The sequence below is a fragment of the Pantherophis guttatus genome, chromosome 5, assembly GCF_059756535.1.
Source record: "Pantherophis guttatus breed Tessera chromosome 5, ASM5975653v1, whole genome shotgun sequence".
NCBI lineage: Eukaryota > Metazoa > Chordata > Lepidosauria > Squamata > Colubridae > Pantherophis > Pantherophis guttatus.
In genome coordinates, this window is record NC_142067.1 from 19808670 (window position 1) to 19952848 (window position 144179).

At 39.9% G+C, this 144179-nt stretch overlaps 3 protein-coding genes across 11 annotated transcripts; 1 reads left to right on the forward strand and 2 right to left on the reverse strand.

The window, feature by feature from the left end:
* Window positions 1-6622: 6622 nt before the first annotated feature.
* Window positions 6623-51071, forward strand: ELMOD1 (ELMO domain containing 1). 9 transcript variants are annotated; one of them, XM_087894651.1, is made up of 13 exons: window positions 6793-7030; window positions 22116-22213; window positions 28825-28973; window positions 32111-32256; window positions 34197-34225; window positions 35548-35645; window positions 38693-38822; window positions 41403-41536; window positions 42457-42525; window positions 42779-42802; window positions 45795-45845; window positions 46841-46974; window positions 49062-51071. In XM_087894651.1, the coding sequence occupies exons 4-13, from the start codon at window positions 32112-32114 to the stop codon at window positions 49232-49234; spliced, it is 987 nt and encodes a 328-aa protein (XP_087750777.1). In that variant the 5' UTR covers window positions 6793-7030; window positions 22116-22213; window positions 28825-28973; window position 32111; the 3' UTR covers window positions 49235-51071. The 9 variants fall into 9 exon arrangements, with proteins under 9 accessions (XP_087750774.1, XP_087750780.1, XP_087750777.1 ...); XM_087894652.1 differs by having other exon boundaries at window positions 7015-7746; XM_087894653.1 differs by lacking the exon at window positions 6793-7030 and adding an exon at window positions 17832-18122.
* A 6200-nt stretch (window positions 51072-57271) lies between these two features.
* SLN (sarcolipin) lies at window positions 57272-65712 on the reverse strand. Its single transcript, XM_034409521.2, has 2 exons — window positions 65590-65712; window positions 57272-57699 (listed from the first exon to the last, which is right to left on the reverse strand). Exon 2 carries the CDS (start codon window positions 57596-57598, stop codon window positions 57503-57505), a length of 96 nt encoding a protein of 31 aa, XP_034265412.1. The 5' UTR covers window positions 57599-57699; window positions 65590-65712; the 3' UTR covers window positions 57272-57502.
* A 35057-nt stretch (window positions 65713-100769) lies between these two features.
* Window positions 100770-138506, reverse strand: SLC35F2 (solute carrier family 35 member F2). The gene is made up of 8 exons (XM_034409534.3): window positions 138196-138506; window positions 124922-125097; window positions 124064-124191; window positions 119906-120065; window positions 110845-111001; window positions 108950-109002; window positions 107856-108010; window positions 100770-103496 (listed from the first exon to the last, which is right to left on the reverse strand). The coding sequence occupies exons 1-8, from the start codon at window positions 138354-138356 to the stop codon at window positions 103251-103253; spliced, it is 1236 nt and encodes a 411-aa protein (XP_034265425.1). The 5' UTR covers window positions 138357-138506; the 3' UTR covers window positions 100770-103250.
* Window positions 138507-144179: the final 5673 nt, after the last annotated feature.

Genomic DNA, 144179 nt, shown 5'->3' on the forward strand with positions numbered 1-144179 from the left:
ACCTTCTTTCACCCATTGCCTCCTTTCAACCTTGTTTTTTTTCCTGTTTCCCCCTACCCCCTCATGCCCACCTCAGGATATGGACATGGATCATCATAACTGGCATGTTTTCTGGTATCAACCAGGCAATATTTGCAGCACAATACATTCTGCCTGTTTGTTATGGTGACAATGAAGAATTTCAGAGCTAAGAATCTACTCAAAACTAGATTTTTGAATCAATTGAGGCACAATTGAGAGCGTTTTAACAAACTGCATTACTTTGGTTTGGTGGCAGCAGTGCCTCAGACAGAAAGTCCATACAGAGAGTGGTGAGGACAGCCGAGAAAATTATAGGAAACTCATGTCCTGTTATTCAGGATGCTGCTTATAAGTGTTATGTGCTTATAACACATAACACCCACATCATGGTCTGTTCAGTGGTGAAATCCAAATTTTTTACTACCGGTTCTGTGGGTGTGGCTTGGTGTGCGTGGTGTGGCTTGGTGGGTGTGGCTTGGTGGGCATGGCAGAAGAAGGATACTGCAAAATCTCCATTCCCACCCCACTCCAGGGGAAGGATACTGCAAAATCCCCATTCCCTCCCCATTACAGGGGAAGGATACTGCAAAATCCCCATTCCCTCCCCACTCCTGGGGGAAGGATATTGCACTCCAGGGGAAGGATACTGTAACCCACTCCAGGGAAAGGATACTGTAAAATCCCTATTCCCTCCCCACTCCTGGGGGAAGGATGTTGCAAAATCTCCATTCCCACTCCACTCTGGGGCCAGCCAGAAGTGGTATTTGCTGGTTCTCCAAACTGCTCAAAATTTTCGCTACCGGTTCCCTGAACTGCTCAAAATTTCTGCTACCGGTTCCCCAGAACCTGTCAGAACCTGCTTGATTTCACCCCTGGGTCTGTTTCTGTTGCTCCTTTCTGGGAGAAGGTTTCGAAGTATCTATAATAGGACTACTAGATGCTGTAGCAGCTTTGTTCCTTATGCCATCTGTCTTATAAACTCGTAGGATTCTTTTTCTTCCACCATGTATATGTATACATTCAAACTAGACTGTGATGTTTCTCTGTGTCGTGTGTGTATATGGGTATATGCATAATCATTATCTTTTGAGAGGTGAATGCAACAAAATTTCATTTTAATTTATGCTGATTAGTGTATCTTTAAAGTTACAAGAAAGTTTTTTTTTTTAATTCTATTCAAAGTGGTACATTATTGTTTGCCAAAATGAAATTTGCCTATTATAGACATCTAGAAGAGTTGTTGAGGACACCTTTTCTCTGAAGGTAAATTTAATAAATAAATTAATAATGTGCTACCCATCTTACTCTGCAAAGCAACTCTGGGTAACAATTAAAATAATATTAATAACATTAGGTACAAAAATATGAAAAAGGCAAGCATACATAGAGTAAGTGATTGCATATAGACAAGTCAACAGAGCTTTTGATGGTGGCTTCTATGCTAGGGAACATATTTTGAGAAGTGTGTGTAACACCAGTTTTCCTTGTTTTCTGGAAACAAGTTAACTAGTATTGTTTCAGAGTACTTTGGTGATACTAGGCAACCACAATGGGTTGTGTTTAATACCCACACAAGATTAAAAGTCAAGAGCTTATCATTTTTATGGAATCGAGATGTGCAATTTTTCTAAGCTTATGGATATGAATGTATACCAAATTCTACTGGATACAGAAATTTGTTTTGATTTATTTCAAATGTAATTAAATGTAATTACAGTATTATAGTATAAAAAATGTAATTACAGTATTAAAAATATTGTCTGGTAAAGTGTTTTTTTTTTTTAAAAAAAATACCTTCTTCTGTGATATTAAAAAGTATAATGCAGGAAGAACTTTTAGGGACAATGAAGACCAACCCAATTATTGTGCATTTCTGAAAAATGAACTTCTTCCTATTCCATGTGTATAAAAAGTAGTCAAAAAGCCTGGATTTTACTTCAATACTAGCAAAAGAATTACAGCTACATGGGGGAATTTGGCTCTGGCCTTGAAAATGAGATGGGAGAGTGAAACTAATTAATCATGGGAAAGTAGAAAGCATGGGAAAAAGATTCAGAACAGACCTGGCTTGACCTAGGTGTCATTTTAAAATTCCCTTAAAGGCTATTTTGAAATAAAATAGCATTCCTGAAATCCCAGTGTGTCTGTTTCTTGACCTGGCCAATCTCAAAATTCTGACATCTTGATGGCAACATATAGCAAATCAAATCCTACATTGAATATGCCTTTTATGCCTTTTTTGAGTACTTAGAGACTGTTAACATTCCTCGAAAGCTTTGAATCAATGGGGAAAATCTAAAGAAGGTGGATATTTTTCAGTATCTGAGATCCCATCTCCAAGGCAATGGTGTCATCAATGGCGAGGTGAAAGCAAGGGTGAATGCAGCCTGGATGTGTTTGTGAGAACTCACTGGTGTGCTATGTGACAGACAAATGCCAATCAGTCTTAAATCTAAGATTTACAAGACAACCATCCACCCTGTTGTACTGTATGGCACTGAATGCTGAGCAGCAACAACAGGGACTGAAAGCTATCTCCATGCTATGGAAATGCAAATGGTCCATTGGATATCGGGAATCTCCCTTCTTGACCACATCACAAATGACACCATTCAACAGCATTTTGGTGTGGCACCGATTATAGAGAAGATGAGAGAACACCGGCTCTGCTGGTATGGACATATCCAGAAAGCAGCACCTTCCACTGTTGCCAAGACTGCCTACCAAGTAGAGTCAGTGGCCAGCGACCTCATGGGTGTCCAAAACAGAGATGGCAAGACACCATCAACAAAGATATGCAAGCTGTGGGCCTGCGCCCTGGAGACGCAGCTGATCGTGCAAAATGGTGTTCAATGATCCAAAAAGCGGACCCTGCACCTGCGGGACAGAAGGAGGAGGAGGAGGGAGGAGGAGGAAGAGAAGAGCAGGAGCAGAAGCAAGAGGAGCCTTTTAACACTTTGCATTCCTTCTTTATGTCCTACCTTCTGTTATCCAAAGCAACTTCCTTAGTCAAATGACATGAAATGGCTCTTTCTTCATAAAGAAATGGGCAACTTGCTTCATACAGCATATTTGGGGAAAGTGAGGGCCACAGAAAGCAGGGTGATGGTGCAAAATGGATGAGACTAGGAAGTTCTGATTTTTTGTTGTTCTTATCTGAATTTTTAAAAAAAAACTATTTTAGGGCTTACATTACTGTATAGTTCTTGCCTTTGATCATCTTGTTAGTTTTGGCTAATCAGATTAGAGGAAACTCCAGAGATAGAATAAGCGGTCAGGTCCTTCCCTATATCCTTCACTTTGTAGCAAAATTCACCTGTAGAGTGTCTTCAAAAGAACACCAATAAATAACTTTATGATAACATAAGGAGTAATTGATCTATTTTTGTTTATGTTTACTTTGTTTCTGGTATGAAAGACTCTTCCCATCCTGCTTACAATCTTTTTGGACTGTTGCCTTCTGGCAGAAGATACAGAACAATTAAAACTCGGACCACACATTTTCTGAATAGTTTTTATCCCAGAGCTATAATTGCACTCAACAATGAACTAAAGGGCCACCATCAGTGAGCTGTTGGACAGCATTACTTGGTCTGTTGTGTGGAAGTTTGGGTGGTTTAGGGGTGGGGAATTGTGGTGGGTAGGAGTGTGTTTGGGGATTATTTTGTGTGTTGGACCTGGTCTTTGGGTGTTAAGTGAATTTCGTTGTATGGGTATACTGTGTATACACGTACAATGACAATAAAGTTGTTGTTGTTGTTGTTGTTGTTGTTGTTGTTGTTATTATTATTATTATTAACACAACCACCTCTCTGGAAACTCAAAGAAACATTGTATTTGAAGGATCTTAGCAACATTTATCACTAATGTTTTCCCCTTAGCAGCTGGTTCCTTGCTACAGTTGGAGATCAAGGATTTCATGGAGGTCACAAGAGACAACCTCATGGGTACCACAAGTAATCAAGTGGGTTTCAGCAAAAGCCCTTCTCATCCTGCGTTTCTGCATCTGTGTGTCTTGTTAAGGCACTGTAAAGTGCTGAATATCCTGAAAGCCTAGATGGCTTTTGGCTTAGATCCCATTGATTGAAGCAATGTATTTTTTGGCTATAGTCCACAGTAGCGTTTAAGTTTAATTTACTTACAAGTTTAATTAAGAATTTAAGCAGTCCCTAGTTGCTTTTTTCTTCTAAGGTGCTAAATTGGTTGCCCAGTCCTTGAACTGTTCTATTGGCAAAAGCTTTGCAAAAATAAATGGAGCACTTAAAGGACTGGGGCACTACAATGGGTGATAAAAGTCTTGTTGATTCTTAAGACCAGAATGACATTTCCCAACTAAAAGGAAATGTGGGTATATGGGACAGGCATCCAGCTTTGCAATGTTGTGAATTGATGGAGGATAAGCAGTGATGAAATCCAAATTTTTTTACTACCGGTTCTGTTGGCATGGCTTGGTGGACATGGCTTGGTAGGTGTGGCAAGGGAAGGATACTGCAAAATCTCCATTCCCTCCCCACTCCTGGGGCCAGCCAGAGGTGGTATTTGCTGGTTCTCCGAACTACTCAAAATTTCTGCTACCGGTTCTCCAGAACCTTTCAGAACCTGCTAGATTTCACCCCTGAGGATAAGCCTGCATTCATACACAAATTAAACCACAATTTGTGGAATAGGATAACTGGGTTGACTATACAATATGCAAAGATATAAGCCAAGCAGATAGCATTAAGCCTAGATAAAACAAACTACATTATGGTTTTACAAAATGTACACACTTGAGTTAGATTTCTCAACAGAAGAATGCTACTGGTATTAAGAAAATTTCTGAATTCCAGTAGTTGAGGAGTATACGTTGAGTGGAGCTTGCTTTGTAGACCCATGTAATGTTTAGTTCGGTGTATGAACAGAATGAAACCTTAATTCAATGTGTGAACCCAACTACTGAATCCAATATTCTGTTCCTACAGCAGTGAATGTGAGCCCATTATAGGTAGTGCTCAAGTTACAATCAAAATTGGGATTGAAATTTTGAAGTTATAACAGACTTAAGTGACTTAAGACCTATTCTTGAAGTGATGATTGTCATACAACCCTACAGCCAAATAATTGCAATCTGAATGTATGGCAACCGGCTCACATTTACAATGGTTGCAACATCTTGCAGTCACGTAATCAGGATTTATTATCTTTTCAGTCAGCTTTCAACAAAGTCAATTGGGGAAGCTGGATTCATTTAACAACCACGTGATTCACTTAATGTGATATACTTAACAACTGCAGTAAAAAAATTGTCATAAAGTCATGTCCAATCATATGATGACTTGCTTAATAAAGGCATCATGTTACACTCAAAATTCCGGTTGCAATTGTGATTATAAATTGAGAACTACCCGTAATGCACTCCCATTCACTGCTGCAGGAACAGAATGTTGGATTCACACATTGCATTAACCTTCACTCTGTTTACACGCCATACTAAACATTAACTGCGTCCAAACAGCAACATCACTGGATAGACGCTCCTCACTCTTACTACTGGAATTTAGAAATTTTTTGAAGATCTGTCTCTTTTGAAGGGCATTCAGAGATCATATAGAAAGATCTGGGTATGTAAGGACTTCTAGGTTCTCACCATTCATGTTCTGTGGTTTTATGATCAAAATATTATGATTGCTTAATTGTGCCATTCATTAGATATTATGGTTGGCATGGATACTGCTTTATTGTGCACTAAGTCGTTTAGAGCTTTGATCACGGCACCAGCATTGCTAATAAGTAAATCATTCACATGGTGGCTGCAGATGTGTTCATGTGTGAATTTAGTCAAGGGTTTCTACCACTGCAAGTTCAGTGAGAAGTCTGCCAAGTTCAGATTTTTTGTAGAAGTAAAACCTCTATCCCACTGCAGACTATAAATGGCCTTTTATTCTTACCTATAGGAGCATTTTAAGGTAAATGTTAATGTACTCAGGGAAAGGAATGTAAACCCAACAGGGCAACTTGTATGGTGTAAATGTCCATGGAGATTCTCAGTCATCCAGGTCATGGTTGTCCCAAAGGTGCTTTTTCAAGAGGCAACTGGACTTTCTGGTTTTTCTTTGAAAACATTTCGCTTCTCATCCAAACAGCTCTTCTTCAGCTCTTTCAAAGCTTAAGAAGATGAGAAGCGAAACATCTTCAAAGAAAATTTGTTTTTCTTTATTAAATTAGTCCCTGTCCTAATGTTTCCTTTAATTGTATTCATTTTATGTATTCAATTCATGCTTATACTTATATATATTATCTAATATGTACTCGGCAAAATAAATAAAATAAAATAATTTTTTTAAAAAAACAAAACCAGAAAGCCCAGTTCCGTCTTGAAAAAGCACCTTTAGGATTGTATGGTGTAAAGTAATACATGAAAAGGACATTTCCTTGAAAAAGAATTTTCAATTCAATCCTTGGAAATGTAGGCTTCTGGGAAATAGCTATTTATCTTTTAGGCTCAAAAATAGTGCCTGGATAAACTACCAAACTACAACTGTATTCCCAGGCGAGCTGCTTTCCAGCGGGAGAGAGAAGCATGGAAACGCAGAAGCCCAAACTCAAGACTCTTCTCAGAACCAGGTCGGCAAAAGGCTGCGTTCGCACAACCGGCTTCCCTCCTTGGCTAGTAAACCCCGTTTACTCAGCGAACCTAAACCCTGAGGAGGCTGCCTTCACACAAGACCAGGCCCGACCCTCGCTCTCCGGGGGGCCCCCTCCGCGCTCTCCCTTGACCTCGCACTTCTCCTTTCTGACCGGCAGGCGGCGGGCCGAGCGGGTGGCTTCCCGGTCCTCCAGGCTGCCGGCAGCGATTGCGCCTCACCTGGCCCAGCGCGGCGACTCTTGTCTGCGGGGCGGCCGTTGCCTTCCCTCCTCGAAGCCTTGCGGGGGTGACCCACATTCCCAGAGGCGCCCCCGGGACTCTCGCCGTTCTGAAAAAAATCTCGCCTGGACGGTGGGCTGGCACTGTGGTGGGCTTGAGGAGAGGGTGAGTAAGCGGCTGGGGCTGGGGTAGTAGGGTCCCTTTGCCTTCATATTTCCCGCCCCCCCCATTTCTTGTTGCAGCTGCGGAAATACCTTTATCCTGGATCCCCGACCCTTGGCATAACCCCCCACCCCTTTTAAACCTTGCCCTTCTTTTCCTTTGCATCTCAGCGCTGCGTCGAAATGATGCGCGTATTATTATTGCAGCGGGCAGCGCAAGCTTAATTCATTCCCCCCACCCCAAGGCTGCGTTGCTTACATTGTGGAGGGGGGGGGCTGCTGCTGCTGCTGGTGGTAGTGTTGATCACGGGCGAGTGGGGAGAGGGGGGAGTCTTTAAACCCCAGCGCTGGTCGCCTAGCGACCGGCGATCAATTAATCATCAGGAACGGCGCGAGCTCCCGGGGCGCACACGGTTACCCCGCTGACCGGTTCCACCATCTGGACCTCCGAGCCCGCAAAAGGGGGGGAGGAGGAGGAGGAGGTGGGGGGCGGCGGCGGCATTGCGGTTATTGATTGTGGGCTTTGGGGGGCAATCCGTCGTTTCTGCACGGGCCCGCTGTGGCCGAGTGGTTTTCCCTAGTCGATTCCGGGGATATTGGCGGATTCACCCTGGCTGTGGTTTAAGGGGGGGCGGGGGCGAGGGCGAGGGATTCCACACTCTGCCTTCCAAAAGTCACCCCTGCCGTTTAGCAAAGGGGGGAAAGAGGCGCCCCAGGAAGGTGAGTACGGAAAGAAAATGGACTTTTCATTATTATTAGTATTAGTATTAGTATTATTTACTTCATTCATTAAGCATGAAACTCAGTCAACTGAACATTCAAAAATGCATCACAAATACCATTGGAGCTAATGGTTTATTATTATTATTATTATTGTTGTTATTATTATTTGCAGGTGTGTGTGTTTTTTTTAAATTTAATTCACAGGTTGGGTTTCTGGGGCACTGTCAGAGCTGACCATTTTAGGAAGGTGATCCTACTCCAGGTGCTTTAACCTGGCAGAAAATCCCCCCCCCACCTTTCAATGCAAAGTGTTGCTGGATAAGCTGTTGGATCCTAGGACGGTGCTAGGGTTGTGGCGCAAACATTTTCCTCCTGTCCAGGGGAGGTTAGGGTGTCATGAATACGTTTTTGTCATTTATTATTGATCGCCTCTTGATTCTGATGTGGGGTTGTGAAACAAATAACCGTGACGCTTAAGCGCCACAAAATAAAATAGGAATTAAAAAAAAAGAGCAGATCTGACTTAAAAACCCATCTGGAGCAAAGAACAGAGTATTGCAGAGAAGTGGGACAGGAAGAACAATGAAGCAAGTGGGTTTAAGGTGCTCTCTGGAGTCCTGACTTCATTTGTTTCAACCAATTTTTAAAAGGCCAACTTTCGTGTTCAAAGGAGAGTAATTTTTTTTCTTCCTCTTCCTTCTGTTTCTCATGAGAGAAAAAGAGACACCCTTTGCATAACATTCTTTAGGACAAAGGAAATTTATGTTGTACCAGTACACTGAATAGGTTCTAAGACTAACAGATCTGGGGTGCAAAAATCTAGATTACCAATAGATGGCAGCAAAATAAATGTCTCCTGGATTTTACATCTCAGATACAGTTCTAATCAAACCATAGTTTGATACAAAAGTCTGTAGAGATTCTCAGTCATCCAGGTCATGGTTGTCCCAAAGGTGCTTTTTCAGGAGGCAACTGGGCTTTCTTGTTTTTTCTTTTGATGACGTGAACTGAAGAAGCTTCTTGGATGAGAAGTGAAACGTCTTAAAAAAAAAAAAAAACTAAGAAAGTCCAGTTGCCATCTGGAAAAAAAAAAACACCCTTGGGACATAGTTTGATACCATAGCTGATTCTGGAATGGCTATCTCAAGATTTCTGGGTGATTTGTTTATACAGTGGCTCTGAAGAGCTCACTAATTTCCTTTTGTTGTAGAACTGAAATGATGGCTGTGTTCTTACAATACATTTTTCTATAATGTAATCACGAGTTGCTCAGATGAGTAACATCCCATTTTAAGGATTGGCGTTGAACTATACAGGCACACTTAACCATAAATTAATCACATAGATTGGATTCACACAATATACCAAGAGTTCACAGTGCAGTAAGCCACTGTTTGCTAAACCATGAAAATGCTACAAGTCACAATTCATAAACTGCCCTGGCTGGTTTCACTCAATATCTTAAATCAAAATCAGTCAAATCCTGCATATGATTTAGCTCAGTGATGGCAAACCTTTTCAGCACCGAGTGCCGAAAAGAGAGTGCGTGTGTGCGTGCACCTGGACCGCAACATGGAACAGGAGCTGACCAGGGTACATGCACGCGCCTGAAAATGAACTTCCGGTTTCAGCTACTGAACTTTTGGGTTTAGCCAGCTAGTCTTCTGGGTTTCTGACCTGCATGCACACACAACGATCAGCTGGCCGGCGCGCATGCTCACACAAGAAAATGGAAGACCAGTTCTTCTAGGTTCTGGCACTGCCGCATGCAAAAAGACCAGCTGATCATCATGCGCGCATGCGCGCCAGTAACCCAAAAAAGGAATGGGTGACGCCGTGCGTGCCAGGCAACATGGCTCTGCGTACCACTTCAGGCACGCATGCCATAGGTTTGCCATCATGGACTTAGCTCAATGGTGTTCAATCAGCTAGAGTTCTAGGTAAGTTTTTGTAGAACTGCAGCTCAATCCTATGGCAATTTACTCATAATTAAGTCCCACCTTGGTCACAGTACAAATGTACATATCTACTCCTATGTATTTCAGTGGGATTTAACTCACAAATTAAACTTCAATGAGGTTGTAGGATTCTATGTAGAAGAAGAAGAAGAGGCAGAGCCTGGGGGTGGAGTTAAGAGAGTTATCAGTCTGGAATCCTTATGTTGCCACACTCCTTGAATTCCATTGACCCTTATTTAGCACCAATTTAGTGCTGATCAATATCTGACTATATTTTTTATGCAGAGGCTTGAGCAATAAATCTTCTGAACTAGAACTTCACATGTGATTCTGATTCCTTGTGCTTGACATTGGCCCCAAAGCAGTGCAAAATATATCTCTTTGCTTAACATCCCAATTTTGCTGTGCCTGTTTTTTCTCCTCTTTACAAACACAAAAGAAGAGAGTAGCCAATAGTGATCCCTGAGAAGATGTCAAGGCCTCCAGGGCCTCTGCTGGAACTCTGCATCCCGAAACAACAGCTGACTCGAGAACAGTTGTGGAGGGCAAAGTAATACCAATTGCAGCTTTACTCCCATTTGTTTCCTTTTCTCCATAATCCACTCCAGCACTAAGCATGAGCTGCAGAAATCCAGATGATTACCAGAGGTGGAAGCAAAAACTTACTTATGATATCAGAGCAAATAAAAATAAAAAAATAAAATAAAATAAAATAAATGGGGCGGCTAGAGAATGAACATATTAAGTTAATATACATTACCTAGATTTGCTATATATTCATTTAATCATTTAATATCAATCTACCAAATTTCACATAAAAATGTATCTTTGCTTGTAAAATACAAAATCTATGCCAAAAGGTATGGAGTCATTTTTTTTTTATTAGTAGAAAAATAACCTTTTCAAAAAGTGGTAAGGTACACTCTGTGCTATTTTAGGTAATGCGCTTTTCCAGTCTCTCAGTAGGATATAACCAAGATTCTTTGATTCTGGGATATAACCATGATAAATTTGGCATGTCTAACCTGGGAATGCATCTCCTTATGTACATCTCAATATTATTCTGAAATTAACCAGTTATTAACTAATATAGTTCACTGTGTTGAACTATGCTTACTGTATGACTGAGGATCTTTGCATTTCCTCTGCATTTGTTTTTAATAATTGCAATAAAATTACGTTGAGGAAACAAAGAGGAATGGAGAACTCTCTTTGCTGTCATCTGAGGATTATCCAGATGTTTGTGGCTCAGAGGCCACAGCCAGTCCTGCAGAATCAGATGTCAAGTAATACGCCCATAACAAACAGATTCCTCAAAGTAGGTTCCTCAAAAAATTGGTTTATTGGACGTATCATATGGGCATAGGCTGGTGAAAAACAACTCTGAATATTCCCGTGGTTTTCACCTAAATAAAAGTTTCTCCCTCTTCCCAAATAGTCAGTCACATGGTCCAATCCCTGTTCCATCTGGTTGCCAGGCGACATCGCTCCTCCTCTCTCTGGTCACCTGTGGGAATGTCCTTGGTTTCCAGGAGAAAGTATTTTGTTTTGACTACAACCCCCCCCCCTATCTCTATTCCCCCTTCCCTATCCCTCAGCTCCAGTGTGGCAACACTAAAGCCTCAAAATGGTTTGGTCAGGTCAGCTTCAGGGTTGACATCAGAATTGTCAAAGACATGGACTGAGGAATTGGCAGGAAGCAGGGTGCCAGGGAGTACTATACTTCTGGCTCCAAAGCTTCTACCTTCTTTCCATTTTAAGATGCTGTAAGCATTCCATTCTTAAATAATTTAGATTCCAGCATTAACCTCAATGGGAAATGAATGTAATTTACATTGCAGTTCTTTAAAACAGGGTACCAAGCTGTGTGGATTCTTTAATTATAACAATCTGATGTCCCCAGGAAAGATGTGGCTGCTCCTCTAACGGAGTTTTGACAGCTGCTTTCCCCACGCATCTATTGATGATGAGACCTTCAGAGTTTCTCTTAATCTGTGGGTGAAGATAGTGAAGAAATATTGCTTCCCAAACACCAATTAAATTATAACATCATTTTTGTTCTTTTTACAACCCTGTAATCCCTTAATTCGGCGTAGAGTCAGGGGCAACTGAATGGAGCTCAGCATTTACTGGCCAGATGCCCTTCCTGACTCCTATGTGGAGATCACAGCAGATATTTTCTCTTTGTGCCCTGCTACAGAAACATCTGTCACTGCCTGGGATAGAACTCTCAACCTTCTGAGTGAGAGGGGAGCATCTTCGCCTCTAGGCCACCACACCCCTTGAATTATGAATTATGTCAATTATAATGTCATTTATTTATTTATTTATAACATTTATGTCTATCTTTCAGCCAGCTGAGGGTGGTTCCCAGTCAAAAATCATTTTAAAACCTATAACATTAAAATTTATAAAATTAAAAGATTAAACATTAAAAGCAACACAACACTGGTGCCGGTCATGCTAATGTGCCATCATCTCATCTTCTCCCAACCCTTGGGGGAAAAGTAAGGTCTTCAAACTTTACAGAAAGCTAAAAAGATGGAGGCCTGATGAACTTCAGGGGACAGTGTTCCATAAGGCAGGCGCTGCCACTGAAAAAGCATGCTTCCTAGCCCTCATTCAATGGCAATATTTAGAGAAAGGGACTAGGAATGTGCTCACCTTATCTGATCTGGAAGGACTGGTAGATGTCCTTAGGGAAAGACAGTCTGGTAGGTATCCTAACCCTAAGTCATATTGGGCTTCAAAAGGTGATGATCTGCACCTTGAATTGCATCCGAAATGAAACCGGAAGCCAGTGCAGTTAGAAGTGTTACATGGGCAAACCTAGCCTTTCCCCCCCACCTCCCCCATTACTGTGTGCTCTGCTGTATTCTGGACCAGTTGAAGTTTCTGTATAGTCTTCAAGGGCAGCCCCATACAGAGCGCATTGCAGTTATCCAATTGGGTGGTGACCAAGGCATAAGTGAATGCGAGCAAGACCTCGATCTAGGAAACGATTCCATTGGGTACATCAAACAGATTTGTGCAAAGTTCACCTTAGCCACAGTTGCCTATGTTCCTTAGAGAAGCAATAGTTAAGCAACTATTAACTAGTTAGTATTAACTAACCTGGCAGTATCCAGATTATCTTGTTCTGCTCCATGTGTTTCGGTTGTGCTGATGGTGTGGCGTCCCCAAGCTTAAGTAGAGCAGTTGATGTGTAACAAAAGCTCCAGTGAGATAGAATGGAAGCAGCCTCCATCTAAGTTATGACAACACCAAATTTGAGATCCACTCAAAGGAGAATTTGTCTCCTCATGAGAAAGCAAGCAAAGCAAGAGCTTCTAAGAACAAGAATAATTTTTCCCCATCCTGTGAAAAATTACACATTTTGTAGCTCTTGATGGTAGAATTTATGAGCTGCTAAGTTTCCTTTTCAAAAAATTCAAAGGAGAAGGTGGAGGCGTTTAATGCCATGATAGATCATACATTTTTTCCCTAGTTCTAGGAGTGAATGAAAACTATACACACAAACACACATTCATCCATTTACCTGTAAGATGAGTCCACTGCTTGGTTTCTTGCCAAATCAATATTTGTCAAAGCAACCTGTTTTTCCCCAGAAGATGTCAAATTAAGGAAGGCTTATCTGTAGCATAACAAAATAAGGAACTAGCAGTTTACTATTAGCTTTTTCTGAAGTTTGTTGTCCTAAGTGAGTTGGCTTCTCCAAAGTCTATGGAGGATCACCTGCCCACAGTCCCATTGTGGGAGCTTTGCCCTTCCCCTTGTGACACAGGAGAACAAATCCATCAGGACAAGATTCAGTAATCCATCTGAAATCTGTTTCAATTTCAAATCTTTATTGTCAGTGCACAACATATGTACAATGAGATTGGTTGAGCTCCCTCAGTGCACCCCCCCCAACATAATACAACTCACAGTGAAGCAGAAAATCCCTAACCCAATAAATCATATTAACAAAATACCCAGTCCTATTACACCAATGTGAACATGTTACACGTTGCGCCAGCCCTGCAAGTCCATCGTACTACGTAGTTATGATGTTATTTCTCATCCAGGAGTCTGACAACTCACGGATCAAAACTATTCTTCAGCCTGTTTGTGCACCTGGCTATGCTTCTATATCTCCTTCCGGATGGTAGGAGGATTAAAAAGTGATGGCCTGGGTGAGAGTCGTCCCTGATAATTTTCCTCACTCTTCTAAGGCAGCAATCTCATCTAGTGGTATCAGGGGACAGCCCATGATGTTTTGTGCTGTACTCACCACCCTCTGTAATGTTTTTCTATCCTTTGTCTATCTAAAAGACAAAATGTCAGCGTTCCAGCGCTGACATATGAAAAGGGAGGAGAAGCTTGAACTTTTGCCTACTTAATTCCTTTGAAGATTCTGTTTCCTCGGAGATGGGAGGACATTCCTGTGATTTGACGGAGATGGGATGAGGAGAGTGGCTTGGAAGATAGCCAATGAGACGCAGAGAATTGGGGATCAGAAAGGGAGGGTTTGGGGGGGCCAAAGGTCAGTGCTGACCGCGAAAGAGCCAGGGACAGATCACTATGCTCAATAAAGAGAAAATTTCCTCAAAGATCGGCAGTTTGGAAATTCATTTATTTTGAGATAGCATCGAAACCTGACACAAAGGTCACTCTTTTGAAGACAGCAAAGTCCACATTTTGGACAGAGAGGGCCACTAGTTTGAAATTGGGCCATCTATATTAAAATTGAACAACCGAGGGGGCAGAACACAACACTACCTACAACACACTGTCTACAACACAGTCCTTTCAGCAATCTCAGGAAGGTCCCATATCCATTTGCATTCTAATTCAGGTGACATAGATACAGATAAAGCCCCAAGTGGCTTCAACAATTCTCAGAGAGCTAACAACCGACCTTACCAACAAAGTCCCTTAGGAACTTACATTCCCAATAATATTGCTCTTAGGGTCATTGAAAGTACCGTGTCCTCCCAAAAGATAATCCACATGTTTGTTTGTTTTTTTAATTGTTCAGTGCTATTTATTAAGGAAAGGCACAAGCTTTTTCGAAATGCATAGAAACATACATAGATATTTATTTATTTATAATTTATTTAATTATTTTAAATTTTAAATTGTTGTTTGTCTATGTTTTTAAATAGGCTGTACACCGCCCTGAGTCCTTCGGGAGAAGGGCGGTATAGAAATAAAATTATTATTATTATTATTATTATTATTATTATTATTATTATTATTCATTTTTCCCCCTTTTTTTAATTGAACTACAACTACAGATTTAAATCTAAAGCTGTCTGATTTTACAGACCAAGAGCCTGCAGTAAATAATGCTGCACCAGAGATCCAGAGAAGTATGTTTATTTGAATTATAAAGTCTGTTGAATGACAGGATACCTTTTCTTTATTGCTTGTGCCTGGGGAGTTGGCTGACAGATACAATAGGATTAGACAGCCAAGCTGCATTCTAGCTGCAAAATGCTAATGTGTTGCTACATAAGTTGGCTGATTTTTTTTTCTCTTTGTCACTTTTTTCAAAAACCTTCTGCTTATAGGAAAGCACTGCTTTTTTGCCTCGCTCCAGCTGGCAATTGGGAGTATCTTCAGTGCCTCATCTAAAAGTTGTGCAGATATTTGGCATTGTTCCTGCCTTTTGCTAAATATGGAATTTTAGTGGCCTTTCCAAATAGCATTGCTTACTCTTATCTATATGTGTCAAGGGCTGCTGTGGGATTGTACATCTCAAACTAGAGTAACACAGCTGAATGCGAAATGAGGGTGTTTGAGAGAGGTGGAATAATTTTGAAGTGGAATGATTTCTTGCTGCTTTCTTCTCCCCCCCTCCCCCAACCCCTCCGATTTCTGTTCTAGAATTAGGACAAACCACCTCCCTGAAATAAACAGAAGGGCATTATTGGTATGAATAAAATACTGGATTTCAGCTAGCATGCTTACTCCTTCCACCAATTGCTTTGTCCCTTGTGGTGGGGTGACATTGTCAAACAAAATATTGGGTTGTAGTTACATTTCTTAAAGAAAATATTTTTTTTTACTTTGTCAAATACGTATAAGATAACAGATATAAATATAAACATGATTATGAATACATGAAATGGATACAAATAAAAAGGGACATTAGGACAGGGACGGCAGGCACATTGGTGCTCTTATGCACGCCCCTTACAGACCTCTTAGGAAAGGGGTGAGGTCAACAGTAGACAGTCTAAGGTTAAAGTTTTGGGGGTTTGGGAAAGTAACCACAGAGTCAGGTAGTGCATTCCAAGCATTGACCACTCTGTTGCTGAAGTCGTATTTTCTGCAATCGAGTTTGGAGCTGTTTACCTTGAGTTTGTATCTATTATTTGCTCGTGTATTATTGCGGTTGAAGCTGAAGTAGTCATTGACAGGTAGGACGTTGTAGCAGATACTTTTGTGCACTACGCTTAGGTCAGACTAAGCGTAGTACTTAGGTCAGACTAATAGTAGAATAGTAGATCATAGTAGCTACATTTCTTAAAGAAAAGAGTAGAATAATACAGGTAGTCCTTGAGTTACGACCACAATTGAGCCCAAAATTTATGTTGCTAAGTGAAACATTTGTTAAGTGAGCTTGTCCCATTTTACGACTTTTCTTGCCTGTCACTGCGTTATTTTATTTCCCAGCTGAGCTTCATTATTTCTGGACTGTCAGACTCTCCGTAGCTTTGCCAACTTCTTATCAGTAAGCTACGTGTTTCCGCATCCACCCACATTCCTTCACTTGCTCTCACACTTTTTCCTTTGTTCTCTTGCCAGAGGTCCGGCTCACATAGCCGGCAAGAATTACTTTCAAACATGTAACAATTAACTTTTCTTAGATAGTGAGGTGTTTTATTTTCTTTATAACAAATAAATGAGTTTTATTAGAAACCTTCTTCGCGTTTCTTTTTGGAATATTGCAAACAAGGATCATCTCCTCCTCTAAACCAGGGTAATTAGTCCCAGAGCCAAACATGGGATTAATAAATGCCCTGACATCGCCACATTTATTAAGTGAATCACTGCAGTTCTTAAATTAGTAACCTGGTTGTTAAGTGAATCTGGTTTCCCCTTTGACTTTGCTTGTCGGAAGGTCACAAAAAGTAATCACGTGACCCCTCCAGGCCACTGCAACCGTCATAAATACGAATCAGTTGCCAAGTGCCTGAATTTTTGATCACGTGACCATGGGGATGCTGCAATGGTCATAAGTGTGAAAAATGGTGATAAGTCACTTTTTTCAGTGCCGCTGTAACTTTGAATGTCACTAAGTGAACTTTTGTTAGTCGAGGACCGCCTGTAGATAATTTCTTAAAGAAAATAGTAGAAAGTGGCATGGCGGTTGTAGCTTGAAGACCTGAAGAACCTAAACAAAGTGATGTTAGATGAAGCAAAGAGCCTGCCATGCATCTCAGAATCTGTCTAAGGGCATATTTTCGTTCCTGAGTACCCTGTTACTTATCTTGAATCTTGAGTCAGCTTTCATCAGTCTACCTCTCAGGTGTGTTTGGACTGGACAGCATATTTAGAGAAGGCTGACCTAGAAATTGTTTTTTTTTTTAACCTGCTTGCCCATGATCAGTCTATTAATTCTACACAATTTTCTGTTTCTGTTCATATAAGGGCAGTTTACAAATATTAAAAATTGCCTATGCAGTGTAGCAGTTAAGATGTTCAATTAGCAATAGTGATGTCATTTTCTAGTCCATATTGGGCCACAGAAATCCAATGGGACACTCTGGAAGACTTTTCTCAACACAACCTACCAGTCTACTCACAGGGCAAATAAGAGAGATGGAAGCACTGTTCACATTGTCTTAAGATTCTGAAGGAAATCTCAAGGGATATAAATTTATTTATTTAAAATTCACATTTCTGAGATCTCCCAACTTATTATTAATAGAATTGATCTAATAATCTGATGGATGGATACAAGTAGACGGCTCACCCTACCTACTTGTGTAGGATGGAGAGTCCAAGTGAAAGAATGAGGAATAGTCAAAATAAATTGAGAAGGATATGCAAATCAGTGGTGGATTTCTACCGGTTTGTCCCGGCCCTCCCATCCACCCCTGCTTATACCTACCTATATTTGTTTGTTTTTAGCCCAACTGATAGGTGCGGCAGAGCTGATTGCCACGGCTTAGCTGTTCTGAAATGCATTGTACTTGTGCGAAGCGAAGCAGTTGTTACATGGGTTGAAACCCACCACTGATGCAAATATTTTTTCTTATGGAGCAATCATCATCATCAGGCATCATCTTCCTGCCTTCTGCAAAGTCAGGGAAGGAGGGAATATGAAGAGGGCGGGATCTGTTGTTAATCTATCAACCACTCCCTATGTGAAATCCCTGCTTCGGAGCCCCAAGACAATTGGCAGAGCCAGTCTTATGGAAGGTAAGGAGGGTTGGAGCTGACCACACTCAGGGTAATGATGGGGTAAGATATTCTAAAGGGCAGGCACAATGGCAGAGAAGGTTCTTCTCCTGGGCCCACTAGCTGAAATACCTTGGCTGATGGGGCCCATATCTGTCATGGATTTGCCCCCAGATTCCTCTTTGGACACGAGTTTGGAGGAGGAGTTTGAGTCAGATGAGGAAAGAGCAAATCTGAGTGATGGCCTGTATGGGGCTTAGAGAATGCTAGCCTGATAGACTACTCTCAGCTGAGTCAAGTGGATGAGTGACAGGCTGAGGCTGAGCGAGGCGAGTCAACAAGTTGGCCAGGAGGCTCGAGGCGAGGACTGAGGAGCAGCTGCTGCCCGTTAGCAATGAGGAGGAGGTAGAGTCCACACTTCCTCCTGATCCAAAGACACGTTGGCCAGAGAGGAGGCAGGCACAATGCAGGGCAGCTAGACTACTTGTAAGGAGGCAACCTTGCCTCTTGTGAAGGGCTGCATTGGCGCCACCAACTTAATCATGCCCTGAGGACTTGAGCATTGCTGGAGCAATGTGTCCAGTTCCATGCCTTGTGTGCTAATGCCAGGTATCCTGATCCATTCGACTCATGGACTACTTTCCTGGACTTTGTGTGTGCCCATTGGACTTGGTTATTCAATGACTCTTGCCGTGCTGGAATCCAAACCTGTGCAACAAGGATGCTTTCTGAGGACCTGTTTGTCGGGGTTGAATAAACACCTGTATGTGTGTGTGGGGGGGGGAACAGGGCAGCACAGTACCATGCTTTCTCTGCTGGCACAGGTGGGGCAGGCCAATCCCAGTAGGATGTAACATCCCTCAAGTCGCCTGGATCCAGGCCATGAAGGGCTTTAAAGGTAATTACCAACACTTTGAATTGGACCCAGAAGCAAACTGGCAGCCATTGCAGTTCTCGGAGCAGTGGGGTTATATATGGGCCACACTTGGGGTCCCCAAAACTGCCCATGTGGCTGCATTTGCTTAGTTTTTCAATGGCCACTTGCCAACAGGAAAGTGTCTTTTGAATGCTTGCTTTTAGCAGGTTATCTTGCTAAAGCAAATTTTGCTTTAGCAGATTATAATAGATACATTCACAAATGTTCGGGGGGCGGGGGGAAATACGAAAGGAAAAGAAAGGTAGGTGGAACAAAGGATTGCCTTTAATCTCCCACTTTGTTGGATTGCCCAGTCTGATTGTGTGATTTCCCCAGGCATACCGAGTCCTTTAAAAACACTCTGAAAAGAGAAATGAAATGTGTCATTGAGCTATGGGTTATATTCGGTTTGTACAATCTTAAATGAATGGGAGTTTCAGCTCATGACATGGGGTCCTTGGCACTGAGTGTGCCCGAATATTTCTCTGCCTGCACTGATGTTTAAAATGTAGCTGTAAAGTATGAGTTATCACATTCAAAAGATTTTAATTGCAGCATTGTAATAAGGAGAAAGCACATAGAGGTTTTGATAGAGACAGAAATGTATTCTTGTGGATTTGGAATTGTGCCAAGATCAAAGCTGGTCTCTTGCTTGCTTCAAATAAAACTGTGCCTCAGAAGAAAGTGTCTGTGCTTGTCACTGATTCTAAAAGAAGGAATAGATTAACGCTGCATAGATTAGAACTTGGTTTTCAGTGCCTTACTTAGATAATATTTGCACAGCAAGTCGCAATCAGCTGAATCCAGTTTTACATTTGGTACTGTGCCATTCTTTTTAGAATAGGATCTTTGTAAGCAGCATATAGAAGTAGTCCCTATGACAGGGGTGTCAAACTCAATTTCATTGAGGGCTGCATCAGGGCTGTGGTTGACCTTGTGGGGGGGGGCTAGGGGGAGCGTGGATGACTAGGTGGGCATGGCCAGCTTCACGCCACTCAGTGGGTGTGGCTGCATGGGTGTGGCCAACTTCCCGCCACTCGCCAAACTGCTGGCATGTTTCCTCTTCACATTGGGTAGACTGGGCCGAAGCCATGCTGGCCCGATGTTTCCTCTTCGCACTGGGTAGACCAGGCCGAAGCTGCATTGGGTAGATCGGGCTGAAGTGACGCAGGTCAGCCCTTACATTTTCCAGGATGGCCCCACAGGCCAGATCTGACCACATCATGGGCTGGATCCGGCCCACAGGCCTTGAGTTTAACACCCCTGCCCTAGGACCATCGTTGAGATTGGCAATTACATTTATAAGTCATGATAGTCGTAAAGAGGGTGACCACATGACCCAACCTGATTTTACACTGTTTTTCATGGCAGCCATTAAGTAAACTTCGTGGCCATTATTTGCCATGAGCTGTTTTTTTGCCAGAACCAGAAGTAAGTGCTGGTGTCTTGCAAAACCATTGTAAATTGTGATTGAGTGATCAAGGGACACTAGAAACACCTGGAAATGCGGGCTGGTTGCCAAGCATCCAAAATGCAATCACATGATCATGAGGGGAGGGCAACAGGAGAACTTACAAACTAGGTTGTAAATATCTTTTGGGTGAGGGGGGCATCGTAACTTTGAACAGCGAATGACACATTATAAGTCAAGGACTACATGTATAGAACAAGAGAAAGCCTGAAGGAGATGCTGATCCGTCATGAATAAGAAATGAAAGATATGTGACTTGGACCATGTCATTTATTTGTACATGTGTAGAAGTTATAGATCACCTTCTTAAGTAATTTTTAAACTGTAAAATTCTGCACTTAGGTACTGATAACCAGATGCACAGAATAGGATATCTATAGCAATAGCACTTAGACTTATATACTGCTTCATAGTGCTTTACAATGCTCTCTAAGCACTGCCTTCAACAATCTGGGTCCTCATTTTACCGACCTCGGAAGGATGGAAGGCTGAATCAACCTTAAACCAGTCAGGATTGAATTTCTGGCAGTCGGCAGAATTAGCCTGCAATACTGCATTCTAACCACTGCGCCATCACGGCTCTAATAGGTACCTGGCTCAAGAGCAATTGTGAGAAGGATCTAATATTTGGTCGGCCAGGGATTAAGGATAAAACAGCAATATGCTGCAAATGCAAATGCAATTTTGGGCAGTATCAACAGAAATGTAGTGTCAAGATTGTGGGAAATGATAATGCTGTCTATGTTACACAGCTCAAGGGTTGAATCTAGAATATTAAATCCAGTTCTGGTCATTATAATATCTGAAGGACACTAAGTATTTGGAAAGAGCGCAGAGAAGAACAACAATAGTGAGATTAATAGTAAGGTCATATAACAGTAATTATGTTTCGGGCTAGGTTAGCTAAATGTTTCTGGGAAGCAAGTTCACAAGTTGCATTTAATATTGAGGGCCTTCCATTATTTCTTTGTCATGAAGTAGACTGGATCAAATTAGGGAGCTTCCGCTTAGCTATTATAGCTGACAGCTATTTAGCATTAGGGATTAATAATGTGTAGCCAGCTACTCCTGATGATGTAAATCAGTCCAGCCAGTAGTGAAAGGGAACTGAAATATTTAGATCAGAGGTCTTCAAACTTGTCAGCTTTAAGACTTATGGACTTCAATTCCCAGCATAGCTGGCTAGAGAATTCTGGGAGTTCAAGTCCACAAGTCTTAAAGCTGCCAAGTTCGAAGACCTCTGATCTAGAGTCAGGCTAGAAACCAGGAGATCCACAGATTTAGTCCTGCGTTAGGCACAAAACCACCTAAGTGTCTTTGGACAAGTCACTCTTTCTCAGCTCTAGGAAGAAGGCAATGGCAAGCCACCAGAAAACTTCAGACTTAATCCAGGCAGTAGCCCGGAGTCAAAGTTGATTCAAAGCCCCCCCAAAATCATTAGGTTCTTCATGTATCTGACGCTGAACTTCATTTAATGTAGTGTGCCTCACATTCTAGGTAAATATTTTCTGTAAAAAATATATTTGATCTTCGGTAGTTGGTAGGATGATGTTTGAAAAGAAGGTTCAGCTGTGCTTGGACACTGTTTATTTTTCGATGATCAAATATGTTCACTTTCTCTTCATAGCGTCCGTTACTACTGAAGAAGCTGTCTGCCTGTGCCCTAAACTGAAGATCATTGCTATAACTGAAAAATAAAATCACCATCATGAAGCACTTCCTCAGGTAACTTTCCTTTGTTTATAAAAAGCCCTTAAGACAAGTTCCAGCTGAGATTGATTTGAGACTGTTCTAAAATATTTCATCAAGGAAATCAGTTTGCTCAAGGAAAACTGGATTATATAATTGTTTGATATTGAGTAAATTACATAATCAATCCTAGTTTATTCATTACTTGTTTATGTATGTACTCATTATATTTCTATCCAACATTTCTGTGAAGCGTGTAAGGCAACGTACAGTATAGGTAGTCCTCAATTGGCAAACATTCATTTAGTGACCATTAAAAGTTACAACAGCACTGAGAAAGTGACTTATGACTGATCCTCATACTTATAACTATCACAGCATTGGCACAATCACATGATCAAAATTTGGATGCTTGGCAACCACCGTATATTTACAAAGGTTGCCATATCCCAGATATGATCACCATTTGTGACCTTCCCAGCCATCTTCCAACAAGCAAAGTCAGTGGGGAAGTCAGACTCACTTAATAACCATGTGTTTCACGAAGCAGCAGCAGTGATTCACACTAAACTACCATGGGAAAACAAAGGTTGTAAGACTCACTTAACAACTGCCTTGCTTAGCAATGGAAATTCTGGTTCCAGTTGCGGTCATAAGGCGAGGACTACCTGTGCTTGCTCATTTTATCCTCAAAACAATTCTCTGTGAGAGTTCCCGTCATCCAGTGAATGCCATGACTGAATGAGGATTTTAAACTGATTGTGACCATAACTGCTATGTGACCTTGGCTATGTTTCTTTATCTTGTACAATTATACTTTTCTGTAGCATAATGCAGCACCGATCTCCCAGTCAGTGAAAATTCTTAATCTCACTCTTGCATTCATTCTTTAATTCCTTATAAGCATTGGTTATTTATTTTTCAATATGAACTTTGCAGCCTTGAGGTTTAATCCCTTGAACATTGAGGAACAAAGATTGAGAGGCTCAGGAGGAGTTTAAGACTGAACCAGAAGGGGAGAAATGACTTAATGCTGCTAGAAGTAATGAAAATGTTCATAGATTTAGTGGTTATGACTGTCTTCAGAGATAGCATTAGATTGACATCATGATGAACTCACGTAGCATTGCTTCTGTTTCTAAATTTACTGTTTAGTTTAGATTCTATCAGTTATTAAAAGCAAACATATCAAATTAAAACACTGATTGTGCCTTACTCCTTAGGCAAAATTTCTGGAAATTTCAGATATTTTATACTTGGAATTTTGCATGCAGCAAAATCTGATTGTGTGATATCAGCATGTTGATTGTATAATTTCCAAATCTCCAAGATTTCTCTAGTTTTATTTTTTTAGTGCACAGTATTTTATAATTTCCCATAAGGCACATTTCCAAGAAATTTACAATTAAAGTTACACCATACAAATTTCACTGTATTATAATACACAATTATGAAAGCAACAAAAAAAATGGGGAAAGATATATACCAATATATAGGAATAAAGTCATTGAAATATTTAGGTGTCACAATTCAATCTTTCTGAAAGTTTTGTGTCTCTGCACCTGTTGGATTGTATAATTCTGATGCTTGCGCTGGTCATTGACCACAATAAAATCTGTTTCTGTCTTTCTCGCCTATAAACAATTTACACAGTTGAAAATTGTAGACATCTTCAATTAAGATGTTAATTGAAAATAACCACTGAGTTTACAGTAATTTGTTATGTTTATGGACTTGTAGAATTCCTAGGATGTAATTTCTCAGTTTAAGACATTCCTAAAGCATGTCATAGTTTGAATATTTGAAAAAACAATATTAATAACAAATTAGTCTGTTCAAGCACAAAAGGTGGGAAAAAAGCAGCTTGAGATACAATCATTTTTGAGTTTGAATCTCACTCTATGCTTCTGGTGAAGTAGGATTTTCTTTTTGTTTTTTTATGGGTCTTTTTTGTGTTATTGTAATCTTTGATAAAGCTGGAGGAAAGCTACTATTCAAATTGCTGGGAAGAGTAAGAGCATCAGGTCTAATTTGGGTTGTTGAGGTTATTCTTACTAGAATGCAGAAGCTCAGTGACCAGGGCAAGATAGAAAAGACTTATTGTTAGTACTGGACATTTTAGAGCTGAGGAATTTATATTTTGTGCCATAACTCAGTGGTGGTGGTTGCTGTTTTTTAATACAAGCAACATGGTAATTTTGACCTTCATTTCAGCAAGAATTCACATTGCTATTGCTAAAAAGGACAAAATTATTGTCAGTCTCCCAATGTCAGTTCAGTGATCTCATTCTGTCTTTTAACCACCTCTAATATACTCAACTTATTATTCATTTAGTTATTGTTCAAAGTTACGATGGTACTGAAAAAAACGTTTATTTGCTTTCATTTGTGAAAATATTTGTTTATTAAATTTATGTGCTGCCCATCTCACCCATAAAGTGACTTATGACCAGTCCTCACACTGCAACATCCCCAAAGTCATGTGATTAAAATTTGGGCACTTGGCAACTAGCATATATTTATGACAGTTGCAGGATCCCAGGATCATACAATCACCATTTGGAACCTTTCCAGATGACTTTTAACAAGCAAACTCGATAGTGGAAGTCGAATTCCCTTATTGACCATGTCATTTAATTAACAACTCTGATAATTCATGTAATGATCATGGCAAAAAAAATCATAAAAATGGGTGCAACTCACTTAATAACCACCTGCTAAGCAATAGACATAAAATGTTCCCAAAGGTAAATTGAGGATGATTTGCATAGACATTACTGTAAATAATGTCCCTATGAATTATTCCTGTAATAATAACGTATAATGTCCATTTTTTGAACATTCCCCTCTGTGTTGCATTCTTCCCAGGTGTCTCAAAGCAAGAATATTTTGTTCTGGCATGTTGAAGTGATCTCCTCATACATAATCTTCTACTTTGATGCTGTGACCTAAATTATAAAAGCAAAGTATTAAGCTGTGTCAGGTTGAACATCTTTTGGTGCCTCAGGGCCACACGACCATCTGCAGATCACGGTCGGTGGAGAGAAGATTCAGCATGGAAGGAATCCTGTTGCACGTGTCAACAGGGTTGCAATTATTCTTTATTCTGGAATGGTTTTTTTTTATTGTGAACCTGGATGGCGAATATTTTTTTTTCATTGAGTTAGCGTTCGTAGTGTAAGGACTGTGCAGAAGAAACGTGGACTCTGAATCTGCAGTTGCTCATGTTAGAATCAAGCTCTTTCTCCTTATTATACTAACAATTCCATTGCTATTGATACCAAAAGTCCAAGCCATGCAAGGGAAATAAATGCTGGATTTGATATATATGAGAATGGCCGACTGCTGGAAATGAAGACTATAAATTTGCTATATATCCTAAGGCATGAGATTGCTATTTGAGTTGGTCATCCCAATCTATCATCAGAAGAAAATACTTTCCTTGTCTCTAGAATGTTTAACTACAACTCTTAGAGTTGCTTGCAAAACCGACCCAGTGAGTTAATCTTTGTACATCAGTCTCTCTGGTACTCTCCATGGTCCTGTTGCCAACTAAAGAGCTATTTAGCTACAAATCAGAACTATTCTATCAGGCCTCTTAATTTATTTTAAAAAGCAGTCAGAGCAGAACAAAACTGCTTAAAAAGGGAAGGAAATTAAAATACAAGAGCCAGTAGTTTTATTTTACCTCATAATCAGGTGCCAAAAGCTTTAAATAGAATTTAGTCTTAAGGTTGTTGTAGGAGTTGTATTTGTTCTCTAGAGACTACTCTGGAGAGAATTGAGCTATGATGTTGTAAGAAACATGGAAAAAAACCAGATTTTAGCCAATGAAGCATTTTAAAAGGAAATGGTAATCATCTGAAGCTGAAATGCTATGGATATATCTAGAGGTGAAGGTCAATAATTAAATAAGCACTTTTAGGTTATGGTTAGAAGCAAACGTTTCCTAAAACTTCCATTTTGATGGAGTGGTAACACATAGCTTCATGAGGGAATAGTCACAGGTTTAGTCCAATTCATATGTCTGGGGAAAACTGGGAAATAGCTATCCATTCTACTAGTCATATCTATCCATATTTTAGATGGGAAATTTGTGACACTTAACCTCATCACAGAATCAATAGGTGGAATTAATACATTCCAAGTTAGCCGGTTGCTTTTGTTAGTTGTGTTTTTTCCCCCCGAGATTGCCTATGCTTAGAATCCATAGAACCATTGTTTGCTATATTTCTGTACATTTATTTTATATCTTTCTTAGAAGGGGCAGCAAATGTCTGTGGTGAATGTGCTATTTATTCCACTCACATCTAGAGAAATAAATCGTTGCTGAATCGTGAGACCGATCTGCAGAGTCTGCAGTGTTTTTGAACGCTTTATTATGATAATATAATTTTGGTTGCCATGGTGCTTTTTTTAATCTAAACAGATGGATAAAATGAAAAACCGGTCTTGTTTCACTCAGAAAAATCTAGCTGTTATTGGGGAAAATTCAAGGAAAATGAAAATAGCCTCAGAGAAAGGGAGCTGTTTCCTTTTAATGAATCCAAGTTTTTACTGAGCTTATGTGTCAGTTAAGTATTATAAAATATGTACTTCACGCTTGAACAAATGTTCAGGTCCATTATCTCTTACTTGTAACTTTCTTTGTTTCTAGTCTCTGCCCACATGTGGTTCTGTTAGCAGGCAATAGCCTTGCATTTATATGATGCATTTTGGTAACTGTGGAAAAGCAACTATTGTTAGTATTCCATAAGGCTGGCTGTAATGCAGGGGTGGGCTACTATGGCAACTTTATGACCTGTGGACTTCAACTCCCAGAATTCCTGAGCCAGCTGGCTGTAAAATTACCACAGTTGTCTATCCCTGGTGTAATGAGATAACAGATGCCTTTGCCTTCAGTTCAGAGGCCATCATTATGTCGCTGGAGATTACCTTCACTTCTGCTTTAGGCACTAAGCAGATGTTTCTTTCTATAGGTAGACCCTCTGTAAATTAAATAGGGAAGGTGGAAAAAAATCCAGAATCTATTTCTTTATCAGGACAAGCACAACAACATCATAACAGATACATAAAAGATAAAAATTCATCTGAGTCAAGCTTGAGTCCTAGAGATATTTCTGAGACAAATAGATCCATTTCCAAAGCATCATGATGCTTCCATGCTCACCATTTACCTATTCTGAGAATGTTTTTCAGGGCCTTAATAAATTAAGATACTGCTGGAGACAGTTACATTATTTGCAAAATGACTACAATTTGTTTTTGTCTTTTAATGACCCCGTAATCCCTTGCATCGGGGTGGAGTCAGGGCAACTGAAAGGAGTTGAGTGTTTACTGACCAGATGCCCTTCCTATCACCAATGCAGAGTTTGAGTTTTACCCAGTGAGAGAAATATTGGCCGCTATCTAGGATCAAACTCACAGCCTCCTGATTGTGAGGCGAGAGCTCCACCTCTAGGCCATTGCACCACTCTGCGACATGACTGCATATATACTTAGTAAAATCCATTTTTAATATAAGTGGGTTGCAAAGAAATAACCACCTTGCTCCTTCCAGCTCAAGTTAAAAAGTTTCTCAAATAGTTCCTCAAATGGTAAGCTTGAAGGTTTATTTGCTGCAATAAGAAAAAAAGGATAGCTATTATTTTCCTAGGGCAGTGATGGCTAACCTTTTTGCCATCGCGTGCCAAAAGCTGGGGGAGTGCGGGGTGGTTGCGCGTGTGCGTGCCCACACCCATAATGCTATGCGCCCTGCCCCCCCCACGCAGACATTCACGACCCCCCATGCTCCCCCCGCTTTTGGCATGTGATGGCATGGTGGGTCTGGTAGGCCAGTTTTAGCCTTCCCCAGGCTCCAGAGACTTTCTAGGAGCCTGGGGAGGACAAAAACAGCCTTCCCCACCTCCCTGGAGGCCCTCCGGAGGCCGGAAACAGACCGTTTGCTGACTTCCGTTGGGCCCAGAAGGCCCAAAAATCAGCTGGCCAGCGCACACACGTGTGCTGGAGCTGAGGTAGGGTAACGCTCGCGTGCCTATCAATATGGCTCCGTGTGCCACCTGTGGCACGCGTGCCAGAGGTTCGTCATCACGGTTCTAGGGAATGGCATCCAGGCAAAAAGAAACCAATATTTATGGGGGGAGGGGGGGCCGGAAACTTATCATTCTTACTGATTCAAATGTAGTTAATAGAAGAGGTAGAATTAGGCTGGTGACAGTTCTCTCGCCGTGTTTGGCCCTGTCCTGCATTCAAATTCATTGGAGGAGGCAATGATGCTAGTAATGGCTAGCAGAACAAGAAAAAGGGTCAATCAAAGAACATGCTGACTTGGTAACATCAAATCTGATACAAACGTGAACATCCCAACTATTGAAAGAATCTATACTTTATAGGGTAACGTGGAGAGCACTTGCCTATAAAGTCAGCAAGAGTCAGACACAACTAAAAAGTTAAAACAATAATACACATATGGTGTAAGAGTCCCTTTCTGAATATAATTATTTGGCATTAAAATTGTACTCTTGTTTTGTTTTGTTTTGTTTTGTTTTGTTTTAAAGAAAGGGGCATTATCTTGTGATCTTGGTAAAATTAGGAAAGTCAGACCATCTTAAAAACCTAATCCATTTCATAGTGTGCTTTTATTGCAGGATTTCTACAAGCAAGAATTTATACTGTATATAAATAAACCATTGAAATGATAACAGCCTTAACTGTACTTAAGTCAATACCATTTTACTCCTAAAGAAGATCTCCAATGTCATAAGTTTAAGATGGAGGAGTAGTGTATCATTTAAAGGTACCCATCAAATGAATGTTCACTTCCTGTAGTTAACCTTTCTAAGATGTAGCACTTCCTTGTAGTACCCCACTGTAATATAGTTATATGTTCCACCATCGATTTTGATGTTTATGGCTGTGATGTGGTCTTTCTTACTAATTCTGTTTAGTTTAATTTGCAGTTTGACTAAGGCCAAGAAGCTCAGTTTTTAAGTGTTAGCTTGGAAATAAAATGGTCTTAGGAAGTGTGATTAGGTATACAGTGAAATATGTATTCCACTGTATTATTATTGAGGAATAATAATTACAGGGTATAATTTCCTTGTACCAGGTTCTTTTAAAAACACAGCGTCACTGATCACATAGGTTTCTTAACCAGCTGCAGACAGATCAATTCTATCACATGAATGTGTTCTTGATAATTGCGGAAAACATATATGTCCCCTGAGAATCACATGCTTAAGAACTAAGCAACGTACATTTTTCTGCTGGAAGAGGAGGTAGATAGAAAGGATTAACTAATTCCTTGTTGGCGCATGCCTTTTAAAGTGCACGCATTATTTTAATTTGTGTAGATTGCAACCCTTTGTGCACCTACTAGGGATTAAGCCTCAATAAATACTGTAGAGCATTGTTCATACAATACTGAATTTAGCTAATTGTCTGTATGCCCGGATGCGGTGGCTCAGTGGCTAAGATGCTGAGCTTGTCGATCGAAAGGTCGGCAGTTCGAATCCCTAGTGCCGCGTAACGGGGTGAGCTCCTGTTACTTGTCTCAGCTTCTGCCAACCTAGCAGTTCGAAAGCACATAAAAAATGCAAGTAGAAAAATAGGGACCAGCTTTGGTAACAGTGTTCCGTGCGCATTTGGCATTTAGTCATGCTGGCCACATGACCACGGAGACATCTTTGGACAGCACTGGCTCTTTGGCTTTGAAACAGAGATGAATACCGATCCCTAGAGTTGGGAACAACTAGCACATATGTGCGAGGGAAACTCTTTACTTTTACATTACTGTATGCCCAATACACTGATTCATAAATTAACCTCCCTGTCTGCCTTCATCCAATGCACAGAAATGATCCAACCCTATTTTTAACCTAATATGTTGTATAAACAAAGCCTGAGACTATTTAGGATTGTGCAGTTTATAAGTATTGTACAAAATGTAGTGCAATAACAGAACATGATGGATCCTTGCCTCAAGCTTATTTTCTAAAGTTCATGGAGTTCCTATGTAAGCAAGCTTCATAACGTCTTTAAATGACAGAGGCCACTTAGTGCTTATAAAGGACAGCATGTGGAAACAATATGCAGTGAAAGATGTAACAAAGGGGAAAACTGCATGTACAGGATCTCCCATGTGCCCAGATCTTGAGGATGACTATGTTCATTTGTCAATCAGTAATTCACCTGAGCCTGCAAACTATGAACCACAGCAAATCTTAGGTTCACACATTGCGTGCACACACAGAGGGCAAAAAAGAGCATGAGGTTAAGGATTGGCTACATGCACTGTGTCTGAAATCACAGTTATTAGTCTTAACCATGGTTTGTTTGAAAAAAACAGTATGAAACCATAGTTTATGTACTCAGCATTTTAAAAATAGCATTAACTGAATACATCAATTGTCACACATGCACCAAGTGTCATTTAATCAAGGCACAATGCTTCTTTTCCCCAATCAAACCACAATGCCTGTACAATATACCCTTTCCCCCCACAAAATAAGACATCCCCTGATAATAAGCCCAATCGGGTTTTTGAGTGCGTGGCAATAAGGCCAAGCGCTTATTTCAGAGTTCAAAAAAATATAAGACAGGGTCTTATTTTTGGGGAAACACAGTACTAAGCCAAAATTGAACTCCCTTGTGCGGTTTAGGATTTTGATAAACCCACATAGTGTAATTATAGCTTAATGAACCCCTTTCATTCTGGTTTAATCACTATACCATAGTTAACTAAACCATTGATAATTACAATGGCCCCTCAACGTTTTGGGTGCCAGGGACTGGTTCCGTGGAGAGAGGATTTCCGCGGACCAAAGTGGGCGTGGTTTCACATGCTGCCTGCATCCCGCACATGCGCAGATTGGGCTTTGCTTGTTTACGCGGATTGGTTTCTGGCACACCCATGGCCCAGTGCCGGGCTGCAGAAACAGGGGTTGTGGATTAGCATATTGTATGAACACATCCAATATGGGTGCATGGTAAGGGAATTTAGGTCAATTACCTTACTGGAACTGTGTTTGCACAGCCCACTAACTACATAATTCATTATACCATGTGAACAATGAGTTGAAAAGGCAGTGGTTAAATTAAACATGCTATGCAAATGTAGCTGGGGAGTAGTGTCATTCTGTAGTCTAAAGCAGGGGCCACAAGTCTTAAAAGTTTCCAAGGTCAGACATATCAGGTATAGAGAATCCTGCAGTCTGCAAGACGTTGGACTTGATGACCTTTTAAGTCCCTTCCAGTTCTATGATTTTATAAGAGTGCTTGATGAAAAAACCAGAGGAGATAAGGCTGAAGTTTTGGGGGGAAGCTTTAACAGTCTTATTTTGCTCTTCATTTCAGCAAAAATATTATTTTTAGAGTTCTTAAAAAGGGGTTTTTTAATTTTTTTTAAAAAGGCATATTATGGCTCATGAGTTGCTCTGCTCTGCTCTAAAACATAAGGAATGCGCTAAGGGTTTTCCTCCATAACATAGAGCAGGGGTGGACAAATATGGCCCCTTTATGACCTGTGGACTTCAACTCCCAGAATTCCTGAGCCAGCTTGGCTGTCTCAGGAATTCTGGGAGTTGAAGTCCACAGGTTGTAAAATGGCCACATTTTGCCCACCCTTGACATAGAGCAATTACATTGCTGCAGTAATTAAGTCATGGGTGTGATAAACCATGCCATTAGTCTCCCTTACCTTGTTCATACCCTTTAGCCCTACCAATTCCCAAAGAATGATTATTTTGTGTTTGTGGTTCTTTGGTTACCATGCTAAACTTTTTAAAAAAGTCTTAACTAGAGTCGTATCCTAAAAAATATTCTTCTTAAATTCAGTGTGAAGTTCAGGCGTGTTGTTGCCACCGAGGATCATTTTGCTGATCAAAAAAAAAAAAGGTTTTTCCTGATTTCTCATTTTAAGGATTCTTTTGACAGAATGCTTGTCCAGGTATGCCTGTACTTCTATTGCAAATGCTTATGGCGCTGCCTGAAATTTGTGGCACGGAAACTGACCGGACGCTGTGAACTGCAAAGGATCTGCTATAATATCAAGCCTGGAGCCGAAAGAACCTTGAAAATTGGTAAGCACCTTTAGGGCAACTCTTGATCTTTATTTTCATTCATCATGCTCATAAAACGGTTGACTTGTTTGTTTGGTTGACAGTTCATTAATTGCCTCAAGCCTTGATTAAAGTGATTTATTATATATGAAACTAGTTTAAAATGATTTATTATACGTACATCATCATAAAAATTGATGTTTCAGAATACAGGTAGTCTTCCAGTTATAACAGTTCATTTAGTGACCATTAGTAGCTACAACAGCATGGGGAAAAAAGCAACTTACGACCATTTTTCACACATACGACCGTTGCAGCATCCCCTTGGTCACATGATCAAAATTCAGATGCTTAGCAGCCGGTTCATATTTATGACGGTTGCAGTGTCCCGAGGTCATGTGATCAGCTTTTGTGACCTTCTGACAAGCAAAGTCAACGGGGAGCCCAATTCACTTAACAACCATGTTACTAATTTAACAACTGCAATGATTCACTTAACAACCGTGGCAAGAAAGGTCGTAAAATGGGGCAAAATTCACTTAACAAATGTTTCATTTAGCAACATAAATTTATGGGCTCAATTGTGGTTGTAAGTTGAGGACTACCTGAGTTTTGTTGGAAAGCATGTTTTTCTCGCCTAGACTTCCTCATCCTGCTGTCTTCCAGATGTAATGGTTTAAGAAAAGGTTTCCTCCTTAATCACAATTAAAGGCAATGAATGAAATTTGCCACTGAAGAGTTCTCATAAAGTTCCATTTCTCTGTGGCAAGATGTTTTCAACAGAAGACAAAAATTAGCAAACAAGCAAACATTTTATCAAGTTGGATTTATTTATCATATTCCATCAGTTTCCTTATTAGGAGCAAACAGTGGTTGACATAGGAAAAAAACAAACTTTCCTTGGCCTATACATAATTATTTCCAACTTTTTTTCCTGCTGGAATTTAACAAGATGGAGAGCAAATAGAACAAATGCCACTTGTTCTCTTTTCTGGTGTAGTTTGGGCTTCTTATCGTTAATTCTCCTTCTTCATAGTACTTGGTTTAATATAGGTAATCCTCAATTTACAACCATTGATTTAAGGGTGGTTCAGAATGATGAAGCCTTCCACAGTCTTGGAAAAAGCGATTTATAACTGTCTTCACATTTAGAATAAAAGAGTTTTATAATAAAAGAGGAAACCTATAGCATTTCAGACAAATGGTTATCCAATCTCTTAATTTACAACTGTTACACCATGCCCACAGTTACATGATCACAATTTGGGCGGTTGGCAACTACTTTGCATTTACAACCAGTTGTAATGTCCTTTGGTCACGCGATCACCATTTAAAATCTTTCCAGCCAGTTTCCAGCAAGCTACATCAACTAGGGAAGCTGGATTTCCTTAACGACTGTGTGATTTGCTTAATGGGCATTTGCTTTGTTTAACAACCGCAGTAAAAATGGTTGTAAAATAGGGTCTGTTCATATGATGACTTGCTTTACAACTGCATCAACTTCCAACGGAAATTCCAGTTCCGATTGTGGTTGTAAGTTGGGGACTACCTAAACTTCAATAACTTCTAGCTTGTTCTGTTGTTTATCCTAAATATGACTTTGGTTATATTGTCTAATGTTCGGTGATTTGGGGATCCCAATTGGCCATCCTGCTTCAAGATTTTAGGAATTCTAGATTAAGAGACACAGATTATCTTGCTGAATAAAAACGTATCTTACATAACTGAGACAAACAGCTTATTTTTTTAAAAAAAAGTATTAATCTTTAATATCATTGATCCCCCCCAAATATTTTGTATGCATGTAAGAATTCTGTTTCCTAATAAAATCCCTCCCTTGTTCATTTTTCCTTGCTGGTAAAAGCCCATTGATCAAATATTATGTGGTTCTATTGGCCACAATGTTAAACATGCTAAAATGTAATAAAAATTTAAACTTTCAAAAATATTTTTCCCAACAGAGACATCATTGAGGAATTCAAAAAACAAGGTGGGTAAAATTCTCTCTGTATTGTGTTCATTGGTTGCGACAATATTTGCTCTGTGATCTATATTACAACAGCAGTATTTAAGCTGAATTGCAAACAAGGGTGAAGGAAAACTTTCAGATAACTGAAAAATATGAGACTGTAAAAAGGAAGGAAATAAAATATAACCTCTGTATCTTAATAGCTTTGAGATATTTACCTCACATATTTAGAGGTTCAGGAATCGATAGCTTGGTAATATCAATGCTCATTGATTTGCCTAAATAAATAGCGGTCTTTCTACCCGTATCCTTTTGACAGCTGTCAAATATTCATGAGATGGAAATTTGAAAGTTCCTTGTGCATTTGTTCTGCCCCAGAATGTAGCACACACAAACTCCGAACATAACTCAGTTTACTTCAAAACACAGTCTTTTGCAAATGCAGGCTGTTAATAAAACGTTCTTAACAACCTGCCAGAAATTCCACAGATAAGATAGAGTCTTACAAGAGTTGGCAGGAAGCCCAGAAGCCAGGTTTGCAGAGAAAATCCAAACTCAATGATCAGCGAACAAACGAACGTTGTTTCCTGCAGCTTTTTACAAGCTGTGTGAAAACTTAAATAGGCTAAGGGAGTGGCCAATTAGCCCCAAGCCTTACTCTCAAGGAGACCTCCTCCTGAGTAACCACTCTTGCCTTTTGGCAGCTCTGCGTGCCCGTGCATTGAAAAGAGGCTCCTCAACTTCATCCTCTTCACTTAAAGGAGCCTCTGAAGGTTCTGAAGGCCCTGGTTGAATCCCTGCCTCTGGCACTACATCTTCTTCAGCCTCCTCGCTGTCCGACTCGAGCACCAGCTGCACAGGCTGCTGGCGTGACACCACACTAGCCTCCTCGTTGTCAGGATCAGCAACAATCTGCGCAGGCCGCTGGCGGGCCACAACAGCATTAAATACTTTCATTACTATTCTGTTTTATTGTTATTCAGTTAAAAAGAAGACTGATGATCATCTTTACTGGACATTGTGATACATGGGTGTCCAAGGGACGAGGAGGACAAAAAATAATGGCGGACACCTTTTTATAACATGCATCATGGCTTACAAAGGGGGGGTTTGATTGCGTGATACAGCTCTCATCTTGATTTTTTTAAAACTTCCCTTGCCCCCACCCCCAAATAGGCCCTACAAATATTTCAGTGTTGGGTTAATCATGATTTGGTATGATGCAAGCCTAAGTAGATCAGGGTTATATCCCTGTTAATGGCGTTTAATAATAGTTTCAGTGATTTATTTCGAGTGGATTTCACTATGAGAAAACTGATATATGATAAATTCTTTCTTTTCAGTTGCTCCAAAATTCCATTAGTGTTCATCCAGATGCAATTGAAAAAACAGTAGATGCCATCATAGACTTGAAAAAGATTAACCCAGATGTAAATCCGCAGTAAGTTTTAAATAAGTGGCATTGGGGGAGATAATGTATCAGACTTTGCTCTTTAATTTCTTTTAAAGTTGATTTCCCCACAGATTTCCTAATGCAGTGCAGGTTTTGACAAACATTTTGTGAAAGGTACAGGTATTAAGAGCCGCGGTGGCGCAGTGGTTAGAGTGCAGTACTGCAGGCTACTTCTGCTGACTGCCGGCTGCCTGCAATTTGGCAGTTCGAAGCTCACCAGGCTCAAGGTTGATTCAGCCTTCCATCCTTCCGAGGTCTGTAAAACGTCATTCTCCTCTGTCATGGTCCTGTGACTGCATTTTGGATGTTTGGTAACGAAATACCTTTACAACTGGTTGCCGTATCCTGCCTGTTTGGCCAGTTTCTGTTTTAAAAAGTCCCATTTGGAAGGTTTCATAACAACCAATTACTTAAGTGTTGCATGGTTCATTTAATGACCACAGTAGTGATTTGCTTAAAGACCACCATGAAAAATGTCCTAAAAGGAGTCCCATCACATGGTTGCTTCAACTTACAACTGCAACAACTTGCAAATGGATTTCTGGTCCCAACTGTGGTCGTAAGTCAAGGACTACCTGTAATTCTTTGACAATGATTCCTCATGAGCTCCACTACCACAATCTTGGATAAATAATTTTTCTACTAAAGCTGTTGACAGACAGCAATAGCACTTAGACTTATATACCACTTCACAGTGTGTAAAGCCCCTCCCTAAGCGTTTACAGAGTCAACCTATTGCCCCCAACAATCTGGGTCCTTGTTTTATCGACCTCAAAAGGATAGAAGGCTGAGTCAACCTTGAGCTGGTGAGACTTGAATTGCTAAACTGCTGGCAGCTGGCAGTCGGCAGAAGTAGCCTGCAGTATTGCGTTTTAATTGCGCCACAACAGTGGACACAATTTCCCTGGAACCAATTCTTTTTTTTTCCATATTTTTTTTTTATTTTTACTATATAAAGAAAGAGCAACAATTTCAATGTTTATATAAACAGGGTGTTGTCTGGTTACAGTTATTTTGAGCAATAGTCATTATCATCATCATCATCATCATGTTCATTAGTAGTGATGGTATAATAACAATATTTTCTCAACTTAATATTAATACTTAATGGTTAATACTAAATCATATGGATAATAAACATATAATAAATTCATTTTACCTCATGGTAAAATGAATCCCATGTTTCAAAATAGTCTGTATCTCCCTTCTCTTTAATTTCAAGTGTTAATCTGGAACCAATGCTTTACCATCACACTTTACCTTATGATCTAATGATCATTTCATATATAATGTTTAGAGTGCACATTCAGTTCTTAGCTACTCCTTTAGAAGCAAAGCAATGCCATACGTTTTTATTTCAATCAGACAAAACACACACATTTCTTTTATCCCCAGCAAAAGAAGGAAAAAACAGATTTCTTTTCAGCCACCTCTTAAACAAGAAGGATGCAACTTACCCATATTTTTCGGACTATAAGACACACCTAACTTTGGGGAGGAAAACAAGAAAAAAAATCTGCCTCCCAGCAATATGCCTCCTTGCAGCAAACAGCAAACAGCCTGGTCAGCTTCAGCACAGCCTGATTTAGCACGAGCAGCTGATTGGTGGTTGGATCTGCCTCCCAGAATACCACCTATCAGCTGTTCCAGGCTGCAGGGATCACCACTGCCCATCACCACTGTCGCTGCCCATCGTCATTGCCGCCTATCACCGCCTTCATGCACCCCATTTTTGGCCTCTGCGCGCCCCATTTTTCGCCTTCGCGCATTCCATTTTCAGCCCGTTCTAGGCGGCGGTGATAGGCGGTGGCGGTAATGGGCGGTGGCAATCCCCGCAGCCTGGAACAGCTGATAGGTGGTATTCCAGGAGGCAGATCCAACCACCAATCAGCTGCTCATGCTAAATCAGGCTGTACTGAAGCTCACCAGGTTGTTTGCTGTTTACTGCAAGGAGGCAAATTGCTGAGAGGCAGAGGCTGAGGGTGAGGCAGAGGCAGAGGGTGGGGGCCAGCGGGTAGGCGGGGCTTCGGCAACATTCGCTGTATAAGGAGGCTCCAACTGGCGCAGAGTGCGGCCGCGCGGGTGGTTATGGGAGCAACATGGAGCTCCCATGTAACACCTCTCCTGCGCGAGCTGCACTGGCTCCCGGTGGTCTTCCGGGTGCGCTTCAAGGTTCTGGTTACCACCTTTAAAGCGCTCCATGGCTTAGGACCTGGTTACTTACGGGACCGCCTACTACCATCAACAGCCTCCCACCGACCAGTACGCTCCCACAGAGAGGGGCTCCTCCAGGTGCCGTCGGCCAAACAATGTCGGCTGTCGGCCCCTAGGGGGAGAGCCTTCTCTGTGGGGGCACCGACGATCTGGAATGAGCTCCCCCCAGAGATACGGAGGATTCCGGATCTGCGCACCTTCCGCCGCGAGTTGAAGACGCTTTTATTTCATCAAGCTGGCCTCGCCTAAATCTTCTCCCTTTTAAGTGTAAATTTAAAATTTTTAATGTATTTTAAAATATGGGTATCTTAAATTATGGGTACTAATTCAGCCAAATTTATTTAATTCATTTTATTCGATTTTAAATTTTGTATATCTATGTGTTTTATTTCATGGCTGTGCACCGCCCTGAGTCCTTCGGGAGTAGGGCGGTATAGAAATTCAATAAAATAAATAAATAAATAAATATAAGACGCACAGACATTGCCACCCACTTTTGGGAGGGGAGTGTGTCTTACACACTGAAAAATACAGTAGCTGTGAGGACAAATGTCAAGGAAAACAGAAAAGATGAATTGAAAGATGGCATATCCAGAAGTTCCTTATAGTCATGCATAAATTTTTTTTTCTGCTGAAATAAGCAGGCAGAATGCAAAGAAAGTCAGATTCTTGAGCAGTACACAGTGTCTCAAAAAATGCTGATCATCCAGGGAAAAAAGAAAAAAAAGAAATAGGCCACCATTCTATACTAAAATAATATACATCTCACAAAGCCAAATTACTGAGTTTGCCATGTTCTTGGCCTTATCTTTTCATTTTAGGCTAAGTGTATCTCTGCAGGCCTGCCTTTTGCAGATTGTCGGATACAGAAACCTGATTGCAGAGGTGGAAAAGCTGCGTCGAGAGCCATATGACTCTGAAGAGGATCAGCATGAAGAAATGCTTCTGAAGGTATGTGCTGGAGCTATGCTTACAAGCGAGCTTTATCTCTTAAGAAGGCCTTGAATAAAGTTACACGCTCAGAGTATTGATAAAAAGATTTAGCTATACAGCTTTTCCTAAACTCATGGAGTGATAGGAGATCTTCTAAACTGACTGGGAAGATTTTGCTTATTTAGCTTCCAAAGACTGCAGGCAACAATGTGGTATTGTTAAAATTAGTACAACCATGATTATGAGAAATAGGGAAATAAAGGATAAAATGGAAAAAAACTGACTTTTGAGAGCATTAATATGGCCAATAAATCATTCTATTCTATTGTATTCTGTTCTACTCTACTCTACTCTATTCCCATTCCCATTCATTATGGCTTCCTCTATTTAAAAATCTCTCAGAAGAACACAACTTTTCATAGTAAAGAGACTCCACGCTGATCAACTTTCACTGCCAGAAAGTTTTCTTTTAAAGGAAGCAACATAATTCATTTAATTTATTAGTATGGGCCAAATCTGCTTTCACACACAAAAAAAAAAAAAACCCCAATATTAAAGTCATTGCTCTAATGCCAGTAGACTTACTGACCGAATTCAGAGTGCAGATCATTACCTGTAAAGCAGGGGTGAAATTTACTTACCTTCCCTACCAGTTCGGAGATGCATGCGCCGCTAATCCTAACCCTACCAGTTCAGAAGTGTGTGCACCACGATTTTAAAGCCTTCTGCACATGCGCAAAAACAGCTTACTTCCTAGTTAAAAACAGGAAGTAACGACATCCGGGCAGGTGGGCAGAGCCTTGCGCTGCTGCCGCTACCAGTTCGCCAAACCATGCGCCACTACCAGTTCACCTGAACTGGACCAAACCAGTAGCATTTCACCCCTGCTGTAAAGCCTTATCAATAGACCACCAGGATACATCCTGTACTAGAATTGGTTCTCCCAGGTCAGTTCAAAATTCTAGAGATGACCATCTGTGGATCCATCTCTTTGAAAGGGCAATAGTCAAGTGGCAGGCCTTTTCATTAGTATCCCCCACAATTTGGAGCATGCTACCACACAGCTACATTTGACTCCATCCCTTCCTGAATTTTCTAAGGCCATTAAGAGGATTTTTGTCAGGAGCAAGAAATCAGGAGAAGGTTCAAAAGTACTGCAAGTTTTATTTCATGCAACCTAGACACAAGAATCTGATCTACTAATGGTCAAGGCAAATTGGCGCCAGATAAGAATCAACGGACTTCAAAGGTGACTAGACTTATGTCTCTTACAAGGGCTAGAGTTTCCAAACTAATGATGCATTTGACCCTGCCCTCAGGCTCAGCCTAGACAGCTCCTACATCTCCTTTATCCCACTTTATCCCACTGGCCTTGAACAACTATAGAGAATCATTATTATGATATTCTATTATATAGTTTTCTCTGTTTTATTCTTACTTTGTTTTACATTACCCGGGGGTCTTGGTTATTTGGGACAGCTTTCAAATAAGCAAAAGAAGGCATGGAAGATGATGATGACAGACTCTTTATCATCTCACAATTAGATAACTACAATTCCACTTCCACTGGATTGACTTGAAGATGACTCAGAGGTTCCCACTGGCACAGATTGTGGCTGCCTGCCTGCCTTTAATTGGTTTAGCAGATTAACACCTATTTTGCAGCCAGTCCATTTGTTGCCACGAGCTCCTGGACACAGTTCAAATGCTGGTAATTAATAGCTTGAACAAAGTTCCAAAGTAAATGAAAACTTACCAAGTATTTTTTTCATACCAGTTCTCTGAAACTGAAAACGTTATAGCCATTTACTTGCCTGGTATTCTAGCAACATTCTGGGTCTGAATCTTAAACCCTGGCAGAGCAGGGGTGAAATCCAGCAGGTTCTGACAGGTTCTGGAGAACCGGTAGCAGGAATTTTGAGTAGTTTGGAGAACCGGCAAATACCACCTCTGGTTGGCCCTAGAGTAGGGTGGGAATGGAGATTTTGCAATATCCTTCCCCCAGGAGTGGGGAGAGAATAGGGATTTTGCAGTATCCTTCCCCTGAAGTGGAGTGGGAATGGAGATTTTACAGTATCCTTCCCCTACCACGCCCACCTAGCCACGCCCACAGAACCGGTAGTAAAAAAAATTGGATTTCACCACTGTGGCAGAGGCATGAATATTCTTTTTTTTTTTCAACAGCAGAGTCTCCACTTTGACAGGCCCTGATATGCTCTTACAAAATTAGCATAAGGGAGAGAAAAAAATTCCCTTTATAGCTAATAGTGTTTACAGCCATTCTATGATTTGCGGCTTTGCCTAGAGGTTTGTGCCAAGCTAGAGAAAATAACTATGGAGGCCTGATCAGGATTCTTGCACCATTTCTGAATTAAAGCAAATCAGATTTCCCAGGGGCCATGTTTGAAATGTTTGCAGTGTCAAGGAGAAAGCCTTGCCGATTTTTAGTTGGCACTTCGCCCCAGAATCCTGCAACACCATGCATATCAATGAAGGCAAAGCTGATAAGGTCAGATTTTATTTTTTTGTAAAAAAAAAAAAAAAATCATTGCACGCAATGTGTTATAACAGACCTGTGATTTTCTTTTACTTTCAAAGCTATGGAAATGCTTGAAACCTGATTCTCCTTTGGAAGCTCGGATTTCCAAGCAGTGGTGTGAAATTGGTTTCCAAGGTGATGATCCTAAAACAGATTTTAGAGGAATGGGGCTCCTGGGGTTGTATAACTTGCTGTAAGTATATTTTTGTTTCTTTCACGTAACGAATTAAAAGGTAGAAATTGTATTTTCTTTTCTTTTCTTTTCTTTTTTGAAAAAAAATCTAGCCTTTGTTAAGAAAATTATTCTTCAAACACTTGGGTAGTCTGACTTCAGTTCATTGCAACTATTTGTCCCTGTGTAGATGATAATTTCTTTAAATCAACACAACAGCACCTACAATGTAGGAAAACAGGGTTTAGTTTTTAAAACACAACAATTACAATGTCAGCAGTTTTTTTAATAGGATTATCAGATCTCTGCCTTTTCCACCCATGGTGCTCATACCCTGTTTCCCTGAAAATAAGACATCCCCTGATAATAAATGCCCAATCGAGCTTTTGAGCGCAAAAATACCTCCCCGAAAATAAGCCCTCCCCGAAAATATTTAAACACATGTGCAGCCGGTCTCCACCATTTCCTCTGGTTTCCTCCATGCGCCCCAAAATAATAAGACCTCCCCAAAAATAAGGCCAAGCGCTTATTTCAGAGTTCAAAAAAAATATAAGACAGGGTCTTATTTGGTTAGATCATTGTTCTCAACCTTTTCTTCACCATGGATCTCCTTAACATCTTTTTGTGGCCATGGACCTCCAAGACTTAATTCAAGATTTAAATCATAACATTTCTTCAAGCCTCATGGATCCCCCATGATGACATCGTAGCCCCCCCTCAGGGGTCGTCAGACCAAAGGTTGAGAATCACTGGGGTAGATCATTTTTAACAGGAGTGTACTTCATTTATTCCATTGTGTGTGGTGCAGTGGAAAGAACAGGTCTCAGTTTTTTTACACACACAAAGTGATTTGTTTATTCATTCTATGAATATCCAGATGTTCCAGATGTTGAAAATATATATACCTTTCATGTATATGTGTTTTTCTCTCTCCCTTATAGATACTTTGCTGAGCATGATGGACCTGCAGCTCAGCAAATCCTCTTAGACTCTCTTCAGCCCAAATATAGGTAATGTTTGAAGCTGGAATTAGAAACAGCATCTAATAAATCATTTGAAAGATCAGTTTGCATCCTTTTTTTTTTCTTGATGTTAAATACTCTGCTTTTCTTGCATTCTTTTACTTGGGGGTTGGGGCGAGGATGGGATAAAATGCCTTGCTTTGACATATTTATTTCATTAATAAATCATGAACATGAATCCACGTTTAGACTTTTTTTTTTTACTTCTTTTTTTTTTCTTTTTTCATCTTTCACAATCAAGGGAAATCACTAAAGAGGAAATAAGGTATATATACATATATTTTTTTTCTATTTTATAAGCTTTGAACTAAAGTTTGGAAACAGACGTAAAGGAGATCCAGAGGGATAAACTAAAACAAAATCTGAGAAGTTGGCTCCACTGAAAACCAGACGTTATATAAATTAATTACTGTGGTAGTGGTCGCACAGACAACCAGGTGTTTAGATTGGATTTGGCATTTTTGTTCACCTATCGAGTCAGTCCCATTTTGTTTAGTAATGTTAAAGGTATAATCCAAGGATGTAAAGTGTTCCAAGTAAAGCTGCCTTTGCAATTGACTAATAATGTCAATGCTGATGGTACTCAAGTGGTGCTCCTGTTATTTTGGCATTGCATCCAATATGCCTATTGTTAATATTATTAAAGACCCTGAAGGCTTCCTTGCAAGAAGACCTTGGTGAGGGAGAAAGGAGTGATTGCATATTCTAGGTGCAAGTGAGGACAAAGAAGGAGGGCAGGCAATAAAAAGAACCAAGAAACAAAGGTTGAAAGAAAGAAATATGTTTTCCCTACCACAGATAAGGCTGAAGAGGATGACATTTATTTATTTTATTCAATTTATATCCCGCCCTTCTCCTAGTGGACATGATGTAAGTTTAAGTGTGTGTGTGTAAAAGTGTAAATATTCTGAAGATCTCTCAGATTAAAAAAATGCAAAGTCTTATTTCTAAAAGGGCAGGTCTTCATCTAATAGATTTAAGTTATAGAAATATTTTGCCCTAATCGTATGAGAAACTTCTGCTTAGAAGTTTCAACAGCATCAACATTCTTCTCTGTTTCAGGATTTTTTAATTCATCTGTGAGGTTTCAGTAGATTCCATGATCTCCTCTCATACCTGTTTGTAAGTCCCCTCAAGGGGGGATACTTTTATTCAAGTCCTACAGTTGGGTTGAGTTCTGGGGCACTTCCTGAGGATCAGATGAGAGGTAAACAGGAGAAGGGGCAGCAGGACATCTTCAAAAGGACCTTTCTTATTGGTAGAAATAACAAAGCAGGTTCTGAGTAGGAAAGAGAATCCCTCAGATATCTACCTCAGATATCCCCACAATTACATTGCATTGTAACATATCAATTAATAATCCTACTATAGTATACCATGTAGTTCCAGTTCTTATTTTTGTAAAAAAAGGCAATAGCTGAGAATGCTGGATTCAAAAATTATATTGAAGAAATATATTGAACGTTGAATGTGACTTGCTAATTTTGCTTTCAAGGGAAAATGCTGGCCTATTTGTCTATGTTAGAGGACAAATTAGACTTTATTAGAAATCAGAATATACTCCTTTCCACCTAACAAGATGAAGTCATACTTCATCTTCCAAAAGACAAACAGGAGCTTCAAATCTTCCTATTATTCTGTCTGAATGTCTCTGTCCTAGAGATTTTAATTCAGAATTGGTTTTGCAGACATGCATGTAATTCTCCAATAAAAAACATCCATGAAGGAGGGAGGGTGGGGTGAGTGGGGAGAGAGAAATTAGCTAGGTAGAGCACCTAACTCCAGTTGACTATGGGCCTCTAAAAACAAGCTGACGGAAGAGAATATTTGTAGCTCAGGATTGAACTCTGAGGTCCTTGGTACTCTCTGAGCTTGATAGTTTTCTTGCAGACATTTCATTATCAAACTAGGTCATATAATCAGAGCTACTGATGATATTACCTAGTTCGGTAATGAAATGTCTGAAAGAAAACAACCAAGTTCAGAGAGCATCAAGGACCTCACAGTTCAATCCTGAGCTACAAATATCCTTGGGGGTTATTGATGTTTAAAAGTTAAAAGGAAATTGTAAATACATCTCCTCTAACTGAAGGTTTAGAAATCTAGAAACAGAATATCAGAATTGGAGGGACCTTGGAGTCCGACCCCCTCCTGAAGCACTACTGAGCATTTCTAATATTAACTCTAACTATCCAAAATGTCTCAGTGTAATTTCTACCATTTTACCAATGAGAAGCTTTTCTTTCTTCACTCCCAGTTACTTTTTCTTCCAGGAAGGTGTTGAATAATTGTCAGACAAATTGTAATAATAATCTCCATTTTAGTGCCCCTCCTTACCCTCCCAGTAATCCAGAGAAAGTTATTACATTACAATCTATCTATAAACTCTGTAACTGGGTTTATTTTCCTTTTAGGCAGGTTAAGATGGGGGGGGGAAGTAAAATAGATTCAAAATCACTCCTTTCTCTTTTAACAACCTCCTCACATGAGAAGCCTCCTGAGATGCAGCCTATCTTGCTTAAGGCAGTTTGGTGACCCCAGAGGAGGGGAGAACTGGGCCACGTGATTGATAGTTGAGCTCACGTGGCCCGGTTGTGAGTAGGCCACGGCCTGCTAGTGGGCCATTACCCAGCGGTTGGGAACCCCTGATTTAAGGGATTATGGGTTATTTGACCATTTTTGGTCTATTTTTAATGATACTAAGAACTGCGATTTCCCATCCAGATTTAGGGGAATTTACTTTTCAAAATCAGATGAATACATTATCAGGGAATGTGGGACATCACATGTAAACTAGTTTTCAGATATTTTAAAAGCAACTCCACATGAAGGCAGTACATTTTCCTCTTTTCTCCTTCCAATAAGAAAATGTCATTTTCTCTTACTTTTTCAAGTGATTTGTCTTACCTGCCTTAGGCTGCAGTCAGACTTGCAAAAATGTGGAAAGAAATATAGAATGCTTACATTTTTTCCCTCTCTCCTTAGTGTACTCTAATTTTTAGGCTGCCTGAAGGATCAGTGTCTCTGACACAAAGAGGATCAGTCTCAGAAACATTTTAACACGGAGAAGTATATTATACTGATAGGTTTATAAGACAAACAAGTTAAATTGGCTTCAGAGATAAACAATTTAAAAGCCCAACTCAAAAGACAGAATAAAATGCTAGCAGCCCAATTAGCTTTTCCATTGAGGTGGCATACTTTAGGGGGGAAACTGTTTTTCATTTGTAAACCATTCCTTTATTTAACTTTTTCAGCAAATTTAGCAAGACTGAGTGGGAGAAGAAAAAGTTTGATAAAGCTATTGGGTAAGTGCCGCATTCCAAATGAGAAATCTCATTAGAGTCATCCTCATTTGCTGATAATTTTGTAATTAAATCCCTGCTGGCCCTGCTTTCCATAAAATTGCAGAAGGAGATTTCTTTATCTTCCAGAAATACAGTTTGTTTTTTGAAGGCATTGATGAAATAAGATGTGCAATGTGATAAGAACACTGTTTAAGTGTTGATTTTAATAAACTCCATGCTGCCTTCTATTGGGGAGTGAGCATAGTCTAGTGCAGTGATGGCTAACCTTTTTGCTATCGTGTGCCAGGAGCGGGGGGGGGGTCAGGCGCGTGTGTGCCCATACCCATAATTCTATGCGCCCTACCCCACATGTGCATGACCCCCCCCCCATGCTCCTGGCACGCAATGGCCTGGTAGGCCTGTTTTTCTCTCTCACTAGGCTCCAGAGCCTTTCTAGGAGTCTGGGGAGGGCAAAAACAGCCTTCCGCACCCCCACCCCCGGGAGGCCCTCCAGAGGCCAAAAACGGCCCGTTTGCCAATTTCCGGATTATTATGGGACTGGATTATTATGTTAATCCAGCTTCCCACCCCACCCCCTGAAAAGGCTGCAGATGGTGATCACATGAACTTGTGATGCTGTAACCATATAATAAGATACTGGTCGCCAAGCTCTCAAATTTGGATATGTGACTGCAAAGATGCAACAGTGTTCATAAATGAGAGGACTGGTTGTAAGTCCATTTTTCAGCACTGTCATAACTGCAGTTGTTAAATGAATGGTTGTAAGTTGACAACTACCTGTATATTCTTTGCCAATCATGCTATGATATTGGGGGGGAGGGGAGGAAGTATGAGGCAGGAAGTAGACATTCCCCAAAAGATGGCAAATTCAGACTTTCGTAATGGCATGCAACTGAAGCTGAAAAAAGAAACCGTTTGGATAGAGAGAAATGACTGTGGATTTTCTAGATGTCTTAGTTTCATTCCTTGCAATCCCATTTCTATATTTCTTGCAGATATTCCTTTGCTATTGTTGGCATCAACATAACAGAACTTGCATACAACCTGCTTGTGAGCGGTGCTCTGAAGACACATTTCTACAATGTTGCTCCGGAAGCACCAACGTTAGCCCATTTCCAGCAAACATTTTGTGAGTATTTGTGTGCGTGTGGAGGGGGGGGGACGATTTATCTGTGTAAGAGAGAATGATTGCACTTGTGTATGCATGCGTGTGCACAATTTTTCTTCAATTCACAAAGGATCAATGATGTTGTTGCATTCCATTGATGAAATATATTAAAACTAATATTAAGTTCTTAGAATGACCAATATTCGGCAGGAATAAATCTGTTTCAAGAAAAATAAGCCAATTTGTTTTATGCAAAATCTCATTAGAAAACGAACATTTTCCTCATGTTGGCTAAAGTTGACCTGACTTCCAAAAAAAACCCCACCCAGTTTTGAAATGTCCCCCAGATCCCACTTTTTTTTGATGATTAAATCCTTTGTGGGTGTTGGGGAATTTTTAACATTATTCAGGACCACTTACCCAAATGTGACATTAAGACAACACGTTGTTATGATTTGCCAAGGCCAGCAGATGGTGCTGTTTTATTTCTGCCACCATTTTTAACTCTTGTCTTCCAATTCTGCCCCTACCTTACTCTTTCTATAATAACATGGACTTTGGCTATCTCAGGATTTCAACATATCGCAGAATTCCTTTGTTGTTTCAGCTCAAGCTGTGATTGCTTCCATTCACTAAGCAAAGCCAGATTTCAAGAGAAAGAAGCACCTTTGGGACTTTGATTAAAAAAAGGGGGGAGGCACCTGGGAAAGGTGAAAAGGTAATTACATGCACTAAAACGGGCCTGGATGGGAAGAAATAGACTCAGACTCAACCCATCCAAGACTGAGTGGCTGTGGATACCGGCATCTCATGATCTAGTGGTCCCATCACTTGTGATAGGAGGGGAGGTACTCACTCCCTCAGAAAGGGTGCGCAATCTGGGTGTCCTCCTGGATTCACAGCTATCTTTAGAAGATCATCTGACGGCCGTGACCAGGGGGGGCCTTCGCACAAGTACGCCTGCGCCAGTTGCGCCCTTTCCTAGACCAGGATGCCCTTGCCACAGTCACTCATGCCCTTGTTACTTCTCGGTTGGACTACTGTAACGCCCTCTACATGGGACTGCTCTTGGGATGCACCCAGAGCTAGTCCAGAATGCAGCCGCGTGGGTTGTTAAGGGGCTTCTCGTTACTCCCGTGTGACACCTCTCCTGCGCGAGCTGCACTGGTTGCCGGTGGTCCTTCGGGTCCGTTTCAAGGTGCTGGTGCTCACCTATAAAGCCCTACATGGCTTAGGCCCGGGGTACCTGCAGGATCATCTTCTGCCATCCTCTCATCGTCCTGTGCACTCCCACAGAGCGGGCCTCCTCAGGGTGCCATCAGCCAGACAATGTCGGCTGGCGGCTCCCAGGGGTAGAGCGTTCTCTGTGGGAGCGCCGACCCTCTGGAATGGGTTGCCCACCGGGCTTAGGACAGCCCCTGACCTCCTCTCCTTCCGCCACAAACTGAAGACGTGGCTCTTTCATCAAATGGGCTGATCCGCTGGGGTGATTTTTACATTGGAATAATTTTAATCAAATTTTAATTGGATTTTAATTTTTATGTAATTTTTCGTTCTGTTGAATGTTTTTCCTGTAAGCCACCCTGAGTCCTTCGGGAGAAGGGCGGCATATAAATTACATAAATAAAATAAAATAAATAAATAAATAAAACAGGGGTCTCCAACCTTGGCAACTTTAACACTTGTGGACTTCACCTCAGAATTCTGGGAGTTGAAGTCCACAAGTCTTAAAGTTGCCAAGGTTGGAGACCCCTGCACTAAAATACTGCACCATTAAAATGTCTGTAATTCTATCTGCATTTTTATAAACATGCAGCACATGGCTTTTTTTTTTCCCCAAATGAGCCCTTTTCACCTGTCTTGTGTGCATGAGGGCAGAGATTTACGAGAACCCATCTGGGCTGACTTGCCTTCAGCAGCGCTTCCTTTTCTCCGTGCGGTTCATATTCTCCCACGTCCATACTATTGCCAAAGAAAGTCATAGCATTCAATGACATTTGGATTAGGTTACATTTAGAAGAGGAATAGCAAAACTGTTTACGCGCCAAAGGAAAACCCCAATTCACTTGAATTTTAAAAATCCGTTGATTTTTTTTTTGTCCCCGTAGGCTACTTGATGCATGAATTTCATAAATTCTGGATTGAAGAGGATCCCCTGGACATAATGGAGTTCAATCGGGTGCGAGAGAAATTCCACAAACGGATTATCAGGCAGCTGCAGAATCCGAATATGGCGTTATGCCCTCACTTCGCTGCCTCGGAAAGCTTGATCAACCTGTAGCCATTCCCATGGTTTGATTTGGAAACACTGCCTGGTTCTTGTGTTACGCCACCATCTAGAGATAAATCGCTGAATGCATTGAATGATCACGGCAAGTGCATGCCTGCTTCTTGACGCAGTATTCATTTCTCGCGCTCTCTTTCAGGAACCGCCTCCCACTGCTCCGATGGAGAGTCTGGTCACTGTCAGAGAGAGCTCATATTGCAATATCTTGCAGTGTTAAACATTTTGAATTGATGTCCTGTGTTTCTTTCCTTTCTTTTAAGACAATGTGTCTCAATCTTGGCAGCTTTCAGATGTGTGAACTTCAACACCCAGAATTCCCCAGCCAGCCCCTTCCGCCTGGGGAATTCTGGGAGTTGGAGTTCACACATCTGAAAGCTGCCATGATTGGGACACACTTTTTAAGTTCTTGCCTCTTCCCTTTGCTACTGCATATTTCATTTAATTAAAGAACTGTATTTCTGTAGCTGGGTAGGGGATTTTTTTTGTTTTGTTTATATAGACAGAATAGTTTAGTTGGAAACTTGTACTGTGAATACGTTTTAACTTATTCATTTTGTTTTATGATAACGGTTTTCTTAAAGAAAATGAGTTGTAAGTCAACTTTTTTCAGTCCTGTTGAACTGAATGGCACTGAAGTGAAAGGGACTGAAAAATGCTTGCATTAAACTGCTCTCACGCATTTGAATATTATTTAGAAGGCAGTGTACATGACTTCAGCCTAATCTTGACAAAATACATTAAATGTAACGATTTCTCCCTCATGCAGATGTGCATGCTTCATGACAAAAAAAAAACAATAGTAAGATTTGTAATTAAAAAAATGTGTGAATAATTTTATCATACATAAAGAATTTATAATGAGGCTACGATGGCAGGGAGGTTGAATGAATTTGAGGGAATGAATTAATTTGATAAGAATTCATGGATGTAAGCATGTCACCAGCAACGTTATGTAACTTGATGACCTTCATATGGGCTGGACTGTTCTTCTCCTCAGAGGTTCTTCTCATCTCCAATCACCATGCTTATAAAAAAGGAATCTTTTTGGAGAGGGAGAACTGAGGAGATTTATTCCTTGATGGTTTATACTGGACTATGCTCACAATATTCAGCTAAACTTTGAAAGTGCAGAATTCACTGGTTGTATTTCTGCATGTCTGATTGCAATAGGATTGTGTGTGAGTGTGTTTTTGATTGCTTTAAGGCAGGGGTCTCCAACCTTGGCAACTTTAAGCCTGGAGAGCTTTGCTGGCGGGGGAATTCTGAGAGTTGAAGTCCTTCAGGCTTAAAGTTGCCAAGGTTGGAGACCCCTGCTTTAAGGGGACAAAGCTATATTTTCTTCATTTTTCAATGATTGAATTTGGGGCTTGGATTATCAGCTTTGTTCTCTACCTAGCTGAAAGGAATTAACAAAGATTTGCCTGAAAGGAGCAAATGTGACTGGTTATTAAGCAAATAAAGTGATTCAAGGGAAGAAAATGTGCACATTCTGTATAGAACATCTTCATAAAATTGTACTGAAATGACTGGCAGATGCATTACCTTTTTCATGAAGCTCATGCAAATATTCATTTTATTTTATTTTTTAAAGTGGGATTTCAGAGGAACAGATCCATTTCGGTTGTCCTCAGCTCCCTTTGACACCCTGGGTAATCTACACTCAGTTGTACTTACCATGGTATTTCATACTGTACCATGATTTTTTTAAAAAAACCTTCTGACTGTTATAGGGTAGGTTATGAAATTGCTTACATAGCAAGATTGAATTTGAGGTATTGCCTAATTATTTGTGAATTATATGAATAAAACGATATCATTCCAAACAGGAAAAGTGTCTGGGGTTCATTATTTAAAATGAAGCAATGCTAAGTGTTACTGCTCAAGTATTTTCAAGAGAAGGATTTGGAAGAAGAGCCTTGGTAGTACAGTGGTCTAAGGCACCCTGTTATTAAGCTGGTTATTAAGACCAGCTGCCTGCAATTACTGCAGGTTCGAATCTCGCCAAGGCTCAAGGTTGACTCAGCCTTCCATCCTTTCTAAGGTAGGTAAATTGAGGACCCAGTTGTGGGGGCAATAAGCTGATTTTGTATAAATATACAAAAGAATGAAGGCTATTGCTTAGTGCATTGTAAGCTGCCCTGCGTCTCCGGAGAAGGGCGGCATATAAATCAAATTAAAAAGAAGAAGAAGAAGAAGAAGAACAATGCCATCTTACTCAATTCCGTTCACTAAGAAGAAATGGTGTATAATTTCTTTCCTACTGATATGGTAGAATCCAGATTTATAGCTGATCTTAAATCCACCCCCAAATTTGGGGAACCCACTTTAATGTGTCTCATTTCAGAGTTTGTAGGACATTCCTAAAGGCAAAAGGAACTCTTCTGAATGACAGCAAAGAGAGTTTTTCTTTTGTCCTTCCATCTAATCCTTGTCCCATTTTATAGCTCGGATGTGGTATAGCGGACCTATATTCTCTGGATTACAATGTATTAAATAAATAAATCTTCCTGCTACACTTTTCTCACTTTTTAAATCTAGGGACAAAAATCAATGAAGATTGATGTAGATGCAAAATAGTCTTCTGTCTGGAAACACCCCGTCTAGTCCAGGAGTGGTATTCAATTACTTTCCTTACCGGTTCACAAATGTGAGTGTATGTGCCCCGTTCACGCATACACCTGGCCTTCCGTGCATGTGTTTTGCTAGCGCACGCACCTTCTGCGTATGCACCCGGCCTCAAAAATGTGCCTAAATAGGATGGCATGAAGGCGGGGCAGGTGGGCGGGCCCAACAGCAATTTCAAGCGAACAAGTCCGAACCAGCTGAATACCACCTCTGATCTAGTCTCTTGCTGGTCCTTAGTCCAACTGGAACAGAGTCTGATACAGGGATATCTCAGTTCTCTGTAAGGATTAAACATCTGGGGAATCCCTCTTATACGATACGGTTGCCAGGCACTAGCAAGTTGTTAGAGCACTTGAAAACCACAACCCTTTGCATCTTTAGGATTTAAGTGGCAGTGAAGTGAGTGGTTCAAACATCACCACAAATAGCATAATTGATGCTAAGCATTGAAAGATAGATTCAAAGGGCTGGACTGACATACAGAATAAGTACCTCTAAGGCAGAAAGCAAGTCATAATTTATGTAATACTTTTAGGGATATCCAAGGTAATTTTTTTCCCTATATCATCTTGATCTCTGAATTTGCTATAACCCATGGTGCTCAAGTAGTTCTGTTCCTCGCCATTCTTCTGGATTTTGACTCACAAGGTAAGAAGAAAGTTAACTTACATAATGCCCTGCATTGCAAAATTGAAAAAAACTTAGTAGCTGAAAGATCTTGAAACTCATGGAGAGACTTAATGGTATGGGAACCATCAAGATGTTATCAGCAGAAACATTTTGAAAAATCTGTTTGCATGGCCAAATCATGTTTTCTTGTTGTTTTGCAAGAAGCACTTGAAAATTGTTCATTTAGCACAGTTTTAAATAAAATGAAAGAAGGAAGGAAAAAATGAATAAAGAAAAATCCTAACAAGGACTATTTACGTCATCCCTCCATCTTTGAAGTTCTTGCTTTTCCAAATGTGAACCATGCTCTAAACCAGGGGTGTCAAACTCAAGGCCCAAGGGCCGGATACGGCCCACAGGGTTCTTAGATCTGGCCCACGGGGCTGCCCTGGAAACAGCGAAGAACTGGCTTGCAATGCCTCTGCCAGTGAAAACAGAGCTCTACAAGTTCCGTTTTCACTGGCAAAGGGTTGCAGGAGGCCATTGAACTGAAAATGGAGCTCAGGAGCCAGTTTTCCCTGGCAGATGCTCGGGTCACCACAGGCGCCCCCAACACGAGTGATGTTGGGCTGGCCACCTTGGCTACACCCACCCTGGCCCCCTGAGGTCAAACACAACCCTGATGAGGCCATCAATGAAATCAAGTTGGACACCCCTGCTCTAAACCAAGAATTTTAGATGGACCTTGACAATTACAACAACCTGAAAATGAACTGTTGAAGAATTAGGTGCATAGAAAAAACTTTCATATCACCAAGGTCACTTCAGCTATGATATGCCCTTGCAGAGGCTGTTCATTCATTTATCTATGAATCATCAAGTGGTAATAGTGCATGTCTTCAGCCCAACCAGCTCCTTCCAGTTATAACATGCCATATTTACTTAGAACTGAGCCCTTTTGTGACTTATTTCTCAGTGGAAATGATTAATATGAATACATGAGGATGAGGAAGACAAACTAAGCCTGTGTGAAGATTTTTGCCTCCTGAAATTCCTGAAGATAAAAAATATTTGAAGCTGTAGAGAAAGAGCTGGCTGGCTTGTATCCTTGACCCGTGCTGAATGGCTCTGAAAAATATACTAAAGTTAACCTAAGGCAAAGCTGACCCATCACAGCTGCTAAAGTGAAGAATGATTTACTGAGTCTTCAAGGGACACATTTTGGAGATGTACCGATATTTATTTGTCAAGCTTCATCTCTTCTTCACTGTCCTTTCAAGGTAAAAACAAGTCATGCCTTACAAAGTCCTCCCAGTCTTTCCTTATTGGGGGTGGATCAGAGGTGGGTTTCAGCAGGTTCTGACCACTTCTGGAGAATCGGTAGCAGAAATTTTGAGTAGTACGGAGAACTGGTAGTAAAAATTCTGACTGGCCTCGCCCCCATCTATTCTCTGCCTCCCGAGTCCCAACTGATCAGGAGGAAACGGGGATTTTGCAGTAACCTTCCCCTAGAGTGGGGTAGGAATGAAGATTTTACAGTATCCTTCCCCTGCCACGCCCACCAAGACATGCCCACCAAACCATGCCACACCCACCAAACCACTCCCACAGAACTGGTAGTAAAGAATTTTACTACCAGTTTACTACCAGAATTGGTAGTAAAGAATTTTACCACCACTGGGGTGGATGGGATTTTGTTATCTTTAAGGATTACCAAGCAATGTAGTGTAGAGAAAGTCCCCGTTTCATGTCTGTATTCTTTATTATTGCGATATTGAATTTGCAGAAATTCTAAGACACTATAGGCAGTTTGAGCATTGAGGTCAATTGGCATGTCCACTGCACCTCTTCCAATCCCAGCCATTAAAGCTGAATGGCTGATTTTCCCATCATTTCAGATGGAAAAATACCGACAAATGATAAGTTACTTAAAAGTATAAGGCTTGGCATCGCTTTAAAAGAAATGATACAGCACCCCACCTCCTCCAATATATTAAATATGGTGTCATCTGCAGGAAGTAGCATCTAGCTGATCCTTGAAGCTAAGCAACAAAGTTCCTGGTTAGAACTTGGATGGGGAACCAAGTTGGAATTTCAAAAATTATGGGAAATGGTAAAATGATAGACGCCTCGTAGTTGATCTTGACTGGCCAATGTAGTTTCGTTTCTTTCCAGTAGAAACAAAAACAAATTCCAGAAAAAGGCATTCCATATTTTTACCAAATAAATTTTGTAGAGCAGTAGAGGTCAGCTCCAGTCAGAGGTGGGTTTCAGCAGGTTCTGACCAGTTCTGGAGAACCGGTAGCAGAAATTTTGAGTAGTTTGAAGAACCGGTAGTAAAAATTCTGACTGGCTCCACCCCCATCTATTCTCTCCAAGTCCCAGCTGATCGGGAAGAAATGGGGATTTTGCAGTAACTTTCCCCTAGATTGGGGAGGGAATGAAGATTTTACAGTATCTTTCCCCTAGAGTGGGGTGGGAATGGAGATTTTACAGTATACTTCCCCACCAAGCCACGCCCACCAAGCCATGCCACGCCCACCAAGTCATATACACAGAACCGGTAGTAAAAAAATTTGAAACTCACCACTGGCTCCAGTGTACATTTTTCTTTTCTATTCATCAAGAATTTCCCACTCCTGTTCAAAATGGACCTTTTAAAAGATAAAATATAGCTAACTATATTTTATATAGGGAGCCAGTCCAGTGAAGCGGTTAAGGTGCTGGCCAGCCTAGAAAACCAGGAGACAGGGAATTCTAGTTCCACTTTAGACATGGAAATCAGCTGGGTGACTTTGGGTCAGTCCTTCTGTCTCAGCCCAGCCCAAATCACAGGGTGGTTGAAGAAAAATAGGAGGAGGAAATAGTATGATGTATGTTCACTGTCTTAAGATATTAGAAAGAATATAATAAAGAGGATAAGAAAATGATATTTTAAAAGAAGCTTAAGTTTGTATTTCTTGAAACGCCCTGTTTCTTTTCACCATTAGAAAGCAAAGAAAAAAAAATTAGCTAGAGGAAAAATAGTATTTCTGCTTGTCATTAGCTTTTTTGCTTAAGCCTAAAGTGTCCTATGACTGTCTGTCTCATGGGATGGGGTTTCCCCTGGCTTCTGAGATGTGTGTCAAGCAGCTGAGTCATATTTTCTGCTTGTCTTTAAACATGGCCTTTGAATCAATGAGAAGTATCTCTCAAGCACTCTCCACGGCTCCATACTTGAGCGAAGGGGAGAAATCTAGCCCAACAGCTGCTGAAGTACTAAAGCATTGGTTTCATATGTATATTCCCAAGAGGTGGGGGAGTATTTTTAAGTTGGGGTGGAGATCTGTGAATATGTGATGACACACATATTCAAGTGGGATAGATACCAGGAGAAGCATGATATCTAAAACTGGGATGCCTCTGTATTCAGTGGCAGGAAATTCACAGCTGTGAAAAAATAATAAATTACTTGTTCTCTGTATGGTGCTTCTATTGTGTCAGCAACTAGCCCCAAAGTGGAAGAGAAATTTGCAAATTAGTGCAATAGTTGTTGCTTCTTTTGATTGAAGATGCTAAATGTCAAGGCTATGTATAATCTCTCTTTTAGCATAAGTCAACTTCGTTGACCAGCTTCTAAGGTTACCTTGCTGGAATGGAAGGTGTGGTATGCACTAATGCTTGGCAATGTGTATGCGACAAGAAGCCTGAGAGGATGCAATGGGTCCTCTAACGGTAGGGGTAGAAGTGGAGTTAGTGACCTGCAAGTTGGACAGCCCCAGGACCACATACAGCTCTGAAAGTTTTGGATGAGACCCCCTCAAGACTTAAAAACTACATTATCCAATGTGACAAAAGCAGGAAAATGATGACGTATTTGAGGATGAATGGTACGCATCATATTTGTTTTATGTTTCAGTTAGGGTTTTAAAAGATGAAGTCCATTTCTGGACAACAGGAGAAATGAGAAATCTAGTCTGGTCTAGAAAAAAAGTCTACAGGGAATTCAACCTAATGCCCATTTATCTGTGGATAAAGTCTCAATGAATGTAATGAGATTTCTTCCAGAATTAAGTCCCAAGGGGAAAAACCTCTGAGAAGATATATACAGTATATTTATTTGATATATTTCTGTGCATAATTAAGAAACTAGATTGTATGTTAAATGGGTTCAACACATCATATTTAAGCCATATGACCTTCTTCTGCCTTTGTAAGATCCTTTCTCCAGATCCTATTCTGGGACTCTACAATTGCAAGGTTTTTATGTTTATGTATTTATGTTTTTGGGGGAAAGTGACATAGCTCATTGATATGCATGGTTGAAGGCTTCAGATTCATGGTACCTCCAGGCATAGTACCTCCAGACATTTAAGATTCATGTTTCAACCTGTTGTCCTATCAAAACTCTGTGTCTTGATCCATTCCTGATCTAGGTGTATCGGTAATATTGGTGTTTTATCAAATTCCTGCTTTTATATACTGCTGAATTAGAATGCATGCAACAATATTTAAAGATCTGAATTTAGTGTTCTTGCAATACAATAACATTCTATTATCCTGTAAGAAAAGGCTTGCTTACAAAGGCAAAATCAAGAAGACAATTAAAAAGAACAGGAAGCGCATCAAATGTTATTTTTTATCCAAATGATAACAATGGTAGAGCAGCATATGTCCACTAACTGATTACATAAAACTGAAACAATGAAGCCTTCATGAGTGTCGAAGTCACGATAAGCTAATGCATTAATGAGTTGTCATGTTTGTAGTTACTATCGTGATTCTAAGTGAGATACACCCATCATTTACGAAAAGAAATTCAGCTAAAAGAGCGTTTATGCCGTGCTTTGAAGAGAAATTAATGTACACCTTCTTAAATCCAGCTGAATTGTTAGATACATATAAATGAGGTATTTTGATTTTTTAAAAAATGCATTACATTTTTTTCTACATTAAAACTTGGAGCACACCGAGAAGCACTTCTGAGGAGTAGCATCCTCATCCTTCACCAGAAGCAGATCCTTCCATGATTCCAGGAGTATGAGTCTTTCAGTCTTGATAAGACTTCACCAGAAGCCACATGAGCAGTACTGTTATCAGAACTATCATAAAGTTGAGGAAAAGCTCTTGCGTGGATCTATCCATGGTCAGGAAGAATCAATGTAAAGGAGAAACTTCGTCTGTGGGGGTGAACAGGATATGGAAGCTCTTGTTTCCCTTTGTCCTTGTGACCACCTTGTCCTCACCTAAAGAACAAGAAAGATCCCAACAAAACTAGAGGTGTGAGTATCACAAGCATTCTCCAGGCCTATTTATAATACAACTAGCATAAGTAAATGTTATTTCTATTGCTAACCTTTATGCAAGCAAGAGATATTAAAAAAAGGCCGAAGATATCTCCAACAGCTTATCACCTTCTTCAGTTTCTATCCAGCCACAAGCCTTCTTGTCGACATCACCCAACCGCCTCAACACACATGGCCTTCGTGAGAATGCTATTTAGATTTCCAATTATTTTTTGTTTTTTTATGGTTTTGTACATGTATCTTGGAGCAAAGTTATTAGTTATTACATTCTTATCACATTAAAATGAAAGGGAAGCACAGGCTTCCTTCCATGCATTTTGAGACTCATCTTCAGCTGTTTCAAAAGTATATCATGGTTAATGCCTTGTGCTTATCCAAATACTAGAACATACGTGTATCTGTGTGTCTGTGTGTCTATGCATGCCTTCAATTCATTGTTGACTCTCGACGATTGCCTGGATAAGTAGCAACAGTTTTCTTGGCAAGATTTCAGAAATAGTTTGCCATTTTCTTCTTCTACAGCTGAGAGAGTGACTGGGCCAAATCACTAAGCTGGCTTTGTGCCTAAAATGGGACTAGAACTCATAGTCCTCTCCTGGTTTCCAGCTGGGTGCCCTAACCATTGTATGAAACTGGTTCTCAATGAGCAAATACTAGAATTAGTTTGCCTTTAATGTGATTTCTATTGAGATGTGGAGATGCCCACTTTCCACTTGAATCCTGATTTTGTACTATGGTGTGAGTTTCTTTCATGAAAGAAAATCATTGAAATTTGGTCATATTTTGGATATGTGTATTGTTAGTCTGTTTTACTGGAACTCAAGATCTAGAAATATCTACCCTAATGTAAAAGACAAGTTTTTATTAGATGCTCGACTCTAGGAATTTTGTTCTGAAGATGAAAACTGTGTAGTTTTTGGATGTGATAGTCTATTGCTGGTTACAATTCTATTCTATTTCACATTTACCCACATATCTAATCTTGATTTTGATCTATTTTTGATCCATTCTTGAGGTAGAAAGATCCAGGAATGGTGGGATATTGGTTTCTCCCTTACTCAATACATCTAAAAATTGGAAGAATTTTTTTTATATGAATAAAAATATTTAAATATTATGCAAAAGATAGGCAAGAAAGGCACCTGTTTCATGGCACTATTTGTTCAACAACTATTTTAACATTAATGTTAAAATTAATTTACAATTAATTACTTAATTGTATTGAAGATTACATATTGTATGCAATATTTAATATATTTCAATAGTTGTCAGTAATAGCATTTCAGGACAAAAGGTTATCATAAATGGTTTAACAATAGATTTTAAGCATCTCTTTTCTTCCGCTGTTTCTAACCAAATATTGCCAAATACTAATAGGGTTTCCCTCCCTCCCTCCCCGTTTTATTGGCAGGTTTGTCCAAGATCATTTGTAAAATATCAGTTTGACCATTGACTTTTACTATTGTTTAACAGCAGATTGGAATACCTAACCCATTTTGGAATTAGAATTCTATAATGGGCTTGTACCTCGTATGAAAGTTGGATTTCTCTTAACATAAAATCTTACTATCCTTGTATCTTCAGTGATAAGCTAAATGAGAATAGATCTTCAGCACTTTGGATAGAAATTCTGATACCCCTAATCTCATTGTTTGATTTATATAGTGCTGATTATCGTAGTTGATATTTATATATGGGTTAGATTTTAACAACTATCTGCAATTTTTTCCATGCAGTATATTTCTTTAAAACCGATGAAATATTGAGCATTCTCACCTAATTCCATGTTACCTGTAAATTCTCTATTTATTTAGTGTTTAACTGCCCTTTCTTGCCTCTTTTTTCCTTTCTCAAAAATGTTTCATAAAAACATAATTAAATTGAAATACCTAATTGACCTTGGCTAACTTCAAACACCAAGGCAGTGACAAATCTAATGAATGACAGACCAGCAGAAAATCTAATAGACTGAGTGGTTGAAAACCATTTCTGTATTGTTGCCAAGAAAACAACATGGACGTTAATCTCATTTCATATTTTCTTATTGCCCTACTGAAGTGCTTTTGAAATGAGTGACATTACATCAAATTGATGAAATTTCAAACAAGAAATCAAGTGAACCATGTAGAAAGACTTGTCCAGCCTCTTCCTTGAGATTAGAAAGATGACAAGGCATGTCATAATCCAATGCCACATATTTCCTCAGTTTTGACATTTTTTAGGACAAAATGGGATCCAACTACATGTAAATATTTGCCAAACGAAAAGACAGAGATGTCTTAGGTAATGAAATTGATAACTCAAAGGTTTAACATACTTAAGATCCACAATGCATCACCTTTAGTACTTTGTTGATGTGGTAGCAAAGTGTTACCATCAATACTTGCAACTTTCCTGAGACATTTTGGAAAATAGAGGAGACAACACAAAGAAGAGGGTGTCAATCTATTATCCAAAGCACCTGAAGGCAGGACAAGAAACAAAGGATGGAAGCTAATCAAGGAGAGAAGCAACCTAGAAGAAGAAGAAATTTCCTGACAGAACAATTAATCAGTAGAACAACTTGCCTCCAGAAATTGTGGTTGCTCCAATACTGGAGGTTTTTAAGAAGATGTTGGATAACCATTTGTCTGAAACGATGTAGGGCAGTGATGGCTAACCTTTTTGCCATTGCGTGCCAGGAGGGGAGACAGGGGAAGTTCACGTGCATGCGTGCCCACACCCATAATTCTATGCACCCCGCCCTGCACATGTGTGCGCAACTCCCCCTCCCCCCCCTCTCCTGGTACGTGATGGCCCAGTAGGCCTGTTTTTCTTTCTCACCTGGCTCCAGATGCTCTCTGTGCATCTGGGAAGGGCAAAAACAGCCTTCCCCATCCCTTCAGAGGCCCTCTGGAGGCCTGAAACAGCCCATTTCCCAACTGCCGGTTGGACAGGAAGTGACATTTTTTGCTGTCTCCAGCCTCCAGAGACTCCTAGTGAGCTGAGCTGGTGTGCTCAATAATATGATTATGTGTGCCACCTGTGGCATGCGTGCCATAGGTTCGCCATCATAGATATAGGGTTTCCTATAGGGTTTCCTGTGGTAGGTTGGACTAGAAGACCTCCAAGGTCCCTTTCAACTCTGTCATTCTATTATTATGTTAATTCCGGCACACAGGAAAAAGTTGCAAGTATCTCTCCATAAGGTTGGACCTACCATCTCCAAACTGTTGCCCGTTGTATTAATGGATTTTGACTCTCAGATTTCCCAGTCAATAGGATGTCTCTGTGTTAAACACTGTGATTAAAAAGGTAGTAGTATCAAATGTATTGTGATGGGATCTAATCTGAACACATGAACCTTGTATAGACACTACCAAGCTGAAATTACCTAGACATCTAATCCATCTGTATGCATAGCCAGGGCTATAAATGGTTTGCACTGGAGTAATTAAAAGTATTTCTTAGTCACCCTCTATCTAGAGGACTCCAGGGCAGCGGGGGGGTGGGGTGGGGTAGGGTAAGCCCAGATAAAACTGTGCGCACACAAATCGAATATAATAAAACCAATATGCAAGCATAACAGAACACAAAACAGCAATCCAAAACAGTAATTCAGATAACGATACTGAAAATAAGGATACTGAAGCTGAGCATCTAGGGACGCTGAGAAGTTATCGATTGAGTTTTTATTCTTTATTGTAAGAGGGGAGATAAATCTGAAGATTAACATTTCTTTCCCTCCTTGCTTTTCTGCAAGGCCAGTACTTTTCAAGGGTGTGAATCCAGCACTAGAAAGTTCAAGGTTCATACAAAATGAAACTAGAATCCATTACTAAGCCGTCGAGCAACGCTATTAGAAAATATAGTAGCCTTCTTCCATTGAAGCAAATGAGCTTTATAATAAAACAATGTGTGGCATTAGAGAAGGGGACTTCATTTCTGCGTAGAAGTCTTCACTATTGCATCATTCCTTTTCCCACGCAAATCCTTCCCCATCAATCTCAATCCAGATTGTGGGGGCAATAAACTGACTTTGTATAAATATACAAAAGTATGACGGCTATTGCTTAATGCATTGTAAGCCACCCTGAGTCTCCGGAGAAGGACGGCATATAAATTAAAGCAAAAAAAAAAAAAAAACCCAAAAGCTCATTGTGATCTCTTGAGAACAACAGAACTGCATATGATTTCAGTGCATCACAACAGTTGTGTGGGAATGCAAAACTCTCATGAGATTTAAGATTTACTGAGATCTGGGCCATTTTTTTTTCTTTCCTCAGATGTGGAAGTTACAGACACTCAGATTAATTAAATTGGAGAGAATGAGAGCATATATTATGGAAGGTCTCCTTCCAAGGAAACCAACAGGATGTTTCTAATAAGACCACAATTCAGTTCCTAACTGCTTGAATACAAAGGGCCTTATTTTTGAGCAAGCTTGCACACCAGCGGTGGGTTGCTCCTGGTTCTGTCCGGTTCTTCCAAACTGGTAGTAAAAGCGGTGGGAGGCTCCACCCATCCGCCCGGACGTCATAATGAATGATCTGCGCATGTGCAGAAGCGCGCAAGCCCATTGCGAACCGGTAGTAAAGGTAAGTAGAACCCGCCCCTGATGCACACGTTTCTACTGGAAGTATTAGACTGCATCCTAATATTCACTTCCCTAAGAATAAGTCTAATTGCACTTAAATAGAACTTATTCTTAACAGCAATAGCAATAGCATTTAGACTTATATGCCGCTTTACAGTGCTTTACAGTCCTCTCTAAGCAGTTTAGAGAGTCAGCCTATTGCCCCCAACAATTTGGGTCCTCATTTTACCAACCTCGGAAGGATGGAAGGCTGAGTCAACCTTGAGCCTGATGAGATTCGATCTGCCAAATTGCAGGCAGCCGGCAGTCAGCAGAATTAGCCTGCAGTACTGCATTCTAACCACTGCGCCACTGTGGCTTATGCAAATGCATAAAGGATAGCACTACTTTTAAAAGCCTATCAAGTGATAAACAGACATTTCATAAGACAAGAAAAGATTTTCATCCCATAATCATTTTCCTTAGCAACTGTATAGATCTGGGTTTGGGTTTATGATCTTGACCACAAATGTTAATGAATATGCAGATGCAGATCCAATTCAAGTCAGCAGATGCTGGAGACTTACATATCTGAAGTTAATTTCTTTTAAAAAGTGTCAAAGCCATGAAGGTACTGCACTGAAATCTTAAAAGTCAATCTTCCCCTATCTGATATCCTCCAAAGAAGTGAGAACAGACAATGTTCAGAATATTGGCAATGTCATGGCTAGGAATCCAGGATTCCTGGACTACCTTGGAAAGGTCCTGCCAGGTATAGGTAGAACTCCTCTCTCCTTCCCTTTCTTCCTTCATAGGCCTTCCTTCCTTCCTTCCTTCCTTCCTTCCTTCCTTCCTTCCTTCCTTCCTTCCTTCCTTCCTTCCTTCCTAGGGAAGGACAACTGGGGAGATTGAATAGTCTTCAAAGACTACGCTTCCATCCACTGCACTATTGACATGAACCAAAATATAACCATAATTCCCAAATGAAAAAAAAGAGAGAGAAGTAATTCTGATCCTTCCCTACATTGATCAAATTGCTGCCGTGATCCCAGTAACCCTCTCAGAATGTAGAATGAAATAGATAATAATCCCAGCCTGCTCTTGATGTAAGAGAATTCCATGCATATTGGGTTTTTTCCAAGCATCTTGGTCTAAAGAACTCTGCTCAGTTAATAACAGAAACTGATGCTGGAAAAAGCCAGCAGTCTTGCAACAAGATAGCCTTTAAATTAGAGGATCTTTGTTGGTTCTCTTACCTACAGTGCTGATTTAATCATCTTATGTCAGTTTTGCTTTAAGGTACAGTTAAATTCTAGGTGATCGAATGGTAGCCTTACTTTTCATATTTTTTTTGGCCCAAATTTGCAGCACACACTAAGCTTTTTAGGTATATAAGACAGTGGATATTTTATATGCATAGAAGTGTCTGCAAAGGACTTTAATCAAGGCAAAATAGGCAGCATTAAATTTCATGCCATCGTTCATATAGATTTCTTGATTGGATGTAAATTAGTGCAGTGATTGCATTCTCTCTTTTGACTCCCTTCATAAATCTGTGTTAGAAATCTATCTTGGAAAGAACTGTCATTTCCATTATTTGGAAAAGTTGCAATCTTTTATGTAGTTAAGAAAATAATTTTATATTCTTTCTCCCTCCCTCTCCTTTGCCCTTTTTGTGGTATGCTTTCTGCACCATATAAAGACATATAAAAGAATAATTCTTAAAAATAGCATAGCTATTATGCAAGATTCACTAACTGATTAATACCCTGTCAATACATAGCATTCCCAATGTGGTACTTTCCTGATATTTGAGGATCACAGTTCCATATTTATTTATTATTTTTTGCGTTTATATATTATATTTATTTAATACATTTATTATTTGCATGCAGCACTACAGCTCTATATCTGCAGGAAGCAAAAAAAAAAAAAAATCCATAGTGCCATATTTTAAAAAAACAGGTTTAAGAGAAACTTGTTAGATAGTCTGCAATTCTGTGAATGTTTTTTTTCCATACTTTTTTGCCCTAATAGTAGTTTAGTCCATTTATTTTCGGAACTAAAGAATATTAAGAGGTTTTACAAGAACATCTTATAAAATAACCTGAGCATCAAATACTTTCATTTTGTTAGGTGGTATTGAATTTGATTTCTGTATTTAAATTTTCAAATTTTCTACATGATCCATAAATGAAAAGACTAAGTTCCACCGAATTCCTACACTAATTTTACAGGGGCTGATAGCAATAGCACTTAGACTTATATATCGCTTCATAGTGTTTTCATAGCCCTTTCTAAGGGGTCCATGATCCAGTTATCCAGGAAAGGATACACAGCTAAGGTATCTGCCAGCTACAGGTTAACTTGACAACATATTATAATAGGATGTTTTATGTTAATACTATTAAGTGGGGAGCAAAACACAAAACTGTAAACATAGTAAATATTTGAAAAGCATAACGTCCATAGTAATGCTTGAGACTCGTATACAGGACATCACTGACTAATGTTTGGAAGCTGAGCCATGGCAACTGGACCTCTTTTCTTGTTGGTTCAAAATATTTCATTCTTCAATTCAAGTAGCATGTTGGTTGGTTTTCCCCCTGACCAATTTGCTCAGACTGAAGAAACTACTTGGATAAGGAGTCAAACATTTAGAACCAACAAAACAAGAAGTTCAGACATCTCTACCTGGACAGACTCAACTTCCAGACATCTCTACTTGGATGTTTGAGAATATTTACTGACTTAACCCTAGCTAATGTTTTCTCTTCTACAAAAGTCTTGAGTTGAGAGATGGTAGCTTGCCTAAAGCTCCTGAGTTGGTCCCCCAACAAGCTAAGTTTGCATTCATATTCTTCAGACGTTCAGATTATTATTCAGTTTCTATGTTAAACTAGTTCTGTGGAAGGTAAACATGCCTGGCCTTGCAATAGCAGAATTTTAGTGACCTTGTCTCATCAGATCCAACCACTGGTCCTGATTGATCCAGCTTCCCTGTATCCAAATATATCCAACCTCCATTTCAAATATATATATATGAATAATCCTATGTCCTTATTACCAAGCATTATGTCCAATGATTAGTAATAGTACCTTAATAAGAAACAAAGAATGCCAATACTATATACATCATGAAAAGTTTTCTGGCTACACAAATACAATGGGAAAGCCAGAAGTTCCTATAGCTTTAAACCTCAGGGATGTTAGTTTTCTTTTTTTCTTTGAAGAAGAAATAAAATCTAGGCATATCAAATGCATCTATGCTCTACCTGCAGAAGGTGGATGGAGCACCAGAGTGTGATGCCCAGAACCTCTCAGCTTCTTCTCATCGTCCAGTGCTGTCTGGGTAAGAATTCTTCTGCTGGAACTAAAGTAGTCTGAGGGAGGAGAGCATTGGCAACATAAGCAGTGATGTCACAGGCTTCCTATTTAAGTGGAGTTAAGCTGATGAGCAGAATTCAGTTGAGGTTATTTAGGTATTGGGGGTGAGAAGGCGAGAATATGTTTAGATTTTCATATTTTCAGATCCTGTTCTGATTTGGTTATAAGAATGTCAAGAATTCTGAATCGGGGAGGATAGTTCTATATATTTTTTCCCAGAAAGTTGATTCTGCTTCAAAGCATCCAGTACATATTTACCCGCAAAGCAACCAGAAAAAGAGACAGGGAGAAAGAGAGACAGAATTCCAGGTTGCCTGGAATTCTCAATATTCTTTAGGCTCAAGAAGTCTTAATCTTTTGACAAACGAGCTTCCAAATTCCAGGTTCTGTGCAGATTATTTGACAAGCACAACCACCTGTTCCTGTCCCGTCCCACATTCTTATTATAGTAATCACTTCGCTTCTCATATTCCTATAGGATGAGTCCAAGAAAGAAAGAACAGCAGGTGCCAATCCTTCTTTGTATTACAAGATGAAGTAACTAGCTAAACTGTTCTAAACTGAAGACCAAGGGATTCCAATTTTCAGTCTGAACCAATGTCATGTGGTCTTAGTTATTCATAAGTTTACCCTATGCTTTCATCTCCTCATTCATTTTCTCAAGAAGTTTTTTGGAATATAAATTCATTCATAAATATACTTTATGTTTATATATACTTTATTAGCCAATCACACTTGGCCAATAAAGAACATTCTATTTTATATTCTTTGGTGTTAAATACCTAATAACAAGCCTTCTGGTGGGACTCCCATTGGCAATTTTGGCAAGTTATAAATTCTTAATTTATATTGATATTAGTTGTATTGCATTTATGTTTCAACTTCTCAAGAATCTCTCTGGCTACCAATATGCGCAGAGTTCCTTGCAGAAGACAGGGTTTTCAAGAGACTGTTCATAAAAGAGGAGGTGAATGACTATCAAATGTGCCATCCAGAGTTTGGCCATTGAGCGCTGATAATGTTACTTAGTTGGGTAATGAAACATCTGCAAGAAAGCAATCAAGCTCAGAAAGCTTCAAGGACCTTACATATAGACCACTCTCTGAAATGGAGTCAAATCCTGAAAGAGTAACTTTAAAATTCTCTTAACTGATTTAACAAATATTCTGCTTCTATGTTAACTGCTAGTAATGTAAATAAAGATCTCATTCCAACAGTTCTATTTTCAGTACAGATGCTAAAGTGTATATTCCTGCTAAGAAAGTAATGTTTGGCCTTCTAATCTTCAACCAAGGGCTGTACATGAAGTGGAAAGAGAAGATGTATGCACCTTCTCCTTCCAATGAAGTTTCTGTGGGGAAATCTAGAACCATGCATACAAGGCTGATCTAAAATGGTGCTTTCTTAACTTGAGAGACTACTTTCAACTACTTTCAGGTAAGGAGTTGGAGAAATGGGATAAACTGAGTAGTCTTGCATGTGGTGGCACCAGGCAATCTTTCCTGGAAGTTCTCTTGTTTAATTGTGCGCAACATGTGCACTACTCGCCAGATTCGTTTTTCTTGCCATGTACATATATACATCCGAAATAGACTGTATTGTTTCTCTGTGTCATATAATATATGTGGCAGGGGTGCTATTCAGCAGGTTCTGACAGGTTCTGGATAACCGGTAGCAGAAATTTTGAGTAGTTCGGAGAACCAGCAAATACCACCTTAATTTTGCAATAAACTTCCCCCAGAGTGGGGTGGGAATGGAGATTTTGCAGTATTCTTCCCCTGCCACACCCACCAAGCCATGCCCACAGAACTGGTAGTAAAAAAATTTGAATTCCACCACTAATATGTGGGTATATACATAAGTATGTATGTATGTATGTATGTATGTATGTATGTATGTATGTATGTATGTATTTATTCTGACATGGTTATGTAGTGTATATTGGAGATGATGACCCTCTGAGAGCTGTATGCAATGAAATTTAATTTTAATATATGCCAATTAGTGTACATTCAAAGTGACAATAAAGTTTCTACTCCGTTCCGTTCCCTTCCCTTCCCTTCCATTCCATTCTATTCTATTCTATTCTATGTTCATTACTGTTAGACTATGTACCAAAAAAGGAGGCTCTAACATTTATCCACTGAAACAGGTACCAAAATAAGTGCAGGGAACTCATGTGTCCCTGTTACGTGACTATTCCAACAAGCATCCACATGGGGGTAGGGATGTGTATCATGTCATTGTTACTCAAATTACTCCTCTTATGTACTTGCATGCGGTGTTGCAACACTGATTCAAAAGAGCAGCATTCACATCGTGACATGATGCACATTTTGTCATTTGGGTGTCATCATCGTTAAGAAAGAAGGTGTTGGACAATCTCTTTCCCAGCTAATATGGTTGGCAAAATCATCTCACATGCTTCCGTAGACATTATTTAAGTGAAAATCTATCATCCCTAAAAAAAAATGCAACACAAAGACAGAGTGACTGAAATAACACTTTTCTGAATTATCTAACAGAAGATCCTAGCCGTTAACATCACTGATGAATGACATTTTAGAAGTGTAGCAGCCTATCCAATTGTAATTTTTCTTTCTTTCTATTTCTTTCCTTCTTTTTTTGCTATATACATCTGGCAAGATGTAAATAATGCTTACAGATGTGCTGCACACTTAAAGGATGCCCATGTGCAATTGGACGGAGAAGATGAAATATTGATAGTGTATATTGATTTCCCCAACCTGGACATCCTTCAGAAAAGTATTATTTCAGAATTTCCAGCCCATTGCCTTGAAATTAAAGACCAAAATAATGTGGATTTACCCAGGCTGAAGAAGGTTGAACTAAGCTCCCTTGCTTAGCTATCTTCTCATTGGTGGATTACTGAACATGCTGGCTAGAGAAATCTGGGAGTTGAAGTTGCACAGCTTAGAGTTCATGAAGTTGAGGAAAAACTGACTTAGAATGTATCTGTGGCAGAGGTGGGTTTCAGCAGGTTCTGACCAGTTCTGGAGAACCGGTAGCGGAAATTTTGAGTAGTTCAGAGAACCGGTAGTAAAAATTCTGACTGGCCCCACCCCCATCTATTCTCTGCCTCCCAAGTCCCAGCTGATTGGGAAGAAATGGGGATTTTGCAGTAACCTTCCCCTGGATTGGGGAGGGAATGGAGTTTTTACAGTATCTTTCCCCTGCCACGCCCACAAAGTCACACCCACAAACCCATGCCACGCCCACAAAGCCACATCCACAGAACCGGTAGTAAAAAATTTTGAAACCCACCACTGATCTGTGGCCTTCTTATTACACACCAATGTCACTTTGCTAACTGGTTCTCATCTCTGCACCTTTGGTGAAACCAGCAACATATTCTTCAACTTAACTAGTGGCTCTGTGTCAATAAGGTTTGAAATGTTATTCATTTATTTATTTATTTATTTATTTATTTATTTATTTATTTATTTATTTATTTAATTTTGTCAAACATGTATTAGATAACAGACATAGATATAGACATGGTTATTAATACATGAAATGGATACAAATAAAAAGGGACATTAGGACAGGGATGGTAAGCACATTGGTGCGCTTATGCACACCCCTTAAAGACCTCTTAGGAATGAGGTGAGGTCAACAGTAGATAGTCTAAGGTTAAAGTTATGGGGGTTTGGAGAAGAAACTACAGAGTCAAGTAGTATATTCCAAGCATTGACTGCTCTGTTGCTGAAGTCGTATTTCCTGCAATCGAGTTTGGAGCTGTTTACCTTAAGTTTGTATCTATTGTCTGCTCGTGTATTGTTGTGGTTGAAGCTAAAGTAGTCATTGACAGGGAGGACATTGTGGCAGATAATTTTATGTACTACGCTTAGGTCATTCTGTTGAGGAAACTATGCGCATGCAGGCTACTGTTTCTTCAGTGCTCTGCAGAATATAAAGAATGTAGAATGTCAAGAATGGCATTGTAGAAAGTCATTGAATGGAACAGGTTGGAACTTTGTATTCTACTCCTTTTTCCCTTGTCGACATTTGTTAGTCTTCCCAGGGAGGACAAATAAACTTGGATGATTGACTATATATATATGTGTGTGTGTGTGTGTGTATGTTTTTCCTCTAGCCAGGTTTTTCCTACGTAACCTACGTAGGAAAAACCTGGCTAGAGGAAAAACACACATAAATCCTATGAAGAAGTAAGAAAATAGATATTTTCTTACTTCTTATATATATATACTTCTTATATATATAAAATATATAACTTCTTACTTACTTCTTACTTCTTATATATATATATACTTCTTATATATATATAAAAAACTGAATAGTTTTTATCCCAGAGCTATAATTGCACTCAACAATGAACTAAAGGGCCACCATCAGTGAGCTGTTGGACAGCATTACTTGGTCTGTTGTGTGGATGTTTGGGTGATTTAGGGGTGGAGAATTGTGGTGGGTGGGAGTGTGTTTGGGGATTGTTATGTATGTTGGACCTGGTCTTTGGGTGTTAAGTGAATTTCATTGTATGGGTATACTGTGTATACATGTACAATGACAATAAAGTTGTTGTTGTTGTGATGATGATGATGATGATGATGATGATGATGATGATGATGATGATGATGATGATGACACATAATATACACATAGTATACACAGCAAATGAGATGACCATTTTGTATCCCAAATCACTAGTCGAACACTTCCCAAGCGTTTAGGACTGCGTGAGGTATCGGCGGATTATGTGAGCAGATCCCAGTAAGGTGGCCTTCTGCAGCTGTCCAATGGTGATCTTGTCAGCGCCAATTGTTTTTAAGTGCTTGCCTAAGTCTTTAGGCACAGCACCCAGTGTGCCGAGTACCAGTGGAATCACCTGCACTGGTTTCTGCCAGAGTCTCTGCAGTTCGATTCTCAAGTCCTGATATCTGGTGACTTTTTCAAGTTGTTGTTGTTGTTGTAGTTGTTGTTGTTGTTGTTGTTATTATTATTATTATTATTATTTATTTATTTATTTTTTAAAAAAGTATTCTCTTCTGGAATTGGGTGGAAACTGAACTGAAATATCACAAGTATACCTCCAGAAAACTCCTGCAAAGTGCAACGTGGAATTTTCCAAAGCCTGGGGGCGGAGGGGGTGGGGAGAGAAGGGAAGTGTAAAACAATATCAAACAGGACGGTTTCATCCATTACTTTGATAACAACTTAATAATGTTGGGAAAGCACCTGTGGTTTTTGAAATATGGCATGTATTAATGACTGTTGCTATTACATGAGTATTTGAAACAGCCGCCCTATTTGCTAAATGTCATACCATACGGATATCGTTTGATCCTTCATCCCCCCCCCCAAAAAAAGAGCAGGTGGCTATTCTAGTTTCCGTTGGCAACAGTTCTGAGGTGTGTTTGTGCTGAGAGATAAGAACCTGCCAGAAATACTAAATCGATGTTAGGGTAGAGAGAAAGCTTACATAAGATGAAATGAAAATACACATTGAAGGGGAGCCATTTTAAATCATGCCAACAGAGCATCTAATTCTCACTCTGGCCAACTAAGCTTTAATGGAAAGCCCAGAAGAAATATTAAGGATAAATATAACTGAAAGAGTCATCAATGTATGTAACAAGATTATTTTATCCTGAGTTTCCAGTGCCACAGTTAAATAGTTTTGTGTCCTCTAAGCCTGGTTGTTTTCTTGCAGGCATTTCATTATGTTACTCAACTAGGTAACATTGTAAGTGCTAGGAAGTTTCTATGAGAGCTGTGGCGGCACAGCGATTAGAATGCAGTATTGCAGGATATCTCTGCCCACAACCTGGAGTTCGATCCTGATGGGGCTCAAGGTTGACTCAGCCTTCCAAGGTCAGTAAAAGGAGGATCCAGATTGTGTGTGTGTGGGGGGGGGAATGTGCAAATAATGCTTCTTCATTGTAAACTAATCCAGAGCCTGGATAGCTCAACAGACAGAAGCAGTGTAATTTAACACCAGCTCTCTGCAACTAAAGTAAGATCGAATCTCGCCAGGCTCAAGGTTGACTCAACCTTCCATCCTTTCTAAGGTAGGTAAATTGAGGACCCAGCTGTGGGGGCAATAAGCTGACTTTGTATAAATATACAAAAGTATGAAGGCTATTGCTTAACACACTGTAAGCTGCCCTGAGTCTCCGGAGAAGAGGGGCATATAAATCAAATTTTAAAAAAAAACTACCTAGAGAGAGCTGTAAGGTGCTTTAGGGGCATAAAGGTAAAAGTAAAGGTTCCCCTCACACATATGTGCTAGTCGTTCCCGACTCTAGGGGGCGGTGCTCATCTCCATTTCAAAGCCGAAGAGCCAGCGCTGTCCGAAGGCATCTCTGTGGTCATGTGGCCGGCATGACTAAATGCCAAAGGCGCACATAACGCTGTTATCTTCCCACCAAAGGTGGTCCCTATTTTTCTATTTGTATTTTTAACGTGCTTTGGAACTGCTAGGTTGGCAGAAGCTGGGACAAGTACCGGGAGCTCACCCCGTTACGCGGCACTAGAGATTCGAACTGCTGAACTGCCGACCTTTCGATTGACAAGCTCAGCGTCTTAGCCACTGAGCCACCGTGTCCCCCTTTTGGGGCCTTATATAAACCTAAATGCCATTGCTATTGCTAAATTCAAATGTGGAACCCCATCATCCACATGTCAAGCAGAGCATGAGAGTGTGGTTGAACATGTAAATGGGAAGGCTGAGGATGCTAGCTCCTCCCCTTCTTGCCACCTGTTCTTCTGCAAGCCATCTACTCATCTTACCCTAGTTAGCAAATTATTCCAGTTGAGAAAGAAGGGAGATGGAGAGGAAAAAGCAAGACTCTGTTTAGTCGTTTTTTAAAATTTGTTAATATGTTGCCCATCTCGCAATCCAAAGTGACTCTGCAGAAATTTAGTTTCAGAGGGAATTATTGCTCTCCCTTTTTATTAATTTCTTAATATAATATAATGCATGAAGTATGCATCATTGAAGGCTAGTTGAAAAAAATAGTGCATAGTAAATTTAATTATATACAGTATATAGATTTTCCAGGGCCATCTCACACTATTTAGGAACGCAGAGCAGAGGTACCAGATTGTCTGGATTTAGAAATCCATATATTCATTGGATGGTAACAAAGAATTCAAGGGTGTTTTGAATCCCTTTGCTAACATCTAGCACTTCTCTGGATTTTTGCTCTCCAGCTTCGGTCATTGTGGTTATTACTCTCTTGCCTCCTGTGCATATTTCTGGATGATTGGAATAAGCTCACATTTGAAATTTCAAGCCAACCACTATTACAGATAGAGTTGCTTGGCCTTATCATCCAACACCAAGAAACAAAGTCATATATTTGCTTGATGACATGGAACCTTTGAAGATTCTAGGTCTTGATAGGATCTGCTTACCAACGGCTACCAAAATTTCTTCAAAACAAGGCTTAGATGCCCCGGATTCTTGGGGGAATTATATACTTTTACTACACTATCAGACTCTTTGCAAATTGTTATTGTTCCTAAAATCAGTTTAAATCCTCTAACCTTTAAAAAAAATCGGGCTTAAATTCCCTTCTCATGTTTTATAGTGTAATTTAAGATACCAGTCTATATTTATCGTCAACATACATGTGTCAATTTCATTTTAGACCAGTCCTGAAGGAGCATGCCGGCCTTACTAGTAATCTTATGTGATTGCGATGTAATTGTTCATAATGTTATGAAGTGAGCAATCTTTTGGTAACCAGGGGCATAGTGAAAAATCCAGACAGTGCAGCTGGAAAGGTGGCATTTCCCAGTTTTCTCTTGTTTAGGAGTATCTTTTGCAGTGTTATTCCCACAACAATCCTTTTAGGTTACGCTGGACAGAGAAATACCAGATGGCATTCAGTTAATATTAAGATGCTGGGGTATTCTCGGAGTTTAAGTTAGAGGTGGTATTCAGCAGGTTCTGACCGGTTCTGGAGAACCGGTAGCGGAAATTTTGAGTAGTTCAGAGAACTGGTAAACACCACCTCTGACTGGCCCCACCCCCATCTATTCTCTGCCTTCCGAGTCCCAGCTGATCAGGAGGGAATGGGGATTTTGCAGTAACCTTCTCCTGCCACACCCACCAAGCCATGCCCACAGAACCGGTAGTAAAAAAAATTGAATCCCACCACTGGTTTAAGTCCACGCATCTTAATGTTGCTGAGGTTAAGAAACACTGGTATAGAAGTGCTGCATCCTCCTCCTCTTGAAGTTTTTAGGAAAAGGCTGGATAGCTACCTTGCATGGATTGTTTCCAGCACAATGCTGAAGGTAGATGATCTTAGGATCCCTTCCAAGTCCACAATTGTTTTTAATTCTATGAACTTAGTCTTCACAGCACCATTGGAATAATTGTGGAAGGAGAGCAAAGGAAGCTGCAGCAGATAAATTGTTCTGTTACATTGGAATCTTATTTATTGTCCAGGAAACATTTCTGAGGTACCATTGCTATGACATCTTTGGAAACATTTCATCAGGCTGCTTTCTATTTAGCAAGTATGGGGAAGCCATGAGAAAGATACAAGGACTGTTTAAACTTGGACAGAAGCAGCTCACGTACTTGCCTTGAGAGAATTCATAGGTTCCATTTACAGAGTTTTATGTCAGATGAAGACGAGGCATACTAATAGCAGAGTCAGTAGAAACATAGGCAGGAAAACAATTATTAGAACAAGGAAAATTTTCAGACTTCTACTTTCTTTTCCTCTTCTGAATCGGCCCACATATATTTATTGAAATTAAATACACATTGGTTGTCTATTGCTTTTAAAGTATGTTTTATACTGCTGTAAAATTGATCTGAAAGAAAAGGTGTTTGGTTACTTCCTGTGATACTATAACTTTCGCTGTTCACAATTGGCTTTTAGCTGAAGTTTTATTGAATGACAGTTGAGAATGGTTTTTAAATCATTGCACGTTTCCTTAGGATATCATATGTTTCTATTGTATGTATCAGAGCATACATTCTGGTTCTATTGATGTTTCTGAGAACAGCCTTAATCTCATTATTCTCTCCCAGTAGTTTGTGGGGAAAAACACCCCTTAGGTCAAATTCTAACCATGGCAGAATCAAACTGAATCAAGTCCCACTCAATGTCTCTCCTGGTGACCAAACATGTGTCACATCACTAAAACCAATAAAGTAGATTTTTTTCCCAGCATGAAACAAGATGGCAGCTGCGCTCACCAAATTGAAATCCTGCCCTTCCTTTACAGATTTGCACAGATGCAGTTTCTACCTTGATTTATTTGACTCTCCTCATAAACACCTCTGGCTCTGACTTCTCTTTCTGTACTGGTAAACGTCATACAATAGAGACTGAAGCAGAGTGATGAGAAAAAGGGAGAGTGCTGAAAAAGATTTGATTACCAATAGAAAAGAATATTTGTAGCTCAGGGATGAACTGTGAAGTCCTTGGTGCTCTCTGAGCTCGGTGGTTTTCTTGAAGATATTTCACTATCCACCATTTGCTCAACAAATACCTGAGTGACCTTCCCAAGAAGAATGAAGATAGCATTTGAGAGATAACATCAATCTATATATACTGAGTATATGTACAACTTGATGGGAATCTGCGTCCATGGGTGCCACCTTGGTTTCCTGTCCTATCTCATGTAGAACCCTAGAAAACCAGTCCTTCAAAAGCACATGGCTACACAGATTCAATTATCTCACTGCCCGAGAATTTAGCAATATTTATTTTATATTTGGGGTGTGGTGGTTCAGTGGCTAAGATGCTGAGTTTGTCAATCGAAAGGTCGGCAGTTCAGCGGTTCGAATCCCTAGTGCTGCATAACGGGGTGCGCTCCCATTACTTGTCCCAGCTTCTGCCAACCTAGCAGTTCCAAAGCACGTAAAAAATGCAAGTAGAAAAATAAGGACCACCTTTGGTGGGAAGATAACAACGTTCCATGCGCCTTTGGCGTTTAGTCATGCCGGCCACATGACCACGGAGACATCTTTGGACAGCGCTGGCTCTTTGGCTTTGAAACGGAGATGAGCACCGCCCCCTAGAGTCAGAAACGACTAGCACATATGTGCAAGGGGAACCTTTACCTTTACTATTTTATATTCCCACTGTTGGTATAAATATATGGAAGGAATTGTTTTCCAGTTTTGCTGTTCATAACTCCTGCATAGGATCAAGACTGTGCTGTTGCCACATAGCAGATAAGCCATTTTATGCTATAGACATTGTATTTGGAGTTTTAGCTACGATAAATAATTAACGTGATACCTCCCCATGAATTTTGTAATTTTTTTCCTTCTGTCATGTTAAAAAGTGACTGTCTGATGGGTAATTTTTAGAGAGACCTGGGACATGTGTAGATGTATACGTGTTTTATAGCCAATATTGTGCACTTTATTATTCTGTTATTTTACTTCTGTTCTGTTTTCATTTTTCTTCCTTTTTATTATTGTAAGCTGCCTAGAGTAGCCCCACTGCAGAATAGGGGGCAAATAAATTTAACAAATAACTAGAGACCCTTTGTACTAAAAACAAACATTTACAGTTGTGCTCCTTATTTAAAGAAATACAAGTTGGCGAAGATGTGATGATAAATACATGAGATTAGAGTAAACCTGGAGGCTTGGCTATTCTGGATGCAGTTAACACTTGATATTGCATGTAATGTACTGTACAGTTTGAACCATTTAGCCTTGACCCTAAATGTGTCTTCCAGGCAGCACTGGTAACAATAGGAAGAGGCAAGTATCTTGAGATAGACACGTCAATATATCATCCTTGTCATGAATTCAGTCTGAAGAAGGAGCATAATATTGAAGGGAAGAACCAAGCTTTATTGCAATGATCTTTGGGTGCCTGTTTTACAAGTAAAGAGGGACCCTAAACATCAGAAAAATACAGATTTGTATATCCCAAAGGTGCTTTTTCAGGAGACAACTGGACTTTCTTATTTTTTCTTTTGAAGACATTTCACTTCTCAACCAAGAAGCTTCTTCAACTCTGATAGGATAGTGGGGAATCCTATCAGAGCTGAAGAAGCTTCTTGGATGAGAAGCAAAATGTCTTCAAAAGAAAAAACAAGCAAGTCCAGTTCCCTTTTGAAAAAGCACCTTTGGGACAACCATGACTTGGATGACTGAGAATCTCTACAGACTTACAGATTTGTATAGAGGTTGAGAGCTACAAGGCAGAAAATTCCAGGGGTCTGATTTGCTGGCCAGTTTGGAGAAGAAGGCAGGTCCTTGTCAGTGTACCTAGGTCAGTGGTCTCCAACACTTTTGGCACCAGAGACCGATTTTATTTATTTATTTTTATTTATTTATTTGTCAAGAACGTATTAGATAATAAATATAAACATGGATTAGATACATAAAATGAATACAATTAAAGGGAACATTAGGACAGGGATAGTAGGCACGCTGGTACTTTTATGCACGCCCCTTACAGACCTCTTAGGAATGGGGTGAGGTCAACAGTAGACAGTCTTAGGTTAAAATTTTGGGGGTTTGGGGATGCAACCACAGAGTCAGGTAGTACATTCCAGGCATTGACCACTCTGTTGTTGAAGTCATATTTTCTGCAATCAAGTTTGGAGCGGTTCACTTTCAGTTTGTATCTATTGTGCGCTCATGTATTGTTGTGGTTGAAGCTGAAGTAGTCATTGACAGGTAGGACATTGTAGCAGATAATTTTATGAGCTACGCTTAAGTCATAACAAAGGTGGCGTAGTTCTAAGTTTTCAAACCCAGAATTTCAAGTCTGGTGGAATAAGATATTTTTTTGCGAGCAGAGGAGTGGAGGACTCTTCTTGTGAAATATTTCTGGGCACATTCAATTGTATTAATGTCAGATATGTAGTGTGGGCTCAAGACAGATGAGTTGTATTCGAGAATTGGTCTAGCAAATGTTTTGTATGCTCTCATTAGTAGTGTAATATTACCGGAGAAGAAGCTAGACAAGATTAGGTTTACAACTCTTAATGCCTTTTTGGCAATGTTGTTACAGTGGGCTTTGGCACTTAGATCATTAGATATGAGTACTCTGAGGTCCTTGACAGAGTGAGGGTCATCTACAAGGTCGTGTCCACTCAACTTGTATTTTGTGTTCTGGTTCTTTTTGCCAATGTGTAAAACAGAGCATTTGTTGGTTGAGATTTGGAGTTGCCAATTGTTTGACCATTCCGACACAAAGTCAAGGTCTTTTTGAAGGGTAGCAGCATTGTCTGTGGTGTTAAATATTTTTACATCATTGGCGAAGAGAACACAGTTGCTTATAATAATGAAATAAAATAATAAAACGAAATAATAAGCAGTTGCTTCTTATAATGAAAGACAATTTTTCCACAGACTGGGAGGGAGTGCGCAATCTAAAACCCCTCACATGTGGAGTTTACAATAGAATTCACACTTCTATGAGAATCTAATGCCTCAATATCTGAGGTGGAGCTGAGGCGGTGATGCTAACCCAAGGAAGTCGCTGCAAATACCCAAATGGAGCTTTGCTCGCTCACCCGCCATTCACTTCCAGCTGTGTGGCTCAGTTCCTAACAGGCCACAGACTGCTATCAGTCTGGGGCCTCGGGGTTGGGGACCCCCTGCTTTAGGTTATATCTAATTATCAGGCAAAATGACCCTTTCAGGAAGTCAACAGAGCTAAATAAGTTTATTATGAAGGAGATGGAGCTTTGAAATCATCAAATGATGGAGGATGGAACAGGTGGGTTTTTTTTTTCAGGTTGCCATTTTGTTAGGGCTGACTTTGGGCTGGACTGTGAGCTTGTAGGAAGTTTCTATTCTTTGATTTGATGGATTTGCAGGGGGTTGTTTGGGCAGGAAGGGTGAATTTTGGTTTGATGGATTAGACAAAGAGAAGAGCTGGTCATGTCCAACGGGGAAAAGGATGTGACTCAGTGGTGGGATTCAGCCAGTTCGCACCACTTCGGGAGAACCGGTTGTTAACTTTCTGAGCAGTTTGGCACCCTGGTTGTTGGAAGAAATCAATTAGGGCAGAGAACTGGTTGTTAAATTACCTGAATCCCACCACTAGTGTGACTGACATTTTGTTAGGTTTATTTTCTGTTCGATATCTTCTTGGTGATGTCAAAGATAGTGCTGAGTCTTATTTACATGCTAAGGGGTTGCTGCTTTATTTTAGCCAATGTGTAATCAAGAGCTGCGATTTTTCCTAATCCTCTGCCTTGGATACAAGCAGAGAAATACCAACAACCTTGTGTCAGAAGTCACAGCTGTGTTTCCCACTTCTTCACCACTGATTTCTATTTGTCAGATCATGTTGCCATAGCCAAAACGAGAGCCATGTGAGCAGATGGCATATTTTTCTTTCAGTATATACCCAAGGCATTTGCAGAAATATTGTAGTTGCTAAGTTACAGCAGGGCAGTTCTGCTACAGCTTTTAAAATACCTGGAAATAGTGTCAACAGCGAACTTTCAGGGGATAAACAGGCAAAAGAACTGAGATTTCAAATTCAGACAAGACATATTTAGAGCAAAGAAGAGAAATCAGCTCTCCTGCAGTAGCTTTTCTGTACCATAATATTATTTTATTTGGGCCACTGGCTGCCTATTAGCAAAACAACATTCACACTTTTGTCAGTTCTATGAAAATATGCATATCTTAAGCTCTGTCATTTGAGGTCATTCATTTATTAATTTGTATAGAATATCACAGGCGTTAAAACTGGAGTTCTCATTTCGTATATTATCACCATCATCTGAGAGTCTCCAAGGCACAGAATTCAAGAATAAAAGTAAGGTAGTGTTTGACTTACAATCAGAGGTGGGATTCAGCCGGTTCGGACTGAACCGGTAGTAGCGACCTGTGGGTGGGCCACTCACCTGCCCGGGTGCAATTCCGTCCTATATCGCTCTTTTTCACGCCACACGAATGTATGGATGGAATGCACGAGCGAATTGCTGTGTTGTTTGACATTGCAAGACATGCATGCATGGATAGTGTGCGCGCGAGCGAAGTGAGCATTCACACATGCATGCTCACATTTCCGGTGCTGGCCAAACCAGTTGTTACAGTATGTGAAGCCCACCTCTGCTTACAATTTTTAAATATTCATACCCAGTTTTACAACTTTTGCCACCGTTGTAAATACATTCTGGTTGCCAAGCATCCAAATTGTTATCATGGGAATATTGCCAGAGTCATAAGTGTGAGGATTGATTTCCTGACAGAACAACTAATTGGTGGAACAACTTGCCTCCAAAAGTTGTGAATGCTCCAACACTGGAAGTTTTTAAGAAGATATTGGATAACCATTTGTCTGAAGTGGTGTAGAGTTTCCTGCCTAGGCAGGGGTTTGGACTAAAAGACCTCCAAGGTCCCTTCCAATTCTGTTATTCTGAGTATAAAATGCTCTCTTCTTCCCAACTCTATCCTCCTGGGTTCAGCCTCAATCTCTCAGCTCTCAGGTTCTCCAAACACAGGATCTCTGGGGTGTGTATCAGTAGTGTAACATTATCAGCACTCAGTCAATAATACTGAAATATTACTAGGCATTCCAATCATAGCAATTTTGGGGGGCTTGTTTGTCCAAGTATAACTACCATACATTGTGTTCACATCAGCACAGGCTTCCTAATTCTTGCCTATAATATAATTGACTCCACATGAGGGAATAGTTGAGCTTGGATTCCAACAAATATGCTAAACTTTCCAAACTTTTCTAACATAGCCAAATGGCTATTAATGTGACATCTTTTCAGGGTGAAGACAGCAGTAGATATTTATAGCATGAATCAGGCATCCGTTTCAGTTCATAATCAGACATTATGTTCTCCATTTCCAAAAGACAACTACAGGTCCATATATATATATATATATATATTCTTGTGTAGTTCTTCCATATCGCCATTCCTTTTCTAGTAGGTAAAGTGATTAACATTAAGGCATGTGATCATCAGATTCCAAGAAGACTCCGGACTGTTGATATATTTTATTTTCCAACCTCTTAACATGACCTACAATGACAAGATATTGGCCTGAATAAAGAAATAGATGATGGCAGGATGCAATTTTCCTGTAACAACATTTTTCTGATTTTTACATGTAGTAATGAGAATGAGAAATGGTTAAATATCTTTCTTTCATGCAAGTGCACTTTCTTACAAAAGTTAAGCTTTTAACTTTAATGTTGCTCTCTCCAAGCATTCTTTCCACTGTATTAAGCTGTCTCCTGTCCGTCAAATGTCTTGCAGGTCTATCTGGAATAATCAGCTGCCACCACTCTTAAGGTGTAGAGCAATAGGCCTTTTCTGGTCAAATGTTTCAAACCATCACATGGTGTGAGAGGTATTAAACTTGAAGCATACCTAGAGTAGGATACCAATAGCTGAACATATTCAATATCTTTTTATTTAAGGAAATTCTCAGCAGCTATATCCAAGTATTAAGTGAAATAACAATATCTGATTACAGTCTATTATGTAACTATTCTGTGCTCTAATCTCTCCTTGCTACTGTGTCCTTCCATATTTCCTATGCCCAACCCTACTTTCTGATTTCTGTCATCATTAATCCTTTCTCTCTTTCCTTATCTCCTACATTGTGAAGAACACTACATCCCATAAGGTCTCAGCTTCCTTCTTATATGCTAATTCCAAACATCAATAATATGCTAACACAATATTCCCTGGAAATATACACACTAATAATGAATTAATTCTAAATATGGGTGGAAGAATGCATGCAAGAGATTCAAGAATCATTTTTATTTCAGGGTTTTACATCTTTATTTGGAAGTAATTCCCATTACATTAAGTAGGTTTAGTAATTGTTTAGTAATTGTTGATGAATCTCCTAGTGTTATTTGATCCAAAAATATATAATTGAATTAAAATGTGCAACTAAAACATGTGTATTATTTATCATACAATCAAGTGTTATCACATCAGCTGTTCTATCTTCTAAAGATTTTGGAAACTGTATTTTCATGAAATAATGATAATTTGTTAGTTATTCCATAGCATACTCATCATAGGATTAAAATCCCTATGGTTCTCTAGTAGAGAGAAGTAGATATAGTGTATACCAAATTTTAATGAAAATTATTAGTACTTTTGATCAGTGACATCATCAAAGTAAACAAATTCATGTGATGATTACATCACCAGATCATGCCCCTAAATGGAAGTGAAGTGCTCAGCACCCACCCTCCGGATATGACATACATACCCCTTCTCCGCGGATGTGATATGCATAATCCACCCCACATGGTACAAGACTCACAAGATCATAACCCTAGCCCGATATTGACCTAAGCCCATCAAAATAAGCATGAGTAACCCTAACAGATAAGGTGTAGTGCAATGTCATAGCCCTATTTTCAGATAAGGCATGGTGAACCTACCCTCATCAAGAAAGATGGGGCAGTGGATAATGTACAGAGGCAATGTAGTCAGTAAAGCAGTGTTTCGCAAACTTAGTCACTTGAAGATGTGTGGACTTCAACACCCAGAATTCCCTAGCAAGCTAGGCTTACTGGGGAATTCTGGAACTTGAAGTCCACACATTTTCAAGTGGCTAAGGGTGGAAAATACTGCAGTAATCTGCCCCTGAAATTCCACTCGCCAATGCCAGTCCTGGTTGCTACATGATCAGCTCATGTTTGTGTTGGCAACTTCTGTGGAGAACATTTACAATGGTTCAGTGTATAGTACTATGGTTTCTTTTTCCATATATCCAGTTTTAAATTTTGCCTTTTATACAAGAATATAAGAATATAATTTTTTTTTAATTTGATTTATATGCCGCCCTTCTCCGGAGACTCAGGGCGGCTTACAGTGCGTTAAGCAATAGCCTTCATACTTTTGTATATTTTAGACAAAGTCAGCTTATTGCCCCCATAAACTGGGTCCTCAATTTACCTACCTTAGAAAGGATGAAAGGCTGAGTCAACCTTGAGCCTGGCAAGATTCAAACTTACTTTAATTGCAGACAGCTGGTGTTAAATTACAGTGCTTAGTCTGCAGAGCTATCCAGGCTCAAATTTAAGAATATAAATTTGACCATGAAAAAAATTGAAAGCTAATCCTTCCATGGAGTTGTCATAGTCAACTCCCAGTTCTCCTCATTTACTTACAGTAAAATAAGTTTTGAAATAAACCAAAATGGGGGGTGGGGGGAAGTGGGGCAGAACAATTGCAAATTACCAGGGCATGATAAAAGGGGCAAAAAAAACACCCTATGTTTAACAATGGTCCTGAGTTAATCTTTTGTTCCAGTTCACGAAAGCAAGAATTGTAATTTGAGATGAACAAAGCAACAAATGTTGGGATCACAGATAAGAGTTGTATGCCTCTGTTCTGTTAATGTCAATTTAACACAAACAGAACCTTCAGTGAAGATCAAGCAGCTCTGTTAAACATCTGAAACATCATTAATCCTTCTCAACAGGTGTTGTTGCATGAAAGTCTAGCTAAGACTTAAATATTTGACCTGGTTTATGACTCGAGGCTAAGCATGAACACTCGCAGGATCTCTCGTTCAATCCATTTAAGAACTAGAGATGAGTGCAATATGGCAACAAGCAATGACTCTAATTGTTTTAATTTTCTGTTGAATTTTATTGTAAACCACCTTGACATTTTTAAAAGTTGTGGAGATATAAATATTTTAATAAACACAAGTCAACAAGTATAAGCTTGTTAGACTATCAGCTTTAGCTGGCAATCCAGAAATAATTGAGTTTTAAGTGCCGAGCTAAACAAAGTCATGCCAACCCAGCTGTCAAGTTTCTCAAGATATTACGAATCGAATTACTTCCCAGTGATCCACTAGCTCTAGCCTCACCAGCCATTGCAACTGTTTCTGTTGCAAACATACTAGCAAAGTAGTAGCCAGGCAATCTCTGAGTATAAAAAGGCAATACAACACCTTGTACTACCTTTAGACCAGAGAAAACTTCCTGTTCTTATTTAAAGAGAGGGAACTGAGTGAGGCAAAGTTTCAGGAAAGAGAGGAGTTTTGGGGTGGGCTTCAACTTGATGACTCCTCCATCCCAAGCACAGATGAAATCAGCAGAAACTCCTGAAAAGCAGCCAATATCATATTCCCGAGTCACTTAAATCATTCCCATTACAATATTCCCAAACTTCGAATAAAACAATGAAAAGCCAACAAGGCAATGCTATTGTTGCTACTTAAAATGTTTGGTAGAGAGCCATTTGGTTTATGGGTTAAAGGGACAGGCTAGAAACTGGGAAACTGGGAGTTCTATTCCTGCTTTAGGCACAAAGCCAGCTGATGGGCCAGTAACTTCCTCTCAGCCCTAGGAAGAAGGCGACAATGGCAAACCACTTCTGAAATCTTGACAAGAAAACTACAAGGGCTCGTCCAAACAGTTGATAGGGGATCAAGGGACGCTCTTAGAGAGGTGACAGGTGAGCACCTGTTCTCTACCAGAACCATAACTCAGGGTAGACTGACTGTCTTTGTGACTCTCTTAGATAATATTAAATATAATACTGTTTCTTTAAAAAAAAAATCTAACAAGGAGAGCACTAGTGCAGTGCTATCCCTCTATGGTTGCCATCTGAGAGAGATGTGGAAAACTTGTTTGTCCTACAAAGATGTTCCTTTCATTGTTTGACAGCTGCTAGCCCTCTGCAGCTCTTTATTTGGACTCCAATATTATCGTTTCTTATTTCCTGTTGAGTAACGGCAAGGCTGCCCGGTGTCACACAATGCCATTTTGTACATTTGAAGCTAAAACTAATGGATAATGAAAAAGGGCTACACATCTACTTAATGGCAACATCTATAAAAACAGCTTTGGATCCTTTCTCATGTTACCATCACAAATGGAACTTCTGAAGCTCCTATCATCTTGTGTAACCTCAGAAGCTCTAGGCGACACAGGAAGTGCCTGCATTGCAATCCTTCCCCTAATTATTCACACCCCAGCACCATTCAATTTCCAAAACATTCAGTAGAAAGATCCTTAGGAAGGGTTATTTTTTAATATCAGCAATTCCCCTATAGTTTCCGATGTTTTAGAAGCACTGCAAGACAGGAACTACGATGTGCATGTCACAAATGTGGAAATGTGTTACCGCAGGCCACGAATTAAAAAGATAGACCAAACTTTACCATTCAATCAGAAGACAGATGCCAGAGAAGGCGACATGTTCGCATGATCTGCAGTTGCATAATTCACATATAGCTCACATATGGGAGTCACATCAGGGAAGACAGGTCCAACCTGGGACTTTTGCAGGGCTATCTTTAGACAGGCATTTTAATTAATTATTTTTCGTGTCAATATCTGAAACCTAAAACAGGAGTGAGGGAGATTACTTACAGAACTGTTTAAGTAATACTCCCGTCTCCTCCCTCCTGCAGAACGCATGGAATTTTGTTCTCTTAAATGGTCACCAATCCTGGCATGTGGCAAGACGCCTAGTATGGCCTATTCTTAGCTGAAGAAAACATAAATCGGTCAAGTTACAGACGTTCCTGCAAACATCAAACCTCCACGGAAAACCATCTTAGTTCGTTTTAAGACTGAAACAACCCTTGTCCTTTCCTTTCGTACCAAAGTTTTGACCTTTGATAAGATGAAAACTTGAACATGTCGATACATAACATTGTGCTTGCCTGTGTCAGAACTATAGGCACCAGAAGAACAATGTATTAAAGAGCAGGCATGAGGAGAAAGGTTGCATAAAAAGACCATACAGTTATCATCTTACCCTCTTATCTATTCTCAGTTCTTCTCCCCAACATTACATAGCGCACAATCAGGGGTGAAATGCTCCCGGTTCGGACCGGATCACCCGATCCGGTAGCAATGGAGGCGGGTGGTTTGGAGAACTGGTAGCAAAAATCCCTGCCCCAACCCCACATACCCAGCTGAGCTGCACAATCATCAGAGGCTTTTTTTTTACTTTTAAAAGCATTTTTTCTACAACCTCTTTGGCCGAAAAAAATGCTTTTAAAAGTAAAAAAAAAAAAAAAACCTCTGATGATCGCGTGGCTCAGCTGGGATCATCAGAGGCTTTTAAAAGCATTTTTTCTACAACCTCTGAAGAGGTTGTAGAAAAAATGCTTTTAAAAGCCCTTGAGGATCCCAGCTGAGTTGCCTGATTGGCAGAGGTTTTTTTTTCTTTTAAATGCCTCTGACGATCCAAGCTGAGTTGCCGGACCGTCAGAAGCATTTAAAAGAAAAAAAGCCTCTGCTGATCAGGCAACTCAGCTGGGATCCTCAGAGCCTTTTGAAAGCATTTTGTAGAAAAAATGGTTTTAAAAGTAAAAAAAAATGGCCACGCCCACCCAGTCACATTATCCCCCCACCAAGCCACGCCCACAGAACTGGTAGTAACAAATTTTAGATTTCACCACTGCGCACAATTTATGAAGTTCTTGCAAGTTGTTACTATCCTGATCCAGGATGTGTATATGGATGCATAGAAGCACCCACCTGAAAAGTAGAGATTCTTTTTAATTTACAGAGTTACTAAAGTCATATTTTTCATTTCTCCATTAATTAGCTTTAGCATCAAGACTTTGTCACATTTTTGCAACTGCATAGACTGGCACAATATATCTGAAATGAGACTTGAGGTGTCAAAGTTTGATGGTATTCTGGATCAAGGCTATTAAAAAGTTTGATTTTATTTATAATTAAGCACAAGTTTTATTTAAAAACAAACAAACTCTAGAATGCCGAGCCAAAAGAAATCTCTTATGCCCATTTCTAAAATGTAAGAAAGGAAGGAATGGATCTCAGGATCAGTAATAGGCATTCTAGCTTCTGTAATGGCAAAGGCAGAATTAGAAGTTGATGTTAAGAGAATCCCAGAAAGGACATGTAAAAATCCCACTGAAGATCTAAGAATGTAGGACTGATTATAGTGATGTAGGTGGCTGTGTAGAGTATGTCACACTGAATGCTTGATTACTTCAGTATGTGATTATCTATTGGAAGAATTACTCACTATCAATTCTTCAGATTCTGGGCCCACTTTAGTTTCTGAATAATCAAAATGGTGACATTTTGTATCTTCTAATTTGGTTCTTCTGATCTTTCTTCTGCTTAAGATATTGATGTCGAGACTCTAGAAAGAGTACAGAGAAGAGCAACAAAGATGATTAGGGGACTGGAGGCTAAAACATATGAAGAACGGTTGCAGGAACTGGGTATGTCTAGTTTAATGAAAAGAAGGACTAGGGAGTCATGATAGCAGTGTTCCAATATCTCAGGGGTTGCCACAAAGAAGAGGGAGTCAAACTATTCTTCAAAGCACCTGAGGGCAGGACAAGAAGCAATGGGTGGACACTAATCAAGGAAAGAAGCAACTTAGAACTAAGGAGAAATTTCCTGACAGTTAGAGCAATTAATCAGTGGAACAACTTGCCTCCAGAAGTTGTGAATGTTCCAATACTGGAAGTTTTTAAGAAGAGGTTGGATAACCATTTGTCTGAAGTGGTGTAGGGTTTCCTGCCTAAGCAGGGGGTTGGACTAGAAGACCTCCAAGGTCCCTTCCAACTCTGCTATTCTATTCTATTCTATTCTATTCTATTCTATTCTATTCTATTCTATTCTATTCTATTCTATTCTATTCTATTCTATTCTATTCTAAGAAAAGAGATGTTTTGTTTTGTTTTTTTGCTGTCTAATCCACTAAAACTTCCTTAGATTTCAAAAGAGAGAAAAATACTCATCTAGCTCTGGTATTAATGATAAGAAATATAAATTTCTTAAATGAAATGTTACACCCTAGTGATTCGTAAGAGAAGAACCAATCAGTGGGAGCTTTACAGAGGGCAATCCTAACCTGAAACGAAGAGGAATTTCCTGATGAGACCAAGTGGAATAGCCTGCCTTCTGAAGTCATGGGTGCTCCATCATTGAGGATTTTCAGGAAAAGATTAGACAGCCATTTGTCTACGTGGTAATCAGGATTCCTACACTGGACAGGGAGTTGGACTAGGAGTCCTCCAAGATTCCTTCACTCCTATAATTCTGAAATACATTGATTTAATGGCTATCATCAACAGTAAGATATTGGGAGTGGTGCGGTGGCCTAGAGGTGGAGCTCTCACCTCACAATCAGGAGGCTGTGAGTTCGATCCTAGGTAGAGGCAGATATTTCTCTCTCTGGGCACAATGAGAATATACCTGCTGAACAAATCTCCGCATTGGCGTCAGGAAGCCAGTAAACACTCTGCTAGCTCTATTCAGTTGCCCAGACTCCACCCTTCTATGTGTTCATTAACGAAGATGATGATCAACAGTAAGATATTGGAAGCAGGGTTTTGATTATAGAACAATCTGTAACGGAGATGGGAAAACACCATGGTGAATATACTGCCCTGCTAGCAGAAGAACCTTCTACTTCTTTTACTTGTACCTGCCACACAGCCTTTCAAGGTAGGCCAGGACAAGAAACAAATAGAATAGAATTCTTTATTGGTCAAATGTGATTGGACATACAAAGAATTTGTCTTTGGTGCATATGCTCTCAGTGTACATAAAAGAAAAGATACATTCGTCAAGAATCATAAGGTACAACACTTAATGATAGTCATAGGGTACAAATAAGCAATCAAATCATACTAAGAAACAATCAATATGCCACAATATATCAAAATAACACATAAACCACAGCAACTCACTTATTATAGGATAATAATACTGTCAGATGTAAATGCCTTATTCTCCAATGTGTAAATAATGTATATATGGAACATCAGAGGTTAACTTATTCTTTGGACTTTAATGTATTCATAACTTACCACTCCCATTCCTAGCTCCACCCCTTGTATATATAAGGAGCCACCCTCACCATTCTCGTCGCTTCTACCTTGAATATTCAGTGAATATAGAATGCCTATCATAATTAAAAAGAAATATATTTAAAGCTCTAACTCCTATTATCTTTATTGAGTCTGATCCTGAAAATATTGCAACAATCTGGTAGCAGAGGATGGTTAATTGACTCAATAAGTAATTAAAAATGTCCAAGAAAGATAGGCCCAACACCAGGGCCTACAGCAAAGAAATAGAAACTGATCAAGAGATGATCAACGAATCCACCAATGCGATTTCGAGAGAATCCGAAGAATACACCACTGAAGAAGAAGAACTAATGAGTGAAAATAATGACCAGAAAGAAATCGAAATAGAAAATAACGAACTCAGGTCAGAGATATTAAAGATACTAAAAAGCCAAAAGAATGATGAAAGTCTCATCGCGGACCTCCAGGAGATGCTGAAGAACAGCGGAGCAGCGAGAGAGAAAAACGTCATTAAAGAAAAACCCAAAGATCAAAAAACCGTAAGTGAGATGACTACTGAGAAAATAGTTGTTAAAAAGAAAAGATGTGATCCCGCGCGAAATTTTGAATGGCAGCCATCTTGGTTTCAACGAACTTCAAAAGAGAATGGAGCAGAGCCAATCAAAACGCTCAGTTCAAAATTTCTGGCGCGAAAAACACTATCAGACGAAGAAAGTGAGAAAGAAGTCTCAAACTCTTCAGATGATCCAAAATCAGAAAGTGAAGACGATTTAACAAAATCTCAAGTAAAATCAGCAATGAAAACACTTTTTGCTGCTTTTGGGCCAAGACTGAAAATTACCAAGACATCTACGAAGAAGCAAGAAATCAAACCGGCGACTCAAGACCTGCACGCTCCCATCCTGACTTCGAAAGCGACGACGCCCGAGCCCAGAGAGCCATGCCGATTTCGCCCTACACCACAGACAAGATCGAATACCAACGCACACAAAAAGAAGAAAAGAACCGTCGCCACCACCAGAACCCCAAAAACCGAGCCAGAGACCGACTCATCTGAGGAGGAGCGGATCGAGAGAGCTGAAAGGGAGAGAACCTTCCACGACGCCACCAAAGAAGAAATGAGCAACGCGCATGTGCGAAACTACGTAGACGACCCAGAAGGACTTGAACTGGCCAGAGAACCGCGCAGACTCATTGCAAGCATCCCAATGCCGTTCTGTAATTTCCTGCACTTGAGAGATCACGGACTGCCCCAGGTTGTAAGTAATGGACAGAATAATGTAGGTAACTTACCCAGTGACTTCCCAAAACTTAGAATTGATGGCATTAATTTACAAGAGTGGTATCAACAGCTTCAGGTTATTTTCATGAAAGAAAATTTACTATTCTTTATAACTAGCCCTCCAAGAAGACCTTGGACTTTAAAAATAGATTGTTTACATCATAGAGCATTTTTCATAATAATATCTAGCGTGTCTCCTGCAATGTATCATAGCATCAAACCAAACCTAACTGTATCAGAAATAATTCAATGCATGTTTAATCTATTTCACAGCGATAGCGTAGCTACAACCACAAGAATGTCTAAGGATTTCTTTTCCTCTAGAGTAAAACCAGGGGTTTCTATAAGTGAGCATTTGATAAATCTAAACAAAATAAGAGCTGAGCTACAATTGAGGGGGGAAGTGATTTCAGATCAAACAATGAAAAGTGTTATTATCAATTCACTTGATCCATCATGGGATAGCTTTATGTCACACTTAGATACCATTAATTTGGGATATTTATCCATAGAAAGTCTATCTAACAAATTGATAGCAGAAGACAATTCAAGAAAAAATCGATCCAGTAACCAAACAGACCACAAACCTTTTAGGAAAGTAGTCTTTCAAGATAAACATAATGAGGCCTTTAGATGCTACAATTGTGGATCCAGAGAACATAGTAGAAGAGACTGTCCCAAAGTCTCAAGAGAGAGACATAGGCCAGAATATAGGAGCAAATATAATTACAGACAATCTTCCACAGATAGACACAAATATAGAAGTCCACCAAATTACAAAGAAGGTAGAGGGGGTAGAGAAAATTCAAAAGAGAGGAAATCTGGGTCACTGAATGGGCTAAATAAACAAGACAGCACCAGAACACAGCAGGATGAGAATAACAATTGGCTTATTGATTCTGGTGCAACAAATCACACCACCAACAACAAAAGTATATTATCTTCATTTATAGAAGATAAGTTTGTGATAAAGGTAGCTAATCAAGAAAAGGTTCAAGTACTAGGCAAAGGAAATGTGACCTTGCCTGGTCTAGGGAAAATAGAGGGGGTATTATTAATCCCAGAAATACCTCACAACATACTAAGTGCCATAAAATTAAGCAGAGAATCTGATATCAATATAGTTTTCTCAAAAGGGAAAGCAACTATAGAAAAGAACAAAACAAATGTAGGTACTGTAATGATAAAAGGAGGTCTACCCTATCTGATAACTAAAGAAAGATGTTTACATAACATTGATTCAAATATGGAAGATTGTATTGAAGCAGATGATGAAAATGTCAGTAACAGTGACAATGATGAGTGTAGAATAACTCATGATCACAAAAATACATACAAGGAAAAGAAACCAAAAATAGGTAAACCAATTCATGATGAGTGTGCTCACATCTTACACAGGAAGTTAGGACATGCAAGCTTTCCTGTAGTACAAAAAATGACTGAACACGCAGAAGGTGTCAAAATAAAAAATTGTGAAAATTATTTGGAATGCTCAGTATGTAAATCCACCAAACTAAAAACCAGTCCCAGACCAAAAAAATCTAACAGATCAACTAACAATATTTTTGATTTGGTACATATGGACTTAGTTGGTCCATTAAGTCCCTCAATTACCTATAGAAAACGTTACTTCCTAACAATAGTGGATGACTACAGCAGATATGGTTTTGTTTACACATTAAAGCACAAGGATGAAACATTTCAGAAATTTAAGGAATTCTACAAACGTATAGAAACACAACATAATATCAGAATAAAGCAAATTATGACAGATAGGGGATGTGAGTTCATGTCTAAAGAATTCTCCCAATGGTTAAAGGATAGAGGAATGTTACATTTCACGTCCAATCCTTTTTCTGCATTTCAAAATGGAGTTGCAGAGAGGAAAAATTCCACACTACAAACCATGATTAGGTGCACATTAGAGGATGCTGGTTTAGGCAAACAATTTTGGTCAGAGGCATTACATTATTCGAATTACACTCAAAATAGAACCTGGTCCAGTATTGTGAATAAGACACCATATGAGGTGATGTACAATAGAAAACCCAAATTATCACACATGCACATATTTGGAGTCACTGCAGACGTACACATACCTAAACAATTGAGGAGAAAGGGAGAAAACGTATCCAGGAGATTAAGATTCATGGGATACGAAACTGGAACCAAAGGGTACAGATTTATTGATAGTAATAACAAATTTATAGTATCCAGAACAGCTGTGTTCCATGAACAGGCCAATTGGTCAAAATTGCACCTTAATGAAATATTTCCTAATAAATGTAAAGATACGATATCTTGCGAGGAAGGAACAACAGAAAATCAAAATATTAACAAAAGTAAGAACAAAACCAAAACTTGGACTAATAGTCAGCATAAAATAAAGACAGACACATTAACAAAAAAGGAAGCTAGATATTTGCATGATAACCATAGCAAGCCTGAAAGAACTATTAGAAACAATAGAAACCAAATACCAAATAAATACAAAGATTACATAATGCATATGAATGGAGAACAAATAACACCTAATACATATGAAGAAGTATTGAAACTTCCACATGAAGAAAGAGAAAAATGGGAACTAGCTATGGAAAAAGAGATGGAAAGTTTACAAGGATTAAATGTATTCACACCTGCGATCGCACCTAAGGATAAAACAATTATAGGTACCAGGTGGATTTATAAAATTAAGAACTTAGAAGGAGGCAATACCTTATACAAGGCTAGACTAGTTGCACAAGGCTATGCACAAAAATATCCAGAAGACTATACTGATACATATTCACCCACAGTGAGAACAGAGAGTGTCAAAACAGCCCTTGTAGTAGCATCTGCACTCAATCTGGACGTATTCCAATATGACATACAGACCGCATACTTACATGCAAAATTAGATAAGGAAATATATGTAAGAGCACCACACAGTCAATACACTAATAAGAACGAAATTTGGTTATTAAATAAGAGTCTGTACGGATTAAAGCAATCCGGCAAAAGATGGTACGATTGCTTGGTAAAAGTACTTAAGACCATGGATTTCAACGCCACCACTGCTGATAATTGTTTCTTTGTAAAAAAGAGTAATGATCATATTGAATTTGTATTAATTTACGTGGACGATATTTTATACATTGGAAAGCATAAAGAGAGCAGGGAAATCTTTGTAAATAAGTTAAATGAACACTTCTCACTGAAATCTCTGGGTAAAGTGAATAAATACCTTGGTGTGCAAATTAACAAAACTAAAAGGGGATTCAAACTTACACAGAAAGATAAAATCATCGAACTCCTAAACAAATGTAACTTAAATAATGCCAAAACCTGTGACACCCCTATGCAAACTGATTTTCTTAGAAACACTGATGAATCTTCCCCTGAGTTTAAAGACAACACATTTTACAGATCAGTTATAGGTTCACTCCTTTATATATCTAATTGGACTAGGCCAGATATTGCATTACCTCTCAATCTATTGTCAAGATATGTTAGTAAACCAACCTTGTATCATTGGGAAGCTGTCAAAAGAATTCTAAGATATCTGAAGGGTACATTAGATTTTTGTTTAATGCTGGAACCCAATAATGACAGAGAACCAAAAATTACTTGTTATGCTGATGCAGATTGGGCTGGTGATACATCATGCAGAAAGAGTACTTCTGGTTATGTTTTTCTATTGAATGATTGTCCAGTTTACTGGTATACTGGTAAACAAGAACTAGTAGCCACTTCTACTACAGAAGCGGAATATGTTTGTTTGTCCAAGGCTGCAAATAACCTTGTATGGTTCAATGATCTGATCACTGATGTTTGGAAGAAACCCACTTTACCATTTATTATGCATGAAGACAATAAAGCGGCCATTGAAATATCCAGATCCGATGCAATTGGACAAAGGTCCAGGCATATTGATATAAAGTTTAAGCATGTGAGACAACTGTCTCAAGACGGATTCATTAAAGCAATACATTGCGATACTTCTGAACAATTAGCTGACATATTAACAAAACCCTTACCTTCTAAACAACACAAATATTTAACTTCTAAATTATATGTATTATATTGTCCTGAATCAGAATGTAATTGGTGTTGTGTAACGAACCGGCATTTAGAGGGGGATTTGTCAGATGTAAATGCCTTATTCTCCAATGTGTAAATAATGTATATATGGAACATCAGAGGTTAACTTATTCTTTGGACTTTAATGTATTCATAACTTACCACTCCCATTCCTAGCTCCACCCCTTGTATATATAAGGAGCCACCCTCACCATTCTCGTCGCTTCTACCTTGAATATTCAGTGAATATAGAATGCCTATCATAATTAAAAAGAAATATATTTAAAGCTCTAACTCCTATTATCTTTATTGAGTCTGATCCTGAAAATATTGCAACAAATACAAACTTGACAGAGAGTCTTTCTATTCCTGCTATAGAAGCAAAGTGAGGCATTTCAGGGGCTTTTCTCACCCCCTCCCGGGCTAAACTGCTGTGTACATAACAATCATTGAATTTCTTCTTCAATATCATCTCCGTACTCCTGTACCGCTCCCATTTGGAGCCATTTGGTGGCTCTCATGGCTAAGAGGATGTTCTAATTTGTTAAGAATAACATAAATTTGTTGGTGAACATATAATGTGCTTGGAAATTAGGACAACATGGGGAATTCTGATATATACCAGAGCTTCTCAATCTCAGCAATTGAGGAATTCTGGGAGTCTTAAAGTTGCTGAGACTAAGGAACACTTAATTTAATCTTTTGGAGGGATAATTCAAGCAATATGACACAAAATTAGTTTGTATAAGATAATGTTTGCTTCATAAAGTTAACAAGGATTGAACTGTGGAGTTAAGTAGCCTATTAAGAGATCCACTCCTTCAAAAAATAAACTGACAGCAAAAAGAGTGCAATAACATCGCTGGTGGATGTTCAGATAGCATCAAATTTAGTCATAATTGTAGCACTATTACTTTACTTCAGGAGTTTGTCAAGGTTCGTGTCAAAGATCCATCCCAGAGAGTGTCACATTCAATTAAACTTAATGCAACTGTATTTTTGCTAAAGATGGCTATAATCATCATAATGGCTTCAGCTCTGTGTGGTTCAATAACAGAACTGTAAACTATTATAAATCATAGTGTAAAATACAGCTCTTTTTCATTAACTGATCCATAAATTGCTAAGGCATCTTTGAAACATATATTTTGAGTGACAGACTCCTCCAATGTTTGTTGGGAAGCTTAGATTCCAAGATACAAACAATTTCATGTCAAGGGTAAGTGAACAGACATGAAATTGCTGTTTATAGAAGATGGAAATTTATAATGCCTCATTTTAATAGCTTTCTGAAGTTCTTCGGGTTGCATTTATCTTCATATAAACACAAAAAAAGTTCTGGCAAGACAGAATTGTGGCTGATTCCAAGGGCTAAGGACTGGATTAAATGCAATAGCATTTAGATTTATATACTACCCCATGGCACTTTACAGCACTCTCTGGATGGTTTATAATATAAGCATTATTTGTATATTGCCCCAAAAACTGTCCTCATTTTACGGACCTTGGAAGGATGGAAGGCTGAATCAACCTTGAGCCACATCAGGATCAAACTCCAGGCTGTGGGCAGAATTTGCCTGCAATACTGCATTCTAACCACTGCGCCACCAGTGCTCCTTTAAGGAGCAATTTCACAGTGTGAACAACTTGTTTGATCCTGCATTGATGTTGGACAATCATATATCAGAGGCACACTGTAGTGCAGGGCCGCAAACTCGCAGCCCGTGGGCCGGATGTGTCACGTGCTGCCCTCCCCCCCAGTTTAGCAAAGGGGGAAAAAGTCCCAATATGTCATGTGATGCCGCTATGATGACGCGAGTTTGATATCCCTGTTGTAGTGGAGTGTAGCCTTGATTCCTAGTAGGGAGGGACTGCTTTCCAGAGGGCAAAGAGACAACAAAGCTTAGATAGTTTGGTCATAAGAAAGAGAGTTAAAAAGGTTTCTCCCTGACAATCCTCAGAATTTAACTATAGTGTTAGACGCAGATTAGTTAAGATCAGGGGTGAAATGCTACCAGTTCAGACCATTTTGGGCGAACTGGTAGTAAAAAATGCTACCAGTTCAGGCGAACCAGTATTTCCAATGATCAGCTGGGCGACAATCAGCTGTGACGCGCAATTTATATTAGCTAGAATGGTCAGATTTCGTGCTTTCTAGCTACTCTAAATCACGTGGCACAGCGGATTCCCACCCTCTCACTATTCTACTTACCTTTGCAGGCTCAGAATGCTTCAAAATGTTCTTTTTTTAGCACTGTACAGGTGCACCTCAGGCAAAGCATGCACTTGGTAGCAGATTCACAGAACCGATAGCAGACTTCAGAGGATTTCACCCCTGGTTAAGATGGTGACACAATCATGTGAATCAAGTTCCATCTCTTTTTATTCTGTACAGTACTTTTACTTCTTATAGCCCTCCAAAAACATGGTTGAATATATGATATATACTGCCAGGAATAATTACTGTTTGAAGTAGCTATGAAAGGGAATTAACTCATTAAAGGAGAATGCTTTTATCAAGGTTTCACATGACAATTTCCAAGCTCAGAGACAAGAGCATCAGAGATAAAGAAAAAAGAACATCTGTACCCTATTTGTACCTTCACTGAAAACCAGTGTGTGGAATAATCCGATTAATGCAGCTGCAGCATGCTGACTGGGGAATTCTGGGAGTTGAAGTCCATACATCTTTCAGTCACCGAGATTGAGAAACACCAAATTAAGGATTCAGATTATGACTGAGATCATCTAGGCTCCTGAAGTCCATCCATAGCCATGGAAGCTTGGTTGATATAGGAAAGACATGAAATGATGTGCTAGCTATGCACATCAACTTGTGCTTCGATAGGAAAAGCAGAATATTTGCTTAATAAATGTATCTTCTACTTGATCTTGACCCAAAGGCCAGAAAGTAATAAAATAAATTCCATAAGCAGTTTTTGGAAATAAAATACTGTACTTGATGTTCATTCGATTTGGTCCAACAAGATTCTTCTTTGGTCAATCCTAAAAAAAGTTAGGATAGCCCAGGTGGACCAGAAGACAACCTGAATCCAGCATTTTGTTTTTTACAGATGCTGATGAAGGGAATATTGAGACATAGTCTCCCTTTCACGGGTCTTCTGAAACTAGTATTTAGAACAGGGCTGTCAAACTCCTGGGCCAGTGGTGGGATTCAAAATTTTTTACTACCAGTTCTGTGGTCGTGGCTTGGTGGGCATGGCTTGGTGGGCATGACAGGGGAAGGATACTGTAAAATCTCCATTCCCACCCCACTCCAGGGGAAGGATACAGCAAAATCCCCATTTCCTCCCGATCAACTAGAACTCAGGAGGCAGAGAATAGATGGGGGCAGGACCAGTCAGAGGTGGTATTTACCGGTTCTCCAAAGTACTCAAAATTTCTGCTACCAGTTCTCCAGAACTGGTCAGAACCTGCTGAATGCCACCTCTGCTGCGGACTGGATGTGTCACGTGCTGGCCACGCCCATGCCCGGTTTAGCAAAGGGGGGGGGGAAAGTCCCAGTACATCACGTGACAACATCTTGATGCAGTGAGTTTGACATCCCTGATTTAAAAGATGCAATGCAATGATAATATTGTGTCTCAAAACAAACAGCTGATGGTAATCATTTTTCTCCTTTTCTACTGATTATTACAATAGAATTTGCCTTTTTCACATATAGGTCAACAGCCTTACAGAATCAACTATGGCCGCCAAGATCATTTTCCTAGTGAGCTATCGGCAGCTTAAGCCTTCATCGGTCTATAGATGGTGAAGTTGGTCCCAGGACTGTTGTGAATCACACTTAAAATTAAATAGCTTCAGCATGTTATACAAATGTGGCCAATGACATTAAGCATCCTGATTAAATGAGTTGTGCAAACAAGACTGCTGGCTTATATTTAGGTTTTAAGCTAAAATCTCTTTTTTCTTTCAAAATTCTGCAGTCTTTCCTACTCCAGAGAACCCAATTCTTCCGATGCCTGCATTGATAATAGAAAAAAAGTTATTTGGATGCCATCTAGTGGCTTAAGATGCAAATATAAAATATTTAGAACCTATCCAAAGAGTGCCTTTTCTTTCAACCCCATCACATTTGAAAGGGTCCAAACAAATACTGATGTTTGCTTGGCTCTTTTGGGACTACACTTAAACCTGTTCACACAACACTGAACTGCAAAGTAGACAAACACATTTTGCCCAACCATATTTTTAAAATCCACTTGTATTATTAGTCCACTGTTTGGCTAGCTGGGGAAATACTGGGAGTTGAAATCCACATATTTTAAAATTATCGAGCTGAAGTGGTTTGTTTAGTGTTGTGTAAAGTTTGAAAATTGAGCAAATAACCAGTTTACCATGGGAAATGCATAGTCAACCATGGCATTATTATACATTCTTAGAAAAGGGGAGCGTTCATAATTTATTGTCAGCCTATTTCTCTTTTAAGTTTTGATCGAGTTCCTGAGTTTTTTAAAAAAATTGATATATTAAGCCACTTTAGTCTTTTGAGTTAAAGGTGAATTCTGTATGTGAGGAAGGAACGAATACCGGTAGTAGCATTAAAGATCCATACACACATTTCTATTGTCATCTGTAAATATTGATTGTGCAGTAGAGGTATTCATGATTTTTTTCCAAGCATTAAATTCTCCAAAAATGTATTTATTAAAATCCTCTAGTTGTATCTACTTATATTACTTATCATCCAGCTATCTTTTTAGGCTATAAATTATCTAGGTAACGAATAAAGCTTACCAAAGCATACCATACTAATAGGATACAAAGTGCAAAGTTGGCTGAGATTTCAGCAACAGACTTTCTCATTTACCTGGTGCTATTCTTATTTTCTCACGTGAGATGCTGCAAGATGAAGCTAATCTGAATTTTATTTGGGGGTATACAAATGTTCTGTCCTAACAATCCCTGCTCTATGAAAGGGTTTCCATGTGATTAGATCCCTGATACTCTAATTTTGTATTACAAGGACAGAATTTTCTGACTAAAGGTTTACTTGGTTTTGAACTTATTCACTGCCTGGTCTGTTTTTATCCTGTGTTGTACAGGAGCACAAGGTGATATGTGTATTACTCTCACTTATTTCACCCTATAACAGTCATAATATGATGTAGATTGGGTTGAGAGCAAGCAACAGACTCATAATCACCCAGTGAGCTTCTGGGGCTAGGATGAACCAGACCAGGGGTGGGTTCTAACCAGCTTTACTACCGGTTCTCTTTGTGTGCGCGCTTCGCACACGATCGCCCCACGCATGCTCAGTTCACTCACAGGCACACCAAACAAGCGCTTTGCGCAAGCGCATTGCGAATCTGCCCAGCTGAGGTGCGGCAATCCGCTCTGCCGCACCTCTCAGCTGGGCGAAAGAAGAAGAAATATAAGGTCAGAATAAGGTCAGGGGCAGGTGAGAGGGCCCAGCTCCCGAAGACAGAGAACCGGTTCAGTGACGTCATATTATCACCGCTACCAGCTCTCGCGAACCGGGCTGAACTGGGGGGAACCCACCACTGGACCAGACCTTAGGCCTTCTTCATCTTGTCCAATACCTCAACCACTTTACCACATGGTTCTCAAAACTGTCAGGAATTTTTACCTTGTGAAACCACCTAAATCAGGGGTGTCCAAGTTTGGCAACTTCAAGGCTTGTCAACTTCAGCTCCCAGAATTCCTCAGCCAGCATGGAAGTTGATGTCCACAAGCCTTAAAGTTGCCAAAGTTGGACAAAATTGGACCCCTGACCTAAATTAGTATCTAATCATGTTAATGTAACGCAATGCTTCTCAACCTTGGCAACTTTAAGGACTTCAACTCCCAGAATTCCTCAGCCAAGCTGAAGTCCACAAATTCTACATCAATCTAGCCATTCTGTGCATCTGGTGAAGCAAGCTGCAGTTCACCAAAAAGAATGCCTTTTTAAAAAAATTGTTAGAAAAGTTGCTGTCAGACTTCTGGTTTTCTTTTTTTTTAACTTACCAGACTAACCCTAGAATTTCAATAAACTGAGAGTCCAAACTTGCTTTAAGCAGATAGTGAGGCCACACTAACCTGGATGGACCTCAGAAGTTACTGTATTTTTCGGACTATAAGATGCACTGGAGTATAAGACACACCTACCATTTTGGGGGAGGAAAACAAGAAAAAAAATCTGCCTTTTCCCATTCGCTGCCACCTATTTACCGTGGCCCATTCACCTTGGCCTGTTTGCCATGACCCGTTCGCTGCTGTCCATTCAGTGCAGCCCATTTGTCACCACCATAGCCTGTTCACCGCTGCTGTGGCCCATTCAGCGCGGCCCATTCAGTACCACCCGTTTGCCGTGGCCTGTTCACTGCGGCCCGTTCACTGCCGCCGATCCCTACCTGGAACCGGCCAAAAATGCAATGCGTGGAGGCCAGAAATGCGACACATGGAGGCAGAAAACAGTTGAAGGGTGGGGGCCGGTAGGTGGGCTACATTCAGTGTATAAGACACACTGCAATTTTCACCCACTTTAAGGGGGAGAAAAAGTGTGTCTTATACTCCGAAAAGCACGGTAAGTAGAATCAACTCTGGTTAATACATGGATGGGTGCAGGTTGGAATTCCGGCGCTGTTGGCTTGACTGAAAACATCTTGGAAAAAGACAATGAAAAACATCTTCCAACATTACCAAGAAAATTAGATGCTATTACCAGGCCTAACCTTTGCTGTAAACTCACCCTCTACTTGGAAGATCACAAGGGGAATATAGAAAAGTTGAGTCTATAGCACGTATGCTTCAAGTACAAGAGTCTGATACTTTTAAATCTAATTCAAGAGGGCTGTAGCAAGCACAGAAAGAGCAGGAAAGCCAAGTTTAAACCATATTTACTTTATCTCAAAAAATTGCAGCGACAAGGGAGTCCCATAGACATCAACTAGTGCTCTCTTGAAGAAGGGTGGGGTAAAATAATGAAATCAAACAATGAGTGAAAACTCAGAATAATGTTTTATTGGGTGGCTATTAAGTAAAACTAAGTTATACATTTCATTTCCTTTGTAAATGGATGATAAAAAGCCTCAAATAATTTTGCTATTTATTCATGGGCAGAATGACTGTATTTGATAAAGTGTAACTTTAAATTGAGCCAGTAACATAAATCTTTAACTAGAAAAAAAAAAAAATCAAAAGCAGCATATTATGACCCTTGGTGGTGCAGTAGTTAGAGTGCAGTACTGCCAGCTGACTGCCGGCAGCCTGCAATTTGGCAGTTCAAATCTCATCAGGTTCAAGGTTGACTCAGCCTTCCATCCTTCCGAGGTGGGTAAAATGAGGACCCAGATTGTTGGGGGCAATATGCTGACACTGTAAACCGCTTAGAGAGAGCTGCAAAGCATTGTGAAGTGGTGTATACCATGTTTCCCCCAAAATAAGACCCTGTCTTATATTTTTTTGAACCCTGATATAAGCGCTCGGCCTTATTGCCATGCAGTCAAAAGCCAGATTGGGTTTATTTTCAGGGGATGTCTTATTTTGGGGGAAACAGGGTAAGTCTAAGTGCTATTGCTATTGCTATATTGTTCCCATATGATCCTAGAGTTCCTTAAGTTCATCCTGTCTTCCGTAAAAGGTAAGATGGGTCTTACCACCCCAATGTGGTAGTAGAAAGCTCCAGCTATCTACTTTTCCCACAAGGCTATATACGGTAGATGTGAAATAAATAAGGCAAAGAAGTATCAAGGGGTATGAATGCTCAGTGGTTAAAGACACTGCACTTATAGCTAGAAAGCTGACAGTCTGTGTTCAAGACCCAAGTGCCATGCAACGGGGTGAGCTCCCGTTCTTGCTCCAGCTCCTGCTAGCAGTTCAAAAGCATGCAAATATGAGTAGAGAAATAGGTACCAGTTCGGTGGGGAGGAAAAAGCGCTCTGTATTCCTTGGCTATAGTGATACTGGTCACATGACCATGGAAATGGTCTTTAGGCAATGTTGGTTTCCTTGACTAAGAAACGGAGATGAGCACCATCCCCAAGAGTCGGACATGACTGGACAGGGGAAACTTTATCTTTAAGAAGTACCAAGATCCGCTCTGAACAGTTGCCTAGAATTGTTCAAGTAGCTTGTGTTCCAAAAAGACAAAAATGCACAGGGGACAATAAGAGAACCTAGTCCTTGTGTTTTTCCTCCAAGCCACTTTGAAATAAGACCTGACTCCTTGTCTTCTTTTCCCAGAGGTGGGACAATAATTCTTTTAAGTGTCACCACATTATTTTTTAAATGCCATAAAAAAATCAGGTATGTTTCTTATCACACTTTTCAAGTGAAGTAGAATATACTACTTTACCAAGAGCATTCAAATTATCTTCTTGGAGATGCTGGTGAGGTAAATTTGGAACGGTGACCACAGTTCCCATATTCTTCTGCTTATATCAGGAGTGGGAGAACGTATGGCATTCCAGAAGTTTCTGAACTACAACTGTCAGCAACTCCAACCAGTGTGGTCAAAGGTGAGAGATGCTGGGAGGTATAGTTCACCAACTATACTTTAGCAAGGTAACAAATATCTCCCTTCTGTTTATATATACATATGCATTCATACTAATTGGAAAACCACTTGTTGTTAACAGTATTTTTAGATTGTCAAAGAAATTGATCTACACATAGATTATCTCCTGCAAAAAAATAAAATATCTTGTTTGGTTGCTGCACATTATGCCAAGAGAACAGGTACAATTCAAGTGTGTGTGTGTACATACTCACACGTACACACAGCTGGAATAAGGGTTCGATGCATCTTTTCAAGTCATAAAATTAGTCATGCTTTTTCTTCATTTATTAGCATCAGCAGTCAATGCAACTGAACCTACGTATAAGTAGTCTTCAAGAATTGTATTGCGATTAAATTAACGTGAACAATATACATTGTCTCTGCATGTTAACTGGATAAAGATCAGTGTCTATTACAGGATTCACACTTCGAAAACGCAAGATTTCTCATCCTCATGGTTTAGCAGTCTGGGAAGTAAGGATGCTTCACTAACCTTGATCTCTGTTCCCAGCCTCTCTGACCTTAGCTGCCATCTGATTTTATGTTTTGTGTTTTTCTTTCTTGTTTCCCATCTTTCCATTTCTTTTCGCTAACCTCATTGACCATGTATAAGTTTGAGAACACAAGAAATTACTCAAAATGTTTATTCCGAGTGTAATCTGGCTTTCTTTGATAGAAAGACAGTCTAGTCTCTACTTTTCTATTCACCTGTCAACTCTAAGAATAATCTTCAGTGAACAAGAATTAATACTGGTGTTCCAAGTAAGGATCTAGCCCTCCTTGTTTTGGTGATATGTTTCTAGACTTTGTCATGAACACAGATTCCATCATTGATATTTCTCCAGTTTGTCCACCATAACATAGTGCCATCTGGTGCTTTCTGATTTCTCCAGAGCAACTCCAGCAGCTGAAATTTCATATTTCACAAGGCTGTTAATTTTGTAGTTGTGTCTTCTGCCTGGCTGTCGTCTTTGTTGCTCTGCGTTGTCAGAGTGTCAGTGGATTCCAGGTGGTTCTCCTCAATTTTTAAAGCAAGGTTGTCAAATCCAGTACTATCTGCCATTGGCAAGGTGGTTGAAGGGACTTCTGCAGTACGGGTTGGGGTGGAGCAATACATGATGAAGCCTATCATGATGACCACAAAGGATAAGAGATACAGCACGGAAAACTGTCCAACATAAAGAGAGAGAGAGAAAGAAAGAAAGAGAGAATTTCAGATATGAATAGTCTCTTCCATACAAACATGGGTAACCATAAAATCCATATATCCTAATAGAATAGAATAATAACTTTATTGTCACTTTGAATGTACACTAATCAGCATAGATTAAAGTGAAATTTCATTGCATACAGTTCTCAAAGGGTCACCACCAGGGGTGAAATCCAGCAGGTACTGACAAGTTCTGGAGAACCGGTAGCGGAAATTTTGAGTAGTTCGGAGAACTGGCAAATACCACCTCTGGCTGGCCCTAGAGTGGGGTAGGAATGGAGATTTTGCAATATCCTTCCCCTGTCATGGCCATCAAGCCACACCCACCAAGCCACACCACGCTCACCAAGCCATGCCCACAGAACCGGTAGTAAAAAAAATAGAATTTCACCACTGGTCACCACCTCCAATGAACACTACATAAACGTAAATAAATACATTAATTATGCCTAAACATGGTCATCCAGAGGAATGAGGGATATTACATGTGTTATGACATCACTGCATAAACGATGTAAATGATATCATTTGCATCAATTATACGATGATACAAATAACCCTCTATTTGTGTCATGTGTATGATAACATGACAGGTGACATCAACATGGTTTATGCCTAGGTGGCTAGGCATTTTGTGGCTTCTTTTTAACAGCAAAGGCTTTACTGAAACAACAGAGGATTTACTGTATCAAATTCTTTCAATTACATTAGGATAAATTACTGGGTTGACTCAAGACCCGTGCTATTTGATGGACAGATTGAGAAGATGGGAGAGGGAGGGTTAATTCTAGGCCATGCACCAATCTCATATCACTTTTGCTCTCTTTAGCCAGCTGTACTTTTCACCTTCCCTCCCATTATTAATTCAAACAGTTTGAGAAACAAACAACAGAAGAAAATAAGTCTTAGGTCTAGCATTAGCTTCAATGTTCCTTCAAAACTGAAGATGATTTAGCTACAGGAGCAGATTTACACTGGTATCCATTGGTATCCATCTTGAGCTTTGACCTTTGGTTTTGGTATGTAAACTGAAAAGATTTGGATGCAGACAACAAGAAAAGCATTAAAAACTCTGAAGCACTTTCGGTCTTGAGACTAAGGGTAGATGAGCTGCCTGCCAGAAATTCTAGGAGAATCTATAAGCAGCTCCAAGCTAGCTAGCACTAGTGAAATAATGTACTACATGAGGCTCTAATTCAAGGCACCAAATCAATATGCAAAGGTGAGACTCTATCTCAAAATGTTTTATAACACTCTAATTTGGCAGTCATTCAAATCAGGAGACAGATTATGAGCACTTTTGCTTCCAACGTGATATTTTAATTGCTGCTGGTAGACAAGGAAAATTACAGAATAGGCATGTATTTTTTCCCCTTTTACTTGGGGAACCTGAAGATCCATTCCCATGGAGACACTCTGTCACTTAAAGTTAGAGGCATGATTTATAGCTTTTAGTCAACAGTTGACCACATGGGTCCCCCCCTGCAAGGCCTCCCAAACTCACATGAGTGCCCTAGAGAGCTCCTATATTAATATGCCTATCCTGTTTTATTGGCAACTAAATGAAACAAAGTTGGCACTCTCTTCTTTTGAGATATTTTTCCAACCTCCAAGTCAAGTTTATAGCCCTTAGATTCCCAGTGTTTCCTATCCAAATATTAACTGGATCCAATCTGCTCAGTTTTTTCAAGGTCAGCAAAGATTGGCTAGATGCCATCACCTGTTGTAATTGGGCAGTAATTATATTAACCATAATTAGTTACATTTCTGTTTAAATATAAATGAAATGAAACCACGTTTACTTTTCTTCCCTGACTCCTGGCACATCGCTCAAAATCAAAGTGCGGCCTTTGTCATGCAAATCATCATGCATGTCTGCTGTAAACATTTAGAAGTCTTTAAATCCAATCACAAATAAAGTTTTATCCAATTAAACATTGGCCTGCACGTATTTGAATGAATTGCTCTGAGGTGTGGAAGGCTCTGCCGTCGTAAGAAAAATGTAATTAGTTGGTTAAATATAATTCTTCTTCTGAGAAAAGAACCTATTAAGAATTCTGAGTAAGCTGAAAAGCTTCAATAATCTTTAATCAACAAGAGTTAGTGCAATAAAGGTTTGCTTTTGAAGGTAGCTTTATGTCATTCCAGCTCCGTATTAAATATTCTGACTCAAAGTTGCTTCTCCCAAACTGCCAGCCATGCTTATTTTCTAGTCTTCTGTTAAAGTTGAAATAGATGTGACTGAACTATGGACCTTATGAGTGGAAACAAAAACTGTTTGTGAGTCACTTCCTAAACCTTGCGTAATTCAACCCTCAATATTATAAAACACACAGCAAGTCAACGTTATGGGATAAAGACATTCTTGTCAGATACACACAACTTGAAAATCCAATCAGAAGTACAAAGGTGATCTATATGGAAAACAAAGAGCTTTAAAACCAAAAGAAACTACTCTTTTAGGCCTGAAACTAGCTCTAGGCCAAGAATCTGAGGCAGCAGTTTTGCTAGGGAAAATGACCTTTTGGAGTCATATCTAAGCTTCTTAAAAGAAGCTTAATCTCATCCCCTCACAGACATTTCAGCAAATCAGTTATCCAAATGCCAGTTTATCACTCTAAAACATTCTGCGTTGGAGACTTGCAGCAAGCCCACAGAGTTTCACCACATAAACCAGAGTAAACTTTCAAGGTCTTATTTAGACTATAGTGTTAGTACCTCTGGGGAGTTTACAGAGGGCAGGCCTCTTTTCATGGTAATATGTGCTCTGACTTTTCCAAATTGCTAATTCTCTCAATGCAGTGGCACCAGAGATCTCAGAATTCATGGCACTTTCAGGATCTCAGGTTTTAGGGAAACGCGACACCGCTTGTGTTCATACGTTTGAACTAATTCACAAAAATGTTCAGTTTGTTTTTAGCTAAGTATGATACGTGATTCCAGCAAGTAGGGTTTCGGAATTGTGGTTATGACTTAGTGAAAAATATAATCAAGATCACAGTAAGTCAACAAATCAGAGTTAAAATGATGGGGAACCTTTTTTATTATTATTCCAAGAACTTCACCAGGTATAGCTAGAAGAAACAGAAATGATATTTTTTTCATTGGGGAACAGGTTTTAAGAAAATTGGGATATTAAAAAGAGGCTTAATAAATCCAACAAGCTGCATGCTTCTATAGTTTGCTACTGAATTTTGGGGAGGTGATTTATGAGGATTCTTGGGTAGAGGTGGGATTCAGCCGGTTCTGGCAAACCGGTAGTGGTGACTGTGGGAGGCTCCACCCACCCGCCCGGACATAATGCGTGAGTATTGTGCATGCACGGAAGGCCATGTGCATGACAAGAGGTGGCGAGTGCAAGCAAAGCGAGCGTGCATGCACGCTCGCATTTGCGAATGGTAGGGAAGGTTGGTGAATCCCACCTCTGCTCTTGGGACTATAAAAAGGGACTGGGGGTTCCATGTAGCCACTAGCTGTCCTAATTGTCCAACTAGCTCTCCAACCTAGAGCTAAAGAAAAATTTCCTGACAGTTAAAACAACTAATCAGTGGAACAGCTTGCCTCCAGAAGTTGTGAATGCGCCAACACTGGAAGTTTTTAAGAAGATGTTGGATAACCATTTGTCTGAAGTGGTGTAGGGCAGTGATGAAATCCAAATTTTTTTACTACTGGTTCTGTGGGCGTGGCTTGGTGGGTGTTGTGTAGCTTGGTGGGCGTGGCTTGGTAGGTGTGGCAGGGGAAGCATACTGCAAAATCTCCATTCCCACTCCACTCTTGGGCCAGCCAGAGGTGGTATTTGCCAGTTCTCCGAACAACTCAAAATTTCCGTTACCGGTTCTCCGAACTGCTCAAAATCTCCACTACTGGTTCTCCAGAACCTGTTAGAACCTGCTGGTTTTCACCCCTGGTGAAGGGTTTCCTGACTAAGTAGGGGGTTGGACTAGAAGAACTCCAAGGTCCCTTCCAACTCTGTTATTCTATAATTTAAGCTAATGTGAATAACTTCCCACCTCATTTGTTGTCTGTAGGATCAGACACTTGGCAGTTCAAGGTTGCATTACCAGGGAAGGTGGCTAACATCCTTCTATTCCCTCAAAAAATAAGGTATCTGCAGATACTCTTTTACTCTTTGTGCATCTGACATAGACAGTAGTCTACAAAAAAGTCTGCAATAATAAACCTGAATTCTAATCAACGAACATTAACACTACAATAAATCAGTTAGTTATTAAATGGTTGCGAAACTGCTGATGCTTTAATTCCTTATTCCAATCACTCTTGAATGTCCTCAATTGCTGGAATTCAAGTCTCACTCACCTTGTAGCCAAACAGAAAAAGTCCAAAGAAAAGACTGTAGAGATCAGCTGTCAGGATGCCCAAATTGACAGAGGTGGCACTGGTCACTCTAATCACAATCGGCATGAAGCTGTACAGTCCAAACATGCACAAGGCAAAAGCCACGAAGAGCAGGGCTGGAAAAGAAAGCAATGACTTGTCAGTTCAGAGACTGAATGTCAAGAATATAAAGGTGGGGCAAGGAGAAATGTCAATATTGAGAAATTGCTTCTTTTTTTTCCCCCATCGCCAATACTTTTGTAAAACTGTCATAATCTATGTCAGGGGTATCAAACTCAAGGGCCGGGGGCCAGATTCTGTCCACGGGATGCTTAGATCTGGCCCGCGGGGCCACTCTGGAAATAGCAAAGTACCGGCCCACGGTGCCATTGCCAGCAAAAATGGAGCTCCGTTTTCACTGGCAGAGGGTTACAGGAGGCCGTCGCAGCCAAAAATGGAGCTCAGGAGCCCATTTTCACTGGCAAAGCACTTGGGCCACCACAGGCGCCCCCGACATGAGTGACGTCAAGCTGGCCACACCCACCCTGGTCACACCCACCTCAGCCCCCCAAGGCCAAACACAACCCTGATGAGGCCCTCAATGAAATTGAGTTTGACAGCCCTGATCTATGTGCATATTCTCCCAAAACAGGACAATATCCCCAATTCCTAATTGTTGGTCTTTCTGGCTGGCAATGAACAGTAGCCAAACAACAGATGGGAATTCAAGACTGCTAAATTAAACACTTATTGACAATTAATGTCATCTCCATAGACTTCTATAGCAAATGGAGATGACTTCAAAATGAAGACATGTACACAGTGACTTCATTATGCATTTATTATGCAGGGAAGATTGAGTTTAATTGTACTGATCCTTTATATTCAATGCAAGCAGAATGTCTGGATCTTATGCATTTTTTCTAAATTGCTAACTACGTAGTATGGGGAGGGGAATCCTCCTTAGTCCCACTTTGTTATTTATTTTAGTTCACTAGGTAACATAATGAAAGTAGGCCTGGTTTGCAAAGCAATTCAGTTTATTTGTCCCTGTGTTGCACAACACTCATACATACCAATTTTCCAATTCCACTGAATGTTAGCTATGTCTCTATGTTCCACAATAGCTCTAAAAATGGCAGAGAAAAAGAGGAGAAAGAATAAAAACAGAAAAGAAATGCTCATTAAAATGTGAGGCTACTGTTTCCAGAGCCTAGAATAAATTGATAAGTAATAGATAGGTTAATAGACAAATCAGCTTACAACAAATTTACCTTTACTTAAAAGTTAAGGCTTTGGTAGAAACCATCTCAAGTCAGAATATATAGAATTACAATTTTGAGACACATTTTCTTACTCCTTAACAGATTTATAACAGTATAAACTTTTAGAGAAAGGAGCCCAATTTGTCAATTATTGACAAACTATTGCTCTTAAAATAAAATAAAACATTGTGCTACAAAGTGTTAAGAGGTAGCATACAGATGATGATGATATATTAGATATGATATATTATATTAGAAAGCAGAGAAATAGGTTTAAATCCCCAAGAGGGATTTAAAAAAAAAAAAAGAACCCAGAACTTTCTAAAGTTCAACTAAAAACCTATAAAATGGTTTTATTGCATTTTATTGCATTCAAGTACACAAGTCCATGTCATCACCCCTACAGTTAAGCCCTGATGTAAATATTTCATCTTCTAAATGGCCCCTCTTGAACTATCTGGCCCCTCTTTCATCTTCGTTCCCTGGCCTCTCTTGAACTATTTCAGTTATATAAGGAACCACACCCAGAAAATCAGCTTGCTGTTAATATTAAGTATTGCTTAAGAAACAGAACGAAGAACACTGTGCTAGCAAGCTAATTCACAGCTTCAGGTTTTATTGGTCTGGTTCATACAATCAAATAAGTCAGTATGGAGAAGGTGAATCCTTTTATAAACAGTATAAACTCAGTCCATGTGACAAAAAACATGAGAAGAACTGTTTCAAATCATTCAAAAAGACTCTGTTTTAACTTTAATTTTGGCCAACATACTACTTTAAAGATGTTGAGACTTTGGAAAAAGTTCAGAGAAGAGCAGCTAAGAAGATCAAAGGCCAGGAGACTAAACCATATGAAGAACCGCTGCAGGTTTTGGGTCTGGCTAGTCTAAAGAAAAGAAGAATTAGGGGTGACATGATAGCAGTATTTCAGTATTTGAGAGGCTGCCACAAAGAAGAGGGGGCCAAATTATTCTCCAAAGTAGCAGAGGGCAGGACAAGAAATAATGGTTGGAAACTAAACAAAGAGAGAAGCAACCTGGAATTAAGGAGAAACTTCCTAACAGTGAGGACAATTAATCAGAGGAACAGCTTGCCTTCAGAAATCGTGGACGCTCCATCACTGGAGATTTTTAAGGAGAGCCTGGACAGTCACTTCTCTGAGATGGTATAGGTTCTTCTGCTTGAGCAGGAGGCTGGACTAGAAGACCTCCAAGGTCTCTTCCAGCTCTATTCTATTCTAATTCTAACTATGTAACTACAAATAAGATATTCAAAGGACCAACATAGATGCCTTACAAATTCTAAAGTAAATAAGCAAACATAAAAATGAACCAGTGAGACAAACAGTTGAATTTCTGCTTGCTGAAACTGTAAAAGATAAACAGTCTGTAGCAATGATTGCAGAAAGTCAGGATCGGAACTTACTAATGGTTAACCTCATAGAATCTTTAATTCCATGACTAATTCTACGAAAGTCAAAGAGATGATTTGCATGAATAACCATTGGCTGAACTTGACAATCCATCTGACTGCACGATCAGCTGTTACCCCCTTGCAAGCCTACAGATGCTCAAACACCCACAAAGGTTAATTGTGATGTTAACAATGGGTTAATAATTGCGCCCACCAATACATAGAAGAGAAACCATTCTATGCTGTGAATGGTTTTCTTAATTGCAATTAAAATACGTATAGTAGATCCTTACAGCTGCAGACCGCTGATAACAGTCCCAATCAAGCCCACCATTCCTAGAAACTCCATTCTGCTCAGATTTTTCACAATGTATTCCTCACTCACATTCGAAATGGCATATAATGAAGCGCCAAGGAGGACTAAGACATCTCCAACCATCACGTCACTTCCTGCACAGAAAACAGGGACAATAACAACAGAGGGAATTTGAATGGTAAAATTAAAAGGATGATTAGTAATATTTCCAATATTAAAGTGTTTATGAGAAGGAGTCTCCTTTCTCTTTATACAATAAACGTTGAGTGTGTTTAGTGTTTCCTCAAAACCCAGTTCTGATTTGAGTTGACTAGTTTCAAACATACAATAGGTGGGAATTAGAATATTTTCTTAGATTTACCTTCCTTTTTTAAAAAAAGTACAAATAATACAAATATAGTACATATACATCTAAATACAAAAAAAGAAAGTAAAAGAAAAAAAAACAAATATTACAGTGCACCCCCACCCCGCCAGAGACCATTTCCTCTCTCCTTATATTTCTTCGTCTATAACAACTAAAAGATATACATACTCTAATTGTGCCCTTATCCTCTCCAAAACAACATATATTCTTGAGTAGGTCTATTCCCTTTGCCTTTCACACATACTGATTTTATAAAATCCTCCCATATTTCATTATAATTGTTTGCTTTGATCACCCCTTTTTTTAAATTTAATTTCTGTTGTTAATTTATCATTTGTTGCCATACTCCAAATTTCATTATACCACTCATTTCTTTGAATATCCCAATTTCGTCCCCAATATTTAGCCATCACTAATCTAGCTGCCATTATCAAATTTACAATGAATTCCTTTTTTGTTTCATTTATATCTTGTTTTTCCACCAGCAACAATAATGCAATTCTTGGTGACATGTTTAAATTTACATTTAAAAGTGCTCTTATTTCTCTAAACACCATGTCCCATATTTTTTGTGCACTATCATAAACCCACCAGATATATTTATATGTTCCAGATTTACCTTCCTTTTAAAGTACACCACGCAAATTTACCTTCCTTTTAAAGTATACCACCCAAATAAATGATCATGACTGTCCTGAAAAACCTAAACAAAATCAGACCTGGAGAACAGGTCTGGGAGAACACCAGGAATCTTCAGAAAACTTCCCATCATAAAATAATGATATTATTTCCATATTATTGATTAGAGATCAGCCAGGAAGGATCTCAACTTGAAAGCTCTGTGCCTTGCTTTTTTTTCAGCCTCCAAAACTTCTGAAACTCTGTTTCAGAAAAAACTTTTTTTTCTGCCTCTGAAAGCCTCCGAAACAGAGCTTCAGCTGAAGCTCTGTTTCGGAGGCTTTTTTTCTGAAGCTTTGTTTCTGAGGCCTTTTTTCTGAAGCTCTGTTTGAAAGCTTTTTTTCTGAAGCTTCATTTCTGAGGCTTTTTTCAGCCTCTGAAACCTCCGTTTCGGAAACAACATTCGGAGTGTAAGACACATCCAGATTTTCACCCTCTTTTTGGGGGGAAAAAGGTGCGTCTTATACTCCGAAGTAAATAATGCCTCACAACAATATAAAAATCAGCCAGTTGGAGATCAATGAGAGTAGTCTTAAAGTTTATGAGAAAATAGCATTTAATGACCATAAGAATCCACAAGAAACAGTATTCAAAATGTTTAAATTAATACCAGAAGAAAATGTAGGCTCTTCTAAAATGACTAGCGTGGAAAGTTACTTGAATGGTTATACAAATTCTAAACAAAATATAATAAAATAAGCCTTTTAAATTCTGTTTAAAAACAGAATTTAAAATCAGAAAAAAATGAAATTTTGAAAAATTCAAAAAAAATAAAAAATAGTACTATTTAGATACCCAATTATTCGACTCCATATGAATGGTATTGTATCCCATAATTGTTGGAAAATATTTAGTAAAAGAGGAACTTACCTATATTTATTGAAAAATTCAATTCAATAATGAATTCAATCTTCTGATAATTCAAGCATCAAAAATTTGGCCTTAACTGTACAAAACTAATTGTACAACAACTAGCTTGTAATGTTTTTACTATTTATCTTTATCTGACTGAAGATATTGTTTGACTTTCTCTTCTCAGCATGATAAAAACAAGGAAACAAACTTCGAAATCAGCATTAAATCTGGGATTATCAAAAAGATCACAGTGGCAATTGCAACCATGTGTTTGAAGCCCTGGCTGTTTTATGTGTATTGTGCATGTGGGGCACATAAAAAGGCATGGGGCTTCACACAGATACCATCCTGACTTTATTTATCCCCCCTCTCTCCCATTCCCCCCAATCCTAAACTTCCCTTATTAAATTCTACAGAAGCTTTAGACTTTAGATGTGAGCATCTAAAGATCATAAACCCACAAAGATTATAAAACAATGCAGCAAATGACCTCTATGGACAATTATTATGTTTTTTTGCCTCAGCTTTGCCATCAAATTCTCACGGTTTCTTTTGGAGACACTTTTGAAGATGTTGAAATTATTCATATGTAGCCATCATAGATTTTGGACTTCCTGTAAGTCATTTTTGACCTTGAAGTCCGGAAACATTATCAGAACAATTTGGGTTCATTGGCATCTGCAGGGCAAGGCAATGGGGGAAGGGGAGAATGATGACAGTATTATGCAGGGTTGAAATTCAAAATTTTTCCCTACTGGTTCTGTGGGAGTGGCTTGGTGGGCGTGGCAAGGGAAGGATATTGCATTCCCACCCCACTCTGGGGCCAGACAGAGGTGGTATTTGCCGGTTCTCCGAACTACTCAAAATTTCCGCTACCGGTTCTCCAGAACCTGTTAGAAACTGCTAGATTTCACCCCTGGTATTATGCCATCACAACATAAGCCCCATTTCTTTGATGCACGTGTCACAACTTTACACACACACACCTATGAAAGAACCTGAGCTTCTGCTGCAAAACGTCTTTTGACAGTTTGTTAAAAGCTTCCATGTTTGGCTTTCTTTTGAAAATCAAATCATTCCTACTCTTACAAGATAAGAAAACTTTTCTTGCTCTAAAACATGGAACCTAATCCTAATTCTGCTTTTGAATTTTGGTGCTGAAGAAGTGTCCCTTAAACTGCAAGGAGATCAAAGCAGTCAACATTAAAGGAAATCAACTCTGACTGTTCTTTGGAAGGACAGATGCTGAAGCTGAAACTGAAATACTTTGGCCACCTAATGAGAAGAGAGGACTCATTGAAGAAGGCCCTGATGTTGGGAAAGATTGAAGGTAATAGGAGAAAGGGATGCCAGAGGATGAGATAGTGTTCAATGCGATGAACATGAATTTGGGCAAACTCCAGGAGACAGGGGAGGACAGAGAAGCCTGGCATGGATCATGGTGGCTCCCGTGGTTAGTATGATGGGTTGATGATCAGCAAGCCCATGTTCAAAACCCAAGTGCTGCTGTGTGACAGAGTGAGTTCCTGTAATTCACTCCAGCTCCTTCCAACATAGCGGTTTGAAAGCGTGCACTTGCAAGTAGATAGATAGGTACCACTTCAGTGGACACATTAACGGAGATGTAAAAGGAGCCCCCAGTCGGGTGTCATTCCTTTCAAATAGAAGCATCTTGGTGCTTCCTATACAAATATGAATGAGGGGAGCCTGGAGTGCTGTGGTCCATGGGGTCGCAAAGAGTGGGACACAATTTAGCGACTGAACAACATTTTAATTCAGTGTAAAAACTATTGTGAGTAACGAATTCTATCAGATAGATATTTCTGTAGAAAACAAACATATTACTTGCTCTTGGATATTTTAAGAACCCCAGCAGAAACCGCACATTCGGTTAATGCCAATGATTATCTGTCCAGAATCTTAGATTTCCTCCCCACATCTCTCTGTATTTTGCATTAATGGCTTAATTTAACTTTCCATGAAAATCAATAGATCAATCTCCTTAAGAGCTAGACCAAGTTCTGCATTTCAGAAAGTTTCCAAATGGATGTTATTTTATTTTAATTTCAGGCCAAGACTTTTAGTCCTTGTTTTACTAAGCCTTACTGCAACACGATCCTATTGAGAACCTTGTTCAATGTCCAAATTGTTCTTTTCAACAGAAATGCACATTTTTATGGGCGAGGGATGTTTTTTCAGGCAGAGTAACAGTCTTTTAAATAAGTGATATTAAACAAATGAAAAATTTCTGAGGACTATGTTGCTATTGTAAGAAGGTAAGAGCTATTGGACTTCTGCCTATTATTAGGGCAGCCAGAGACTTCAGCATTTTGGCCTTTGTTGAACTTATGATTTTATCTAAGATATGAATCTCCTACTTGAAAAAAAAAACTTATGAAACTTAAAAGATAGGTGCAGCTTCCAGGGAAGAAATTGTGAACCAAAGATAGTTCTGCTAAAAGCAGATTCAAAGACCGCACCACATTGAAAAATCATCCAGTAGACGGGTTCTTCATTATTCCTCTCCAGATAAGAAGAGGACGTAAGATCACCCACAAATGCTCCAAACAGTTGCTCCACACAAGGAGACTGCAAGACAGCGTTTTCTGGCAGTTATGAGAAACAAGGGAATAGCCATCTTTTGCTCAAATTGGGGGGGGGGAGGAGGAGAGCGGGGAAGGTCAGCATATTCTAAAGGACACAGGGTTTATATATATACAGGTAGTCCTTGACTTACAATCATTCATTTAGTGACTGTTTCAAATTACATCAACATTGAAAAAATGACCGTTTTTCACACTGACAACCATTTCAACATCTCCACAGTTACATGATCAAAATTCAAGTGCTTGGCAACTGACTCATATTTATGATGTTGCAGAATCCCAGGGTCATGTGATCACCTTTTGCAACCTTCTGACAAGCAAAGTCAATGGGGAAGTCCAATTCGCAAAACAACCATGTTACTCACTTAACAACTGCAATGATTGACTTAACAAGCAAGGTCATAAAATGGAGCAAAACTGCTTTTAGAACATTTAGAATGTAGAATAACAGAGTTGGAAAGAACCTTGGAGGTCATTTAGTCCGAGGCCCTGCTAGAACTGGACAGTGCCATCATATCTGCCCTAGTCCTTCTTAGCGACAGAAATTTTGGGCTCAGTTGTGGTCATGAATTGAGGACTATCTGAGATTTATTTTCTAATCATTTCTGGAAATTGATTTTAACTGCTTTTAAGCTATTAAAAATCTTTGGATTGGCAAGTCTGAATAACGTGGTGAAGTTTCCTTTAATTTTTAGTGAAAGATGTTCTAAATACACATTTAAGGCCTTCAAATATTTTTTTTTAAATAAACAATAAAAGAGTAATTAGAAATTTGATTATAAATGGACTAAGGGCCCAGATGGATTTTGGAGTCCTTCATATAGAAAATTCTTTTGTTTTGAATTCTTTTTTTTTTTTTTAAAAAACATGATAGGATAAGCCTCGGAAGGTTGAACACCAGAGGGAATCTGAGGGAACAAAGATGACAATTAAAGGAGAAGAACACTTAAATTTCACTTACTAATATAGAATGAAGCAAAATATTTTAACGTTGGACATATCAAAGGATATTTTTGAACAATGGACCTAAAAGTTAAATTTTGGAATATCTTCCTCTATAGGCAGACCGTATTTAAAAGATGTTATGCCAGAGGAACAGGTTTTACTGGAGAAGGGTGCGATCGATCTGAAAGGATTAAAAAATAATAGGCTTCAAGAATGATATGGAAAAAGATGCTACACTAGATATATAAAAGAAACTGCTGATGTCTTAATTATAACAGACACACAAGTAACAAACCAAGAGACCTAGATAATTTCTCCATTTACATAAGAGGCCTGTTAAAAGCTTTGAAGAATTTTGTGGCCGAGTTATGAACAGAGAGGGGTTGGCAATGAAGCCATGGAAAGTGCTGGATTTTCCTTCCCGTTCCCCAAGAACTGCATGGAATAAGGGATGGGATATGGTGGCAGGGAGGGAGGGTCTCACATGCTTTCCTCACCACAAATGTTAGACCTTGGAGGAAGATAATTGCTCCCTACGTTTTGGAGGAGAGCGTAGGACCATGATGGTGAACCTATGGTACACGTGCCCGATGACAGAACCATCTTTCTGTTCTGCCCCAGCTACGGACCCTAAAGAATGCAGCACACACAAAGTCTGTACAAACCTTAGTTTACTAAATTAAATCAGTCTTTTTCAAATAAAGGCTGTTAATTAACTTTCTTAACAGCCTACAAGAATCCAAAGAATAAATAATCGTAATCTTACTATGGTTGGCAAAAAGCCCAGAAGCAATTTGCAGGAAACAGATAAGAGAACTAAGATCAGGACGCGAAGAAGAGTGAACGAAGTTTTTCCCTGCAAATTACCTCAGTCGTTGTCCTTCCTTAAATAGGCTAAGGGAGTGGCCAATTAGCCCCAAGCCTTACTCTCGAGGAGACCTCCTCCTGAGGAGCCACTCCTGCCTTTTGGCAGCTCTGCGCACCCGTGCATCAAGAAGAGGCTCCTCCTCTTCTTCCTCTTAACTTATGGGAGCTTCTGGAGGTTCTGAAGGCCCTGGCTGAATCCCTGCCTCTGGCACCACATCTTCTCCAGCCTCCTCATTGACTGACTCGAGTGCCAGCTGCACAGGCTGCTGGCGCAGCAGCACATCAGCCTCCTCGCTGTCAGAATCAGCTACAATCCGCACAGGCCGCTGACGGGCCACAACCCTATGGTGGAAGGGAGGGAGGGGTCCCACATGCTTTCCTCACCACAAATGTTTGTCCTTGGAGGAAGATAATTGCTCCCTACATTTTGGAGAAGAGTGTAGGACCGTGATGGTGAACCTATGGCACTCGTGCCCGATGACAGAACCATCTTTCTGGGCACAGGAGCTGTCGCCCAACTCACCTGCAGCTGTGTACACGTGTGTGCCCCAGCTGGTGTTTGGGCCTACAGTGCACATGCGCACAATTCAGGGGACCATGCTGAATTTCGTAGCTCTCCTGCAAATGCGGGCGCGTTTGCACATGCACGTGAGAATACTGTCGCACAGCACATGCATGCGAGGATGGCATTCCTGTTTGTGCATTGTGAGCACAAAAACCGCACCCATGCATAGATGGTGCAATTGCGCACACAGCGCACAGGGGAACCACGTGAAACCTGCACGCATGTGCAGATGGTGCGATTGCGCACTCAATGCACGGGGGAGCCGCGCAAAAGCTGCGTGCATGTGCAGATGGTGCAGTTGCATGACCAGCGCACGGGGGAGGAGCTGCACGTTAGTGTGGATAGCACGCACATGTGCAAAGCACACGAAGCGCGTACCTGTTCAGCACTTGGCGAGTAAAAGGTTCGCCACCACTGGCATAGGATATGCTGCAGGTGAAGCAAAAAACAGTAAGCTCTTTTGCAGCTAAGGTGGAAAACATGAAGCACGGTGATACTGCAAGTATCTTGAATGGCAAAATATGAATCAAGGATGTTTCTCTAAGCTACCCCCTTTCCACTATCTAAAGAAAACAGTAATTGTACATCTGCTGTCAGATTTCCTTCTAAGAACAGTTCATGACATTTCCATCCAAAGAGAAACTCACTCACTGTGCCAGGATAAATAAGCATTAAAAACAGAGTATTGCAATAAGTCAGCAGCCCCCAATCGTTTGGGCACCAGGGACCGGTTCCACGGAGAGACATTTTTCTGCTGACCGGAAGGGGCATGGTTTCTCATGCTGCCTGCATCCCATGGATGGGGTTTCCCTTGTTTGCACAGCCCAGTTTCTGGCATGCTGCGGCCCAGTGCCGGTCCACAGACTGGGGGTTGGGTACCCCTGCAATAACTGACATTCTCTACACTCGGTCAGGTCATTGATCTACTAAGCAGTTAACACATGGATGGGCAATCTACTACTTACATCCACTAATGCCTGCCACACACCCTGTTCCCTGCACATTCTCAAATAGCTAATCTTTTTGGCCTATATGTGGAATTGGAGGGATTTTTAAGGGGCAAAGTGGATTGACTTAAGTCTTGCAGTAGCTTAAGGCACATTTTTTTCCTTTTAAATAAATCCACCCACAGCAAAAATTTGGTTATGTTTTCTCAACACAGGTAGTCCTCAACTTATGACCACAATTGAACCCAACTTCTCTGTTGCTAAGAGAGACAATTATTAAGTGGGTTTTGCCCCATTTTACGACCTTTCTTGCCATAGTTGTTAAGTGAATCCCTGCAGCTATTATGTCAGTAACACGATTGTTAATAATAATAATAATAATAATAATAATAATAATAATAATAATAATAATAATTTTATTTCTATACCGCCCTTCTCCCAAAGGACTCAGGGCGGTGTACAGTCTATTAAAAAACAGAATCAACATCAATTTAAAATAATTTAAAAATATTAAATAAATTTGTGAATTTATTGTTAAGTGAATCTGGCTTCCTCGTTGTCTTTGCTTGTCACAAGGTTGCAAAAGATGATCACATGACCTCAGGACACTGCAACTGTCGTAAACACAAGTCAGTTGCTAAGCATCTGAATTTTGATCACATGACCATGGGGATGCTTCAATGGCCACAAGTCTCTTTTCAGTGCTGTTGTAATTTGAATGGTCACTAAATGAACTGTTGTGAGATGAAGACTACCTGTACCATACAGTACAGTCAACACTTGGCAATAGTAATTCTAAATATTTGGGGGTAGATTTTTTTTTCCCCAGTTTGTTTTTGGATAAAACAGAGAGAACAGACCGTTTTCCTGCCAAAGATTTTCTTCTAAATTGAGTTTGCTACAAGTATCTAGATAAAAGTACATACACATATATATTTATCATTCAATTTAGCTAGCTAACTTTGTTAGGCTGAAATATCTAAGTTTCTAATGAAGCACACTGACTTTCTGAATTTAGCAGAGTAGAAATTGTTTTCTATCCAAACAAGAAAACTATTATTTTGCCTTGCCAGATTTTTCCAGAGAACATTCTTCACTATTAGGCATCTTGAGTCTCATCAATGAATTTAAAATATCGAATAAGCCCCTTGCTGCTATCATGCTTAGAGTGTTGGCATACTTAGCAAGTTATTTTGCCCAAATCTTACCTTCACCATCTTGCCTTCCAGCTAATATATCCGCACCGACCATGGTCCCTACGCCCAACAGACAAACAGCAACAGCAATGAAATGGATTAATTTGTATCTTGCACGGAGGATGAACCATGATAAAGCCATCAGCACAGGAATCCCAAAACAGTCCAGGAGCTGCCATATGCAGAAAGAAAGAGATCTCCATCATAAAAAAAAGAACGGGAAGTGGTCTTTTCTCATCCAGAAAGGAGATGTTCAGGTATCTGACCTGTGTAAATCAGGTTAAACAGTCTGTATCAGGGGTGTCAAACTCAAGGCCCAGGGCCCAGATCCACCACGCAGGGTGCTTAGATCTGGCCCCCAGGGCCACCCTGAAAACAGTAAAGGACCAGCCAGCAGTTCCTCTGCCAGTGAAAACAGAACTCAGGAGGGCCATGTGCAGCCCTCCTAAGCTCCGTTTTCACTGGCAGAGAGTTGCAGGAAGCCGTTGCAGCCGAAAACGGAGCTCGGGAGCCCATTTTTGCTGGCAGACCACTTGGGCTACTACAGAGGCCCCCAACATGAGTGACATCGAGCTGGCCATGCCCACCCTGGCCACACACACACAGACCCAAGATCAAACACAACCCTCATGAGGCCCTCAATGAAATTGAGTTTGACAACCCTGGCCTAAATGGTCTTTACACAGTTAGTAGCAGCAACTGGTTGATCTTGGGTAGATCAACCACAGCCAAGCAGAATGACACCTATCAATGAGAGACCACAAGGAAGTCTAAGGATTGAAGTCTATGCTAGGGAAAAAATTCTAGAAGGCAGTCTTTCCAAACTGTTGCAAAGAAAGCTTAATGGTTGAACTCAACTCAAAGATATCTTTTTAAATTGTCTTCAATGGAACACAGGGCTATATAAACTAACTCTAAAGTCCTTCCAAATAAATTGCCAATAAACTGAAAAATTAAACACAGTTACTTTACACATAGACAGTCATGTTATTAGCTTTAAATTAATGAAATATATTTTCTTTACTCTAAATTTAAATTAAGCCAAAGTTCTGCTTTGTTTTGGGGAGGTTTTCCCCTCATGCCAACTACCCATATTTTTCGGACTATAAGATGCACTGGTGTATAAGACGCACCAAGATTTCAAAGAGGTAAGCAAGAAAAAAAAGTTTTTGCCCTCCCCGGCCCCCAGGAGCACTCTGCGGGCCCCCAAACCCTCTGTACACCCTGTTTTTGTAAAAAAACTAGCCCGTTTTTCACAAAAACAGGATGCAAGGGGCAGGGCTTCAGGAGGCCAAAAATGGCTGTATTCGGTGTATAAGATGCACCAACATTTCCACCCTCTTTTGGGGGGGGGAGTGTGTCTTATACTCCGAAAAGTATGGTATATCTTTGTCCTGGCCAAGGTCTAGTGCCTTAGTCAAACATTTTGACAAAATTTTAACAACACATTAATAACAGCAACCAAAGTATGCTAATTCATGAGGTTATATTGAGTTGATATTTTAAAATAAAAACTTGGCCACCACACAGCAGGAATCAAAGAGATTCTTCCTCTGATCTTTGTAATTTAGCATCCATTTCTTCCTGATTTATCCCCAAATGTCCATACCATGAGAAGTAGTGTGATGTAGTGATTAAGGTGTTAGATTAAGAATAGTAACTCCCAGATTCAAGAGTATTTACAGCAATGGAAATTCATTGGGTGACTTTGAAACAACACTCTCTGTTCAACCTTCCTCACAAGATCATTTGGTATGCAGTTAAAAAGGGGAAATTCTGAGCTCTGGAGGGAAAAAAGGCAAGATATAAATTTAACAAATTAGTATTATAGATTAGTGTTTCTCAACTGTAGCAAGTTTAAGATATTTGGACTTCATGCTGGTTGGAGAACTTCATGCTGGTTAGAGAATTCTGGGAGTTGAAGTCCACATATCTTAAATTTGCTACAGTTGAGAAACGCTGTTATAAACCTTCTAGTTAACACTGGATCATTTGCTCCAATGTTATGGTGAGGCTAAGGTATTTTTTTTTTAAACCTAATCTTTTGAGCTTTAAATAAGACCCACAGAAGAACTTTGTACTAGAATTCTTGGATTTTATCCAGATTTCCTCAGAAGGAGGCACCACTTAATGCAAGGAAGCTCAGTGCCAAGATCATCACACTTGGTTTTAGCAGCTGGTAAACAGCAACAGGGTTCCTACTGCTAGCAGCCTCAAAAGAAAAAAATATATCTGCAAAACAGTTCTTCAAACTAAAATCAGTCTGAAAGCAAAGCAGGCAGCATTGGTTTTTCTTATCGAAAACAAGCTGCTGGATCACTCTCATGGAGAGGAAGTTTCCAGTTGAGGAGAATGTTTTGTTAAGTCATTCTACTGAAATAAATACTTTTTTAAAAAACTGCAACTTTGCCAAAGTGATTTCCAAAAAAGTATCTGTGGGTCAGTGGGTGGAGGAGACCTTGAGAGTTTCTCTTGATTTATGGATATAAATATTGCTCCCCAAACACCAACTGAATTATCAATATGTCTCCAGGTGCTTAGAAAAAGAATCGTTAAGCAGGTTAATCAATAGTATAAATTTGAGATTAGGGTATAGTTAATGTTTATTACTCAACAACATCCTGAATCAATCCATTGCAGGATGAAGACCTCTTTGTTGAAGCTTATGGACTGTAATCTTCCACTTTGATCTAACGCAGGTTGGTAGACAGATATCTTTGATTTCCCAGTTTAGGGCTGAGACAGACTGATCCAAAGTCACCTAGCCAGCTTTTATACCTAAGAGAGGATTCAAACAACAAACTCCAAGCTTCTAGTCCATTATCTTTAACCACAACAACAAACTAGCTCTGATTTCTTAACATTACAGAGCAAAATGTTGGATTGTCAGGTTGGGAAGAGAGTTCCTTCCACCAAAACTTCCCTACTTTTCTGAGAATTCACAATGAATAAAAATAATGCTTCTTTTCAATTCAGTCCTAATTTTAGATCGATAGAAATTTTCCTGCTTCAGTAGCATCAATACAAATATATGTATTATTAAAAAGATCTCCTAATAAAGAAAAAGCCACTGATGAAACATCAAAAGTATCCTCTCAGCAAGGAAATGATTGTATCTAATAGACTAAAATTATGTTTGCATTTATGGACAAAGTTGAGAATCCATTCATTGTTAAACTGTGACTTGAATTGCGCAATCCACCTCAGCAGCAGCGCCAAAGGATGTTCAGGCCTCAGACATAACAAAGGGCACAAAAGTACAATGTTTTACTTTGCAAAGAAGCTGATATAATTCAAGGCTATGTGAAGGAACTCTCAGATTGCATGCTGTATCTTTCATTAACGGCTTTTCTTTGCCTGAAGGCTTTTAACAGCTTAAAAGTCAGGGGTCAATTTGATTATTAAAACACATTTTAGGGAGCATATAAAACGAGGCCATTGTAAATTTCGGTACAGCAATGTGGGATAACTTATCTATTTGAATTCAGGAGCTACATGGAGAGGGCCAGTGCTGTATTTTAACAGCCATTTCTATCGTAAAACAGATGGAATCGGCATTCTGATAAGAGCTGTGGTGGTTGCAGTGGTTAGGATGCAGTACTGCAGACTAACTCTGCCGATTGCTAGCAGTTCGATCCTGACCAGTTCAAGGTTGACTCAGCCTTCCATCCTTCCAAGGTCAGTAAAATGAGGACCCAGATTGTTGGGGGCAATATGCTGACTCTGTAAACTAATTAAAACAAAGGTGGGATACTATGGCCCCTTTATGACTTGTGGAATTCAACTCGCAGAATTCCTGAGCCAGCTGGCTCAGAAATTTTGGGAGTTGAAGTCCACAAGTCATAAAGGGGCCATAGTTCCCCACCCCTGCCTTAGAGAGTGTGGTATATATGAAGTAGTATATAAGTCAAAATGCTATTGCTAATGCTATTCTCCTATCAATTTATTGTACGATATTGAAATTATATTTCAGTAAACCCAAGTTGGCATAGTTGTTTTTTTCCACCATTGCTGCATTCTTGCACCAACCCTATATAGATCACCCAATGAACCTCATGACTGAAGTTAGGATCTAGTTTGGAACCTCCTACTATATTAGATTGTAAATAGCAGTTGCCACAATAGAAATAATAATGCTTAACATGCCAAAATATACACTATTGTTTTTACCTGGACACTTGTTATCGTTGTATATTGATAGGCTTTTACAATGGTGTAGTTAGCTTCAACATCAGCCAATCCAAGCAAAATGTACTTCCACCATTTCTTCTTTAGGATCTGCAAGAGTCCATCACCATCTGAAGAAAAATCAAACAGGTCAGTCTATCTACTATTCCACAGATGCTTCGTTTTTCTGTTCCACCAACATAGGAACTTAAATGGAATGTGAGAAAAAGGCACACTCTGAAGCTGAGGTTAAGATAGTTGGATGTCTGCATCATAGGAGGTATATGTTGGATTTGATGGCTCTGAATTTATACAAGCCACGGTGGCACAGTGGTTAGAGTCCAGTACTGCAGGCTACTCCTGCTGACTGCCGACTGCAAGCAGATTGGCAGTTCAAATCTCACCAGGGTCAAGGTTGACTCAGCCTTCCATCCTTCCAAGGTGGGTAAAATGAGGACCCAAATTGTTGGGGGCAATATGCTGACACTGTAAACCACTTACAGAGGGCTATAAAGCACTGCAAAACAGTATATAATTCTAAGTGCTATAGCTATTTCTTATTTTTTTAATTCTATGCTAGTCACCAAGAGCTGCCTTGGTGAGGCATATAAATTGGATGGATGGATGGATGGATGGTTGGATGGGAGGGAGGGAGGGAGGTGAGTTGATGAGCCATATAAATTGGATGGATGGATGGATGGATGGATGGATGGATGGATGGGAGGGAGGGAGGGAGGGAGGAAGGAAGGAGGGATAAAATTTAAGAAGAATTAAGTTAGGGGATGGAATGGACTATTCTGAAGGAGGACATGGTTGGAGAGTAATATAGGAACTCTTTGAACTCAACGTATTCCATTTTACCTTTCCTAAATGCAAGAGTTGTTGTGTACACTAGGAAAAGCAAACAATAGTTTATGAAACTCTGCAGCATTGGAGTGTTGATGCTGTATTTGTCGGCAAGAAACTGGCTTGTGACCGCAGTCCCGCATATCAGCAAGGAGAGTATTTGACCCAGGAGAAGTGTTTTCACAATATGCCTGCAAATGAAAAAGGAGAGTGGCTTAGAAAGGCTTTATTTATCTATTTACAGAATAGGGCAATTCATAATACATGACAATGGCCTTGCAAATGCACTTGTATCTTATTAGCAAGAAGAATTTAATCAGCAAAGCATTTATCAGTTGACCCAGATGCTTGAAAAAAGCAACAATAAAGGGGCATTTGGTTACTTGGGTGAAGATTAGGCCTGATGCTACTGAACCAAATTCCATTGCTATTCAGCTCTCACTGTTAGGAAATAGCATTTCAAGTGGAGAAAAATTTCTACCATTCTCACAGGGAAACTTTTAAACAGCAGCAGTTAGAATAACGTTAGCAATTTTTCAAGTTGGACAAAAAATTTTAGAAGTGGGATATGCACTTCTATTTTTTTTGTTTTGTTTTCATTTCAAAATTTGTGCCATATGAAAAGTAAAGCATAGCTTGTATTCACATGAATGCCTCCAAGATTCTATAAGGATTCTATAGATGTTCTTAGAACCTAATAATCGTTGCCTATCCTTGTTTTGGAAAAGTCCCGCTCTGCCTAGAAAAAGAGGAAATGAAACTAGCCATGTTTGGGATAGTGGCTAAAGCAGGGATGTCAAACCTGATTGCATTGTGAGCTATGTCATGACGTATCGGGATGTTTTTTTTAAATTGGCAGAGCTGGGGTGGGTGTGACTTGTGTGGGGCATATCTGGCCCATGGGCCTCCCGTTTGACAGGCCTGGGCTAAAGGCACTAGACTAGAATCTAAAGTTTTATGTTTTAGTCCTGCCTAGGCATAAAAGTCAACTGGGTGTGCCAGTCCCTCTCTCTCAGCCCTAGGAAGAGAGAGCCAAGAGTCGTAATGATGCAGTGGTTAGAATGCAGTATTGCAGGCTAACTCTGTCCACAGCCAGGAGTTCAATCCTGACCAGCTCAAGGTTGACTAAACCATCCATTCTTCTGAGGTCGGTAAAAGGAGGACCCAGATTGCTGGGCCAATATGCTGACTCTGTAAACTTCTTAGAGAGGGCTGTAAAGCACTATAAAGCGGTATATAAATCCAAGTGCTATTGCTAAGAAGGTAATGGCAACAGAAACATTACCAAGTATCCTGCATGGACTTGTTCTTGAAATCACCCAGGAGTCACAGTTGATTTGATGAACCATAGCAGCAATAAAGTAAATTGACAGACATTCCTAGAAGACTAAGAGCAAGTGATGATCATCAGTTTATTTTCTGGTGAATGGTGCTATCCATCCACAGCAACTTTTGTAAGAATAGGCAAACATTTTATGCCGGTAACAATGCCCATATGTGCTGTCATAATTTCAACTATCCTCAAACATTGCTCATAATTGTCTTTTGCTTATTTACTTAAAGAATCCTATCACCTCTTACTTTCCCTTATTGATCTCAGAGGCTTGTTCTTAGAATGGAAACCTATTAATTTAATGTATTATTATTTACAACAATTTTCTTCTATGCTTCTCCCCAGTGCAATATTACATACAAGTTCTAGCATTAAACTGCATAGAGGCATTTTGTTATATGAACAGCTCAATGCGTCATAACACCTAACTTTTGCCCCATGGAACACAATCAATATTGGAGATTAATAGTACATAAAAAGATGTGCCAAATAGAAGTGCTGCCAGAATGATGGAAATTAAAGAGGCAGTGCGTTCGCAAATGTTTTACTACTGAAAGAAGACAAAGGAGAGTGGTATAACATTATAATATTAGAACGATGACCGAAAATGTTTGTAATATCAGCTCTGGAAATCTGTTTTCCATAAAGAAAGGACTGCAGGCATGCTTGCAAAATAAGCATGTTCTTGTCTGCTAATTTTCCTAATTGTGCTACTGGGATAGCTATTGATTACCACTTCTTATCAATTATTTATCATCCCATAAATAAAAGAAGAATTATCTTTTGGCTGCCTTTCCCTACCCCACTTTACAATGATAGAAAAGATTAATAGCTTCTTTTTGGATGAGGTAATGGGAATGATCTCAGACAGACTTTTAGTTATGCAGAATAAGGTCCTGATTTATTCTGCTGACCCAAAACCACAATGAGACCTGTTCACCTGGGAATATACAGTATCCTTGATCATTTGCACATTAACTGCAAGGGTGTTAGCCCTATGGGTTTTAAAAAATCGAATTAAAAGATGGAAGGAGACCGTTGTGCAAGGAATAACATTAAAAGAGGATATGGCTGAAAGATCTCAACTGAATAGTTGAGGGTTAGAGTGCCTAAGTGTAATCCCATATCTCAAGTGGAGGCTCTTAGCAGATAACAACACAGTGTGTGAATGTGGACAAATGCAGAACCCAGGCCATCTCTTGGTATGTTGGCTACTACCAGAAACAAGTACTGACAATGACTTATTTTGGGCCAATTAAAAAGCCAAGAAGGTGGCTTCATTCTGGCATTTTAAAGTTGTTTGAGGAGGAGGAGGAAGGGGAGGGGGAGGGGGAGAGGAAGAAGGAGGAGAAGGAGGAGGAGGAGGAGGAGGAGGAAGAGGAGGAGGAGGAGGAGGAGGAGGAGGAGGAGAAGGAGAAGAAGAAGAAGAAGTGAAGGAGAAGGAGAAGGAGAAGGAGAAGGAGAAGGAGAAGGAGAAGGAGAAGGAGAAGAAGAAGCCGGCTTCTGGGCTAATCCAGACAAAAAGCACACTTGGAAGGCTAACTCTGTCTTTATTATACATTAATAGTGTCTTATAAAATTGAAAGTATTTCTCTTCTCTTTCTCCTTACCCTCTGGAAAACTAAGGAGGGGGGGTCTCTGTAAAGGTATGTGAGAAAGATCTTGGGAGATGGATGAAGAGATGCTGACTAAGGAATGGTCAGATAAGAGACATTACAGCCTACAGCTGTATAGTGGGTGGAGCAAGAGGCTCAGGAGAGATCCTCTCTAAGATCTTGGGCTGCAAAGGCAGGAGAATTGTACTTTCAGCTGTAGGAAGTTAGCACCCACCCCTTTCCTAGAGGAATGAAATATTTTGGGAAATATTTCAGTATATACTCTAGTTCAGGGGTATCAAAACTCGAGTTCATTGAGGTCTGCATCAGGAATCTGTTTGGCCTCAGAGGCCGGGTTTGGTGTGGCTAGGGTGGGCATGGCCAGCATGACGTCACTTGTGTCGGGGGCGCCTGAGGTGGCACAAGTGCTTTGCCAGCAAAAATGGGCTCCCGAGCTCCATTTTCAGCTGTAACAGCCTCCTGCAACCGTCTGCCAGCAAAAATGGAGCTCGGGAGGGCCACATGCAGCCCTCCCAAGCTCCGTTTTCACTGGCAGAGGCATCACAGGCCAGTCCTTTGCTGTTTTCAGAGCGGCCCCACGAGACAGATCTAAGCACCCCACGGGCAGATCCGGCCCACAGGCCTTGAATTTGACACCCCTATTCTAGTTCATTCCATGAACTAAGCTTCATTCAAAAAGTAGCCCAGCCAGTGTAGAATAAACCATCAATAACTATGATCTGACCACCAAGTAATTGTGTGGGGAGGGGACACAAAAAGAACAGCAAATGGTTTTATATGTTATTGTTGTTTTGTAAGAAGACACAAAGAGCTAAAGTGTTCCATGTGAGGAAGGGAGAAAAAGTGGATTGATTGGGGGGGGGTGTATTTTCCCCCCTTCCTGGTGCATCTGAGTCTTTTCTTAGTGAGATATGGGAGGATAATGAATATGAGCAAATGCAGTGAGACAAAGGAAAAGGAGGGGGGGAAATTAAAATGTTGTGGGAAAGCAATGATGGAAGATGGTACCCAGGGAGAAGTGGTTGGAGATTTTACTGCCAGAAATCAAAATAACCACAACAGCAGGAGATTCTCTTGGTTCTGATGGGTCTCTCAGCAACAATCAATAACATTGATTGTAGTATCTTTGGGCCATCTTGGAGTTGCTGGGGAGATCAATTACCATCAGTATGTTGATGATAACTTGTTGCATATTTCTACTCCCAACAGAACAGTAGATCTAATCAAAGTCTTTATCCAGTACACGGAGGCTGTCAGAGTCTGGATGACTGGTGTAGTTTTTCCTTGAACAAGAAATTTTAACAATGACTATTCCTGCGATTGTCACTTCTCAACTAGAGTAGTTTAATTAATTCTGTGTAGGACTGCCCTCAAGGATCATCAGAATCTATAGATGGTTCAAAGCAGGGGTGAAATGCTACCAGTTTGGACCGGTTCAGCTGAACCGGTAGCGATGGCGGCGGGTAGTTCGGAGAACCAGTAGCGATAGCAGCGTGAGGCTCCGCCCACTTGCCCGGTCGTCGTTACTTCCTGGTTTTAACCTGGAGAGTAACCTGTTTTTTACCCTCTGTGCATGCGCAGAAGGGTTTCCACATGCGCAGAGGGTCCACATGTGCATGTGATACATGCGCACGGCACGTGCACTTCCAAACTGGTAGGGAAGGTACGTAGATTTCACCCCTGGTTCAAAGGCAATTGGCTTATAGCGATGGGTCAAGCTCCATATACTCAGTCCAATACCATTATTCCAAAAATCAGTCATCCAACTCATCTGTTGCACTATATCCAGATCTGAGCACTGCACTTATAACAACATCCAACACAAGAGACAACCTATCCTTTTATCCTTCAAGGATTGCACTACTTTTTTGTCTTTTGGGTGGATAATCCTGTTTATTTAAATTATAACGGGTGCTTAACATACTTATTCTAGTACTTATTTTCAACAAAAAAGGAGAGATTATCTGACACAATCACATGGCAGTGCCCTTCCAAGGGGACCAGGCACAAAAAAGAATCAAACTGATCCCAGTTGGTCTTCAAGTTTATAAGGAGAAAGATTATAGACATCTTCTATTTTGAAAGAGCTTTGATTTTTAAATGAAAGATTGAAGTCATCTTTTGTTTTAAAGAGCTTTGATGTCTGGTTCCTTAAGTCTGACTATTTTTAAGTAGAAATAAGTGACAATGGATAACTTTCAACATTTTGACAACATTCCAAAACTGCATTCCATTCCCATTTATAACTGACAAGAGTTCATAAATGTGTTTTTAACTGACAAAGAGAAACACAATCAGGTGTGATTGGAAGTAAATTTTTAACAGTTAGGTTACTTGTAAATCAAAAATTGCCCTATAAATTAAGACAAGAAGGCTAAATTAACTCAAAACTGATTTATGTCCAGAAGTATATTATATAAAAATAATATCATTGCAATCAAGAAAATACACATAAAATTGCATTTTGGATGGAATACCAGGCAGAATGAACTTCCATTGAATTTGCTTATGCATACACTAGAATTCAAACTCTAGTGCATTTGTCTAATGTTGAAATTTAATTTGTTCTTCCCTTTTCAGACTTTAAAAACTGACCATTTTGTCTATAAAGAAAAAGAATCCAAAATCCATATTACTGGAACACTTTACTGCCTTTATAATAATTCTTCATTAAGCAAGCTGGTAAACAAAGAAGAAGAGAATAATAAGGCCAAGAAGCTATTTTAAGTTAGGGTCATGCATCCTAAGAAGAAAAAAATCCATTTAGTTTAAAATTTGTCAGATGAGTAAATTCACTCATACTGATTTGTAAATCATGTTTATTCCTTATATTATATGTAAATCCAGCACTCTGATATCTTCATAAAACTCTTATTGAGTAAAATATAGCTTTGCATGGTGTGCAAATCTAGCATCATCACAGAAGAAGCCAAAGTAGGCTAGCAAAGCTTGATTTCACATAGTACATTATGTACTGATTTTTTTTTTTAATTTGATTTATATGCCACCCTTCTCTGGAGACTCAGGGTGGCTTACAATGCGTTAAACAATAGCCTTCATACTTTTGTATATTTTATACAAAGTCAGCTTATTGCCCCCACAATCTGGGTCCTCATTTTACCTACCTTAGAAATGATGGAAGGCTGAGTCAACCTTGAGCCTGGTAAGATTTGAACTTGCAGTAATTGCAGGCAGCTGATGTTAATAACAGTGCTTTAGTCTGCTGCGCTTACCAGGGCTGATTATCTGTTGAAAAGCCATAATTGGGTGGATTCACACCACAGGTGGGTTTTACTTACTTTTACTACCAGTTCGCAACGGGGCCATGCATGCACGCGTACTTCACTCGCGCCAGCACGATTCTGCACATGCGCAGATTGTTATTTATGACGTCTGGGCAGGTGGGCGGAGCCTCCCGCCGATTTTACTACTGTTTCTATAGAACCGGACAGAACCGGGAGCAACCCACCACTGATTCACATATAAAGAATATAAACAAGCTTTTTTTTTTTTTTGCTATGTAGACTTTAAGAGAAAACACATGAGCTGCGAATGTTAAACACTTTGATGTACATTGGGTAAAATATAATATCATGATTTTTTTTCTTATGTCCCATCAACTTATTTTTGACTCCTAGTGGATTACGTAGAGAGATTTTATACCAGGGAACCAAAATCCTTGTGATTTGAAACTCTCTGTGGGAAGACTGGAATCTGGGCAATGACCACTGGATTGTGACAAACTCTTCTGCATTTTTGAGCATCACTTTAATCATAATAATAGGCCTGACCTTTAAAACCATTTACTCTGCCCTTATATCAATCACAGTAATGCCATCTGGTCTTTCAGGTCTCAAAACAAGTTCCTTAAGCAGAACAGGAGCAGGAAGATCTTGGCTGCCAGATGGGAAAAAGATTTTCCTTTGCAATCCATTTTACCACCTTAATCCATGAATGTTAAAAAAAAAAAAAAAGATTACTTGCCAATAATTATCTTCTGAAAAAGGTTTGCATGTTATTTTCTTTTAATTTAAAAGACCATTCAGGACAGTCATGGAACAATAATAAAATTATAATGCAGAGACAATGCTCTTTAGGCCAAAGAATTTTCCAGCTACCTGTGTTTCCCCCAAAATAAGACCGGGTCTTATTTTCTTTTGGTTCCTAAAATAAGCACTAGGTCTTATTTTTGGGGGTGCCTTATTCCCCCCCCCCATGTACAAGAGGCCCACTTCTTCTGGTTGCTCATGGCAGGGCAGGAGGCCACATGGCATGCCAGCGCCGCTACATGGAGCAGGAGGGGATGGAGCTGCCCCACATGCCCCACACCGGCTTACCTCAGGGCCCCCATAGCCAGGCCATCCATGCCCCAATACTTGCCTTGCCTCACGGCCATGGCACCAGAAGCTCCATCCAACAAGACCCCACGTGGCCTCCAACCCACCACTTCTGCTTGCTCACAGCCACAACGGAGCAGGCCAAGCAATGTACTCGTGCCGTGGCCATGAGGCAAGGCGGATGGAGCTTCCCCATGCACCTTACAGCAACTTATCTCAGGGCCCCCGCAGCCAGGCCATCTACGCCCCGACACATGCCTCGCCTCATGGCTGCAGCACCAACACACCGCTCAGCCTCCTGCTCCATTGTGGCTGTGAACAAGCAGAAGAAGTGGCCGATGGCCACGTGGGCTCCTGCTGCACATGGATACTGGTGCTGCTGCCACGAGGCAAGTGTCGAAGCGTGACCTGGCTATGGGGGCCCTGAGGTAAGTTTGTGCAGGGCACGTGGGGCAGCTCCATCACCACCCTGTCTTACCTTGTGGCCACGACACCACAAGCAACAAGATGGAATGAGCTGCGCAGGCTCTTAAGTAGGGCTTATTTTGGGGGGTAGGGCTTATATTAGGCACACACATAAAAAACCATGCTAGGACTTATTTTTGGGATAGGCATATTTTCCATAGAAAATATAGATAGAACCAGTATTCTCGACTATTAACCTGGCAAGAAGAGATAGGTTAATCAAGGCCTTGCCAGGAGCAATGTTACTTAACCTTGGTAGACTTCAGCTCCGAGAATTCCCCAGCCAGCAAACTGTCCCTGAGTATTTGTGCTTAAGCCTTCAAGGGAGAGATTTTTCTATGAATTCCTGTGGTGTCTTTAAAACAGCCATCATAGTAGGATCCATAGGAAAAATTTTAAAATTTGCTACGCTCTTTTGGCATCATCCATTCTAATGATGCCATCTGCTGCGATTCTTTTATTTTATTTTATTCTTGCCTTTTTTCTAAGAACCTCTTCTCCTTCCTTTTCTAACTCCCTGTCCATTTAATTCCACTTTAAAAGCATTGCAATTAGCCTTTGTTTAAAAATATTAGTTATTAATGTTAAATATTATATATAATCTACCTGCAATACACCTAAAAGACTGTGCATATTTCAAAGTGAATCTAACCCATTGTATAAAAATCTATACTAAGAGACAAAAAGTGTGGGGGGGGAAATCCTATATTATACCCCTCAAAAAAAGACAAAAAAAAAAGAGAGAAAAGAATGGAAGAGTCCATTAAAAGTCCATTTTAAGGAGTCCATTAAAAAAAAGTCCATTAAAAAAAGTGGATAAAGACCAAATTCACAATTTTAAAGTTGACTATTATTAGTAAGGCAACTTTTATCACTGGGCATATAGAAGCACATAAACGCTATTTTTACCACTTTTACAAACTTGATACATCCAAAGCTCTTCGGAGATGGAAGAATTCCAGATTCTTGGGATACAATAATATGTAACCCATGGCTATCTTGAAGAACCTAGTTAATCATTGTAATAATATTTACCCACTAAGGATTTACAAGTGAACAAGCCCGTAAGACAAATACCCAAGTCCCTTCAAACTTATTACTGCTCTAGCATAAAAAGGGTGGCATTCAATATTTTTAGAACATTATGTGAGGAGTCCAAAAAACCCTGCCTGTGTCTATCTCTGTTGTGAATCAGCTCATACACTTTCTGTAATGTTAACACACATTTCAGTCAGAGCTCATAGATATGTTGATTACCTCCTGGGCCCACACACAGTAGCTATATTAAACTACTTAAACTGGTCGGTTACAAACCAATATGATAATCCTAGTATTGTGGTCCACCAGCAGCCTGCAGAGCTGGCAGCGGAGTCGTACAGTGAGGAGGCTGAGGAAGAACATGGGCCAGTCCTGGAGGCTGGGGAAGGCCCGGACGAGGGCTCTGCGTCGGAAGCAGAGATGAGGCCAGGGCCATCTGGGAGTGATGTGCAGACTCTGGAGCCTCCAGAGGCTGACGGCAGAGAGGCAGAGGAACAAGAGAAGCCTGTTCCTAGTGCATGCATGAGAAGAGCTGCCAGAAGGCAAGAGCAGCTAAAGCAAAAGGGACGAGTCGGGAACAAGGCCAAGAGATGATTGGCCCCTCCCATAAGGCTTAAAAGATCAGCAGTGGTTCTTGGGCTCTTTGTCGAAAAACAACGTTGATAGATTTGTTTCTTGTCTTGCTACATTTATTTCTTGTCGGCGTCTTCTGCTTCTGAACTTTTGCCAAGAAAAGCCTTTGGCGGGTTGCCTAATTAGACCAAGGTTGGTGATAAGGCTGAAGAATTGTGTTATGAAGAATTTGTTTTGAATTAGTTTGGACTACGCTGAGAATGAGTTAATTCTCAGCTCTTCTAATAAAGTCTGTTTGTTTCGAACAGACATTGCGTCTGATAATACCTACTTGGGCCTGGGTCACAACACCTAGTTTTTTCAACATCACGTAGCACTTAAGACTTATATACCTCTCCACAGTGCTTTACAGCAGCGGCCCCCAATCATTTGGGCACCAGTTCCTTGCAGAGAGTTTTTTCCATGAACCGGAAGAGGCATGGTTTCGCGTGCTGCCTGCTTCCTTTGGAGGGGGCTTTGCTTACTTGCACGAACCAGTTTCTGGCATGCCACGGATCGGTGCTGGTCCAGGGACCCAGAGTTAGTGCTTTACGGCATTCTCTGAGCAGTTTACAACATCAGCACATTGTCCCCAACAATATAGGTCCTCATTTACCAATCTTGGAAAGATGGAAGGCTGAGTCAGCCTTGAGCCGGTCAGGATCGAACTCCTGGTTATGGACAGAGTTAGCCTGCAATACTGCATTCTAACCACTTAGCCACCACGGCTCAAATCGATGGAGGGGAGAGCTGATATGCAAACTCAATAATAAATTACTTCATTCATTTATTATTTACATATTGTACAACTCCCTTAAATGGATTTAGTATCCAGCAAAACATGCTATGAGACTACAACTACAGGGTTAGAAAAGAAGAGATAAGTGAAGGTTGGGTATGCATTTTTATTCTCTACCAGGGAATAATATTAGTCCATTGCTTCCTGGAAAAGTAGTTTCACTTTGTGGAGAGGAATGTACTTTTAAAAGGAGGGATATCAGTTTTCCACATAGAAACTGTCTGATTCAGTCCAGAAATGGCTAAGCAATTGGAGCAATTATTCATGATTTATGTATATTTCGCACTTCTTAACCACCTGTCTCCCTCATAGCAATAACTAGAGATAAAAAATTGGTAGCTTCTTTCACAAGATTTCTGGCACCTCTGAATTATCATCTTTAGCCCATCCTCTAAAACAGGAATTGGGAATTTGTGAGCCTCCAGATAATACTGAATTATAACTCTGGATATTCTTCCATTTGGCTGCTTAACTGGGGCCATCAGGAGTTGTATTTGAGGACATATGAAAAGTCCAGCCACAGATTCCTCACCTTTCTATTCAAGTACAAAGCATCTGACATCCCACAAATCGTTTTGGACATTTTCAGATATTCTGACACACAAATAAACTATTTATCTGCAGCTGTTCATTCAGCCTTTCCCTCCAGAGGTCTCATAGCTTCTAGATTCAATAGCATGTGGTTGGCTTTGAGTAGCCTTGGAAGGTAAGATGCAAACCAGGCTTATCCTACCAGCAAAGACCAAGGTTACAATGCCAGATAGGACAAGTTTATTAAAAACAACATGATAAGTGGCAATATTGAGCCACTTCCAGACTATTGCCAAGAAAACTACATGGTTGTGCCTTCAAAGTCAACAGAAGTTAAACTGTATGTGAAGCAGGGGTGAAATCCAGCAGGTTCTGACAGGTTCTGGAGAACTGGTAGCGGAAATTTTGAGTAGTTTGGAGAACCGGAAAATACCACCTCCGGCTGGCCCCAGAGTGGGGAGGGAATGGGGATTTTGCAGTATCCTTCCCCTGCCACACCCACCAAGCCACACCATGCCCACCAAGCCACGCTCACAGAACCGGTAGTAAAAAAATTGGGATTTCACCACTGATGTGAAGGAGACTTATATCTGCATCTCTGCAGTTAGGAACCCCAGAGATTTCTCACCTGATCCTGGAACTTTTTAACTCAAAAGAAAAAGAGGTCAACCTGTATTCTGCTGTGATCATGTCCTTTTCCCTCAAAGTTAAAAAAATATTTACTGTGCAGGTAATCCTCAATTTACAACAATTGAGCCCCAAATTTATGTTGTTAAGGGAGGAATTTGTTAAGTGAGTTCTGTCCCATTTTACGACTTTTCCTGCCATACTTGTTAAGTGAATCACTGCAATTGTTAAATTAGTAACGGCTGTTCAGTGAATCCAGTTTCCCCATTGACTTTGCTCATCAGAAGTTCGCAAAGAGCATGAATCCGGGACACTGCAACCATCACAAATATGAATCAGTTGTCAAGCATCCAAATGTAAATCACGCAGGACCACAGGGAATGCTACTACGGTCATTAAGTGCAAAAAAACCGGTCCTAAGTCACTCTTTGGAACTTCGAACGGTCATTATAAATGAACTGTTGTAAGTCGAGGACTACCTGTAATGCTTTTGACAATGATTTGTAATGAGTTCTCCGGCCGGCATAACCTCACAGAAAACAGGTGTCCTATATTGGAACTCAGAGTGGGGCATCTATCAAATAATGGAACAGGATGTCTATGGAGATTCTGTCATCCAGGTCAGGATCTCCAACGTTGGCAGCTTTAAGCCTGGAGGACTTCAACTCCCAGAATTCCCCAGCCAGATTTGCTGGCTGGGGAATTCTGGGAGTTGAAGTCCTCCAGGCTTAAAGTTGCCAACATTGGAGACCCCTAATCCAGGTCATGGTTGTCCCAAAGCTGGCTGAGGAATTCTGGGAGTTGAAGTCCTCCAGGCTTAAAGTTGCCAACATTGGAGACCCCTAATCCAGGTCATGGTTGTCCCAAAGGTGCTTTTTTTCAAGAGACAACTGGACTTTCTTGGTTTTTCTTTGAAGGCGTTTCGCTTCTCATCCAAGAAGCTTCTTCAGCTCTGACTGGATGGTGGACTGGAATTGAAAAAAAAAAAACCACCTTTGGGATAATAATGGAATAGGAGTTGAGCATGTGCGAAGGGTAGGCAGGCTCCTTCTCCCTTCCGGGGACTTAAAACCCATCCAAAGCCCGTGAACTCCGCGGCTAAGACGCTGAGCTCGTCGATCAGAAAGACCGGCCAATTTGACGGTTCGAATCCCTAGTATAGGTTAGGCGGGTTGGACTAGATAACCTCCAAGGTCCCTTCCAGCTCTGTTACTGTTACACCTTCCTCTCTTTCCCGGTTTCCTTTTCCAGTTTATTATTATTATTATTATTATCATTATTATTATTACTATTATTATTATTATTATTATTATTATTATTATTATTATTATTATTATTATTATTATTATTTATTCAATTTATATACCGCCCTTCTCCTAGTGGACTCAGGGCGGTGCACAGCCAAAACTAAAACACATAACAATACAAAATTTAAAATTAATTAAAAGAATTATATACTTTGGCCCGAATTAAAACAGTGCGAATTAAAACCCATTAACAAATTAAAACTAAACAATTAATAACCATTAAAAACTAAAAAAGTTTAGCTTCTTCTTCTTCTTCTTCTTTTTTTTTTAAATGTAACCCGGAGCGCGAACCAAGCTGCCATTCTGAAGTTCACGGCGGCAGTAAACCGGCGTGCAGACGAAACACGTGTGTGAGAGACTCGGAAACGCCAGGCTGGAAACCTCGCCGGCTGCGCAAAAAAAGACGTCTTCGCCCTCCGCTTGAAAGAACCGGGCTATAACCCGAAGGCGGCTGATGGGGAGAAAGGAGGAGAAGGCGGGGGGTGTCCATCGCCTCAGGGAGGGGAGGGGGGGCTTCAAAGCCTCGGGGTTCAAAGCCCCCCCCCTCCCTTCCCCCGCGCAGCTGCAGCGGGTTCCCCTTCTCCGGTTCTTTGCGAAGCGCCTTTGCGCCTTTCGGCTACTCACCACGTACAGAGTTTCTCCCTCAGGCGGATCCAGAGGTTGGAGGCGCAGGAGGAGCACGGGGGGGAAACCTCCGCCGCCGCCGCCGCTGCTGCTGCTGCTGCTGCCGGCGGAGCGGCCGGGTGGCCGTTTTCCAGCACCGAAGCGGAGCGCACGCTTTCCATGACGAGCTTGCGACGAGCTCACTGCCACTCCGGCTCCGGGATGCTCGCACGAAAGGGCCGCACCGGAGGAGGGGGAAAGGGCGGGGCCACTGCCGCTGCGCCCGCTCTTGTTCTCTTAAGCCGGCGCCCGCCTTCGGGCTCGCTCCTTTTGGCTCCTGCCCACCAGGCAGGCCGAAGGGGGAAGCTGACGGGGACGTCCCGGTCAGCGACCGGCAGCCCGGTCGTATTTCGAATCAGCCTTGACGTCGTGCCTTGTTTTTGCGCATTTTATTGCGGGCCAATTCGCAGAACGAGAATAACGTTGGAATTAAAAAGGGGGGCATCTTTTTTTATTTATTTTTTTTAAAAAAAGTTTTTTTATTTTAAACACATTAAAAACCAAACATAGACGTACAACATTTATAGAATAATAATAAAAATAAATAAATAAAACAAATAAAAAAATAAAAAATTAATATCACTTTTCTTTTCAGTTAGGTGCAGTGGTCCATTCTTTATATACATCAATATTTACAGGGGGCATTTTTTTTTTTTAATCCAGGCTAAAAGATCCTTCGAGTTTTCTCCTGGGTTAGAGGGCCTGGCTCGCCTCTGTCCCTGAAATCTCTTCTTTCTTCTTTCTTTCTTTCTTCTTCTACTTCTTCTTCTTCTTCTTCTTCTTCCCCCTCCTCCTCCTCCTCTTCCTCTTCTTCTCCTTCTTCTTCTTCCTCCTCCTCCTCTTCCTCCTCCTCCAACTCCTCCTCCTTCTTCATTATTATTATCTCTCATATTCATTAAACATGAAACTCAGTCAACTGAACATTTAAAAATGCGTCACAAATACCACTGACTGGTGCTAATGGTTGATAGGGGTTGCTGCCAGCGTCCTAGGTATCAGCCAAGTACCTTCTTAAGATGTACGATGTTCCAAGTAGCGCAGTTTTTTGCAGTTCCGCTGGTGTTATTGCAGGAAGCTGCAATTTGTTGATGTATCTTATAAAATTCTTGGACATGGTACCAAGTGCCCCGATGACAATGGGTATCACTGTGACATGTTTCATCCATAGCCGTGTAGTTTCTATGGCCAGGTCGCAATATTTCATGATTTTTTCCAGTTCTTTTTCTTCGACTCTGGCATCTCTTGGTACCACGATGTCAATAAATTGTATATTGTTGTTGTTGTTATTATTATTATTATCTCCATTAAACATGAAACTCAGTCAACTGAACATTTAAAAATGTATGTCACAAATACCACTGACTGGTGCTAATGGTTGATATGGGTTATTGCCAGCATCCTAGGTATCAACCAAGTATCTTCTTAAAATATACAATGTTCCAAGTAGTACAGTTTTTTGTAGTTCTGCTGGTATTATTGCAGGAAGCTGCAATTTCTTGATGTGTTTTGTAAAATTCTTGGACATGGTACCAAGTGTCCTGATGACAATGGGTATCACTGTTACATGTTTCATCCATAACCATATAATTTCGATGGCCAGGTCACAATATTTCGTGATTTTTTTCACTTCAGCCCTCGATTATATATATATAACTGCAGCAACACATCAATCGCAGCTTTGCTGGCTCGTGAACCTATCATGGTTATTCCTACATGGGGATTTTTACTAGAGCTCTGTAAAATAGCAGGAAAGAAGATGCTAGTTTTCCAGCTGTCCAAAATTCTGCAGCAGAGCCCCCAAATCTGGCTACAGTTTTTCAACAATTAGGTAGCTACATTTATGGACAGCCTTATTTATTATTCTATGTATTGTATTTTAAAGATAAAGCCTTCTTGGAATTCAGATTGACTCCTGGTGATTCCACATGTGGTTTTCTTGGAAATCAAACAAAATGTTATTTTGACTTTACAAGCTAAACTGGGTGAATTTCAATACAAACATTAGGCAGGTCTGAGCTTTGCTTGTTTCTTCTAACATCAGCCAAAGTTGACTAGCTGGTGCCATCTGCTGTGATTCTGCTTTATATTTCTTACCTTTTTTCCCAAGAACTTCTTCATTCCTCCATTGCTTCTTCTCCAGTATAAGCCAAATTCAAAGTCTAAGGATTTACAAATTTCATTAAGCCAGATTTTAAAGTTGAACACTCAAGCATTTTTCCAGTAGTGTATAAATACTGTTTTCACAACTCTTCAAGCTTGTGGATGGTTTTCATTCAGTGAAATTATTCCTGATCGCTGGAACATTGTTTGATAAAATGTAAAACAGAGCCAATCTGATGTGGTGGTTAAGGTGCTAGCCTAGAAACTGGGAGACTGTGAGTTCTAGTCCCACTTCATGGAATCAAATTTTGGGTGCATGGTTACGATGGTTTCAGTCTCTCTGGGGTCCTGGGATTGTTTGCGACCTTCTTAGGGAATTTCTGACAAACAAATTCGGGGGGGGAGCCAGATTCACTTAACAACCATCACTCTGCTAAGCAACTAATTCCCACAACACAGTCAAAATATTTACTAAGACTATTATTCTTCTCATCCTTCTCATCTCCTTTTCTACTTATGATTATAGCCTTATTGTTTGTATCTTTACAACTTATATTGTTTCACTTAGTTTCCTGGTATGATTTGGATTGCTTATTTAGTATTCAATGACTATCACTAAATGTTGTATCTTATGATTCATGATGAATGTATTTATGATGACTATGATCATGATTTATCACTTATATATTTTATGTACAGTGAGAGCTTATGTACCGAAGACAAATTCCTTGTGTGTCCAATCACACTTGGCCAATAAAGAATTCTATTCTATTCTATTCTATTCTATTCTATTCTATTCTATTCTATTCTATTCTATTCTATTCTATTCTATTCTATTCTATTCTATTCATTTAACACCTTCAGTGATTTGCTTAACAAAGGTCGTAAAATGGGGCACGATTCTTTAACAACGGTGGTACTTGGCAATAGAAACTTTGGGCTCCATGTTGGTCTTAAGCGAGGACTACCTGTGGTCTTCTGCATCACATTTGAGATGCTGTTTTAATCCATAAAGATCATTTTATGAACCTGAGGACGCATGTCATGGGCAGTCTTAGCCAGTCGTGGGGGAGCGAAAGTTGCTCATGTCCGTAGCATCCCTTAAGCTACACGTGCTCCCTGAGTGATGCTAAATGGGTAACAAGGATCAGAGGCGGGCGTACTGATGTCCTTGGCCTCTTGGCCATTGCAAACAAAAGAGTATAAAATCAAATAGTCTAATACAGTGGTGTCAAACTGGCAGCCCGGATGTGTCAGGTGCAGGCTACGCCCACCCCAGCTCCACGAAGGGAAAAAACACCACGATACATCACTTGATGGCAACATGACATGGCGAACCCGTGATCTAATACATATTTGTATGTATACAGGTAGTCCTCGACTTACAAGAGTTCATTTAGTGACCATTCAAAGTTACAACGGTGCTTAAAAAAGGGATTTATGGCCGTTTTTCACACTTACAACATTGCAGCGTCCCTATAGTCCCATGATGAAAATTCAGATGTTTGTTTTATTATGGGGCTCTTTCTGTAATTCTGATTCATATTTTTTAAGTTCCGTTAGCAGATTATCTCTTGTTTGTTGTTTGTCTTTATTTTTCTTTGCTTTATATGCGATTGTTAGATCTCTTATATAGGCTTTAGCTGTGTCCAACAGGTTTTGGAGTGAAGTTTGTTCTTTCGTGTTTCTCTGGAAGAATGCGATCATTTCTTTCTCTATCATTTTTGAATAGTCTTTATCTTTTATTATTTCCTTGTCCATCATCCATCTCTTTTGTCTTCGGTATCCTTTCCATATTAGTGTTATTGGGCTATGATCTGCCCAGATGTTTGCCACTATTTCAATTTCTTTTATGTCTTTTCTAAGTTCTATAGTCATCCAGGCCATATCTATTCTAGACCACGATTGAATAGGGCTAGAATAGAATGTATATTGTTTTTTGCTTTTATTCATCTCTCTCCATATATCTTGTAATTGCAGTTCCTGAGCCATATCTTTAAATATATCTGGGAGTGTTCTTTTCCTAGTTTTATTCTTTTTACTACTCTGATAGACCTTTCCCATATCCATAATCACATTGAAATCCCCTATAATACAGATATTCTCATATTCTAAATCTTTAACTATATTATGTATTCTTTTAAAAAAATCGTCTTGATGTCCATTTGGTGCATATATTGATATTAATAGTATGTTTTTTGATTCCCCTGGGGGTCATGTGATCTCCTTTTGCGAGTTTCTGACAAGCAAAGTCAATGAGAAAACCGGATTCACCTAACAACCTTGTTACTAAATTAACAGCTGCAGCGGTTCACTTAAGAACTGTGGCCAGAAAGGTCGTAAAATGGGGCAAAACATGCTTAACAACATGATTTCTGGGCTCAATTGTGGTCATAAATCGAGGACTACCTGTATTGCAATGCCTAATAAAAATGGGCATGTAGCAGCTGGTGATATTTTGGAAACCTTACTACAGACAGTTTTATTTCTCCAACTAGTTTTAACCAGTGGTGAAATCCAATTTTTTTTACTACTGGTTCTCTGGGCGTGGCTTGGTGGGCATGGTGTGGCTTGGTGGGCGTGGCAGGGGAAGGATACTGCAAAATCCCCATTCCCTCCCCACTCTGGGGCCAGTCAGAGGTGGTATTTGCTGGTTCTCCAAACTACTCAAAAATTCCGCTACCGGTTCTCCAGAACCTGTCTGAACCTCCTGGATTTCACCCCTGGTTTTAACCCAAGAATATAATTTTCCTTGTAATCGGTGAAGTACCCTTTATTGTAGAATCAGTATGGCATACAGCAGACAATGTCAGAGAGCTGGCTATGATGGAAGAAAAGCAGAGTGAGGTAGTCTCACACAACTGTGAGAAGAAACTTAATTGTTATACACATAATTCTCAATGTACAACCACAATTGGGACCAGAATTGCTAAGCAAGGGAGTTGTTAAGGGAGTCACACCTGATTTTATGACCTTTTTTTGCCCTGGTTATTAAGTGAATCCCGGCAGACGCTAACTGAATCATGTGATTGTTAAGCAAATCCATTTCCCACATTGACTTTGCTTGTCAGAAGCTAGCTAGGAAGGTCGGAAATTCACATGGCCCCGGGAGGTTGCAACCATCATAAATACATACTAATTGCCAAGCACCCAATTGTTGATCATGTGACTGTGGGGGTGTTGTAACAATTGTAAGTGTGAGGACCAGTTGGACGTAACCTTTTTCAGTGCCATTGTGATGTCAAATGGCCTCTAAACAAAAGGTTGTAAGTAGATGACTACCTCTAACATGATTTTAATTGCTGTAAGTGTGCATAGTTCCCACTGTGAAATGACCTCTTAGGTATAAAAATGTGGACCATAGCTCTATATTTGTTTATTACATGTATATTTGCCACCCATTTTTAGGAGTTTAGGGCTGTTTGCATGCTTCTTCCCTTTTCATTTTATCTCACTATAGCATGATAAGTTAGGCTGAAATAGCATTTACTTGTCAAGGTCACAAAATAAGTTCCACAACAAGGAAATTTCACTCTCACTGCAGCACCTGGGCTCAGCTGTGCATTGCATGAAGCATTGTGTCTTTTTTTCTTTTTTCTTTTAACCTCCAGGCTATTTTTGTTTTGGGGTTTTTCAGACCGCTTTTATGAACTTTTTTTTCTAAAAATGTACTGCTTTTTCTGAGCAGTATTGATTCAGAATGTACCGACTGCACAGCATTATAACTTGCACCAGGAGGCTCATCTTTAAAGTTGTAGAACGGGCTCTGCAACATTTCCTCCCTTGTAGTTTCTGATGAGTCAAATTTGGCCTGGAGGTGATGAGAAGACATTCAGCAGGTGGGA

What these genes read in the sequence shown, in the direction of transcription:
- SLC35F2 (XM_034409534.3), bottom strand. Translation starts at nt 138,356, where the DNA reads ATGGAAAGCGTGCGCTCCGCTTCGGTGCTGGAAAACGGCCACCCGGCC. An exon ending in AACTCTTGCATTTAGGAAAG is followed by an intron (nt 124,192 to 124,921) that starts GTAAAATGGAAT and finishes ATTTTTCTTCAG; the next exon opens with ATGGTGATGGACTCTTGCAG. An exon ending in GTTATCAGCGGTCTGCAGCT is followed by an intron (nt 109,003 to 110,844) that starts GTAAGGATCTAC and finishes TGCCATTTTTAG; the next exon opens with AGCTATTGTGGAACATAGAG.
- SLN (XM_034409521.2), bottom strand. Translation starts at nt 57,598, where the DNA reads ATGGATAGATCCACGCAAGAGCTTTTCCTCAACTTTATGATAGTTCTG.
- ELMOD1 (XM_087894648.1), top strand. An exon ending in AAGTTTGATAAAGCTATTGG is followed by an intron (nt 45,846 to 46,840) that starts GTAAGTGCCGCA and finishes TATTTCTTGCAG; the next exon opens with ATATTCCTTTGCTATTGTTG. An exon ending in CCATTTCCAGCAAACATTTT is followed by an intron (nt 46,975 to 49,061) that starts GTGAGTATTTGT and finishes TTGTCCCCGTAG; the next exon opens with GCTACTTGATGCATGAATTT.